The sequence below is a fragment of the Schistocerca nitens genome, chromosome 9 (assembly GCF_023898315.1).
Source record: "Schistocerca nitens isolate TAMUIC-IGC-003100 chromosome 9, iqSchNite1.1, whole genome shotgun sequence".
In the NCBI taxonomy this organism is placed as follows: domain Eukaryota; kingdom Metazoa; phylum Arthropoda; class Insecta; order Orthoptera; family Acrididae; genus Schistocerca; species Schistocerca nitens.
Window position 1 is genome coordinate 150,579,402 of NC_064622.1, and position 144,179 is coordinate 150,723,580.

At 43.0% G+C, this 144,179-nt stretch overlaps 1 protein-coding gene across 1 annotated transcript; it reads left to right on the forward strand.

Annotated features, from left to right (window-relative positions):
* Window positions 1-44,372: 44,372 nt before the first annotated feature.
* On the forward strand, window positions 44,373-116,760 carry LOC126204065 (uncharacterized). Its single transcript, XM_049938488.1, has 4 exons — window positions 44,373-44,390; window positions 64,098-64,643; window positions 113,521-113,676; window positions 116,704-116,760. Exons 1-4 carry the CDS (start codon window positions 44,373-44,375, stop codon window positions 116,758-116,760), a joined length of 777 nt encoding a protein of 258 aa, XP_049794445.1.
* The last annotated feature ends 27,419 nt before the right edge of the window (window positions 116,761-144,179 follow it).

The following is a 144,179-nucleotide window of genomic DNA, read 5'->3' on the forward strand; positions in this document are numbered from 1 at the left end:
CTGGGAGTACATCCTATCCCTCGAAACAACGTAAACCTGGGACTCCCCACCGCTACGGGGGGTTATGAAACATGCTGCCTAGAAAGTTCGCAAAATGCGTTTTATATTTAGAGTGGCGTCGGATGATTTCGTGATGTTCTAGTAGATAATGCCAATAGTCCATGCTGGATATCAAGGTCCGCGAGAGTACGTAGTGTGATGCGTGTCCTCCAATCCAGCGGATTGCCGATGTTTTTGTTGAGGGGAAAAAGACAGCGCCAGGGAAAAATGGAGCGTCCGTCGTGATCGTGGATTCGTCGGTGCGTCGGAGGAGGGCCATGATGCGTTGCGTCAGCCGCCAAACATCCTTTGCCCCACCGCACTGCAGAGAATGTTCGTCGGTGTCCTACATGCCACATATAAGACAGAGCGGGGAATCTACCATGTGAATGTCGTACAATCGTTGGCGGTTGATTGTCTTGCGGTTGATTAATGTATACCATGACGATCTCGATGCTGTGGTGAGGAGAGGCGTATGGACAGCTCGCCAAATCTGTCTCCAGTCTCGCGTTGGGTATTTAAGTTCGACAACATTGCTGCCATGATGACGCCGCAAGTATCGATATATCTCGCGGGTAGTGGGGATTCTTGTAGAAGGTATCTGTAACTGAACGTAACTAAAATCAACAAAGAATCGCGCGACGTGAGAAAAAGAGGGCGATATTGTACCTACCTCCACCGGCGGTTCAAAGGACGTGGGAAGAAGCACATCCAGGATCGCCGACGTGATGGCGTGTTTCCGTTGGTTCCAAGTTCGTGGCGTCGCTCGCAGGAATAGAGATAGAGCCTTGTTCCGCACATCCGTGAGGTTAAGTCCTCCAGAATGGTGTGGTAGAGTTAAAGTGTCGTATTTGATCTTAAACAACGTTCCTTGGCTGACATAGTCTCCAAAGCCCGCCGTTATCTGTCAGCAATACCATGTGGCATTGGCAGTACCTGTGCCAGGTGCGACAGTCGCGAGGCCAGGTGAACATTAGTGTAGTCCACCCTTTGGAGCAGGTCGTGCGTTCGGAGTGAATTGTTGCGTACGTGCAGTCGGACGTGCTGGAGGAGACGTCGATAGCTCGCCGCCGCTGATCGCCGTAGCGATTGGGTGAACAATATACCTAAGCATCGCAAGATGTCCACCGTCGTAAACGGACTGTGCAGTGCGTCCAGCCCTCGACCGATGTGCCTAATCTTGGTTTTATTCATGTTGACCCTGCTTCCCGCTGCTACTAAGTACGTAGTAAGACGGGTAACTACCTTACTTAATTCGTTCTCCGACCGGACGAGTATCATCAAGTCGTCGGCATATGCACGACACGTGAAGGAGCTCGCACGCAGTCGGACGCCTGTGAGAGTCCGTCTAAGAGTCTGCATCAATGGTTCGAGCGCTATTGCAAACAGCATAATCTACAAAGGACATCCTTGCCTAACTGAGTTGCAAACAGGAATCGTTCCTACCTCCCTGCCATTGACTCTCACCGTGGAAGAAGTGCCGCGAAGGAGGCGCATGAGGACGGTAATCAAGTCCTGTGGTATCGTCATGCGTCGGATGGTCGAGTCAGGGAAATCATGATTGATCCTGTCAAAGGCACGATCAAAATCCACCGATACTAACGCCGCTCGCATGCGACAAGCTTCCGCCAGGGAAATTACGTCACGGTATTCGCCTAGGATAGAATGGATGTTGCTCCGAACCCCTAGACAAGCCTGGTCTGGTGGTATTATCTTGGACCAACTCAGCCGCCGCCGCTTCATGTTAGTAACGACCGCCGCTTTGTGATAATAACGGCCACGAGCAGGTACATATTTGGCGACCGAAATTATCTTGCAATTTTCTCAATAATGCTTGAGAAGTCGCGCTACGGCTTACGCATTTTGTTGTCCTCATGGAGTACTACGAGTGTACGAACTTTGCAGTAAATCTGCGTTCCAAACGTCGTGGCTCCCCTTGTTAGTCAAGTTCTCTCACAGAAATTTTTCCTCCCCGAACCTCTTGATTGGTTGCACGTTTAACACTTCTGCCTGTAGTCTTCAGCATTCAACTCTAGTACAATAAGGAGCGTTATGGTGATGGAGAATATGTTTTTAAGCTGATCAGTGTTTTCTCCGACTGCCAGCTACCGCACAGTGCTGGGTCTGTTGTCATTACTTGCCAGCAACCGGAAACTTCCTCCCAGTGCTTCATTTCGCTCTCGTCCACTGTTACACATTTTTCTGATTCATTTTTCAGAACGAGACGGCAGCTTTGAATGAGTGGGAACTGTTAAGTAACCCAGACGGCAGCGATTCTTTCGTGCAAGATAATGAAAACAGATCCGTGAATAATCTGCACTTTTTCCAATATGGCCTCGATCATCTTCGAGCAGCTGGGTCACCAATTTTACCGCGATTCCCATTTCTTCGTTCTCATGAGAATATGTTTGACCACTTTGGATACATTAGTGCCACCTAACCACTGTGTCATATAATGATGCATCATTGCCGCACACCTCGGACAACTCAACATGGATTGTTACAGCATTACTCCCATTCAAATATTAAAAATTAATTTTCTACGATATTCCATTTTTAGGAATCTGTACCTAAATCGCTAAAAACGGAATCCTTATAAGATCAATTTGTAGTCCGTCTGTCTGTCTGGCTGACGGTTAAGAACTTTTTTCTCAGGAACGCGTAGGAGTACTAAGTTGAAATTTATGTCTCATACTAAGGTCTATGGGGGAAAGAAATACAGTAGAAGAAGAATGGATAGCTTAAATGAGATCGACAGGAAGTTCAAAATGGCTACGCGGGGATGGCTAGAGGACAAATGTAAAGACATTATCTCACTAGGGGTAAGATAGATACTGCCTACAGGAAAATTAAAGAGACCTTTGGAGAAAAGAGAACCACTTGCATGAATATCAAGAGCTCAGATGGAAACCCAGTACTAAGCAAAAAAGGGAAAGCAGAAAGGTGGAAGGAGTATATAGACGGTCTATACAAGGGCAATGCACTTGACAATATTATGGAAATGGAAGAGGATGTAGATGAAGATGAAATGGGAGATACGATACTGCGTGAAGAGTTTGACAGAGCACTGAAAGACCTGAGTCGAAACAAGGCCCCGGGAGTAGATAACATTCCATTAGAACTACTGACGGCCTTGGGAGAGCCAGTCCTGACAAAACACTACTATCTGGTGAGCAAGATGTATGAGACAGACGAAATACCCTCAGATGCTGACAGATGTGAAAATTACCGCACAATCAGTTTAATAAGTAAAGGATGCAAAATACTAACGTGCATTCTTTACAGACGAATGGAAAAACTGGTAGAAGCCGACCTCCGGGAAGATCAGTTTGGATTCCGTAGAAATTTTGGAACACTTAAGGCAATACTGATCCTACGACTTATCTTAGAAGCTAGGTTAAGGAAAGGCAAACCTACGTTTCTAGCATTTGTAGACTTAGAGAAAGCTTTCGACAATGTTGACTGGAATACTCTCTTTCAAATTCTGAAGGTGGCAGGGGTAAAATACAGGGAGCTAAAGGCTATTTACAATTTGTACAGAAACCAGACGGCAGTTATAAGAGTCGAGGGGTATGAAAGGGAAGCAGTGGTTGGGAAGAGAATGAGACAGGGTTGTAGCCTCTCCCAGATGTTATTCACTCTGTATATTGAGCAAGCAGTGAAGGAAACAAAAGAAAATTCGGAGTAGATATTAAAATCCATGGAGAAGAAATAAAAACTTTGAGGTTCACCGATGACATTGTAATTCTGTCAGAGACAACAAAGGACTTGGAAGAGCAGTTGAACGGAATGGATAGTGTCTTGAAAGGAGGATATAAGATGAACATCAACAAAATCAAAACGAGGATAATGGAATGTAGTCGAATTAAGTCGGGTGATGCTGAGGGAATTAGATTAGGAAATGAGACACTTAAAGTAGTAAAGGAGGTTTGCTATTTGGGGAACAAAATAACTGATGATGGTCGAAGTAGAGAGGATATAAAATGTAGACTGGCAATCGCAAGGAAAACGTTTCTGAAGAAGAGAAATTTGTTAACATCGAGTATAGATTTAAGTGTCAGGAAGTCGTTTCTGAAAGTATTTGTATGGAGTGTAGCCATGTAAGGAAGTGAAACATGGCCGATAACTAGTTTGGACATGAAGAGAATAGAAGCTTTCGAAATGTGGTGCTACAGAAGAATGCTGAAGATTAGATGGGTAGATCATATAACTAATGAGGAGGTATTGAATAGGATTGGAGAGAAGAGAAGTTTGTGGCACAACTTGACTAGAAGAAGGGATCGGTTAGTAGGACATGTTCTGAGGCCTCAAGGGATCATCAACTTAGTATTGGAGGGAAGCGTGGAGGGTAGAAATCGTAGAGGGAGACCAAGAGATGAATACAATAAACAGATTCAGAAGGATGTAGGGTGCAGTAGGTACTGGGAGATGAAGAAGCTTGCACAGGATAGAGTAGCATGGAGAGCTGCATCAAACCAGTGTCAGGGCTGAAGACCACAATAACAGCAACTCTGGTCTATAATCCCTTGCCATCATAAAAAGCTGCTACGTCAATACAATACAAAAATGGGGTCACTTCAGTCATAAATTTTGATACTCGAAAATCCATTTACCGTTGACCTAGGATCACGAAGTTTAGCAAGAAGCGTGGTTTTTACTGTATACGTAAAGGGAACAAACCAGAAAACTGTTAATTTGTTACTATATCACACGAAAAAAAGGATTTTTTATAGCAAATGCAAAATTACACAAAAAATTTAAACTTAAAACATAAAATTAACAAATTGTCAAACGTCTTGGAATTACCGAGACCGATTCTTGCAAGTATCGATATCGATAACACGCGAAAATTGTCGAAACTCTCCATCCCAGCGATGGATGTACTATCTGTAGGGTGAGTTAGCAGGAAAGGCACATACTTTGATGAGTGATTGTATTTCTGAACAAGACCTTTCAGATGGATTGTGTCCTGTTCCAAATGGTTTCCAAGATATGACATATTTATAGTGCATTATTATTTATTTTCTGTCTATTCAGATATTCTCACTGTTTACGAGGTAGTACACCAGTGTAGAGGAGGATAAGACGAACATCTGAATGCATGACACTTGTGGTCTACCAATCCAGGAAACTCCCTCACATTGGCCTAAAAAAACTATTTAAGTTACAGAGCATGTGCGCCGCGCGACATTTTCAGTATTGTTCCGCTCTTTTCGAGCTAAGTATTAGTCCTAGAGAAAAACAGGAATAAGAGTTTTTTTTATAGGAAATTTAATGAAGTTTAATTTTGTGCTGGGGAACTTTTTCGCTGGTTTTCAAGTTGTTCTGGAAAAATGTACGAGTGATATTAAATGTGTTTTATTTCGGTAACCATTCGGAAAAGAGTATTTGTTCATATAAAGCTATTGTTCAGAATCACTAACCGTATCACTTGTCAAAGCATGTACCTTTACTCCTGACCTACCCTGTATATACATAATTAAGTTTGCACTCAAACCTCAAAACGCGATTCCCACTTACACATGGCCAATTTTATAAGTGGAATCAAGTTTAGTCGCATGTCCAAGGTGCCAAGTATCTTTTTCTTGATATCTGAGCGTAAAATTTCTTCCATCGCGCCATCAAGAGAGGATGAAGACGGACTGAACTTGAATGTGGTTCAAACCAAAAATTTTAATGTGGGAAACTTGGATGATTGGTTTGCAGTTTTCTGCGCCTTTTTTATACAATTTTATCGTTTTGATAGAAAATTTTACGGTACCTTGAAGTTAATAATGTATTGTCGTATTGCTTTTTTTTCCTGCTCCCAGAACGATTTTCTGAGAAGATTAGGGCCCTTGCGGGCGAGTTGTGTATATTAGAAACATGGTTCTTTATTTCAGGTTGCATTACACGTTGCTAAGGTGTCAGGAACGCTTGGGGTATGTCTATAGAAGAGTAAAGAATATCAAACGATTTAGAAGTCTTTTTCACTGTCCCAAATAATGTTATTTTTTTATGAGGACTCTTTCTGTAATCAACACCTCTATTGCCCCCAGCATCTGTAATATTCCACTGTTTGAAATATCTGCACCCACCATCTTCAATACCCTACAGTTGGAAGTATCTGATATTGGTTTGAGGGGATGAAGATGAAATAACACCTCATTTTCGTCCTTAACAGTCACTAAAAAGTTTTTATAATCATCTCTAGCCATTTCGGTAGGTACAGCAGAAACAATTATGTAATCGTTGGCCTCCTGCAAATCTCCTCAAAGAAGTGGGAAACTTGCTTAGTGAGTAAAGGTATAAGGTGTACCAAAATTAAAAGGAAACTACAGATATAACGATAGTATAATTACACTTCATATGGAAGTTATACATACTTGCCACTGACAATGATGCATCAATCGCAGCATGTAGGAAGTAAGCGGATGGCTTCGTTGTAGAAATTCCTGGGATGTTCATGGACCCAGTTCGCATGGTATGCAGTAATTCCTTGCTGTATGTGAAACCGTGGCATTTCAATGATTATTTTAAGGAGCCGAAAATGTGAGAGTCAAATGGGGAGATAACGGGGCTGTAAAGAGGATGTTCCAGGATCCCCATTCGAATTTTTTTAAGGAGCTCGAGGGTTTTTAGCGTTGTCCTGAAGAAGCACTATCCAACCCAAGAGCTTGCCCCTGCTCTTGTACTTGATGGCCTGTTTGAGCATCAGCAACATGTATCAATACTTCTGACTGTTTACTGTTGCGCCCAGGGGTAGCCAGTCGACGAGTAGAGGTCGTTCTTTGTCGCAAGAGAAAGTGATCATCACTTTCCCGGCCTTCGGGGCAGAGTGGGCTTTTTTTGGACGAGATTAGGCGAATGCTCATCCATTTAGAGGCAGGGTCGAAGTGGGCAAGCAACGTTCCACGTATCATCACATGTCGCAACCAGAGCAATGATATCCATTCCTTGTTCCCAGTATCTCAATAGAAGGGTGAGGCGAACACCCATTCTCGCCGTCTTTGGATTCTCTGAAAGATGCTCGGGCACTACCTTACTCAAACATTACCATAACCAATCTACTCGTGGGTTGTGTGATGCTCAATTTGCTTTAAGAAATTGTTGGTGAAATATCGATAAGTCTACAGGTCAACAGCAATGTCACTATTGGCATCCGACTATTCGTTCGTACGAGCTCATTAACGGTCGAAATAGTGGCAGTGGTGGCGGCAACGAGCACCTGGCCAGGGCACGGCTTGCCATCGATGTCTACTTGTCCCGTCCCATAACGCTGACATTGCCGGAATATTGTGCACTGCGCGAGATACTGCTCTTCTTACACCTCTTTCATCCTGCGATAAATTTGTGAAGTATCTCATCTTCTGTGCGAAGAAATTGGATAACCGGTCTTTGTGCTGATCGGAGCAAACCGTCAGGCAATGAACTGCGAAAACAACTCTCCAGAAACGAGTAATTTGCTGCTAAGTCGTTAACTACCTTTCTATACTAGGGAATACCATTATACCATTACTGCCAATTTGCTGTTCTCATGGATTGGAAATGAATACAATAGTTGTGAAAGTCATGCTATGGAATTGTTAATTCAGTGTTTTGTACTGTTAATATAGCGAGAAATTATACTAATAACTAATATTCCCACTAGTAATCACGGTGTTTAAGTAAAAAAACTAATAAAATTTAATGTGATATGTTAAAAAGCGAAAACTGACGAATAACGATATAAAAAGTGAAAAAGAGCTGATTCCTCCACATTGAAGCGAATATAAAATCTGTCGCATGTAATTTTGGAGTAACTGAAAACATTATAAAATCTGTCTATCCCCAGAATTTACAGAACAGAATGATCGTTAACACACATCAACAGAAGCAGGCAAGTTCGCAAATTCCCACAATGGCTCTGAAATACTGCAATATGATAAGTTTTTAAATATGAATGAACTTTATTCAGCACAGTACAGTCAAACGTCAAGTGTTGTCGTTATGTAAACGTTCTACCATCGTTAATCCGCCTACTCTGCCCTGACCGGTTGTAGATAACTATTCTGATGGCGAACATTAGGACTCGCATATTTTACAAGCACTGCGAATGATAGGGCTGTAAAATATCCACAAACGTACAAAAGAAAGAGCAAAACTCGCATATGGTGATAGTACGAATTTATATGTAATAAGATAAGACAAAAATATAGATTATTTTGTTATTACTGTAGTGAGTCAAGAAAAAAATGCCTACAAATGCTAAAAGAATATTATGTAGGCACACATCAATGGTATAGGCACAGTGGATTCAGTTTTAGTGCAGTCTTTGCAATTATTGGATTTTGGTACTAAGTTACCAGAAGTGGATAACAACTACGAGGAACCGTGCATTCGAATTCAACAAAACCAAAGTCCGATAATCCAGTTCCTGTTTTGTTAAGAACGACACAATGTTCTTGGGACTGAGGCGATTACAGCCATTATGAAATACGTGAAATGAATTCGCGGTTGCGAATACGAACAACCATCAGCTGTATACGGAAATTTCGACAGTGGAAATTTGTGCCAAACCGGGATTCGAGATCGGATTTCCCGCTTTATACGAATTGTCATTTAAACCACTTTTTTCTTTTAAATCTCATTTTGTTCATTATTGGTCATCATATTTGTACAGCTGACGGTTGTTCGTATTCACAACCGTGAATACGTTTCATGTAAAAGAAAAGTAGGTTTTACTTACCAAATCATTTCTAAAAATATAATAGCGAAGGAGAGTTCACTATCATTACAATAAGCGTAAGAAACTCAGATGTGAGAAAATAACGAGTAGTTGTCGGAGGCTGGCGGCTCACAAACATATTCCAATAATTCTGCTCCTTGCTAAATAATGCCGCTATAGTTTTCTTCTTGAAAGTCATAATTAATACGAAGATGTGGCAAAAAATGCGTACAGTATTTTTGCTAGTTGATGCACTGGAGTTCGACAATGTCGAACAAATGTAATCCATAATGAACGACGTAATTATTACGAACATCATTGCATATAATAAGCACTTATAACCACTGTTCGAATGTGGTAGTTTTTGTATATGGTAAACAGTTCGGAGTATGTCCTCACTACTTAAATTAGATCACTTGGTAAGAAGAAGGCGCTATTTTTCACACAGTATTCTGAGCTTAGGTTTAGTATCAGCGTTTAGTTCATCACATAATAGGGAACAATGACTAGCTTATTATATTTTCATCTTAATGTTACTTTGGCAATTGAGTTTCGAATTTCTGTAAAACACTTGTACTGCTTACAGGGATAAAGTGTAAAATGGAGTCCCTGTTGTGGCCGACTTCATGTGTGGTGGAAGAAGCCGGACTGCGACCTCCAAGAACAGATGCCTGCTTCAGACTTTTCACAGTAGCATCAAATGTAACGCGCAGTGTCACAGTATTCCTGGAGTCTGTGCAATCGAAAAATAAAGAAATACTAGACAAGCCTACTACATTCACTTTCCCTTCCCCATTCGATTGTCTTCTGCAAGATTCTACACTACTGGCCATTAAAATTGCTACACCACGAAGATGACGTACTACAGACGCGACATTTAACCGACACGAAGAAGATTCTGTCATATGCAGATGATTAGCTTTTCAGAGCATTCACATAAGGTTGGCGCCGGTGGCGAAACCTACAACGTGCTGACACCAGGAAAGTTTCCAACCGATTTCTCATACACAAACAACAGTTGATCGGCGTTGCTTGGTGAAACGTTGTTGTGATGCCTCGTGTAAGGAGGAGAAATGCGTACCATCACGTTTCCGACTTTGATAAAGGTCGGCTTGTAGCCTATCGCGATTGCGGTTTATCGTATCGCGACACTTCTGCTCGCGTTGGTCGAGATCCAGTGACTGTTAGCAGAATATCGAATCGGTGGGCTCAGGAAGGTAATACGGAACGTCGTGCTGGATCCCAAAGGCCTCGTATCACTAGCAGTCGAGATGACAGGCATCTTATCCGCATGGCTGTAACGGATCGTGCAGCCACGTCTCGATCCCTGAGTCAACAGATGGGGACGTATGCAAGACAACGACCATCTGCACAAACAGTTCGACGACGTTTGCAGCAGCATGGACTATCAGCTCGGAGACCATGGCTGCGGTTACCCTTGACGCTGCATCACAGACAGGATGTGTACTCAACGACGAACAGGGTGCACGAATGGCAAAACTTAATTTTTTCCGATGAATCCAGGTTCTGTTTACAGCATCATGATGGTCGCATTCGTGTTTGGCGACATTGCGGTGAGCCGCGCGGATTAGCCGAGCGGTCTGGGGCGCTACAGTGATGGACTGGGTGGCTGGTCTCGGCGGAGGGTCGAGACCTCCCTCGGGCATGGGTGTGTGTGTTTGTCCTTAGGATAATTTAGGATAAGTAGTGTGTAAGTTTAGGGACTGATGACTTTAGCAGTTAAGTCCCATAATATTTCACACACATTTGAACACTTTTGACATCGCGGCGAACGCACATTGGAAGGGTTATTCGTCATCGCCATACTGGCGTATCACCCGGCGTGATGGTAAGGGGTGCCGTTGGTTACAAGTCTCGGTCACCTCTTGTTCGCATTGACGACGCTTTGAACAGTAGATGTTACATTTCAGGTGTGTTACGACCCGTGGTTTTACCCTTCATTCGATCCCTGCGAAACCCTACATTTCAGCAGGATAATGCACGACCGCATGTTGCAGGTCCTGTACTGGCGTTTCTGGATACAGAACATTTTCCAGATCTCCCACCAATTGATCATTGGTGGTCGAGCAACTGGCTCGTCACAATACGCCAGTCACTACTCTTGATGAAATGAGGTATCGTATTGAAGCTGCATGGGCAGCTGTACCTGTACACGCCATCCAAACTCTGACTCATGCCCAGGCGTATCAAGGAAGTGATTACGGCCAGAGGTGATAGTTCTGGGTACTGATTTCTCAGGATCTATGCACCCAAATTGCGTGAAAATGTAATCACATGTCAGTTCTAGTATAATATATTTGTCCAATGAATACCCGTTTATCATCTGCATTTCTTCTTGTTGTAGCAGTTTTAATGGCGAGTAGTGTATTCACTATGCTGTTTATTCTGCGGAACTGTAAAACACCTTTTCCACGATCTGAGTGACACAAGACAATGGAGAAGCAGTTTGTTCCTTAAATGAATATACAACAACTTTCAAACGATGTCTCAAACATTTTCTGTCAATACGATTAAAACGTGTAGGCCATTAACCAAGACGTACATCTTGCTCTTTCAAAACTGAACGTAAGGAATTGGTACTCATCACGTCGAAGTATTAGGTGTCAGAAACAGAAGTGAACGTCAAAATATTGCAAAATGCATTTAAAATGGCAGCAGCAACAAATATGGTCAGCAACAAAGATCGTCAACGGAATGGGACGAGATAGTCGGAACGGGTCGTCGCTGTCTAGGTTTCTGGGGAAGAAATTATTGACAATGAAGTTTTCTGCTAAAAATCGAAAATTAGCCTATTCTCGACCCTCTCAGGGATGTGGTAGTAGTGGAGCTTGTGATTCTTAACCTTCATTTTATCATTTGCTTTAGTTTCGTGACACATTTGGAAGACTGGATGAGGACAGTGCTCTGCCACGAAATAGGTCAAATATTTGAAAATGTAGTACGATACAGTTATCTTGATGAAATCCATTTTACTCTTAAAAAAAGTCAGCCTCGACCATGATGAGATACGGCACTGGCCATTAAAATTGCTACACCATGAAGAAATGCAGATGATAAACGGGTATTCATTGGATAAATATACTATAGTAGAACTGACATGTGATTACATTTTCACGCAACTCGGGTGCATAGATCCTGAGAAATCAGTACCCAGAACAACCACCTCTGGCTGTAATAACGGCCTTGATACGCCTGGGCATTGAGTCAAACAGAGCTTAGATGGCGTGCACAGGTACAGCTGCCCATGCAGCTTCAACACTATACCACAGTTCATCAAGGGTAGTGACTGGCGTATTGTAACGAGCCAGTTGCTCGGCCACCATTGACCAGACGTTTTCAATGGAGAATGTGCTGGCCACGGCAGCAGTCGAACATTTTCTGTATCCAGAAGCCCGTACAGGACATGCAACATGCGGTCTTGCATTATCCTGCTGAAATGTTGGATTTCGGAAGGATCGAATGAAGGGTAAAGCCACGGGTTGTAACACATTTGAAATGTAACGTCCACTATTCAAAGTGCCGTCAGTGCGAACAAGAGGTGACCGAGACGTGTAACCAATGGCACCCCCTACCATCAAGCCGGGTGATACGCCAGTATGGCGATGACGAATACACGCTTCCAGTGAGCGTTCAGCCCGATGTCGCCAAACACGGATGTGACCATCATGATGCTGCAAACAGAACCTGGATTCGTCCGAAAAAATGACGTTTTGCCATTCGTGCACCCAGGTTCGTCGTTGAGTACACCACGCAGGCGCTCCTGTCTGTGATGCAGCGTCAAGGGTAACCGCAGCCATGGTATCTGAGCTGATAGTCCATGCTGCTGCACACGTCATCGAACTGTTCGTGCAGATGTTTGTTGTCTTGCAAACGTCCCCATCTGTTGACTCGGGGATCGAGACGTGGCTGCACGATCCGTTACATCCATGCGGATAAGATGCCTTTCATCTCGACTGCTAGTGATACGAGGCCGTTGGGATACAGCACGGCGTTCCATATTACCCTCCTGAACCCACCGATTCGATATTCTGCTAACAGTCATTGGATATCGACCAAGGCGAGCAGCAATGTCGCGATACGATAAACCGCAATCGCGATAGGCTACAATCCGACCTTTATCAAAGTCGGAAACGTGATGGTATGCATTTCTCCTCGTTACACGAGGCATCACAACAACGTTTCACTAGGCAGCGCCTGCCAACTGCTGTTTGTGTATGAGAAATCGGTTGGAAACTTTCCTCATGTGAGCACGTTGTAGGTGTCGCCACCAGCGCCAACCTTGTGTGAATGCTTTGAAAAGCTAATCATTTGCATATCATAGCATCTTCTTCCTGTCGGTTAAATTTCGCGTCTGTAGCATGTGATCTTCGTGGTATAGCAATTTTAATGGCCATTAGTGTATATAGTTTTACGCAGCATTCAGCAAAGGTCTGTGGAACATTCCAATATCCGTAGACCAGTTTCTAGACGTACGCGTAGTACAGACGTGTGTCAAGGTGGACGCATTGTGTGAGCGGCGATGGTCGACATAGCATCATCCAGGGTAGAAACCTGGGCACGTGTTGTACCTGCTGCGTCACCCTGGGCCACTGGCAGCCGTCTGCTTGCAGCAGGACTAAAGGCCGGTTCCCACTAGGGCTGCCGCGCGTCAAAACCGCGCGTCAGCGGCGTGGTTGCCATGGAAACGGCGTCAGCGGCACGCCGCGGCGGGCTCTGCGTCGCGGTTTGACCATGTCGAACCGCTTCCGCTGCCGCGTGCCACGCTCCAGGTCCGCGCCGCCAATCACAGTACGCGCTGAGCGTGACGTCAGGAACGGAACCCCTGGCCACACGAACTTTCCCCGAACCGCTGGCGCGGACGCGGCGGCAGCTATGAAATACTTATTATCCGATTCCAAGGAAACTATTCGGCAGAAAAATTTGATTCTTGGGTATGTTACAGCCTGATATCTTCTCTCGATAAAGGACCAAATTTATTTTCGTTATTCGTCGTAGTTACTTGCTGTATCGCATTTATGTAAACCTTTACACGAAATTTTATTGAGTGTGCAGAGGTAAAAACGCATTGCGTGGACTTCGCGTACAGTTCATTTTAGGTAGTACATTATTGTGTATGAAATTTAGTCAACATATCGAAATTGTTTTTAAAGCTGAGAGCAGATCGATAGCTATCACCGTTCTCGAGATATTGTATGATATGTCGGCGGACGCACTGTGCCGTGACCGCGCGCGGGTTGCTCGCAACGCGACCGGTACTTCGTCCTGCTCGTCGTAAACCATGTGGTTGTATCAACCGCAAATTTCGTAAACGGTTCAAGAAATCGAAACGTGTTTTTTTGCAAATGATAACTTGTGAAAAGTCATGTATTTCGTCGCATGATAAATATCCTAAATCTGTTTATCTACCGAGATATGAAAGTAACTACAGTTTTTCAGAAGGGACAGATGAATTTTTTTAAACAGCATTTAATAGCATGTGGAATGAGAAGTTAAACCGAAACTAATTTGCTGGTATGTCATAAGATGTAATTTACTAAATATCTACAGCTATTGATTATTCCCTTTGGTAAGTAACGAACTTTTTTTTCTTCACTGATTGAAGACGCGTTTCGCCTTTTATTTTAAGGCATCTTCGGTGGAATCTAGAATGATTCAGTTTTGTTTTGATATGTGATACTTGCAGATTATAAAACAGTTCACATCTTTTTTTACGTGAATGACTGATTACTTACAGTGAATCGAGTTTTTGGCGGACATATACGTTTCCCCTCACCTTGTCACATGCTGGAGGTTGAAGTAAAACTTAGATTATGGAACATAAGCACATTTTCATGTTCGCTCTTTTTTCTTCTGTCACTAGCAGTAGACGTTTTACCGAAAACTCTGATTTGAAGTCGTAACTACAGTGTGTTCACCTCATGTCCCTTCCTGTCTGGTTTGTTTATGTACATGTTGCCAACCTGCAGAATTATATGCTGAAAACTAATGTTTGTTTACTTTTGTTCTCCTTATATCTGTATGTGTGTGTGGCTAGCCAGTGATAGTTATAGAAAGTTGAAAGTGAATCCAGTAGTTGTCAGACAGTGGTTGAAAGATTTGGTGTTCAGCTGATTTCAGTTTTGGTTTAAATGTTTTGTGGAGGAGTGCATGGAAGAGTAAATTCACTGCTTACATTAATAGATAGTATTTCAACAGATGATTATTAACAGAATACTATCACCCAACCCCTTTGTCCTCACTCTTTGACGCCCCATAATACATCCTGTCAACTAATCCCTATTGTTGTCAAAGTTGTGCCGTAATTTCCTCTTCCTCCTCTATTTAATTCCGTAACTCTTCTTTAGTCAGACGATCCTCGTATCTAATCTTCAGCATTGTTATTGATCACCACGTTTTGAAAGTGTCCATTGTCTTCTTGACAGAACTGTTCATCGTCCACGTTTCACTTACATACAAGGCTGCACTCCACACAAATACCTTTGTAAAATAGTATCCAACCATTAGAATTTATATTCGATATGAACAAATTTTCTTTTTCAGAACGCTTATCTTGCTACTGACAGTCTTCAGTCAGGTTTGCGTCTGCACCAGGAAATGCATTACAATTTAAAATCTGGTTTCGAAACTCTGTTCCAAATATATATTCTTTCATGATTCTTAAGCAAGGTGCTGGCGATGATTTCATTATGCTCTGTGGGAAATTCTATCAGGTGGCTTCCACTTTCATCCCTTCCACCTAGCCTTTGTGCTCTTACTGTTTTCGTGTACCTGCTACTGTATCACATTTAAAATTTTTGTCTCGCTTAGCTATCTGAATAATCTTTTTTATCGTTCATTGCTTCAATGTGTTAGGAGATAGTGAACAATTATGAACGGTAGTCATGAAATCTGTTTATGTTGAAATGAGAAAACACGAATAATGAAATATGTGAAAGAGTACATTGTACAGAAAATGAAAAATTGGTATGTCTTCACCCAACTTCGTCTTTCCTTCACGTAGGTGTAAGATATAGTTATTCAAACACACCGGTCGTTTCGGTGGGTCCCACCCCGTACCTCAGTGGCTGTCCGTCATTGGCTACATTGGCTACCGCTAGTGTCTGCCGCTTCCAGATGGGAACGCCAATTCCGCGAGCCGCCGCGTCAAAGCAGAAAACGCTTGCCGCTGCCGTTGCCGCACGCCGCGCTGCCGCGCTCTAGTGGGAACCAGCCTTAAGAACAAGCGAGCCTGTTGGCAGACCACCACAACACGAGGGCTACTCCGGTGTCGTGAAGGCGTCGGTTGGAGAATGGAATAACACTCTGTTGTCTTTCGCGATGAGAGTATAGTCTGTGAGATTTAAAACTTTCCTAGCGTACATATTGTTCCACTAAATTTCGGAAGTACTGCCAGAAGGTCTGTAACATCCTACCACAATATTTCGGCGCAGAGTCTTTTGGCCATCTTCAGGTGGTACTGGCGAAAACGCACTGAGCTCTGATATTTAAGGCCACGACGGCGCGTGCGTGGTGGAGTCACTTGGCGTCGCGCGTGCGCTACTAGAGCGCCTTGGATTCTGCTGCACCGCGCGTCCTCCGTAGTGAAAACTTGCCACATCGATATCAATTCGATTATCTCCCCGCGATTGCATCACAGAACTACACCGGCTACGGAGAACATGAAGTTTTTCAACGACTGGATTCCATACCGAATGCAACTGAAAACCGCCGTCTCAATTAAAAAGATTCTTCAGACAGTCGTCTTCCCATGGATTCATTAATAATAGAACTCCAAAAGTTGGACGTATGAGCAACAACTTTTGTCTCACTGTAAATCAATACATAAGCACTGGAAATACAACGTTCGGCGATGGCAGACTTATAAGGCTGAAGGAGTATGCCGCACATGTTTACAATACGCGTCGCTTGCCCTATATAAGATTTACGGCATTCGCACAGCTCTAGGTCGTATTTGACAGATCCCATGATCGACGAAATTTTTGAAGGAGGGCGAGAGATTGCTTTTACTTCATTAATATTATGCACATTTGCGCTGAATTATTACCAACATATGGTAAATAGGCAGTCATTTTAACGGCCTCTTCCTCTTCTTGGCTCTGTCGCTTATAGGTCTGCAGAGCTCTCTTGCTGGGACGAATACCCATTCTTCAGAAATACAGTCTGCTGAAGCTTAACATAGCTAGAAGACTCTGCGCCTAAATATTGTGGCAGGAAGTTACAGACCTTCCGCCAGTTCTTCCGAAATTTTTTGGAACAAGATGTACGCCAGGGGAAAAAAATGGTTGAAATGGCTCTGAGCACTATGGGACTAAACTGCTGAGGTCATCAGTCCCCTAGAACTTAGAACTACTTAAACCTAACTAACCTAAGGACAACACACACATCCATGCCCGTGGCAGGATTCGAACCTGCGAGTGTAGCGGTCGCGCAGCTCCAGACTGTAGCGCCTAGAACCGCTCGGCCACTCAGGCCGGCTGTTCGCCAGGAAAGTTTTAAATCTCACAGACTATACTCTCATCACTAAAGATAACAGAGTGTTATTCCATTCTCCAGTCGACGCCTTCACGACACTGGAGTAGCCGCAGAAATACTGCAGTTCTCCAGAAATTTTGTGGAACAGAGTATAGTCTGTCTGCATGTGAGCCGTGGACGTACACATGTTCGGCGCACACCTGGTGAGCGGGCTATTCCGTAGTGTATCTGCCCACAAGACACAGGTCCCACCACAGAATTATTGGTCTGGGGCGTCACTGGTTACAACTCGCCGTCGCATTTGGTGTTTCAGCAAGGTAAAGTAACCAACACCCCCTACATTGCACAACTTGTTAACTCCTTGCTACAACTATTTCTTCGACAGGAACTTTTTCAGAACGACACGTCCACATATGGCTGCTTCGATGCAACATGCTATTCGTGGTGTACTACTGCTCTGTCCAACAAAAAAAAAACATATTCCTGTCCAACTGATCACGGATGGTGAAGCGAGAACTTATTCGTTCTCCAGAGCCTGCACGAACCATTGCCGAATTGTAACAAAAGATGTAAGATGCTTGCGACAGCCGGCCGGAGTGGTCGAGCGGTTCTAGGTGCTACAGTCTGGAACCGCGCGACCGCTACGGTCGTAAGTTCGAATCCCGCCTCGGGCATGGGTGTGTGTGACGTCCTTGGGTTAGTTGGATTTAATTAGTTCTAAGTTTTAGGGGACTGATGACCACAGAAGTTAAGTCCCATAGTGCTCAGAGCCATTTGAACCAAGATTGCGACAGTCTATTCAGGATGCCATTCGGCACCTTTATGATTGTTTGCATGCGACATTACACACCTGCTTGTCATCAGATTTGGGGTACATTATGTATTGATGCTACTGTTAGGGCACTCTTTACTGTGACATGTATGCTTCATTTGGTCTGAATTTGTTATCGTATACTCTACCTGTCACATCGCTTGTCAATAAAGTGACCTTGACCTTCGGAGTGTCGCATTTCTATTTTTCGGGACTTTAGATGGAAACGAAATGAAAACTGAAGATGTGTTGGATGACAATCAGTTTGCATCTAGGAAAGTTGAAGGTACCAGAGAGGCAATTCTGCCGTTGCGGTTGGTAAAGAAAACAAGACTAAAGAAAAATCAACACACGTTCATAGGATTCGTCGATCTGGAAAAAGTGTTCAACAATGTAAAATGGTGCAAGATGTAAGAAACTTCTGAGAAAAATAGGGGTAAGCTATAGGGAGAGACGGGTAATATACAATATGTACAAGTGCCAAGAGGGAATAGTAAGAACGAAGCGCTAGGATTAAAAGGAGTGTAAGACAAGGACGTAATCTTTCGCCCCTACTGCTCAATCTGTATGTCGAAGAAGCAGTGCTGGAAATAATAGAAAGGTTCAGAAGTGGAATTAAGATTCGAGGTGAAAGGATATCAATTATACAATTCGTTGATGACATTGCTGAGTGAAAGTGAAGAAGAATTACATGATCTGCTGAATGGAATGAACAGTCTAACGACTACAGAATATGGACTGAGAGTAAATCGAAGGAAGACGAAAGTAATGAGAAGTAGCACAAATGAGAATGGCGAGATACTTAACATCAGGATTGATGTTCACAGTTAAGGAATTCTATTACTTAGGCAGCAAAATAACCAATGACAGAGAGAGCAGGGAAGACATCAAAAGTAGATTAACACTAGTAAAAAGCCGGCCGCGGTGGTCTAGCGGTTCTAGGCGCTCAGTCAGGAACCGCGCGACTGCTACGGTCGCAGGTTCGAATCCTGCCTCGGGCATGGATGTGTGTGATGTCCTTAGGTTAGTTAGGTTTAAGTAGTTCTAAGTTCTAGGGGACTTATGACCACAGATGTTGAGTCCCATAGTGCTCAGAGCCATTTTTTAACACTAGTAAAAAGTGAAAATATGCATTTGGTGCACAGGACTGTAGGAAAACGAGAACAGAAGAGAATCCGAGCATTTGAGATGTGGTGCTACAGACGAATGTTAGAAATTAGGTAGACTGATAAGGTGAGGAATGATGAGGTTCTGCGCAGAATCGGAGGGCAAAGGAATGCGTGGAAAACAGTGACAAGGAGAAGGGACAGGATGATAGGACATCTGTTAAGATATCAGGGAAGGACTTCCGTGGTGCCAGAAGGCGCTGTGGTGGGAAAAACTTTAGAGGAAGATAGAGATTCAAACGCATCCAGCAAATAATTGAGGACGTAGGTTGCAAGTGCTATACCGAGATGAAGAGGTTTGCGCAGGAGAGGAATTTGGCATCAAACCATTCAGAAGACTGATGACTCAAAAAAAACCATATGAACATCTGTCCTGTCATTGTACCCGTTCCTGCACTGTACTAGCCCACCAAAGCTCTGCAGTTGAGTACACCTGGCACTGCGTGCCGCTGTGTAGTCTACTTGCAAACTGTTCCTATCAGTTTCCATATTCTATTATTTCTGGTCTTTAGTGTATATTCTTTTAGGTCTAGCTGTTTTTGTAAGAATCATTCAACTTTGGTTGCAGAGGAGCTATGTGCAAGTTTATTTTTGCTAGGTTGTTCACAGTCGCCACTTCTTACAATAGTGATTCAGCTGATCCATGCCTGCTTCTCGACGTTTGTATGGCTATTATATTATTAGCATAGCAGAATTTCTGTGAATTCGTTAGTGGAATGTCACAATCGTAAACGTGAAATAGAAGAGTACCTAATACTGAGCGATAGGATAGCCAATTTTTGTATAGTACGGATTACTAGTTTTCTTTGCTCTGTAGCGATTTATTATCATATACACGAAGAGCCCGGTAAGTTTTGAGCAGGGTTATTTTTTTTTTCCAACTGCAGCATGAGTGCTTCTAACAATACAGTCTGGTAAACAACAGTCACATCCAAGAAGACAGCTGCTGTTTTCAGGCGGTTCTGGAATCTAGATTCAGTGTGTCATGTCGTAGCTAGGACTTGCTCGCACCAGCTGCTGTTAACTCTGAATCCAGTTTGTTTAGGACCAGCAACACCGGGTCAGCTGTTATATATATATATATATATATATATATATATATATATATATATATATATATATATATATATATGCCTCTCCACTGGTTTAAAAAAAGTACTGAAGAGTGCCACTGTGAGCTAACTTGCTGTGTTGTCAGTGGGTTCCCCTAGCCTGAGCATGAAAACTGTGTCAACTGTTTTGAATCCGTTCCGCTCTTCAAATACCAATGTAGAAACGAGTATCTCAAAACAGATGCTGGAATGGTAACAGAACGCTGAGAACAGTCAGCTGCCCTGCTGAAGGAAATATGGCTTCCTGACGTAGAATCAGACGAGACAGAAGATCAGCACAAATTACCAAGTATGCTATAGACGGACTGTAGAAGTAATAAGCTTGTGTGACCATTAGTGCAAGAAGAACTGAGGCAAGTAATTTTAAGATTCAAAAAGAAATCCCCACTGAAGTAATATAAATGTCATGTCCTCAGTTGGGTATCTACTTGCGTGAACTGTAAAACATGTGTCTCTTACAGTAGATCACCCTGGTACCGCGGGAGGTTGGTGAGGTTATTAGTAAAGGGCAAGACAATGATCCCATGACAATTAAATCCTACAGACTCATTTGTCTTCTGGACGTCACTATTGTGCAGAATATGCAATGAGTAAGGTGGTCTCGCTATCGATGGGCACTCGTTCTATGTACGCTCTGTCGATGATGATCGACATTACCAGCATTTTTGATAACCTATCATAGCCGTCTCTCTTTGGTCGCCTTACGGAGTTTATCCAGAGATGCTTTTCAATTGCTCGAGGCACTTCTGCCTCAGAATAATGCATCTTTAATACGTCCAGGAAAGAAACAGACGTAGACCATGACAGTAGGAATCAGTGTGTGGTGTGACGTTTTGATATATAGCACTGTAGGCTTAGTAACAGCGGTAACGCAGACGAACTGATATTATTTGCAAGTGGCGTGTTGTATGCGTTTAACGGTGACTCAAGAAGACAAACGTTATGCTGCTCTCCATGAGGTGAAGGATGGCGTCGAAACGTTAAGCTGTCATTACCTCCTTCTGAAATAGAATCTCGCAATAAACAGTTAAATAACATTAAACAATGTAGCTATTGGAGGAAACGCAGTAAAGAAAAATCTAGAGTAATTCCTAGATGAAAGCCGTAATTTCTCACCTCGTATCGACTAGAGAACGCGGGAAAAAAGTTTCCAAACACGATACACGACATTATAATCATAGGAAATAGGCAATTTCGACTTACCAAGAAAAGAATCAGCGCATACTAGGGATTGTGGTTATGGCTGAAACAACTTGTTTTCGGTTACAATGTTTCTTCAACGCCAGTTTATCCTGAGTGTTAAAACCACTCAAAATAATCCGTTTCTGAAGTAACTGATTTTCCATTTTTTTTATTCCTATTGTTTCCTGTAATACTCGTAGATATCGAACAGAGATTGAAAAATGTTGGCTCCCTGAGTTTCAAGACACTATATTAAACAGGCAAATAAAAGAAAAAGTGGTCAAACAAATTTATGGCTTTCATCTTCGATGGCTCACCTGAAGATGACTGGCAGGTGCCCAGTCGAAATATCGTGCAACGTATTCAACGACGACAGGCTGTAAACCATAAATTTGTTTGACATTCAATTGGTCGGGAAAATTTTAAAATTCACTAAAAACCATAAATTTGTTTGACATTCAATTGGTCGGGAAAATTTTAAAATTCACTAAAAAAACGTAGTCCACTCACCATTCGCTGCTTTTAAATACTACAAAAAATCAGCAGTATTCTCCTACTGATTCTAATTTTTTGAAACTCTGCTCAGAAATCATTTTGCAATCGAGGTTCATACCCCTGTTTGGGCTTTTGGAAAAGTGAATGCTAAAGAGTGAAAACTGAGAATGAAGAACGCTATTTTCCGTGTTAATTTATCCGTTTTCAAGGGCTACAAGCTAATAAAGGCATATTATGTAGACCCAGGCTACAGATTAGCTACTTCCAATTTTTGTTGTAAACTATAAATGAAGTGTTAAGTTATAAGTTTTTCCTAAGATTTTTGTCGTGGATTCTTCCATTCTTAATATTTTAAAGGAAACGGAGTATTGTTCTTCATTGGTACCGTACTTCGTAAAATATTTCCCGATGAAAGATGGTGTCATTCTGTAATACATATCGGACGACGCTAGGCACTAAGTACATGGACCCTCTGTGAGCACTAGGGAGTGAGTCAACATGACGCATTTTGAACGATACTGTAGCCGCGGTATCCAAAAGGAAAAGGTCTTCACAGGGCATTCAGCCACACGTCAGCATGCTGCTCCCGGCAAGGCAACATTCTGTACCTATGGAAAGAAGGTAACAGAGGTTGGCCACCTCTGAATGAAACGGTTTTGAAGATCCTCCAGCTTACTGCCACAAGTTATGGTGGAAATATGGATTCCGAGCAGTTACAGTGAACGATAAATTGATTGTCACAGTGGAAGTGCTGCTGATGTGATGCCCTATGCCCAAGGAATCCAACAGATAATGACTATCTACTAGGAGAGTTTGAGGCCGAGCCTAGTAGTGGAAACAACCTTCTACAGTTTATAGATATCGTACTGAATGACCGAAACCAGAAGTGTATCAATTTCACTCACAGAATCTGTAGAATCAGTAGTTGTGTAATTGATTATGGGATTAATAGTAGTTTCGTAGTGGTAGAAAGTTCGTTTTTGTTACTTTGTTGTATTAGTAGGTGTTTTTGTAGTATTAAGATTTTTTTCGTGTTATTTGTAGTTACCAGCCATAAACTGATATTATACAAACTTTACTACATACAAAATGTGAGTTATAAGGCCTATTTAAGCTTTGTAGATAATAGGCTGTAATTGTTACTAATGAGTAGTCTCCAGCAGCATTTATGAAGTTTATTATAAATTCAGGAAATACAATCCAATCCAGCTGCATTTCTCATTTTCAGTGAATTTGTAACTTCGCCCGGTTTTTCATTAACAATGGGTGCAGTTAAAATAATATTTTCGATGAATGCGAAATCTATCATCTGTAGACTTCCCTGATACTTTTCATAAATTCTTCATCAACTGCCGCTTGCCCTAAAATCAAAATCACTTTTTCGAAACCCCATAATTTTTGTCCTGTTGCGGTGCAAAAGTGTGGCATTTGTATCAAAGGTGCCTGCAACCTTCCTTTCCAATGGTGCAAAGGCGTGGTGCCCTGCGACCTCACACTCGGACTCGACGACGCTTAAAATAACAAGGTGTCGACACATGCAAAAAAAGGCGGCAGTTTGTACGTTCATGTGAGGTGCAAGGTGAATTAATAATGTCACAATGGCACCAAATTTCACCACAATTCTGCCCAACGTCATTGTGGATCTGTCGTAAGATGAGAAGGTCGTCGCACCCTCTCTCACCCACATTTCACCTCTTCTTTGACGCCTCTGCGATGGAGGTCAGAACAGCAACACGCAGAGTGGGAATCACGTGGTTTTTTATGGATGGCCAAGAACAACACTTCACACTGCCGCCTAGAATCGACACGAGTGGTCCTCATGGCTGCTCAAGAGCCTGAGAGTATGGAACCCCACCTAAGGGGTGTTGAAGGATGATATCTGTAGTGCTTCCAGACAGGTTAAAATATATTATCGTTAAACCTCTGCGTAAGAAAGGTGACAACAAATACTTAAACCATTATCGTCCAGTTTCCTTACAGATATCTCTTAATGTACTCAGGGTAAGTCTCACATTTAAGTGGAAACAATTCCCTTAGCATATCATAGTTTGGGTTCCAGTAGAGTTGCTCGAATTTAAATGATATTTACACAATCACTATCCAAATATTAGATCCCTTCAATAATAATATATCGCCTAAAGGCTCTTTTGTGATCTTCCCATGGCGTTTTATAGTGTATATTATGTTAATCTCTTAGAAAACACAAGTTTTTTGGAAGTGATGTCTCATATACATAGAAGACAATGTGTAATTATGTATTTTAGTATATATGTAAGTATAGGATCTTGTGTCAAGCCCATCGAATGATTTTAACCACATGTGGTACATAAACAGAAAACCTTAGGAGGATCATCACCAGTGTTTATAATCTAGTTACTCTTATAGGAGTAGATACAGGCATAAACGTGTTTCCTCAGTTTCCCGTGTATAGGCTGCCCCGCACGACAGGTATGTTGTGTGGCAATAGTATCCTGTCTTGTCGACTTGCTTTGCACGACAGCCTACACGTCAGAGACAAGAAATGGTTCTCAGGTCCCCGTAATGTAGGCTGCTCTCTACAACACGCATATAGTGTTACACATATATAGAATACGTGTATTTCCTTGAAGCTGAAGCCTATTTCTCTGGGAATGTGAAACATCTTACTACGTACTACATTTTCGATCACTTTTCCTAGATTGTTAAGTCTTATGAGAGTGTGTTGATTGTCTCATCTCGATTTTAAAGTGCAACATCATAATTGTCTCTCTTCTGCCACTACTTTTCCTACAGATAACGTTGTTGTTGTTGTGATCTTCAGTCCTGAGACTGGTTTGATGCAGCTCTCCATGCTACTCTATCCTGTGCAAGCTTCTTCATCTCCCAGTACCTACTGCAACCTACATCCTTCTCAATCTGCTTAGTGTATTCATCTCTTGGTCTCCCTCTACGATTTTTACCCTCCACGCTGCCCTCCAATGCTAAATTTGTGATCCCGTGATGCCTCAAAACATGTCCTACCAACCGATCCCTTCTTCTAGTCAAGTTGTGCCACAAACTTCTCTTCTCCCCAATCCTATTCAATACCTCCTCATTAGTTACGTGATCTACCCACCTTATCTTCAGCATTCTTCTGTAGCACCACATTTCGAAAGCTTCTATTCTCTTCTTGTCCACACTAGTTATCGTCCATGTTTCACTTCCATACATGGCTACACTCCATACAAATACTTTCAGAAACGACTTCCTGACACTTAAATCTATACTCGATGTTAACAAATTTCTGTTCTTCAGAAACGATTTCCTTGCCATTGCCAGTCTACATTTTATATCCTCTCTACTTCTACCATCATCAGTTATTTTACTCCCTAAATAGCAAAACTCCTTTACTACTTTAAGTGTCTCATTTCCTAATCTAATTCCCTCAGCATTACCCGATCTAATTTGACTACATTACATTATCTTCGTTTTGCTTTTGTTGATGTTCATCTTATATCCTCCTTTCAAGACACTTTCCATTCCGTTCAACTGCTCTTCCAAGTCTTTTGCTGTCTCTGACAGAATTACAGATAACGTATCAACATCTAATATATGTCTAATATTGTATCCATTCTTCTGTATATTATTCTTGCCATCCACTATGTGGCGTGAGAGAACGATTGATTGTACAGTTGTTTCTGCAGTCATATGTCTTTGACATCTTTGGGATTCTACAAGGATGTCTTTTCCCGTCCATTTGTTCATCTAGATCAGAACCTTCAGCAAGACAATGTCCTCCTTATCGCTCAAAAACTGTATCATAATCGTACACAAATTTGGGATTCGTGTATCTCATGTCATGAATCCTGTTAAGCGGTAGACACAGCTCTAACCAGCTCAGTTTCGTTGTGATTGGACATTCGCCAGTCAACGTTTTTGGTGCCATGAGGACCTCATCTCATGATGACTCCAGGTTATTTCGAAAGAAGTAGGGCGGTGCTTCTCATACAGCTGGCCGCAATCTTATTCCTTTATACATTAACCCACAGTTAGGCACACGTAGTAATGCATGGCTACAAATTAACGCACCAGAAAACGCAACTTTGATTCTGTAGATTAAAGAAAATACCGGACCTCTATACACAGAATATGAATGATCAAGCAAATAATAAACTGACTCTGCACATATATCGCAAGCGATGAACGTGTGTAATCAAATCTTTTTGGTGTATGCAATAAGTATACTCTTCGTCACTCTGCACAAACTAAATGCTGAAGCCATTATACTGAGCTTCAGCGTCTAGAGGAAACATGTCACATTTGCTTTTATAGAGCAGCCCATGTCGTCTCGCTTTAAAAAAAAAAATTAAAAAAACAACGGACTTGTTTTCTAGACTATAACTGTATCAGCAGATAAACAGGATCCGTACTACACTGCACACTAACATGATCAAAATAATATACACTTCGTACACTTGTCATTTTTCAAGTTCAGTAGGTTCGTCGTCACGTGGGAGAGGATACTTTGTAGTCAATACTAGCTGACAGGTATTCACAGGAAACTATTCAGGCTCGTAATACAACTGAAAACTGTATTATATACTTTAGGAGACATGTAAAAAATACTCGTGTAATGAGCATTACCATGTCATGTTCTGCTTTTATTCACAGTGTTAATTTTCCATAACCAAAACCGAATTTACAAAAATAATTCCTTTGCATAGCATTTTGTAACACTCGTAATTTTTTTTTAAATTCTGAACAATGTTAATTTATATATGGAAGCTGGCAACAACCAGACAGAACCAAAAATGAAACTGAATATTCTTTTCAAACAAGCACGTATTTTTACAACAGATGACAGTCGAATAAAATTTGTAAATTCAAGTTATCATAATTCGTAAGTTGCATGATCAAAATAAACAGAAAGAGAGAAAGTAACAAACTATTGACTCAAGAAGTCATAAATGCAATAAGAGCATACATTGAGGAGTCAAAAGTCATGGGATAGCGACATGCCTTTATACAGATGGCGGTAGTATCGAGTACACAAGGTATAAAAGGGCAGTGCTTTGATGGAGCTGTCAGCTTAACCCAGACGATTCACGTGAAATGGTTTCCGATGTGATTATCGTCGCACTACGGGAATTAACACACTTTGCACGCGGAATGGCAGTTGGAGCTAGATGCCTGGGACATTCCATTTCCGAAATCATTTGCGAATTCTATATTCCGAGATGCACAGTGTCAAAAGTGTGCCAAGACTGCCGGCCGTTGTGGCTGAGCGGTTCTAGGCGCTTCAGTCTGGAACCGCGCTGCTGGTACGGCCGCAGGTTCGAATCCTGCCTCGGGCATGGATGTGTGTGATGTCCTTAGGTTAGTTAGGTTTAAGTAGTTCTAAGTTCTAGGGGACTGATGATCTCAGATGTTAAGTCCCATAGTGCTCAGAACCATTTGAATCATTTGTGCCAAGACTATTTATGCAACGCACTGGCGGACGATCTTCATTTAACGACCTAGAGCAGATGCATCTGGGTAGAGTTGCCAGTGCCAACAGGCAAGCGACACCGGTTGAAATAACCGCAAATATCGATAGAAATCAATGTGAGACGTATCACGAACGTATCCGTTAGGATATCGGAACGGGGTTTTACTGTGCTCAGACAGCACACGAGCGACGTGAGTGCCTTTGCTAACTGTACGACATCACCTGCAGCGCCCCTTCTCGGCTCGTGACTATATCGGTTGGACCCTAGACGACTGGAAAGTCGAGGATGGTCATATGAATCCCGGTTCTAGTTGGTAAGAGCCGATGGCAGGGTTCGAGTGTGGCGCAGCTCTCACGAAGCCACGGACACAGGTTGTCAACACGGCACTGTGGAAGCTAGTGATGACTCCATATTGATGTGGGCTGTGCTTTCTTGAAATGGAATGGGTCCTCTGGTTCAACAGAATCGATTAGTGATTGGATATGGTTAGATGTGGTTATACGATATTGCACTGTCTGTGTTGCGATTACAATGCAAAGTTCCTTGGTACGGGATACATGATTGTCGACTTATGGAAGTTTGGGTCTGTCTGTGAGTCGTGCATGGATAGTAAGTGGTAAGGCGAGCGCTCGCGATAAACGAAAAATACGGTTCAAATGGCTCTGAGCACTATGGAACTTAACATCTGAGGTCATCAGTCCCCGCCGGCCGCAGTGGCCGTGCGGTTAAAGGCGCTGCAGTCTGGAACCGCAAGACCGCTACGGTCGCAGGTTCGAATCCTGCCTCGGGCATAGATGTTTGTGATGTCCTTAGGTTAGTTAGGTTTGACTAGTTCTAAGTTCTAGGGGACTAATAACCTCAGCAGTTGAGTCCCATAGTGCTCAGAGCCATTTGAACCATCATCAGTCCCCTAGACTTAAAATTACTTAAGCCTAACTAATCTAAGAACATCACACACATCCATGCGCGAGGCAGGATTCGAACCTGCGGCCGTACCAGCAGCGCGGTTCCGCACTGAAGCGCCTAGAACCGCTCGGCCACAAAGGCCGGACGAAAAATACAGGTTCGAGTTCCTGTACGGCACAAATTTGCACTGTCGTCATTCCATTCTACAGATATTTGTCCTTATTCACAACTGCGAATTTATGTAATGGATATTGTTATGGTCGGCTACATGGAGACGATTCGCAGCCATTCGTGGAATATATCTTCCCAGACGACGATGCGATTTTTGCGGATGACAATGCATCATGCCAACGAGCCACATCCGTTCACGATTGGTTTGAAGAACATAAGAGTCGAGGGGCCCGAAAGGGAAGCAGTGGTTGGGAAGGGAGTGAGACAGGGTTGTAGCCTCTCCCCGATGTTATTCAATCTGTATATTGAGCAAGCAGTAAAGGAAACAAAAGAAAAATTCGGAGTAGGTATTAAAATCCATGAAGAAGAAAGTAAAACTTTGAGGTTCGCCGATGACATTGTAATTCTGTCAGAGACAGCAAAGGACTTGGAAGAGCAGTTGAACGGAATGGATAGTGTCTTGAAAGGACGATATAAGATGAACATCAACAAAAGCAAAACGAGGATAATGGAATGTAGTCGAATTAAGTCGGGTGATGCTGAGGTAATTAGATTACGAAACGAGACACTTAAAGTAGTAAAGGAGGTTTGCTATTTGGGGAGCAAAATAACTGATGATGGTCGAAGTAGAGAGGATATAAAATGTAGAATGGCAATAGCAAGGAAAGCATTTCTGAAGAAGAGAAATTTGTTAACATTGAGTATAGATTTAAGTGTCAGGAATTCGTTTCTGAAAGTATTTGTATGGAGTGTAGCCGTGTATGGAAGTGAAACATGAGGGGGTATTGAATAGAATTGGGGAGAAGAGGAGTTTGTGGCACAACTTGACAAGAAGAAGTGACCGGTTGGTAGGACATGTTCTGAGGCATCAAGGGATCAAATTTAGCATTGGAGGGCAGCGTGGAGGGTAAAAATTGTAGAGGGAGACCAAGAGATGAATACACCAAGCAGATTCAGAGGGATGGAGTTTGCAGTAAGTACTGGGAGATGAAGAAGCTTGCACAGGATAGAGTAGCATGGAGAGCTGCGTCAAATCAGTCTCAGGACAGAAGACCACAACAACAATATGATAGTAGTTTTTGATACACTATTTTTGATAGTAGCTAAGCAACTTCATCTTAGCCTCTGGCTAAAAGCACGGTGTCATCAGAAAATCGAAGATTGTTAATAGCTCTTCCATCAATTTATATGCCTTTGCTACAACAATCAGCAGCATTGCTAACGAAATGTTCTGCATAGATGTTGCTCAGTGGGGGGGGGGATATAAGACAAAAATGTTTGACACCTTTTGATACACTGAAGAAATCAAAAGTGCCAGCACTTGTCTTCACAGCTACGAGGTGTTTATTGTACAGACTTCTGAATAGTGTTGTTAAGTGTGGTAGGACACCGAACTCTGCTAGCACCTGCCACAGCTTTCCCAGGCAACACAATGAAAGAGTTTCTTATAGTCTAGGAGGCAAATGAAGACGGGAACACAGAACAGTCGCGATTTCTTGATCATTTGTCCTATGTTGAGATTTTGTTTATGGTATGCTTCCTGCGATAAACTGATTGGTGAAGGGTTGGAATGGTTGGACCTAAATGAATATTAAGCACCATTCGTAAAGTACATAAGCCTATTTATTTAAAACTAAATATAAAGATTGAAATGTTATCTTCAGAGAATATTTAAAACAGTTTCAGTAGCGATAACAATATTTCGATTAATACTGAACGAGAGCTTTTAGGCCTCGTTAGAGCTTTGAAATAACAGTTGAACTTTGATTCTGGAGTGCTAATGGCAAAACCTACGCGAAAATGAGTGTAATTTACAAGAATCATTAAGCAGCTTTTAGACTTCACAGAAATGATAATTAACTTTACTAATCAGAAACCCAAAAAGGGAAAGATCAATTGTTCCAAGAGCTGTACCAAAGTTAAAATAAAATTTTAGCAGAAAGGTCAGTTACAGAAAACCAGCGGTGTCGTAAATACAGCAATATCAGAATTAGTGCAAACCGCCTTAGCCTCTCAGACGCCCGGCACCGACTGGCCAACCGACCCGCCGCATTGAGCGCTAGGTTCAGCACGGGAGCCGACCACGTCTACAACACGCATAATGCTGTCTTAGAAGTACACAAAACAATTAAATACCAATTTATTGTTCCGACCGCAAAATTGTGTGTGAGTCAATGAAAGAAAATCTTCATGTGAGCGAGCTAAGAACGCAATGAATAATTAGTTTCAAGATGTTATCTGCCTCTCTCTCCTCCAGGAATAGAAAAACGACTAGCTACGAGCTCCAAAAAGAGGTCAGGTTAGACTAATGACAAAGTTTAAAACGTGAGAAGAGAGCGCACAGAGGTGGCAGGAAGTACCAGAAAATTTAAGTACGCTGACTAAAACTGCTTTTAAAATTGATGAAGCACACCCTGGTGGAATATATTACTATTGTACCGGCTAATTTGCACTTTAATCTTCCCGCGAAAAGGAAGCAAGTTGCTCAACAGAGCGGCCCCAGGCAAGTAGACCCGCTCTGTTTTACAGTTTAAAATGCACAAATACAACAGTAAAATCAATATCCACGACAATAATGTCCTACGCAGAAAATAGCGACGTTAATACGACCGGGATCCGCAGGTCAACAGCCTGGTAAGCGCGGCCATTGTGATCTGTCATACGTAGCGTACCTCAGAGTGGACACAAGTACCCCTCACCCGCAGTCCGCCCGGTTGGCCGTGCGGTCTAAAGCATGGCTTTCCGGGCGGGAAGGAGCGCCGGTCCCCCCACACGATTCCGCCCGGCGGATTTGTGTCGAGGTCCGGTGAGCCGGCCAGTCTGTGGATGGTTTTTAGGCTGTTTTCCATCTGCCTCGGCGAATGCGGGCTGGTTCCCCTTATTCCGCCTTATCTGAACTATGTCGGCGATTGCTGCGCAAACAAGTTCTCCACATACGCGTACACCACCATTACTCTACCACACAAACATAGGGGCTACACTCCTCTGGTGTGAGACGTTCCCTGGGGGGTCCACCGGGGGCCGAACCGCACAGTAACCCTGGGTTCGGTGTGGGGCGGCGGAGGGGTGAAGTGGACTGCGGTAGTCGTCAGGTTGCGGACCACTGCGGCTGCGGCGGTGACTAGCCGTCGAATTAACCTGCATCGATCACCACTTAAACGTAACACAGAAACGGAACCGAAGTTCGAATTTTTCCACACCAAGTATGTTCTCAACGGATTCTTAGTCGGCTGTTGGAGACAGCTGATCTTGGTGGCGGCGCCAGGAAGGTCAATGGAAGTAATTCCAACAGGTCACACTTCCAACAGCCCATCCTATTGCAGACAGACCAGACCCTTCGGACGACTCTTCTCCATTCCAACCAGACATCCCAAGCAGCGTCACACTCTCCAGGCTACGTGTCTTGTGTGACCACGACGTCTTCTGTGGGACCCAGGAGCCCTGGCAGACAGAAGGGCACGGGCTAACACTTCACTGCTTCAGTTCGCAACTTCACTCAGCCCCCTGCGCCTCGCATCACGCCTTACTATGAAATCCCTCATTTTCAACACACGCGCGCCCTCTCGTTAACCCGTTCCATACACCAGAATATTTGCCTCAAAGACGTGCTACGATTTATCGGTAGGTCAGGGAACGGTTAAGTCCATGCGTTGCTTTTCCTTCAAGAAAACCTGCTTGTCCTGTGGATATGGGAGGCTGACACTTTGGCTTCAAATACTAGTTCAAGATGTAGAGAAAACTTTTGCTTGCGTGGAACATGAGAGCAATAGTTTGTTAGTAGGAGCAGGTCCTGATTACCCCTTTCTTGTGTACTGCCGGCCACCGTGGCCGAGCGGTTCTAGGCGCTTCAGTCCGGAACCGCGCTGCTGCTACGGTCGCAGGTTCGAATCCTGCCTGGGGCATGGCTGTATGTGATGTCCTTAGGTTAGTTACGTTTAAGTAGTTCTAAGTCTAGGGGACTAATGACCTCCCATAGTGCTGAGAGCCATTTGAATCTTGTGCAGTTGTAAGAAGAATTCGACCAGTCTTCGGACCACTCCCCAGTTTTCCATATTCTTGTACACATTGAATGCAGCCGACTAATACCTTATGATCTCACCAGACATATTGTCTAGACCAGAGGATTTATAGCTCTTCTGATGTTGAATTGCGTTCTCTGTTTCGCTCCGTAAGATTGTAGGTTCCGATGTAAGTTACACAAGTGGTTGACTTTATATACTTTTGTTAATCTCAGAACACAACCTTTCACCAGCATTGTTTCCACCTCGCAACGACGTGTTTCTCATCTCCGAACGGGTTGTCATTCTCATCGCGTGCCACCTATGTACGAGCATTGATGCTGTTGAGTTTCTTGAGAAAATCACGTGTTTGTTTGTGATTATGATGTTGTTCTGTCCCATCACAGGTACGTTAATGAAGTGTCATCGCTCCTTTCTGTAATTCCGTTGTACTTTTCTGCACAACGTGGAAATTAAATAAAGTAGCTGGAAATATCTTCGAGAGGAAGGGAGACAAGACAAACAAGAAAATAATAGTAAGATGGAAACAGAACAGAAACATATATTAGAGAGGTACCACAAACGTATAGTCAGTTGAGATAGCAAATTGCACACCGACTAAAGCCAAAGAGAAGATTATACAAGCATTCCAAGATCTCTTTAAACGTTTTCCTGGGTGAGAAGACTATTCATAAATACACAATTTATAATGAAAATAATAAAAAGAGAAAGAAAAAAGATCAAAGCTTAACAGACCGTCAACGTTGAGGTCACCACAGGCTGAGCACATGAATGGATCTGGGAAAGACTGGATAAGAAATTATCTGCGCCCTTTTCAAAGGAAGCATCCCACAATTTACCTAAAGCGACACACGGAAACCACATAAAATCTAACTGCAGTGCAACAAGGACTCCTGTCCTCCTGAATTCGAGTCCAGGTGCTTATTACTGCGCATCCTCGGTTGAAAACGCAAATAATGTCATTGTAAAAGTCATGCCGAATGACCTGTAGACGTTATAACACAACCGTCTGCTACTGTTATACCATAACATTAAAGTGTGGAGCAGGTCGTAAAATGGAACTATTTTGTTAGAGTAATTATGGTATAAAGCAACAGAGCATTGTTACCCTCTGAGAGGAATTTTGTTTGTGTTGACCGTGAAATACCTAACGGAGCTAGCGTATCGGAGGTGAAAGTCAGAATTACCTAAATATTTAAACAGTAACAAACAATATTTTACCTAGCTACACTGTTCAAAGAATAAAGAAAACGGTCGCCAACCTAATTAGGCAAGAGAATCATTGACATTCTTCTTCAAGAAGATAGGTATGAGTAACTTTAACGGACAACCACAACCTATACTTTGCCACACTTGAGTGCAATGAACTCGGGCACCTGAATACAGTATGTTGACGTTAAGGTTGGATCTACCATATCAGAACAAACTATTTACATAAATATAACAGAAAACAAAATACACTATTACCTTGAGGACGTAGTCAAAGTAAATGGTCTCCATACCGGTACTATTAATATTCACTGTAGAATCGTAAATTGGACATAGGTTTAATATTACTTTTCAAACAAATTCCTATCTGACATGAAATATGGATATGGTTCACAGCAAATTTAGTTACTGTGCATAGATTAAGTCATTCACCAGTAAACACCTTTCTACTTAGGATGAAAATTAAATGGAATTCACTAACAGATTACTTCTCACTGTCTTTTGAATAAAGAAGTTACTGTTTTCATAGTTTTCTGTTAATCGGTATGTAGCATGACCACAACAGACAAACTGTGAATCCTGTTACGACATTAATATGCACTTTTAATACACAAGAGGAACCCAATATTGTACAAAATTTGACTTGAATAGCAAGAGTAGTTGAAACTTTCTATAGTTAAGTATTTTTGTGCATTTGAACTACTTTCAATGGAGGGGGTGGGGTTAATCTTGACCACTGTAGCAGAGTAAACTGAACACACTTTCATTACATCAGTGAAACAAGCACTTAGCAAGCATGAACATATAACTCTCAACAGTTGCAGTTCTGGACTTTTACTGTATTGAAACACAAAATTGAGATATTTGTAAGATCCTTTCAACAAACAATATTAAATTTAGCACACTCTTTTGCCGTATCAATTTTAATATTCTTTCCATAAAGGACACTCGTTAATCACTTTAGTTCAAACGGAGAGGAACCTGAGAGGTGTTATGAGAAGGAAAAAATCAAGGCAGGTATATAAATTCATTTATAAATTACCTTATATTTGAGTACACTGTAACATCCTATGAGCTGATCCTTCACTGTACTTTACCGTAGTGTTGCATTACAGTGATTGCGCAATGTGGTGGCAACTGCATGTTGGTAGGTGGATTTGCAGGTAGAATCGCTGGACTGTGTCATTTCTTGGTGGCGATGATAGATACCAGTTCCACAATAGTTCCAGCTCTTTATCCATCCATCCGAGGCATTGGAAAGCGTCAGGAAAAGTCTCTCTCGCAACCAGCACAATACACAATTTTTACATGAGCAGTTGATAGTTTGGTAGCTCGTCCCCAACTGACACTTGGTTCCACCTTTCTATCCATGTCTACCATATTTTGCGGGTGCTACTAAGTTCCGTTCCGGAGGGGAGTCATACTACCTTTTACATACAAAATAACTAAGAATCCTACGTGAGGATAAGCAACTACATAACAGCCAACCATATTAATTAAAACAGAGAATTTTCGTATATTGGTATTTCTACAAAACATTATTTAAACAAAATTATTCAAATCCAAGATAACCAAAGACATTAAGTGAGAAAGAGAAACTTATCATTTGCTCATATCGTACACTTCCCACATTCTAAAAGACATCAAAGTTTATAACAGATAAGCATAAACACTCTCATGGTATCGATCCAACCCAACAACATTTACAGAAACTCAACGATATAACACTAAACAAAACAAAAGGCAAAATAAATCAGTATAGCATTAGAGCTATGGTGTTAAGCATACACTCGAGGTAAGAAAACAGCGAGGGCGCCGACGCGACGTAACTCAGTACGAATAGGTAAAATGTTGTAGGGAAAGTGATGCAAAAGGAACTTCCAACGATATTTGCACAATGTCTACATAAGAAGGTAATTGTCTATAACTGGAACAGCGCTGTAATTACACTCCTGGAAATGGAAAAAAGAACACATTGACACCGGTGTGTCAGACCCACCATACTTGCTCCGGACACTGCGAGAGGGCTGTACAAGCAATGATCACACGCACGGCACAGCGGACACACCAGGAACCGCGGTGTTGGCCGTCGAATGGCGCTAGCTGCGCAGCATTTGTGCACCGCCGCCGTCAGTGTCAGCCAGTTTGCCGTGGCATACGGAGCTCCATCGCAGTCTTTAACACTGGTAGCATGCCGCGACAGCGTGGACGTGAACCGTATGTGCAGTTGACGGACTTTGAGCGAGGGCGTATAGTGGGCATGCGGGAGGCCGGGTGGACGTACCGCCGAATTGCTCAACACGTGGGGCGTGAGGTCTCCACAGTACATCGATGTTGTCGCCAGTGGTCGGCGGAAGGTGCACGTGCCCGTCGACCTGGGACCGGACCGCAGCGACGCACGGATGCACGCCAAGACCGTAGGATCCTACGCAGTGCCGTAGGGGACCGCACCGCCACTTCCCAGCAAATTAGGGACACTGTTGCTCCTGGGGTATCGGCGAGGACCATTCGCAACCGTCTCCATGAAGCTGGGCTACGGTCCCGCACACCGTTAGGCCGTCTTCCGCTCACGCCCCAACATCGTGCAGCCCGCCTCCAGTGGTGTCGCGACAGGCGTGAATGGAGGGACGAATGGAGACGTGTCGTCTTCAGCGATGAGAGTCGCCTCTGCCTTGGTGCCAATGATGGTCGTATGCGTGTTTGGCGCCGTGCAGGTGAGCGCCACAATCAGGACTGCATACGACCGAGGCACACAGGGCCAACACCCGGCATCATGGTGTGGGGAGCGATCTCCTACACTGGCCGTACACCACTGGTGATCGTCGAGGGGACACTGAATAGTGCACGGTACATCCAAACCGTCATCGAACCCATCGTTCTACCATTCCTAGACCGGCAAGGGAACTTGCTGTTCCAACAGGACAATGCACGTCCGCATGTATCCCGTGCCACCCAACGTGCTCTAGAAGGTGTAAGTCAACTACCCTGGCCAGCAAGATCTCCGGATCTGTCCCCCATGGAGCATGTTTGGGACTGGATGAAGCGTCGTCTCACGCGGTCTGCACGTCCAGCACGAACGCTGGTCCAACTGAGGCGCCAGGTGGAAATGGCATGGCAAGCCGTTCCACAGGACTACATCCAGCATCTCTACGATCGTCTCCATGGGAGAATAGCTGCCTGCATTGCTGCGAAAGGTGGATATACACTGTACTAGTGCCGACATTGTGCATGCTCTGTTGCCTGTGTCTATGTGCCTGTGGTTCTGTCAGTGTGATCATGTGATGTATCTGACCCCAGGAATGTGTCAATAAAGTTTCCCCTTCCTGGGACAATGAATTCACGGTGTTCTTATTTCAATTTCCAGGAGTGTATTTTGTTTCGCAAGGTATATACAGAATATTCTCTAGAAATATCATCTATCAAAAACACAGGATTTTAATCAAACAATGGGACAAGCAGGTTTAGAAGTGATGATGGTAAAATGGGCCATTTGAAATTCATGAACAAAATTTAGGGACTCAGCAGTAAGAATGAAGGATCACTCCATCTGGGATTCATAGACTCTGAGAAAGATTTTATACGCTGTTTCGACAAAGCAGCACCTGTGATCTAGGGGTAGCGTGTTTGATTAATAGTCAATACGTCCTCGGGCCCAGGTTCGAACTCCGTCACCGCTCACAATCAGCAGTGGCGACCGAATGCTTCCGGCATAAGAAGTCACCTTCATTCAGCCAAAGGTCCTGTCATAGAGGGGGAGGAGCGGACAGAGGTTCAGGCCACTCTCTTGCCCCTGCGATGGGAAACTTCTCCTACAAGGCGGAACAGTCAGCAACGATCAACGGCATGAGGATGCAGATGGCAGTGCAAACCACGGCATTAAAGACACATAATGTGAATTCACAGCACATGCGGCATGTAACAGGAAAAGTGTCATGATGATCTCACCACTGGCAAAAGATTCCGGACTAGTCACCCATTCGGATCTCCGGGAGAGGACTACCAAGGTGAAGGTGACCATGAGAAAAAGACTGAATGACCAACGCAAGAATAATGTCCTGTGAATCGGGAAGTGGAATGTCACAAGTTGTAACGCGGTAGGAAAGCCAGAAAATCTGGAAGGCTCAATCTGTATATAGTGGCGGTCAGTGACGTGAAATGGAAAGAAGACAAGAATCTCTGGTCAAACGAGTATAGGATAATATCAACAGCAGCAGAAAATGTTACAACGTTATGAATATGAAGGTAGGGCAGAGAATGAGCCATTGTGAACATTTAAGTGATAGGGTTGTTGTCATCAGATTAGACAGCAAACCAACATCGACAACGGGAGTTTAGGTGTACATGCCGACTTCACAAGCAGAAGATGAAGAGATAGAGGAAGTATGCGAGGATATTGAACGGGTAATTCAGTACGTAAATGGAGATGAAAATCTAATAGTCATGGGGATTTGGAATGCGGTTATAGGGGAGGGAGTACCAGAAGGGGTTACGGAAGAAGACGGGTTTGTTAGTAGAAACAAGAGAGGAGAAGGACTAATTGAGTTCTGCAATAAATATCAATTAGTAACAGAGAATACTCTGTTCAAAAATCATAAGATTAGGTATACATTGAAACGGCAGGGACACATGGAAAGTCTTCAGATAGATTACGCCATGATCAGGCAGAGATTCCGAAATGAGATACTGGCTTGTAAAACGTACCCAGGAGCAGATACAAACCCAGATCACAATTTAGTAATGATGGACAGTAGCTTGAAGCTTAAGTGAATTTATCTAAGCAAGTCCGACGTTACCTGAATGGTACCGTTTCAGGACTTTCGATTGGAAGAGGAGGAGCAGAAGATGAACTTCATCGCCGGTGTTCCCCCAGGTCTCCAGACTTCACAACTTGTGAATTTTATCTGTGGAGTTACGTAAAAGACCGCGTTTTTATCGCTCCTATGTCTGTCACTTGAAAATCGGCGACATCGCATTGTTGATCGTGTGATTGTGATAACGAGAGGCCAGCTGATTCGTGTGTAGCAGGAAATGATCCACCGTTTCGATATTTGTCGTGTAACACATGGTGCTCACACTGAATGCATACAAATTTGAACTTTTATCTTTCCAGGCACACTGGAATTGTGTTTCTACCTTTTGTAGTTTAGAAGAAATAAAGGAAATCTGGTCCTTCTCTGTACATAGAACCACGGCTCTAGATCTAATTTTGGTCGTCACAAATATTGTTTGCTTATCTTTTTCAGAGGAGGAAATTGCTGCGAGTGAAGCAGTGGCATTCCTTTTCTTGTCTGCTAGAAATATTTGGCTGTTTTATTCTTAATATGTCGCGGTATCCATATCGCGATTTCCAAGGATATGGTACGGTTTGGACTTACAACACAACTTAAATTGTTGGGGGGGGACGCAATGACATTTATATTCTCCGTTTTTACGAATATTTGGCTGTTATTCTGAAAACAGGTCACGAATTCTAGGAGTCTGGTTAGGCCGTTTTCGGCTGTTTTTTTTTTTCGAATATCTTTCATTTTCCGAGGGTGTGGTTAGGATGGGACACAAAAGCACACCTTGAATGGCCACAAAAAAATCTTGTAATGGTGGCAGACCGATCTGTAGCGTAGCCCAAAGTGTAGGTTAGATTAGAAGATAGGAGTTTGGTTGTGAGTTGGCAAAGCCAACGAATGCGAAAGTTTAGGTTAGGCTGTAAGATAACAGCGTGGTGGTGAGTTGACGGAGTCAACGCATGTGAAAGCAAAAAATCTGGCTGTAGTGACAAACTGATATGTAGAGTAGCCTGAGGTATACGTTACGTCAGAAGACAACAATTCGATTATGAATTCGCGAAGCCAACGAATACGGGACAAAAATATCTGGTTGTGGTGACAGACCGATCTGTACCGTGGCCAGTGGTCTAGTTTAGTTTGAGAGGTAACAGTTTGATTGCGTGTTGGCGAAAGCAACGAATGTAAAAACAAAAATCTGATTTTTGTGTCAGGCTGGTCTGTAGCATAGCTCCCCGAGGTCTTGCTTACAGTGGAAGGTAAAACTTAGTTTGTGATTTAGAGAAACCTACGTGTGTGAAAGCAAAAAACCTGATTGTCCTGATACAGTTGTGTAGCTTGTGGCGCAGTAGTGAAATGTATGACGCTCCTTGTCACGAATAATAGGCTGTCTTCCAAAATATGTCGCAACTTCCGAGGCTTTGGATAGTGAGAAACTAAGAGCACAGCATCAGTTGGTGGAGTGAACTATTTATTATAACCTACATTGTAAATTTCCTGTTTCACGAATGTGTCGATTTTCAATCACAGTTATATCTTCCTGTCACTACTTCGCAGCAGATATCTAGCGGTCCCTCTGGACGAGTCAAATGTGACGTTATCGTACAAGCAATGTCGACACCGCATGCTATTACGTATTACGAGTATGAAGTCTGAGACCATTCGAAGGCGAATATCGTTTACCTTGTCATAGTTCAGTCTTCAAAACGAGGGACCACGAGTGCCTTCTAGGTGAAGTAGCTTCGTATATATTAACGAAAGTCGATTTATGGTCGTGGTTCGTGGAGCACAATGTGCTCCTGCGAGCAATGGAATGCCCCAGATGCCATAATCAGTGTAATTTTTTACACATCTAGGATTCCTGCCGTTTCTGGGGCCGAGGAAAACTGCGGAAGGGTAGTCGCATGGTCAGTGTTCGGTTCATATTCAATCACAGAGCCCGAAATTCTACTTGGTTCGGTGATTCGCGAATGACGGCCCGAAAAATCTCCATGTGTTTCCTGACGACGGTTAGACTTGTCACAGATTTCGGCACCATCTCCGCGTGCGGTGACTGACTGGGCTTCCTGCTGTCATGAAATGTATACCGAGAGGGTCATAAGCAATTCACAACAGTCAGGAAGACCAGGAGTAGTCGTTGAAAGAGACGACGCGAAATTTGGGAAAAAAAACACAACAAAAGCAGTGAAATCGTAGGAAATTTGGTGTTCGGTGGAATTCAGCGAAGATCGAAAAAATGCTTCGTTGATCACGTTGAATTTCGGAGCGACGAAGTGTTGATAACAATAATCAAGGAAATTATCCTTCTTGGGGCGACGATCGTTAGCGACTGCTTCAATTCATACAGCACTCTGAGCACTGAATGTTTGCATCATCTTAGAGTGAACCATAGCCCAGACTTATCCGTAAGATCATTCCATTCACACACAAAACGTGGAAGGAATGAGGCGGTACGTCAGAAGCTCCATCCTACGACATGGTAGAAAGACCGAACCTTTCGCGGGTTACCTTAGTGAGTAAATGTGCCAACGAGTAAATAGCCCGAAAGAAACTTTACGCCGCTTTTCGCTGAAACGACTGAACTGTGAAGCAACAATTCTTTCGAAGAATTCTTCAAGCACTACTATCGAATATATATTCGTGCCTTTCGAGGAAATGTTGCTCAACATTAAAGGCATGTTATATCATCGGTTTCATTGGTACTGTGCATTTTGTATTGTACTTCGGAATATCTACTTTATTCAGTTTCATGCTCAAAAAATTTTTTGGATGCTTGAGTATTCGCGCATTGAAAAAGTGAAGATGTGATTGACTGATTACATAACGTGTAATGTGCTCTCGTTCTGTGCTGTGATTGTCTGAGGAGATCACGTGTCCGGTACTCAGAATATCTAACAAAAGCACATCGCACAGCGCAGTCTCTGTTTCACAGCTTCCGAAGCTGTCGTGATGTATTCGTTAGTTTTCGTTTTTATACTTGCGTATTCCAAAAATATGCAGTTTCAATGAATCAACGCTTTAAAGATCTATCCAAGAAACATCATTTTCTTCGGTTTGTTATGCTCCAGTGGCAGAAAATTCGACACCGATATATTTATATATATAAACTCCACCTTAGACCAGTATGTGTCACTTTGACTTTTATAACGCAGCTCACACCAACGATCGACAAATACAAAAAAGTATGACGTGACAGAGTTGTACCCATCAGTAATAATCACTATCCACCTTTGCCACGCACTTCTTCAGACTGATGAGATTTTAAGCGGTTTGGTAACACAAAGGTACATGATTACAACTACTGACAATCATTTTGATAAGCCAGGCATCATACAAATAAACTCACTTCTCTCAGGTGGTAAAAAGGATTTAGTGCATTTCCATAAAAGGATTAAAAAACCAGTCATGAAATATACACATTAATTGATAGAATAATACTGCACAATACACGAGTTTTAGAATTTGATATTTACACGCCATTCCTGCATCGTGGCTTCTAATGGTTTTCACTTCAGTAGCCAAATACTTCACAGATGTATCTGCGTCTTCATTAGGAATAGACTGCAGCCTCTTAGCAGTTAACTGCAGTGTACTGGAATAGTTTCCTTCTTCACTTCTTTTTCTTTAAACGTTTCTTTGCATGGCCTTCTCCGCTGTAGCTGTTAAAATCAGTTATTATTGGTTTTTCCGTCTTGAGCTTACTGCAATTTAATTAAATAGAATTTTACACCAGGCACGTTTCGCTTTTGTCTACAAAGCATCGTCCTTGGTTATTCTGCAAACTGGATATATATGTTTCCACATTTTGGTTGTTTTACATTAAAAATGGCGATACCACACGCTGTACGTAATACATGGCTGTGTGGTGTGTGATGGATGTTCTGGCGGTGGGAAGTTGGTTTAAATAAGATGTTCAAATGTGTGTTCATGTTCCTTAATGCACAATGCAATGCGCCTTCTAAAGGATCTGCAACGAGATGTAACATAGTCGGTGTCACAGAGCAACGTGCGTCCTCGATGGGCCGTTTTAGATCATCTGGTGATGTGGGCTCAGTGACATAAACACGATCCTTTATCTATCCCCACAAAAAGAAATCTAATGGAGTTAAATCGGGCGACCTTGCGGGCCATGAATGTGGACCATGGAACCACAACTACCTTCCTGCAAACCTGTTGTTTAGTTCTTCCACAACAGCACGCGCAGAATGGACTGGGTGACCATCGTGCTGCATCCAAATATGGACTCTCGTGTAAAGACACACATGTTCAAGGAGACCACCCAAACTGTCGACTATAAACGAGTGATATTACTCACCTGTCAGTGTACCTGGAAAGTAGTGTGGACCGATGATTTCATCCCCAAGGATTCCACACCATACATTAATAGACCACCTACCTTGACGGTCGACAGGTCGTACCCACCGAGGACTGTCTGCGGCCCAATAGTGCACGTTATGGCGATTCACTGCACCATAATTTGTGAACGTGAACTCTTCAGAGAACATAACACCTTGTAAAGACTCCAGTGTGAAATTACGCATTGGCCATTCACAGAATGTAACTCCCATGCAGCTCCTGGGTCAGTGACAGGCGGTACAGGTGAAACCTGTGGCCGTGTACTATACGCCATACAGATGTGAGACTGACACCAGCGACTGCAGCAACGGCTCGTAAGCTGACATGAGGATCGTGGTGTACTGCAGCTAAAACAAACACTTCCGTATCCTCACTTCTTGCAGTTCTTCGTCTGTTACTGCGGCGCATTACCAAGCTGCCTGTTACCCTAAGTCGTTGTTCGGCACGTACGAACGTAATGGCTGCCGGAGCTCTTCGCCTAGGATAGCTCACGGCGTACGCCATGGCTGCTTCAGTGGCATCGTGTCGGCACTCTCCGAGCAACACCAACATGTCAACGTACTCGTTGTTCATGTATGCCATCTTCATCCGATGTCAGTAACTGTGGCATATTGAGCCCCGTCTGTTTGTGTGGCTCGAACTGTCGGGTATACGGCCGAGTGCGGCGACAGTCGGCAGTCTAACAGCGCATCCAGGAAGCTTCTCGCTCCGTGACACCGGCGACGTTACAACTCGGCCGCACCACATTTAGATGGCGCACTGCGCTATGCGCAGCGTATGTGTATCTGCCCCTGAAACTCTGAAAGGTTGTAGCTCCCAAACTAAAATTGATAGGAATGTTGGCAGTTCTCCCATTGATGTATACACAGCTGATGTTACTGATTCCAGTGCCTGATAGAAACAACTATTGTTCCATTTAAAAAACTGTATCTTTTTGCAGTAACTCTTTGGATAATAACACAATAAATTATGTTCATAGCTCCGCAGGCATTGTAACGTTTCTTATGGTGACCTACCGCAATAAATATTTCTGTCGCCTATTACTTCGTAGCTTACAGAGGCCAATACATTTAGTGAAACACCCTGTATACAGTTGGCAGTTCTCCCATTCTGCATTTTTACTTGCTTTGCAGTTGGGTTGTTTACAGTTTACCTCGCTTTTGTTAATCGAACTGAAGTTATGTGTGTTTCTCACTCTGCACAGTTTTACAGTGTTCATGTCTGCTCATTTGTTTTCATGTAGGTTGTGAGCGTTGTCAATCTGTGAAACTACATTTTTTTTTGTTAATTCGTGTGTATTTGTGTGTGTGTGTGTGTGAGTGAGTGTGCGTGTATGTGTGTACGTGTAAAAGGTAATGGGGAGGGAGGGAAAGAGAGAGAGAAGAGGGAGAGAGAGATTAGGAGGCAGGAGAGACAGAGAGCGAATGTGTGTGTTTTTACGTATGTGTGTGTGTGCGCGTGTGTGTATGAATTGGTGACAATGTCTTATATGTTAGGCAGAGATGAGACAGGAGTTCGGGGTAGGGTGATTGCGAGTTGTGGTTCGGTTTTTTTTTTTTTTTTCTTTTTGGCGGAGCGGGGGGGGGGGGGACGAGATGATAGTGCTAAATGGAGCCTGTGGCTATATGTGTGTAGTTAATGTTATATTAAGTAATCAATCCGGTTAAAGAGGATGTAATTTGTCAGATTAGTCTGATCATTTATATGAGTTGTCTTTTCTGTTTTTTTTTTTTATTAAATATGGCAGTTTTCTTGTATGGTGAGGAGGTGTTTCCTGTTGTTGTTTGTCCTTATGTTTTCCATATCTGTGTCTCTGGTGGTAATTTTATGTCGGTGTTGGTGTATGTGTCGTGCAAAAATTGAATGATTTGTCCTATATATCCTTGCTCTTCATGTTCTTTGTATCCAGTGTCATATATCCTCCTGGTTTGACCTATGTTTCTTCCATCACATGTATTGCAAGTCAGTTGGTATATTCTTGATTTATGATATAGATCATAAATCTATTGTTTTGAGAAGTATTTTAGAATTGAATTGTTGGTTTTTGGGGCTGTTTTTATGTCTTTTCTTCTGAATATATTGGATCTCTGTGTGTGTATTTGCCGTTGTATGTCAGTGAGTACCGTCTTTTGTTTTCTGTTTCCTTCTCACTTTGTGTTGTTCCTGTTCTTGTGTGTTTGTGTGGGATCCTGTCCTTGTGTTGGTGACAGCAAGGTGTTTGTTTTCTTAGTATTTATTGTTTGTAGCTATTTCTTTTATGATTTACACAAACCGAGACAGCAAAAGATAGTAATGAGGTTTTAACTATGACAAAAGCGCAGATTCACACTGAAAGTTGAGATTTCTCTAGAAAGTAATATTTTTATCGAAACAATTGCATCCCAACTTCAATTAAAATCGCAAAATGTTTCAATAAGATAATATTACATTCGGCAGCAATGTATAAAAAATCGCACTATTGAACCAAAATGCTGCTGACAGAATGCTTAGCAAAGTACACTATTTGCGAGACATTTATTTCCAAAGGTCACAAATAGTTAGGTTCACACATAACGACAAAAATAAACGGAAAATGCTTCGTCACCACTAACAGTCGTGTTCAGAATAGGAGACACTGGGATAAAATCGGCTTTTAGTAGGTTTCAGTGTACAAACCTGAAAACTGTAGCTATGTTCAACTGATGGTGAGGTCGTGGAGTGCTTATTGCTGTCAGAATTTGTTTACCTTGTAGAAAACTTGAAGTAGATAGTTCCTGTAAGCTACTCTTCGTAAAGTTTATAGGTAACAATCGGAATAAGTTATTAGCTGATTCATTTTATCGACTCCACTGTCTCAGATGATACAGTTACTGGGCAGTTCAAAGAAAATTTGAGTCTTATTTCAAACAAGTATCCCACTCATAGAATTACAGTTGGTGGTTACTCATATATCCTTGATATGTTAGCGAAAACACATGTTTAAAGCTGGCGGTAGGGGTAAAGTGTCGTCCGATATTGTACTGAATGCTTTCACAGAAAATTATTTTGAAAAATTAGTTTAGGAGCCCACTTGAAGGGTAAGTCGTTGCGAAAACATGTATGATCCCTTAGCAACAAATAATCATAAGTGAACAAGAATCTTCATGTCTAATGCAGGGATTAGTGACAACAAGGTTGTTGTAGCGAGACTGAATACCGAACATCCAAATCTACTAAAGAAAAAGAGACCACAAGTGCTCTGTATTCAAAGAATATTATCGACGGCAGTTGAGAGATATATACCAAATAAATTAATAAGATATCGAACTGGTCTCAGCGGTAAACAAAACTGGTCAGAACACTACTGCAGAAGCAACGAAAAAAACGTGCATAACTTAAAAGAACGATTCCCATAGCTTTACAGAAGCTACTAAATTAGCACGAACTCCAATGCAAGATGCTTTTATTGTTTCTACAACGAAATTCTGTCTCGAAATCTGGCAGAATATCCAAAGAGATTCTAGTCGTATATAAAGTAAACCACCGACAAGACACAATCAATACCTTCATTGTGCGGTAGCAATGGTGATGTTACTAATGATAGTGTCACTAAAGCACAGTTACTGAACACAGTTTTTTCAAAATTTATTCACCAAAATAATCGAAATAAATATTCCACAATTACCACAAAGCAGACGTGTATACCTGAAAAATTAATACAAACGAATTATACAAAGTCCTGCAATTTACTCGCATCTTCCGCTTACAGTATTACTATCAGATACCAATACTTAAGTTATCAGTAATCCAGTGGATTAATGGTGAACACTAGTATTAACTATTCCTGCTCGACTCCTCATGCTAGCTTTTCTCGTTCTACTTCCAATATTACACAGGTTTCTCATGTTACAGAACTTAGTTTGGCAACCCTTTAGGTTGCTCATTTGAGGCCTAACACGCTTCACCTTTCAAAAAAGTAAGAGACAGCGCTTCCCTACGACAGGCTTTGTTATAATAATTTTTACTTTTTATGCTATACAGACACTGATCTTTCATTGCTTCAAACAAAACACAAATTTGAATCGTTTATTATTAAAAGAGGATGACTTCTCAGAAACTTAAAATGCAGTTTCTTTGGGTTTCGGTTTATTTGCCATAGATCTATAACTGCATCTACATACATACTCTGCAAGCCATCGCATAGTGCGTGTCCGAGTGGTATCCCGTGCCACTGTTAGTGTTTTTTATTTCCTGTTCCACTCGCAAATAGAGCGAGGTGAAAACGTCTGTCTGTATCGACCCATACGAGCCTTAATCTCTCTGATATCTTCGTGGTCCTTACGTGAAATGTACGTTGGTGGCAGTGGAATCGTTCTGCAGTCAGTCTCAAATGCCGGGTGTCTAAATTTTCTCAATAGTGCCCCTCGAAAAGAACGCCACCTGATGGAAGGTATCAAGCCTTTTCTTATTGACTGAAGACGTTGTCAACAACGGAAGTGGATCAAGTTGACTAAAAATTAACTAGAATCAATCATTTTTGTCATATCTTTTGCTTTCGTTTTTGTATGACTTTAGTACAATTTTCTGAACGCTTAAGGGTTATTCGGTGGGTTAGATTTGAAATCATTGTGAAACAGTAATTTTCTTGATTATCATTTAAATGTATTTCATAAAATGATTATGACGGTAATACTGCATTTTCCTGTGTAATAGTACGCTCAGGATTGACATATTTATTTTATATCACATTTATTGTACTTGAAATACTATAGCTCATTAATTATATGGTGTCACTTTCATTTAATTTAAAGAAGTAGCTTATAAATAATTTGTTTCCTCACTTATTGCTATAAGGTCACAAAAATGGCCATAGCAACAACAACTATTTTTCAAAAAAAGTGATATTAATCTTATACACACCAGAAAATGAATATTTCCAGAAAATGAGTTTTTCATATGGCTGGAAAAACTTCACCATGCCATCACTAAGGAAAATGTTGTAGAATGTTTCTTCTTCCTCCTAAATAATTTATCAATCGTGCGTTGTCCCCTTTCCGAAATAGGCGAGTCATGAGTTCTTTCAACCACGCAGTAGCCATGTTGCTATGAAATAATGTCTGAACTAAAGCGGGAAGAGATCTGTATTTAACGTAGAGAGCGCCCTGGCTTCTTACTGTTTCTACTATACTCACATATATGTTTTCATTCCCTAGCAACAAATTTGAAATGAAGTGGCGTAAAGTTGAATGGGGATTCGAACTCTGCGCACAATCGTATTGTTAAATAATGTGACTAAAGCTTCAATGGTGACTGGGAATCGAATCCCACACATGTCGTCGTTGACTGTATACGAAGAAACGTTAATGTTTCACGTGACGAAATGGCTACTCTACGTGAAACAGAAGGAAGTGAAGTTACAAAACTCATGGGGCGCCACGTCAGTGTGACGACCGTCTTGGACACAGTACTTCCGTTATATCGTTTCAAGTTCATAAATGCCATTCCTAGCTGCTGGTGAAAAACATTTCGAAAGTTAACGTTTCTGCGTATACAGTCAACGACAACATGTGCGGGATTCGATTCCCAGTCGCCACCGAAGCTTTAGTCGCGTTATTTAATAATACGATTAAGCGCTGAGTTCGAATCCCCATTCAACTTTACGCCACTTCATTTCAAATTTGTTACTAGGAAATGAAACCATATATGTAACATCTTTCGTGGGCGGTTAATAGCGACAACAGTAGCTAGATAGGAATCCTGGTCCAGAGCAAAGATTTTCCTGATGTAGTTGTAAGTTCAGTGTTACTTACTGATACTAGTTAAAAGTGAGATACATCACGCCTTCTCGCTTCCCGCGCCCGGGTTCCCAGGTTCGATTCCCGGCGGGGTCAGGGATTTTCTCTGCCTCGTGATGACTGGGTGTTGTGTGATGTCCTTAGGTTAGTTAGGTTTAAGTAGTTCTAAGTTCTAGGGGACTGATGACCATAGATGTTAAGTCCCATAGTGCTCAGAGCCAGCCATCACGCCTCTTTATGCCAAGCAGGCAATGAATATTTGTTCTGTGTTCGAGAACCTTCATCAGGCTTGAAAGTTTTGGTTAGTTTGCATTGCCTACAGATACTGGGTATTAGTCCATATCCAAAACAAAACAGCTGGTCATGTCTATTAAAGTTCAGCCATATCCACAACTAGCTCCACACAATTTTTAATGTCTCTTTGTGTTAGATAACAAGGGCGTAAGTGACGTTCTAACTGAACACGCACTGAAGAGCCAAAGAAACTTTTACACCTGCGTAGGGCCCCCGTGAGCAAGTAGAAGTGTAGCAACACGACGTGGCGTGGACTCGACTATTGTTTGAACTAATGCTGGAAGAAACTGACACCATGAATCTTGCGGGGCAGCGATTTCGGATATTAGATGTTTTACCGGATACCTGACATTCACGGTACACTCTTGAAATGGTCGCACAGGAAAATCCCCACTTCATCGCTACCTCGGAGATGCTGCGTCCTGTCGCTCGTGCGCCGACTGTAACACCACGTTCATACTCACTTAAATAACCTACCATTGCAGCACCAGTAACCGATCTAACAACTGCGCCAGACACTTGTTGTCTTATATAGGCGTTGCCAACCTCAGCGCCGTATTCTGCCTGTTTATATATCTCTGCATCTGAATACGTTTCTTTGACGCTTCAGTGTAGATCCATGTGGCATCATGAATATAGGGAAATTACTAGTGATACGTTGTTGATCGTGATGTTTGATAGGACCCTTGATATTGTTAGTCGTGGTTTTGTAAATGGTTTATTCATTAAGGAGTTTCTGGAAACAACGGTTAATATATGGTTGGAAAACGCTTTAGAGAGCACGAATACTTTTAATTACCACTGAACTTTGAGAGTCCATATATTCGTGAAAAATACATTATTCGCAATAAAATTTAATTTTGTGAAAGTGTGACAGAATAATTTATGTGGTTGAGTTATCGGCATTACTAATGAGAGTGATAACATTTTAGAAATGCCACTTATTGTAACACTGTAGCCGGCCGAAGTGGCCGTGCGGTTAAAGGCGCTGCAGTCTGGAACCGCAAGACCGCTACGGTCGCAGGTTCGAATCCTGCCTCGGGCATGGATGTTTGTGATGTCCTTAGGTTAGTTAGGTTTAACTAGTTCTAAGTTCTAGGGGACTAATGACCTCAGCAGTTGAGTCCCATAGTGCTCAGAGCCATTTGAACCATTTTTTGTAACACTGTAACTGGTTAACCTCTTTTGATGCTAGTCAGTTGACAGGATTAGCATTACTGCAAAGGGCATTTGATTCTAAAAGCATTATGTCAGGGTGAAAAACACTAAATCAATTACTTTTTCTCTCTTAACAACATGTGGGCCGGGTGGGTCTTCCTTGGCTCGGGTTTGAGGTAGAATGAAACAGCGTTTTTACATAAGATAACTTTTATTGAAAGATTTGTACAATGGTTTCCTTACTAGATTGTTCTGGCTGGTAGAGCGGCAGCTGTGTCGTTTGCGAAGCCTTCTGCTGCGTGAGCGGCGGCGTCTGATTACGCCTGGTGGTGTGTATCTCGTGTTGCTGTTTCGCCCAGTTGACTGGAGACGCGCATTGTGAGGTGGCCCGTTTAATTACTGAGAACGAAGTCGTGAATCGGATGGTGATACCTTGGATGTGGCATCCCAGTGTTTGTTTCTCTTCTCTATGTGGCCGCGTGTGTCAGTGTTGTGCATAGGCCAGCGGAGCGGCGCAGCGTGGGAAGGCCAGTGTCCCGGTCTCGAACAACGGAATCCAGCTTGCCAGTCTTCGGCTGTCAAATCATCACCAGCTCACAGGTGACTGCTGATGTGAGGCCATCTCCTTCCCGTCCTCATGAGGCACCTGGGTACGTAAAAATCGGTCTTCAAATACCTTCTAACTTCTGTCTTCTGGCGGCGAGGCTGCTGCTTGCTATTCGATTACAGCGGCGGACTTGGTGCTTCTGTGTACATGTAGTCTCTTCCTGCATGACGGTCTTCAGCACCGACTGAACTGTACTGGAACTGAACTTGAAACGATACTGAACTGAAAACTACTGTCGGGCCCACTGCGTCTCGCGTAATTATTTACTTCAGTTCACTGGAGGTGAACGACTTCACGGCCATTGCTTCTTCTGTCACGTTTAAAAGCTTCTCGAAGAATCTTCTTAACGTCGGTCATTGTCTCTTGGAATGTAGGCAAGGGCCTGCGATCACATGTGACAACTGAGAAACACGTGTGCCGGTCGGGCGATGCCCTGATGGCTGAATCGACTGCTTCCGCTTATGCAGGGAGGGCGATGGATTCTCCTGAATGCGATGACTTGCAAGCGCCGGCCATTGCGACTGCTGCTCTGCCCGCTGTTTGCCAGTGTGTAACTCTTGTCAACTAAACTAAGTTTCTCATTTATTTTCTAATTTCCAAGTTCCCATGTTGAAGTCTTTCATGTATTGTCCCAACATAAGTGTGACTGCAGCATCAGTATTACATTTTCCTTTGTGGAGAGCGAGTGCTTAGAGATATTCGACGTATTGATTGTTTGAAGTCATGCCAATCAAGTGATATTTTGGAGGACAATTTTCAAACGTAAGTCCAGCCCTCAGCTTTATGACTTCAGGGCTAAATATTGCTGTTCTGGCGAATTTAATATTGGATATGTTAAGCTGGTGTGTTAATTTTACTCTAGTTATCTTATCATTCAATTCTGTAATTCGTTTTTCCCTTTGTCATTGATGATTTCTTGTTCTTTCTGCCTGTTGGTAATTCAGTGAGCTGTTCAGAAAAAAATGTTCAAATGTGTGTGAAGTATTATGGGACTTAACTGCTAAGGTCATCAGCCACTAAGCTTACACACTACCTAACCTAAATTATCCTAAGGACAAAGACACACACCCAGCCAGGACCAGCCGCACAGTCCATGACTGCAGCGCCTTTGAGCTGTTTAGCTACGACTTTTACTAAAGCAGCTATTAAACACAGTGGTATGGATTTTAAACAGGTGCAAATGTTGTCTAGGAATTACTCTCCCCGTGGCAAGTATTCTAATTAGAAAGAAGGAACAGTGAATGAAGGATGGCTATATCGAAGAAGTTGATGACCAACTAGACCTCCCAGATTGGTAAACTGATGGCGTGTCAGACGAAAATACGGATCTGGGATTTGGATGTACAGAGTATCCCTAAAAAGCACCAACAAGCCATAGGGACAGCTTACTTACACCGAAACAAGAAAAAACTGTCTAGTAAATATGGGTTCTAAACTGCATATCTTAAGAGTGGTCAGCAATTTTTTATCTTCGACAATATGAAACAGATCTCTTCTGTTGCAAGGACTTTCCTTTCCATAGTATTGGAGGAGGTATTATGAATCAAGCCAAGATAAAAGAGGTCAGAGTAAACATGATCTCCAAATCCCAAATTTAAAAGCTATGAACACATGTTTAGTGTGAAACGCATCTTTTCTTGTGAACAAGCGCTGTTCTCCCTTACGGCATGTATTTTAGAGCCCATATTTACCAGTCATTTTTTTCTTGCTTTGTTGTAAGAAATCTGTCCCTAAAGTCTTTTTTTTTTTTTGGCGGGTATGGGGTGGCGTGGGAGGGGGGGGGGGGGGGGGAGGAAACTCCGTATAGTGGAATCCGTCGTTTTCCACTTTCATTATGACGTGTTATGTGGGATTGTTCTGCAGAAATCAAGCACGTGGAGCTATCTGAAAGTGGAGTTGTACCTAACAGCGAAAAACCTTGCTGATGTATGTGTCCAGTTGCGGTATCTCTGGCAATGAAACGTTATCCATTATTTAAATTTCTAGACTTCATCGATTTTACCAAAATCTGTACTTAGTGATTTGGTTGCGTACAAAATGTTGGTAATTTATTTTGAAAATATGGAGACTTAGCCGTGCGGGGTAGCCGCGCGGCCGCAGGCGTCTTGTCACGGTCCGAGCGGCTCCAGCCGTCGGAGGTTCGAGTCCTCCCTCGGGCATGGGTTGTGTGTTGTCCTTAGCGTAAGTTAGTTTAAGTTAGATTAAGTAGTACGTAAGCTTAAGGACCGATGACCTCAGCAGTTTGGTTCTATAAGACCTTACGAGAAATTTCCAAATTTCCAAAATGGAGACTTGAAGGCCAGCTGTCTTTCCAGTTTTTACTAAAAGGTATTTGTTGTTTAGTCCAGTTTCCTGAAATACTTTTTGACGTCTTTGAGTGATTCTTACCAAAACACTGTTAATGAGCAGTTTCGATGCATCATCTCCTTTTCTAGTCCATCTTTGATTTCGAATGCTCGTGATATTTTCTCAAATACCATGCCTAGAATTTATGAAAATCTGCTTGACTAAATTTGTCGGTATATGATATATTGGACACGCAAGAAGTGCGGAAGAAAGGTTAATCTGTCGATAGGATCGAACGTTTCTTGGTAGTCTTTTCTCGACCTTTATACTACATGCTCTGAGGACCGTAAATTATAGCCCACTGCTCAGGTAACCAATTAAGGAAACGACGCAGTATTTTAGTAGCTGCAGTGATAATAAATGTCTTCTGCTGACTTCAACAAAGAGAAACTTATAATAATTTTTGAAAAGTGGTTCTTCAAAGCTAAGGACTGTCGACTAAAATGTTTCCTCTTTACACTTTACTGAAGGGGTAGATATAAGTGTACATCCGTATAGCTTACCTGGAAGCGCTGTTTTAAAAATGTCATTATCATGAGGCACTCAATTGCAAATTTCATGCCTTGTGCTCAAAGGAAGTAGCGTCGTTTTTTGACAGATATTCCCTTTATCGTCCAATGAATTATTTTGTGTACGAACGACATTTGGTGTATCCGTGTCCGTTGGTGTAGCCTCTTATTTACTTTCTCCTTAGAATAGTTCCTATTGAAGATTTTATACGTACACGGTACGGAGAACATCGCGCGTTTAGGTGAGACTCGCATGCTATTTAAATACCCAAATTTCTTTCATTGTAAAAGTAAACGACGTGGTTAATTGGAAGAGTCTTTGTGTATTCCGTGGTCATTCAAGATTCTCTTTATTATGGAGGAAGAAAAATCACTAAAAGAAACAGCAGCGTGTTAAGCAGGAACATTTTTGTTTTTACAATATTCATGCCCCCGTTTTCGTGCAAGGAAGTGGGCAGGTAACGCTAGACGAGCTGTTAGCAGCACTGTCAAACCCAGACGCCACTGGGCCGTCGTTGGAGCAGTAACGACCTACTCAGGAGGAAGTTGTCCTCATCTTACGCTTCTCTTCAGCATGTTAACAAAGGTAGCTTCTCAATATTTCGTTTTTTGTTGTATTACTTCATTGTAGAAAGCGAATTATAAAATGAATAGCTACTTAAGGAACAGTAGCCTATTTACAACAAATCATCATCCTCGAAATAAAATTTGATATAAAAGACAAATTTCGCACGAAGCCGGAAAATTTTAGTTATGTCGTCTTACTGGTGGGAATTTCAAAATAGCCAAAAGATTTAAGGGCGTGGTAATTTTTATTTGTTGATGCTGGCGCCGTTTGGGTCATTGGGTCATACCTTAAGTGCTAACCAGGCAATCTTCATATCTTACATTCCATGCCTTCAGACGCATATAAGTGGTCTTACATCTGATTTGTAATCAACCACTTCGAATTAGGTTTGACATAAATAGTGGATTGGAATACCTACAGCAGAAAAATAACAGTTTATATTCGTTTGTGAAAAGTATAATGACAGAAACACATTACAGGCAGGTATATTTAAAACTGTGGACACTGTCAGAAATGGGTGTGAAAATGAATGGAAGAGGGAGGGGAAAGAGGTAGGTGATAGGAAGAAAGTAAAGTATAAACGGGAAAAGAAAGTGATGTGACCGACTGAGAAACGTAAAGAAGTGCAAACGGGAGAAAATGAGAGTGATTACTTTACGGTTTGACAGATACATATGTCAATTTTTTGAGATAATGTTGTCAGGTTTACAAAATGAAATGCTTCAGCTGCTTCTTAAATGAAAGAGCCCATTGAATTGCGCGTAGAGTGCAGGATAGCGTGCATGAGACAGCAGCAATGTAGAGCAGTTACTTTAATTATGTAGTATTTGTATTGCGGTGTACGTTTATCGTTGAAGTTGAGTTTGCATACATATTGTTAGCTGATCGTGATTCTAAGACTTTGGATACTGGGGGTAATATGCTAATCGCCCGATAATAAGAAGATGGCTGTGGGTTTTTTTTGTAAGGGACAGGTCGGACTATCCTTCGCTTCTCTTCAGTTGAGTATGTCGTACCGTGCTCACTAGGGAAAACTTAAATATATCAGTCGAAAATGGCAGTAGGCTAACGGAGACGTTATTGTTCATGGCAATACCGATACCAACGTTCTCTATCAATTCGGAAGAGATCATCGTCGTTGCTTTAATTGTTTCATTTATTGTAACATGCTTTAGGTGATGATTATTTTTAGATATTTGTTCTAAAGCCACTTGTTAGCAACAATTCATTGCAGCATGTGGGGTAACTGAACTTGAAAGAAATTCATTCAGTTCCTCGGATGAGAGCTGAATAACTGTCACTATTTTTTTGTTTCCGACGCCCACGTTACGGAGATTGTTCGACAGAACCGCAGTGTTACACAGGACGAGTGTGGCTGGCATTAGCCTAGCTAATGTACTGCTGTACTCTGTTTAGAGACTTTCTGCATTCTTCGTAAAGTCTAGAATTCAGATCAAGCTACCAATGTCTGTGTGCACTATCCATGCTACTCATCATTATAGATACGTTAGCTGTCGGCCAAACAGTAGGTGTCTTTCTTAACGGCACTGTTAACAAAGGTTCATGTTTAACGTAGAAACCTGTGAGTTCATAACTAAGTTCATCTTTTATGCCATCTATTGTGGCCTCACATAGTATTGGATGCCATTGTTTTTCTGAAACATTCGCGATTAGAGCGTCGCGATCTGTGTGTTTAGCGTTCCTGCAGGTTGCGTGATGCGTTTCAGCTTTTTGATTGTCATGAGCTGAGGGCGCAGGACAGTTTATAATAGATCTCTTTTACTTTATCGTAGGGGCTAGAGCAATAAAAATGTGATTGTGCGCCGTATGGTGAAGTGTTTTAATAAAAGAACGGTTACGGTGTTATTAACAAACAATCTCCTCAAGTTCATTCTGGAGTTTGTAATGCTGCCGTAGGGATTCACTGTTTAATTACTCTCTTTAATTCGGAAAAAATAAACGTCAACAGCGGACTCCGAACGTCGTGCTCCACCAAAACAATTAAGTACAAGCATTAATAATATTTTACTTTTACATGCATAAAACGTGAAATTGAAATTGGAAAGAAGAAATGTTGATGTAAGTATTGCTAACGATGTAAAATCCTGTAGTACTGGCTTGCGTAGCGACAGTGTCGCGTAACAGTAATAATAAGAAATAAGCACTGCTCAGCTCATACTAACCTACATACAAATTACTAAACATAGATTAAACAACAACAATATTCGTAAAAATGGTACCGTGCGGCTAGTAAAACATACCTTATTACTGTAGTGTCTCGTGTATTATACGTATATATAAAGATTTTCGTGAACTGACTTTCGTGCCAAGTTAATAATTCTGTGAACTTAACATCCTCAAATAATAGCTGCCACTGTTTTTTGATTATAGGTTGCAGAATAAATTACTAAAGTAATTTCGTTAAATATATTGCAATGAATTTATATCTAATAAGTATGGAAATAGTCATTGATAACCTGCAACAGTTAAAACTACATTTATTACTCTAGGCTGGATGTTACTTGCATGATTTACGTGCATAAGTACGGTAACTTTGAATCTCTGGCTCATAGTAATGGACAATAATAACGAAAAAAGTTTCCAGGTTCCCCGAGAACATAATCTTAAGAACATACGGCAAAAATTTCGACGATTTTCCATGAAAATAAATTATAGGTTCAAATGGCTCTGAGCACTATGGGACTTAACATCGGAGGTCATCCGTCCCCTAGAACTTAGAACTATTTACACCTAACTAACCTAAGGACACCACACACATCCACGCCCGAGGCAGGATTCGAACCTGCGACCGTAGCGGTCGCGCGGTTCCAAACTGAAGCTCCTAGAACCGCTCGGCCACTACGGCCGGCTAATTTATAGGAGTGGCCATCCCTACAATAGGTACTTTTGGTACCCAAAGATCATGGTTTTCAGAGGTTTTCTGCCCAAGAACAAATGGTGTTTTTATAAGTTGTCTAAGAGTCACCCTAAACCACATCTAATGCAAAAGAACCAAGCGATCCGCAGAATTATCCTAACCTGGAGTGAGTGTGCAATGTTTAAACTTTGTCCTGTACTGCAGGACAATTTTTTGTTCCGATAGGTGTACAAATGTCTGCTAGACCAATGGCTGTCCAGAACACTGGACCTCTTATTTCTGTGAAGAATACATCCCGAGATATGGCACTATCAAAAATAACATTCTGGCGCCCGTCTTTTTGGAACATAATGGTACCGTGCACTGTCGTACATGCACCAAGTTGAAACTCGCGACGGCCAGTGTGTTGTCATCCATGAAGAGCTCCTGTGAAGGTCATTTTGACCAGTCTTGAAGTTAGCCTTGTTACTGCGAGCCCACAGCATGCCAGATGAGGTTCTGCATACTTTCACTCAAAAATTCTTCAGGCCTTTTACGTGTTAGCGAGCACATATCATGCGATGCCATTTATGATACCAATCAACAGTGCGGTACCGTGCTGAATTTGGGTTGTGCCGTTTTGTTTGCTTCCATGCCTTTTCGAGACTAATTACAGTGCTTCTACAACTGCACACCTCTGATGTTTGGTGAAGAGTACTTCTGGTATCACTACCAGTTTCCTTCTTCTCTGCGAGGGAAGAGCGACTGTTGATAGACCTCCATTTGAATTGCAATTTCTCGAATGTCCTCGTCATCGCCATTTCGAGAGGCATATGTGGGATGAACGTACGCTCTTTTGTTGTTTCAAGAGTAATCTGTTGTGAAGCCGTCGTACAACTGTCTCACGGGTCAGTACTCAGAATGTTACACCACCAGCTATTAAATGCGTGATATTCTTACCACTGTATATTCAGGGACTACGTTATCCAAGGAATGCAATGCGACAGCGTGATACATGAGAAGAATGTCCAAAGAACATTTCTATGCCCAATATAGCGATCTACACATTGGAAAGCAGCCACCAACGTATTAGAACAAGTTGCGTTAGGTTTAATGATTTCCGTTGGTCATGCATGCACACATTGCAACATACAGGGTGTTTCAAAAATGACCGGTGTATTTGAAACGGCAATAAAAACTAAACGAGCTGCGATAGAAATACACCGTTTGTTGCAATATGCTTGGGACAACAGTACATTTTCAGGCGGACAAACTTTCGAAATTACAGTAGTTACAATTTTCAACAACAGATGGCGCTGCAAGTGATGTGAAAGATATAGAAGACAACGCAGTCTCTGGGTGCGCCATGCTGTACGTCGTCTTTCTGCTGTAAGCGTGTGCTGTTCACAACGTGCAAGTGTGCTGTAGACAACATGGTTTATTCCTTAGAACAGAGGATTTTTCTGGTGTTGGAATTCCACCGCCTAGAACACAGTGTTGTTGCAACAAGACGAAGTTTTCAACGGAGGTTTAATGTAACCAAAGGACCGAAAAGCGATACAATAAAGGATCTGTTTGAAAAATTTCAACGGACTGGGAACGTGACGGATGAACGTGCCGGAAAGGTAGGGCGACCGCGTACGGCAACCACAGAGGGCAACGCGCAGCTAGTGCAGCAGGTGATCCAACAGCGACCTCGGGTTTCCGTTCGCCGTGTTGCAGCTGCGGTCCAAATGACGCCAACGTCCACGTATCGTCTCTTGCGCCAGAGTTTACACCTCTATCCATACAAAATTCAAACGCGGCAACCCCTCAGCGCCGCTACCATTGCTGCACGAGAGACATTCGCTAACGATATAGTGCACAGGATTGATGACGGCGATATGCATGTGGGCAGCATTTGGTTTACTGACGAAGCTTATTTTTACCTGGACGGCTTCGTCAATAAACAGAACTGGCGCATATGGGGAACCGAAAAGCCCCATGTTGCAGTCCCATCGTCCCTGCATCCTCAAAAAGTACTGGTCTGGGCCGCCATTTCTTCCAAAGGAATCATTGGCCCATTTTTCAGATCCGAAACGATTACTGCATCACTCTATCTGGACATTCTTCGTGAATTTGTGGCGGTACAAACTGCCTTAGACGACAATGCGAACACCTCGTGGTTTATGCAAGACGGTGCCCGGCCACATCGCACGGCCGACGTCTTTAATTTCCTGAATGAATATTTCGATGATCGTGTGATTGCTTTGGGCTATCCGAAACATACAGGAGGCGGCGTGGATTGGCCTCCCTATTCGCCAGACATGAACCCCTGTGACTTCTTTCTGTGGGGACACTTGAAAGACCAGGTGTACCGCCAGAATCCAGAAACAATTGAACAGCTGAAGCAGTACATCTCATCTTCACGTGAAGCCATTCCGCCAGACACGTTGTCAAAGGTTTCGGGTAATTTCATTCAGAGACTACGCCATATTATTGCTACGCATGGTGGATATGTGGAAAATATCGTACTATAGAGTTTCCCAGACCGCAGCGCCATCTGTTGTTGAAAATTGTAACTACTGTAATTTCGAAAGTTTGTCTGCCTGAAAATGTACTGTTGTCCCAAGCATATTGCAACAAACGGTGTATTTCTATCGCTGCTCGTTTAGTTTTTATTACCGTTTCAAATATACCGGTCATTTTTGAAACACCCTGTAGGTGCATTGGTTTTAGAATTTGCTAGGACTTGACATATAATTGACTTTTACTTTAATTTGGCATACAACGTTCATAGATTTTATAGTGGACTTGGTTGAAAGCGGCTGCTTTTGTCTGCACCTGTACATTGAGAATATAACATGTAAAGATGCGATGTCCTAGGAAGAGTTTTGTGTTTTACAGTGCATGTTTACTGCTCGGTTTTTACGTTTGATGGTACCTTATGGCACAGAACATTTAAAGTATGTTCTGCAGCAAAACGATGTAAATATCTTTATATGTTCGTCAATAAGTGTAGTACTGCGTTGTATTTATTGGTTTCCTTGTTTTATTGCACAAGTGATATGCAACACCTCTTCTGTAACGACTGCCAGTGCGTTCTCTCTCTCTCTCTCTCTCTCTCTCTCTCTCTCTCTCTGTCACTCTCTCTCTCTCTCTGTCTCTCTCAATCTCTCTCTTTATTTGGCCTTTGGTAGCTAACGGCCATTTAGCGAACTAAACCCTAAATAATTGACATGCAGTATAAAAGATAAATTGATGACATGATACGAGAGCATACAGATACAAGTTTAACAGAGGTCTTAAGAAACCTGCTGTTGACTGATACGTTCTGGTAATTTAAAGAAAAAGATAGAAAAACAATACAAAGGTACTAACGATTGACAATGGTGCTGTGGCCTACAAAAAAAAATAAAAATGAAAGTACACACTTAACAAATGTTTTTGCCTGGGTATGCATTTCTTCGATTCTTTTATTACTCCACCTCCTTCTTCACCTATCTGTCCATCTCCTCCTCCACCCTCTCTCTGTCAACCAGCCCCCCCCCCCTTTTGTCCATCTGCCATCTGATCCTTCCCCCTCTGTCCACAACCCTCTCCCCCATTTACTTCCATCTCCTCCTTCCACTTTCTTTGTCAATCTCCTACCAACTCTTTCTGTCGCTTTACTCATACATCTCTTTCTGTCTATCTTCTCCTCACGCTTTCCCTGTACATCATCTCCCCTTTCAGTGTCCATCTCCTCCTCTCCCCTCTCGCTGGCTATCTTCTCCTCTTTCTCTGTCCATTTCCACTCCCATCTCTCTGCCCATCTCCTCCTCTTCCCTTGTTCTGCCTATATTCTCCGCCCCTATCCCTGGCCGTAACATTGTCCTCCTATTTGTGCCCAACTCCTCCTTCCCCCTCTCTATCTGTCCATCTACTCTTTCTCCCTTTTCTCTACACATTAATTCACTCACACCTATTGGAGGCTGGTAGTTCTTACCCCTGCAATATTTCTTTCCAGATTGCAACGAATATGTGTATGAAATTTGACTCAATTCTTCCACGAGTTTAGGATCAGCTTTTCAGCTGTGGCTTTGCGCATATTCAAGTTTCATGTGTGTTTCAGAAATATTTCATTTATTTTACATATACTTCTGCACAAATTTCAGATTTATGTCTTGTGAATTTCACCCTTCAGTTTCATTTTCGCGCAGCTTAATGTTTATGACGTCGTATCTCTTGAACTACGTGCTGCATAATGATATAATTTTGCAGGAGCATCCAGTGGTATATGCGCCTACAGACTGCAGAATCTGTTGTGAAGAGAGACTGCAGTAAAAAAGTAATAAATGTCATGTGTAAAGTCCAGTTTTCATGCACCTCAGTCTTCATGAGGTCATATCTCCTGAACTTTGTGTGGTACAATGGTATATTTTTGTAGGTACATTCGGCGGCAGACGTGGATAATGTCTGTGAGAAGTGTTGCGAATAGAATTAGTAGCTAGGACGTAATAAATTTAATAATCTGACATGATGCGGTAGTTCCTCACGTATTAATGTTTATAATGTCATATCTCCTCACTTCAGTATCGTACAATGACGCAATTTTCCTGGTACTCTCAGTGGTATATGAAAATACATCCTGGAAAGTGTGCCACGAGTACAGTTAGTAGTATGGAGATAATAAAGTTTAATGCTGTTTCGTGGAAACTAGTAATCATTGCGTATTTTTATCCGATCTGGGCGAATAAACATCTGTAATAAGAGCAACCGTATACATACGTATGTACATCCTCTTTTATAATACACTGCTGGCCATTAAAATTGCTACACCAAGAAGAAATGATGATGATAATCTGGTATTCATTGAACAAATATATTATACTAGAACTGACATGTGACTACATTTTCATGCAATGTGGGTGCATAGATCCTGAGAAATCAGTACCCAGAACAACCACCTCTGGCCGTAATAACGGCCTTGATACGCCAGGGCATTGAGTTAAACAGAGCTTGGATGGCGTGTTCAGGCACAGCTGCCCATGCAGCTTCAACACGATATCACAGTTCAACAAGAGTAGTGACTGGCGTATTGTGACGAGCCAGTTGCTCCGCCACCATTGACCAGACGTTTTCAATTGGTGAGAGATCTGGAGAATGTGCTGGCCAGGGCAGCAGTCGAACATTTTCTGTATCAAAAGGCCCGTACAGGACCTGCAACATGCGGTCGTGCATTATCTTGCTGAAATGTAAGGTTTCGCAGGGATCGAATGAAGGGTTGAGTCACGGGTCGTAACACATCTGAAATGTAACGTCCACTGTTCAAAGTGCCGTCAGTGCGAACAAGAGGTGGCCGAGACGTGTAACCAATGGCACCGCATACCATCACGCCGGGTGATACGCCAGTAAGGCGATGACGAATACACGCTTCCAATGTGTGTTCACAGCAATGTCGCCAAACACGGATGCGACCATCATGATGCTGTAAACAGAACCTGGATTCATTCCATAAAATGACGTTTTACCATTCGTGCACCCAGGCTCGTCGTCGAGTACACCATCGCAGGCGCTCCTGTCTGTGATGCAGCGTCAAGGGTAACCACAGCCACTGTCTCCGAGCTGATAGTCCACGCTGCTGCAAACGTCGTCGAACTGTTCGTGCAGATGGTTGTTGTGTTACAAACGACCCCATCTGTTGACTCAGGGATCGAGACGTGGCTGCACGATCCGTTACAGCCATGCAGATAACATGACTGTCATCTCAACTGCTAGTGACACGAGGCCGTCGGGATCCAGCACGGCGTTCCGTATTACCCTCCTGAACCCACCGATTCCACATACTGCTAATAGGCATTGGATTTCGATCAACGGGAGCAGCAATGTCGCGATACGATAAACCGCAATCGCGATAGGCTACAATCTGACCTTTATCAAAGTCGGAAACATGATGGTACGCATTTGTCCTCCTTAGACGAGGCATCACAACAACGTTTCACCAGGCATCGCCGGTCAACTGCTGTTTGTGTATGAGAAATCGGTTGGAAACTTTCCTCATGTCAGCACGTTGTAGGTGTCGTCACCGGCGCCAACCTTGTGTGAATGCTCTGACAAGCTAATCATTTGCATATCACAGAATCTTGTTCCTGTTGGTTAAATTTTGCGTCTGCAGCACGTCATCTTCGTGGTGTAGCAATTTTAATGGCCAGTAGTGTATTTCTGCACAAATTTCTGATTTATGTCTTGTGAATTTCACCCTTCAGTTTGATTTTCACGCAATATTTATGACGTCGTATCTGCTGGACTATGTGCTGCATAACGATATAATTATGCAGGAGGATCCAATGGTATATGTGCCTACAGTCTGCAGAATCTGTTGTGAAGAGAGACAGCAGTAAAAAAGTAATTAATTAAAACGTCATGTGTGAAGCCCAGTTTTCATGCACCTCACTGTTTATGATGTCATATCTCCTGAATTTTGTGCGGTACAATGGTATATTTTTGTATACATTCGGCGGCAGACATGGATAATGTTTCTGAGAAGTGTTACGAATAGAATCAGTAGCCAGGACGTAATAAATTTAAAAGTCTGGCATTATGCGGAAGTTTCTCACGTATTAATGTTTATGATGTCATATCTCCTCATTTCAGTATCGTACAATGACACAATTTTCCTGGTACATACAGTGGTATAAGAAAATACAGCCTGCAAATGTGCCACGAATACAGTTAGTAGTATGGAAGTAATAAAGCGTAGTCCGCCCCCGGTAGCTGAGTGGTCAGCATGACGGAATGTCAATCCTAAGGTCCCGGGTTCGATTCCCGGCTGGATCGGAGATTCTCTCCGCTCAGGGCCTGGGTGTTGTGTTGTCCTAATCATCATCATTTCATCCCCATCGACGCGCAGGTCGCCGAAGTGCCGTCAACTCGAAAGACCTGCACCAGGCGAACGGTCTACCCGACGGGAGGCCCTAGCCACACGACATTTCATTTCAATAAAGCGTAATGCTGTACAAATGACCTGAAGATGGCGATTTAATTTCCCGAAAACTAGTAATCATTGTGTATTTCTATCCGATCTGGGCGAATAAACGTCTGTAATAAGAGCAACCGTATACATACGTATGTACATCCACTTTTATAATATGTACGGATTCCGTTTGCTTGTCAGGTGAAAAGCGGCGTGCAGCATGGGCAGAGTCGACTCCGCGACGAGTCGGCAACTTTCACCTGGAGCGAGACGGCGGGCTCTCTTCTGAAGGTGAACATCCGAATACTGTTCTTCTGCGGCGCGTGGCCGCTGTCCGAGTCCGCCCTGGCCTACGCCTACATCGGCGCCGTGCTGCTGGCGAGCCTCGCCAATATGGCCGAGGCCGCCCTGGGCATCGCCTTCGGACAGGCCAGCATGGACGAGATCACGCTGGTGCTGCCCAACACGCTGACCACGGCCTGCGGCGTCGCCAAGCTGGCCTTCTTCCTGAGCGACCGCCGCCGCTACTTCGCACTGGTGCGGCGCACGGACCGCCTGGTGGCCCCCCAGCAGGGGCTGGCGGCGGAGGCGGCGGAGGCCGTCGGCCGGCGAGTGCGCGCCTTCGCGCTCTTCCTGGTCGCACTCGTCTGCGTCCAGGCCGTCGTCTGGTTCCCCATGCCGCTCATCGCCAGCCCGGGAGAAAGGAAACTGCCGTTCGGGCAGCTACCCTGGAGCAACTACACACAGGTCAGCTTGATACAGGGTGTAAGTAGGCTGTTTAGGTTCTTATATTGGTAACGCCACCGCCATGTAGCGCTCTGTATGAAAATCACTGGCTGTGCCGTGTGCAGTCTGTGGCTGGGTGGCATTGTTGGAATTTGCTATTGTAGTGTTGGGTAGTTGGTTGTTAACAGCGCGTAGCGTTGCGCAGTTGGAGGTGAGCCGCCAGCAGTGGTGGATGTGGGGAGAGAAATGGCGGAGTTTTGAGAGCGGATGATCTGGGCGTGTGTCATCAGAGACGGTAAATTTGTAAGACTGGATGTCATGAACTGCTATATATATTATGAGTTTTGAACACTATTAACGTAAATACATTGGTTGAAAATCGAATAATGTAAGAGGTTTATCAGCACAGTAATTCATTAATTTTTCTAAGGGGACGTTTCATATGGCGATTCTGGCAGGTGATAAACCTCTTAAATTAGAAAAATTAATGAATTACTGTGCTGATAAACTTCTTACATTATTCGATTTTCAAACAGCTGAGCAGTACTGAACCTACTCAGACATTTTGCTCTTTACCTATTCTGATCAACACTAAACTGACACACAATATTTTTAGCGCAACGCAATCTGACTTTCAATAATCACTACAAAAGAATGGCCCTGACTAGCAATAACCTATACCTTTCACAAATCACTTACCTCACAAAAATCTTCGTTACTCGAAGTACTGCAATAGAGCGAGCGCCAATACTCCAAGCTAAATAAAAGATTCAAACTACTGAAGGCACTAACTACTGATAGGCATAATTATCAAATGAAATATTTTGATAGAGAACAAACAATGTATTTACCTTAATAGTGTTCAAAAGTCATTATATATATATATATATATATATATATATATATATATATATATATATATATATCAGTTCATGACATCCAGTCTTACAAATTTACTGTCTCTAATGGACACACGTCCAGATCATCCGCTCTCAAAACTCCGCCATTTCTCTCCCCACATCCACCACTGCTGGCGGCTCACCTCCAACTGCGCAACGCTACGCACTGTTAACAGCCAACTACCCAACACTACAATAGAAAATTCCAACAATGCCACCCAGCCACAGACTGCACACGGCACAGCCAGTGATTTTCATACAGAGCGCCACGTGGCGGTGGCGTTACCAATATAAGAACCTAAACAGCCTACTTACAAGGGCGTCTGTGCCACTAAACGGACGAAACTACAACCCAATACCAATTGTAGGTTAAAATTCAGTGATACAGTCTCCTCGATCGCAGCAGATGTTTATTTTAGTTGGGAGTCGGTTTCGGTCTATAATTTAGAGCATCTTCAGACTCTAAGCACCTTGATGGTGGCTGGTGGCTGGTGGCGGCGGAAGAGCAAGATCCGTAAGAAGACGGTGTACTGTTTCTCCTGGGTGGATTGGGGTTTTAAAAAAATGTAAACTAAATATTACGATAAATTTTATAAATAATCGAGAAGTACGCCAAAGAAGAAGAGATGGAACTATAATGGACATGTTACTGCATGGTCTCTTGCGCTTCTATGCAAGAACTATCTTTCCTTTGTCATTCGCTTATCTTATCTGCTTGGAAACGGACCTAAGAGGACGTTCTTGTGTAAAGCTCATCTTGCTGTACCAGCTTTTTACCCTTCGCAGAAGATGTCGAAGCACCAAGAGTGCCGTCCACATTGACAAGTGATTTGTAAATCAGCATTCGCCGGCGACGACGAAAGCAACGTTTACGCATTATTGTCAGTAGCAGTGCCTCAGTGGCTATTCACTCAAACCGAGTGAATGCGCTAGACATGACAGTGTGCTATTTATAGCATCAGTCCTGGCGCACGCAGCGGATGTGGACTCTTATCAGCTCCCGCTATCGCACCGGAAGTGAATTTTCCAGCAACACGGGTCTAGTAATACTAGTACCCGTGTTGCTCCAACGCAATTAAAACCCGAAAAATATAATGGTTATTTTGTCAAAAGAATTTGCGTATGTGGTCAATTGGTTGTGAGTTTGATACCTAGACTGCCTTAAGTAGATATGGGTCTTAACAAAGAATTTTCATTGTTAGACGCCATCTTAGAAAAATCTTTAAAATTTTTCATTTAGCTCAACTACGAGACGTGCCGTTGGTTAGGACAATTAAGTTTATTTCAGATCCTACGAGACAGAAGGCAGCTACTAATAACTTAACAATTTTATTTACAGATTTTCTTTATATAACGAGATAACATCCCAGGCAGAAAAGGTCTGGTCACGGGATTCCAGTTACATTATAGGATTTCATTTGTAGATGCTACTCTTGTAATCTTATATTGGGGAATCGAGACGACACCACGATAAGTAACGAATTACGGTAGTGTTCATCGAACAGACTTGGCAAATATTCTCTGGTGCAATAAGCACACGACTTCTCACGAAACTGGAATAATACCCATAGTGTTGGGAAATAAGAAAAGGACAATTAATTATCGACGATTACGTAACTACCCTGAGAACTGAGTTCTTATACACGTCGGGCTAAATTAAACAACATATTACACTGTTAATAATATTCTTACATTAGTTATTTCTCTTTTATGTTGGGCCATTGCATTAATGTGTGTTTCCTTTTGTATAAGTCACGGCTCATATTTTATTTTATTACATTACACTAATAGTCACAAAATAATAAAAAAATTTATTTTATTACATTACAAGGTACAAACGAGGGCTTACGGGTATGGCTGTCTACACCGTCCTCGGCCACCATCATGGTGCTTACGGCCTGAAGATGGTTTAAATTGTAGACCGAAATCTACTGCCAACGAAAACAAATATCCAGACTTTGTTGATCCATTGCGGACTTTGGACAGCGGCTGGTAAAATATTTAACAAAGAAATTCGCCAAACAGCCGTGCAAATAGAGAAGTTATTTTATTTCCGCTACCAGTTTCAGTAATTCAATATGTCATCTTCAGGCTTCATATGCACATCTCAAAAATTATCGGACTGAACATACTGGAGCCACTTGTTTTGGGTGTCGTGAACTCTCAAGTGCTTCTTTTGAAGACTCGATTGCAGCCGAATTGCCAAAACTGGTCGTGAAAACAAAAAAAGAATAACTTTTCAATTTGCACTGCTGTTTGGCGAATTTCTTTGTTAGAAACAAACATCTATTGCTATCGAGGCTATTTTTCTGAGTTCTAACGTTTTGTACTGTTCACCCTTCATGCTCCATTGATAAAATACCGTTTAAAATTTTAGATTCCAGTTACATATTGTCTATTAGGCAGTTTCCAAGGGGAAACAAAAATTTGATTTTCCGTATTTCATATAGTTATTTACCCAATTTTAAAATTTAAAATGCTCTTGTAATTCATTTATTGAGAGGTATAATCGTACACTGATATCATTCTTCAAAGAATGGACGGCCCAAATTTGGCACGAGTGCCGCAGCGTCAGCCTGGCTGCACACTTCCCCCGCACGCTGTCTGAGTGCAAGGAAGGCGAAATGGGAGAAACTGCGAATGCAATGGAGTCGCACTGCATATGACTTCGTATTGTGTCTTACATTTCTCAACAGCATAGATTACTAACAAAACAAAATATCAGTAATCTTTAATTGTTTTTCAAGGGCTTGAGATATAATATAGCTGTAATTACTGTCGGCATACGGACAGACGCAGACAATATTTCAGATTTTCGCACTCAGATTGCCTCATAATTGTGACGTATTTAGTTTCATAATCAAAAACATATTATGTTTATCGAAAATTACACGCGATCAAAAAGTTTCGGTTCGAAGACGGTACAGTCCAGAATCGGTATGCCAATCACGCAGAATAGCACTGAGCATTGAGGCAATTATCCCACCGATGCGTCAGGTTGATGATATACATTAGGTAAAACTCCGTGTCCTGCTGCGTGAAGATGTCTGCCAATTAACCGCTGCACATCCTAGTCCGACAGGAATCGTCGTCCCTTCGAGCCCTTTTTTAGGGACCGAAGACGTGATAATCGCATGGGCAGAAATTGAGACTACAGGGAACGTGCTCGAGTGTCTCCCATTTGGCATAATTAAGCCTTACGTGAATTGCGAATAGGGACGAAGGTACCATGAAGCAGCAGCATCCGATGGCGGACTAGTCCACAACGGTGCTTTCCGATAGACATGCTGTCCCATACACATTCTTCATTCTCCGATGGCTGACATAGTGTTTAGTGTATCTCGGATTGTAAAACCAGTTAAGATCCTTAGACGCCAGAAAGGCATCTGGCCCAGACGGTATCCCCGTAAGATTTTATGTTGACTATGCTACAAATATAGCACCATTCTTATCCGTCATCTATGAGAGATCATTGGAACAGCGGAAAGTTCCACGGGACTCGAACAAGACCCAGGTCATAGCAGTCTATAAAAAGGGTACAAAATCGGATGCACATAATTACCGGCCAATTTCACTGACATCGATTTGTTGTAGAATCATGGAACATATTTTGTGTTCAGACATAATGACCTTTCTAGACAATGAGAAGCTCATCTGCAAAAACTAGCACGGTTTTAGGAAACAGCGGTCATGCGAGACAAAGCTGGCCCTCTTTGTGCATGATCTTGCCAGGTAAAATAAATGCATAAATAAATAAATATACAACAGGCTCTAGATACCGGCTCCCAGGTTGATGCCATATTTCTCGACTTTCGAAAGGCGTCGACTCAGTTCCGGACTGTCGCTTGCTACAAAAAGGGCGCGCTTACAAAAAGTGCGCGCGCAATGACATATGCCATTGGATAGAAAGTTTTCTAACAGACAGGGAGCAGTATTTCGTCATGAACGGGGTAACTTCAACAGAAACAAGAGTAACTTCAGGTGTGCCCCAGGGCAGCGTAATAGTTCCTCTGCTTTTTACGATTTACATAAACGATCTGGTTGATGGTATTGACAGCGGCCTTAGACTGTTTGCCAATGATGCTGTAGTCTACAGGAAAGTAGTCTCACACGAAAGTTGTGAACAGATCAATGAGGATTTGCAGAAAATAAATGACAGTTATCTCTCAATATTAGTAAGTGTAACATACTGCGTATAACAAGGCGAAACACCCCATTAATGTATGAGTACAAAATAAATGATCAGTCTTTGGAAGCGGTAACATCAGTGAAGTATCTTGGTGTGACTATTCGAAATGATCTCAAATGGAATGATCAGATTACACAAGTAACGGGTAAGGCGACCTCTAGATTGCGGTTTATTGGTAGAATCCTGAAGCGATGCAGTCCTTCAACACAGGAAATAGCTTAAAATACGTTAGTTCGTCCAATCTTAGAGTATTGTTCGTCTGTATGGGACCCTTACCTGTTGGGTCTGATTCAAGAGATTGAGAAGGTGCACAGAAGAGCGGCAAGATTCGTGACTGCTACATTTAGCCATCGCGAGAGCGTTACAAATCTCATAGAAAGTTTGAAGTGGGACACACTTGCAGATAGACGACGCGCTAAATAGAAGCGGCTGCTTACTAAATTCCGAAATCCAATCTTCACCGAGGATGTAGAGCATATATTATTACCACCAACTTTCAAATCGCGTAATGATCATCATTCAAAGATAAGGGAAATAAGAACTCGTACTGAGGCGTTCAGACAGTCGTTTTTCTCTCGCGCGATCCGCGAGTGGAACAGAGGGGGGGAAATATGACTTTGGCGCGAATTGTGCCCTCCGCCACGCACCGCTTGGTGGCTAGCGGAGTGTATATGTAGATATGTAGATGTCTAACGGTGTTTGTCATTTAGCAGCCAACAAAAGAATTACAGCTCGTGTTTGGACACATTTCTTGATAATGTAGCCATAGATTACATTTGCGCATTTATCGCGCGTGTGTTTGAGAGACACGAGTGCCACATTGATCCCTTGCCTACACGTCGGTGCTTACATAAACGCATCGGAGTTGTGCTGTATTGCATGTAAGCTGCAGAAACCTCTAGACTGGACATTTTTTGACCGACCCTCATATTTTATTTCGTTTTCAAACTCATTATGGAGACGTGGAAACTCTTCCTGTGGTAAACAACGTACACTACCTGGACAGATTTAAAGTATAAGAAATTGTCTTTTAAACAGGAATTACACTGCAGTTCACTTAGTTCCTTCCGCATATGAACAGGGGCGCTTTCAATTGAAACAGCGAATGATCTCGGAAACAGATATAAGACTGGCAGTGTGCTCAATATCCCCGTCATTCTCTCACGACCACAATGAATTCTTCGAACCACGCGTTTTCTTTAACACCAGTGAGTTAGGGAAATGGACGGTGTTCTTGTCGGAGTTCGTCCCTTCCATAATGTGGTTTTCTTTTTAAATACATCCCCACCAAACAGAAATAAGTTGTTTTACGCTCTGCAGTGTCTTACTGTCTCCGGTTTTCAATTAAGTCCAGTTAAAATTCGGTGTCTGCAATCCAGTCTAGATTTTCTAATTTTCATGCCTGTTCTCCATTTCCCTTCACAAATTCGATAATAGTGGGGTTTAAATCGAAAATTTGTTCCATGCATACCCCTTGATGTAACCAACATAATATGCAGTTGTATACATGGTGGTCATACACAGTTTAAAATGCTTGTAAGGGTGTTACATTAGAGATTGTACCGAGAAATAATTGTTCAGAAACAAATTCGATTCGTTTCCGAGTTATTTAGCACTGAAGTTAGCCTCTCAAGCACTATCACGCGCTACAGTAACGCAACGGACTTCGGTGGTCTTTGAGTTGCCACCTGTTCAAATGCTTTTTCGGAAGTGACAGATTTAAGCCAGGAGAGCAAAACCTACGTTTGTTCGGTTCGCAAAAACCAAACGAAGAACGCATTTGGTGACGCTGTCTCAGGCAGGCTGCGTCAGTCTGCGAGCACGACGACCTGATTGGCTAATGTCAATCCTAAGTAGCTCAGAAACAGCGCAACATATTGAATTTCTTCTTAACAGTTATTTCTCAGCACGATCTCCCATGCAGATTTTTTGACCACCCTGTGTATAGTCTCAATGTCGTCGTTCAGTACCATACAAAATTGTTGCAACTGAAATTGAAATGCAGCTGTGCCACAAAGGTGCCCAGGAGGGATTTTCTGAGTTGATTTGATTTCATCAGGTAAGCAAAAACACCATTGGTCAAGCCTGCTGCTGCCTGCACCGGAACAGAGTTTATTGTGCGGTATCATTCCCTATGTCTCTAGTAAAGCCAACCAGTGCCCCTGAACAGCCAAGGAGATCCTTTACCACTGCTTTGCTAGAAACAATTTCTTCAGGTCTGGTTGATCTGAATATTCTGCGTCTTGTAATTTCCAGTGCCAAGCATTCGAAGATGAAATGTGATGCGAATTCCTCGCCATACATCCTACATTTGGCGTCTTCTTCTATTATCCCCATTGTATGTAGGTGTTTTTTGAAGTTTCCATGGCCTGTTAATAGTCCAACGATGAGTTTCATTTCTCTCCTGTTGGAACATATCCCAGTAATCTACATGCTGTCTCCTTGTCCAGTCTCTTAGATTTATTTTAATAATTGCCTTGGCAATTGTCAGGACAGGTTCCAGTCCAATGAATGGTGTCATCGGCCCTATCCTGGCTAATCTATCTGCTTGCTCGTTACCACTAATCCCTGAGTGACCAGGAACCAGGTTTACGCTATTGCTTTCCCCTAGCTCCACAAGGACTTTGTGGCATTCTGCCAAGATCTTTGATCTTGTTGCAGAGGCTGCCAGTGCTTTCAGGGCTGCTTGCCTGTCTGAATAAATGAAAATGCTACCTCTGTAGCACCTCCGCAAATTCTCCTCCACGCACACCCTAACAGCACATAATTCTGCTTGAAACACAATGGCCATCTTCCCTAGAGAGATTACACTCTCCAGCCTTGGCTGCATTCCGTATACCCCGGCCCCAACACCTTGGTCTGTTTTCGAATCGTCATTGAACCAGACTATGCCCCTCTTGTGGTGTTGAAATTTGTTCTCCCAGAGCTCTCTACTTCCAATTACTACATTGAAAGAGTTGTTGAAGCAGCTCGGAGCTATTATATAGTCGTCCGGCATTTCCCAACCATACCTACCTCAGAATTTTGGGGTGAGATCCTGGATACCGCAGTGAGTTCCAGTTTTTGTCAGTCTTTAACCTGTGTGCTCCAGCTGCTGCCTTCATCTTTACCCACAGGTCTAATGGAGGCATGGTTTCCATCCGAGCAGTGGGTGAGCTGCTTACTCCGCCTGTAACGGTTAAGCAGACCAATCTCTGCACCTTAACAAGCTCCGTAGCAGCTACCTGCTGCTCTACCTTTTTCCACCACACCGTAGCCCCACAAGTGATCATAGGATTTAGTACCGTGTTGTATATCCAGTACATACTCTTGGTGCTTAAGCCACAGTTTGTACTACAAGCTCTCCTGGCACTCATTAGAGTTTGTGTAATCTAAATATTGTAGCCATCTATGAATACTTTAACTGAACTTTGAAATTAAAGCAGTGAAATGGAATGACATTACTTTAATACTGGCCTTTGAATATCAGCGACACATGGGTTCATTTCGGAAAAGGAAGGGCCCCTGCTTGGTAATACAATTGGGACAATGAGCAACAAAGGTTCATGCTAAGCTGCTGTATTTTAGTGATGCAAATGGAACAGTTTGAAAAGCTGAGGTCTGCCATACAGTTCTAAAACTTTACGTGCTTCCAGTATTCCTTGTTGGTTGATTGAAGGTTCGAAGTCGTCGATCGAGGAGGTGGCGACAATCACTTATTGTCGGCCGTCGCTGTTGCAGAAGCTGGATGTTGGCGCGCCTTCTTCTCGACACGGTCACCAGGCGAAACGGGCTCTTGATGTGTGCCAGCTAACGTTTCCCGTCCGCCACACCGTATCAGAAACTATCATAGCAAGTCGAGTGCAATTACATGCTGCCAAACCCCGAAAGCGTGGCAACTCACGGGAGCGTCACTCAACACACCTGCTGCACCGCCCTACTCCAGCCAGACACTCCTCTGCCCGCTGTCCACACGGCAGAGCCAACACTACCAAAGATCCTAAACACTTTGGTTCTCCACAGGACCTATCGATGTAATCGTTCGATAGCATAGTTTTCCCTAGGCAAGACCCAGCGTAAAAATACAAATAATATTTACGAAACAAACCAATTATACATCGATATATATATATAATACTCCTGGAAATTGAAATAAGAACACCGTGAATTCATATATATATATATATATATATATATATATATATATATATATATATATATATATATATATATATACTCCTGGAAATTGAAATAAGAACACCGTGAATTCATTGTCCCAGGAAGGGGAAACTTTATTGACACATTCCTGGGGTCAGATACATCACATGATCACACTGACAGAACCACAGGCACATAGACACAGGCAACAGAGCATGCACAATGTCGGCACTAGTACAGTGTATATCCACCTTTCGCAGCAATGCAGGCTGCTATTCTCCCATGGAGACGATCGTAGAGATGCTGGATGTAGTCCTGTGGAACGGCTTGCCATGCCATTTCCACCTGGCGCCTCAGTTGGATCAGCGTTCGTGCTGGACGTGCAGACCGCGTGAGACGACGCTTCATCCAGTCCCGAACATGCTCAACGGGGGACAGATCCGGAGATCTTGCTGGCCAGGGTAGTTGACTTACACCTTCTAGAGCACGTTGGGTGGCACGGGATACATGCGGACGTGCATTGTCCTGTTGGAACAGCAAGTTCCCTTGCCGGTCTAGGAATGGTAGAACGATGGGTTCGATGACGGTTTGGATGTACCGTGCACTATTCAGTGTCCCCTCGACGATCACCAGTGGTGTACGGCCAGTGTAGGAGATCGCTCCCCACACCATGATGCCGGGTGTTGGCCCTGTGTGCCTCGGTCGTATGCAGTCCTGATTGTGGCGCTCACCTGCACGGCGCCCAACACGCATACGACCATCATTGGCACCAAGGCAGAAGCGACTCTCATCGCTGAAGACGACACGTCTCCATTCGTCCCTCCATTCACGCCTGTCGCGACACCACTGGAGGCGGGCTGCACGATGTTGGGGCGTGAGCGGAAGACGGCCTAACGGTGTGCGGGACCGTAGCCCAGCTTCATGGAGACGGTTGCGAATGGTCCTCGCCGATACCCCAGAAGCAACAGTGTCCCTAATTTGCTGGGAAGTGGCGGTGCGGTCCCCTGCGGCACTGCGTAGGATCCTACGGTCTTGGCGTGCATCCGTGCGTCGCTGCGGTCCGGTCCCAGGTCGACGGGCACGTGCACCTTCCGCCGACCACTGGCGACAACATCGATGTACTGTGGAGACCTCACGCCCCACGTGTTGAGCAATTCGGCGGTACGTCCACCCGGCCTCCCGCATGCCCACTATACGCCCTCGCTCAAAGTCCGTCAACTGCACATACGGTTCACGTCCACGCTGTCGCGGCATGCTACCAGTGTTAAAGACTGCGATGGAGCTCCGTATGCCACGGCAAACTGGCTGACACTGACGGCGGCGGTGCACAAATGCTGCGCAGCTAGCGCCATTCGACGGCCAACACCGCGGTTCCTGGTGTGTCCGCTGTGCCGTGCGTGTGATCATTGCTTGTACAGCCCTCTCGCAGTGTCCGGAGCAAGTATGGTGGGTCTGACACACCGGTGTCAATGTGTTCTTTTTTCCATTTCCAGGAAACAATTACAACATATAAAGACACAGAACTGTCATATCTTCAGGTAACAAAATAAGGAAAGAATTTATAGTACAATAGATGGAAATAGGAGGATATGCATTTCCGGCGTTACAACTTTAACAGACTGATCATGTTCGTTGCAAGCCAACCGTGTAACTTATTATTACACCTCCATATTTCCAACACAAGTTCTGGTAACCAAAGAGTGACATATCACTCATGTGTTCAGGCATCGGAAAACGCTCATAGTGGCAAATATTCCAAAAAAGCTGCTATTTCTTATGGCGAAAACGTTTCAAGGTCAGTCGCACAACAAAAGGAAAAATAGTTCTGCGGCTGCAGGCCGCCAAAATGCGAACTGTGGGTTTAAACTACACCTATACCATTCAGTTACTTCGAGGTTAAATTTTAAACATAAAGCATAAATGGAGCACACATCTTCAAAATGATTACAAACGAACAAAAGTTCATTAAATGGAAAATCAGGAAAATTGGGAAACATATATGCGAAATGTGTTTTTTACAAGCAACAGCAGCGGCTCTTTTCATCATTCGATAACCTCACTAAAATCTTTCATGGTAGATTCCGGAAAGGCTGGATTTCGGTGATTTAGACAATCTTTTCAGGTCACTGATGACATGTATTATTATGTATACAGTGACCTGAAACATAACTATATCGGTGTCAGCTGTTCTACACCAGACATCTTAAATTTTAAATTATAAATTTAAGGACAAAGAATGAGCGTTGGTAACCAATGTAGTTAAAAATAACGGTATGATTTCTTGGGTGATAATTATAGCATAAAATCAAGACTGAGAGTACGAAAGAAAGAAGAAAAAAGAAAAGAGGTTCAAAATGGCTCTGAGCACTATGCGACTTAACTTCTGAGGTCATCAGTCGCGTAGAACGTAGAACTAATTAAACCTAACTAACCTAAGGACATCACAAACATCCAAGCCCGAGGCAGGATTCGAACCTGCGACCATAGCGGTCGCTAGGTTCCAGACTGTAGCACCTAGAACCGCACGGCTACTTCGGCCGGCAAGAAAAGAGGAAAAGTAGATAAAAAGAGATGGGAAGTTGAAACGTGATTCTGGATGACACAACTGAGAGTTGTAAGACGACATCCGTGAGGGCTATGCGCCACGACTGAAGAACGCTCTTAATTTCGACGCCAAAATTACATCCCAGTCCCAGACTCACGCACCACACGAATGCTAGTGATCTGCCTTTTTCCATGATGCAGTAATATCATAGAGTTCCTAAAAAAATAACAGTATTTTCTTAGCAATTATTTTAGTACGACAAGATATATGAATTCGTGACTTTCCACTGTTTCTCTCTTAGGTGCCATTGTACGAGTTATCATACGCACTGCAGTGTGTCTCGAGTTTCACCATAGCTAACATCACCCTCGGCTTCGACTGCCTCTTCATGGGGATCATGGAGTTGACGGCGGTGCAGCTGGACTTGCTGAGCTTACGGCTGAGCAGCTTGCGTCTCGATGAAGCGGCCTGCAGCAGCGAGAAGAGTCGCGGACGTGGCTGTGTGGCTCAGACGGCGAAAGCGCGCGATACCGCCTACAGGGACTTGTGCCTCTGCATCGAGAGGCACCAGGAGATCATCGGGTATGGGCGACAGTGACAGACAGAGGAAGGGCAGAAGGCGAACGGTATAACTGGTGCAGTGCCACTTTTGGCATTACAACCTGCCTACATTTTCTTACGGATTGATGCAAATAGGAATGAAATGTTACGCAGTTCCCTGTAAGGTATTTATTTTACTTGAGAGTTAATGAAGAGTGTAACGAGAAAATAATATTTCTAATGGTTCAGTACCACGGTCGATAAAAAACGGAACTTTTATAGGAACACGCTGTTGTCCAATTGTATGTCTGTTAGTCTGTCTGTCCGACTATTCAAATTCATTTTTATCAGCAACGTGGTAACGTATCGATCTGAAATTTACGTCACATATTGAGATCTACAGTCCCTTGGCGACGAAAAAAGTGAAGTTTCTAAGTCAGTGCAATTAAAAGATACGGCCATTTATGCCGCACATTTTGATACTCGTAGACTCAGTCATCAAAACTTACGGGGTACTTCCCGTTGGACTAGAAACACGAAATTTGGCAAGAAGCCAGGGTTAGTATTACAACCACAGGAAGAAAAACGGAAATTGTTAATTTGTAATTATTTTACATGAAAAAACGTTTTGTCATTTGTTATAAGTCTGTATGTCCGCCTGTCTGTTAAGAGCCCTTTTCCTCAGCAGCGGGTAGAAGAGTTAAGTTGAAATTTGTGTCCCTTGGCGCTATAATTAACGTTAGATTTTAAGTCAGTGGAGTCAAAAGATGCGGTCATTTCTATCACAAATTTTGATTCCCGCATACTGACTCATCAAAATCTATAGCGTACTTCCCGTTTGTCTAGAATCATGAAACTTAGCAAGAAGAAAGGTTTCAAGGCATAAGTAAAGGAAAAAGTCAGAAACTTGTTAATTTGTAACTATATGACACCAAAAAGTTTTTGATTTGTCATTTGGATCTGATTTTGAACTTGAAATTAAAATATTCTCGAAAGCCTTGGCAGCCCTGTGACCGATATGTTACCGGTATAAATTTCGACAACAAGCGAAAATCGTGGAAATTCTCGACTCTTGGAATGGATGAACCTTCTACATACATAATTAAATTGTACGGAACCATCAGTCAGAGAGTCGTAGTCGCGCCTGGTCAGTTTTTTCAACATAACGACAATGACTCGCTGCTACTGAAATCTGGCGTGTAAGGAATTCGAAGTATGTGTGTTATTTCATTATCGTGTTTCGATTCTCAATCTGTCACTGACATTATTTGCGTTACAACCCAGAGTTCAGTATTGCGGAACCAGCAGACATAAGTTTATATACGGACAATCCGTTAATTAAAGGTGTTGCTATGACGAGACGAACACAGCAATAATGATAGCTTTATGCAGGGTGTAAACGATACCTGTTCACGGCATACCACGGTCGTATAGGGGAAGTAATGATGATGATGAAGTCCCATACTCCTTGACAGAGCGTAGGGGACGATGCGGGAGGGAGACCCGCACCGTTGTACTAGGCAATGTCCTAGAGGAGGTGGTTTGCCATTACCTTCCTCCGACCGTAATGGGGATGAATGATGATGATGAAGACGATACAACAACACCCAGTCATCTCGGGGCAGGTGAAAATCACTGACCCCGTCGGGAATCGAACCCGGGACCCCGTGCTCGGGAAGCGAGGACGCTACCACGAGACCACGAGCTGCGGACATAGGGGAAGTCGAAACGAATTATTTGCCATAGGACACTTGCGGTCTATCAAGCCGGGAGACAACCAAAGTTGTCCTAAAAGCCTCCTTAGGTACAGTGCGTATCGAGCGAGATTTTGAATATCCTTTGCCCCTCTTAACGGTGTGGCTTTAAGTCAGTTAGATTTTTTATTTCTTCAACATTATTAATTTAAACTTTTCCGTGTGGATGATGAAAGATAAATGAATTTCCTAGATGCTATGCAGAAACTAATTATTTTTACAATTCGATCTAACCTTAACCGTTATTCATATTTTTCGCTTTTAAATTTCACAAAATTGCGAGGTAACATAGCTACACAAAAATGTCAGTTTCACAATTTGTTAGCGCAAGAACAAGGTGCATTTTGTAGTCAAGCACAGTTTTAGTGAGAAAAAGAAAAGAACTTCAAAGAGTTAATAGTGGCTATGGCGGTGACATAAAAGGGCAAAAGGATATTAAAATCATGCCCATCGTGCGCTGTAGCTTAGATGGGTTTTGAGGATCACTTTGAGATTGTTTCCTGTCCTGATAGAACACAAGTGTCTATATAAAATTATTCGTCTCGATTTCCCCTGCACCACTGCAGTACCTTGTAAACAGTTACCGTTTACAGGAAGCACATCAGTGGGCCTAATTTCAACTTCCCGTAAAGTGCGTACAAAGTTACGAGCAGCATGCTCCCGAATGAGCAATACGCCAGTCGGTAAGCATTGGTGAACCACAGTCCTTGCGACCGTATAGATAGTTAGAGCACACTACAGTGGCGTCTCCACTAAGACTGGCCGCCTCTTTGGGCTCGCTAGAAAAACAAACACTGACAACAGCTCGCTCCCGCCTACCAGTTCGCGATCCGCTAGGCTCGTTTGTGAAGGTGCACATTTACATACGATCCGAGCGGGTACCTCGAGCCGCAAGTGAAATAACGTTGCTGACAATCGATTTTGTCTGTTACGGTAGGCTCATCAGAGCGCCTAAGACGCACTTCGACATACTAGTGCAGCGTCACTTGAAAGTAATTCCTTGAAACGGTCCACGGCCAAACGCTTCCAATTTCAACTCAAGCTGCTAGGTTATGACGCAGAATCCGCAGCGGGCCAGATGATTTGTCCGGTGCAGCCACCAACTTATTGTACTTAGCGGCGGCAGGTTTTTATGTTTTCTGTTAGTTATTTTACAGGCATGCACACATTGCAACACAGGTACACTATTGGTTTTTAGGATTTGTTAGGACTTGACGTATTGACATGGACAATAGTAGCGTTGGGAGCTGTGATACATGCATTAGAGGATAGTACTATCTCTGCTAGGTGAAGGCAGCTAATTCTAATTTCCAACATGTAATGTCCGTTACATGCGATCTGAGTCGAGAAGGAAATACGAAAATTCTTTCAGATTAAATTATACAGAATCGGATAACTATACAAAATCGGATAATTCATTAGCGAATGGTGGTTTCGCATCACACAGAATCTCCGACACTTCGGTGAGAACAAAAACCATATTTAAATTTTACATAACAAATATTTGAACATAATATATCTTTCTCTCACTCTGTAACTAAGTAATAAGGACACGAAGTACTGCCTTTGGAGTTAACTTACTTGGTTAAAAACTCCAAGACCGTGAAATTTACAATTATAAGTGAACCAGTTTGTGTGCGCACTGGCAAGTCGCAGTTCATTAGTTTAAAACAAACGGGTTCTAGTAATAAATATAAAATTTTAACATTAAAATGAAGAAGCACAATACAATTAATTTCGTTCATCATTACTTATTACTCAATAAACTTACGTGAACGAAATGTCCGTACATATACTATCAAGAAGGAGACCATAACATCCCAAGCAAGAGAAGAATGAAGCAAGCGACAAAAAATTACAGAAATTCTCCCTTTTACTCATGAATATAAAAACGACATTCTCCCTTTTACTCACAAGGGAACCTCCCCATCGCACCCCCCTCAGATTTAGTTATAACTTGGCACAATGGATAGGCCTTGATAAACTGAACACAGATCAATTGAGAAAACAGGAAGAAGTTGTGTGGAACTGTGAAAAAATAAGCAAAATATACAAACTGAGTAGTCCATGGGACACATAGGCAACATCAAGGAAGACATGAGCTCAGCAGTGCCGTGGTCCCGTGGTAGCGTGAGCACCTGCAGATAGAGAGGTCCTTGGTTCAAGTCCTCCCACGAGTGAAAATTTTACTTTCTTTATTTTTGCATAGTTATTATCTGTCCGTTCGTTCATTGACGTCTCTGTTCACTGTAATAAGTTTAGTGTCTGTGTTTTGCGACCGCATGGCAAAACCGTGCGATTAGTAGACGAAAGGACGTGCCTCTCCAATCGGAACCGAAAACATTTGATCGCAAGGTCATAGGTCAACCGATTCCTCCACAGGAAAACACATCTGATATATTCTATACGACACTGGTGACGGCATGTGCGTCACATGACAGGAATATGTTGTCGACCCACCTAACTTGTACACTTGGCGAATGGGTAAAAAGATTCTTCTACCTTGCCCGATTTAGGTTTTCTTGTGGATGTGATAATCACTCCCAAAAAAGTGATGAAAACATAAGAGTTTGTCACATAAACTGAAAATAAAAAATTAAAGTTCTCACTCGATGTAAGATTTGAACCAAGGACCTTTCGCTCCGCAACTGCTCACGTCACCACGAGACCACGCCGCTCCTGAGGTCTCTGTGTCCTTGATATTGCCTATCTTCCCATGAACTACTCAGTTTGTATATTTTGCTTATTTTTTCACAGTTCCACACAACTTCTTCCTGTTTTCTCAATTGACCTGTGTTCGGTTTTTCAAGCCCTATCCACTGTGCCAACTTATAACTAAATCTTAGGGGGTGGGGGGCGATGGGGAGGTTCCCTTGTCAGGAAGATAAAAATTAAATTAATATTATTACAACTCCAAACACTATGCGAGACCTTTTCTAGTCATCAGAGAATTGTTTTGTCACTAAAACAACAATATCAATTCGAGATAATTTTTAATTTAATTTGTGATAAGGTCTTATGGGACCAAACTGCTGAGGTCATCGGCCCCTAAGCCTACACACTACTTAATCTGACTTAAACTAACTTACGCTATGGACAACACACACACAGCCGTACCCGAGGGAGGACTCGAACCTCCGACGAGGGGAGCCGCACGGACCGTGACAAGGCGCCTGAGAGCGCGAGGCTACACCGCACGGCAATTCGAGACAAGTTATACGGGCTACACTATGACGCTTCTACCTGAACCCTGTGAGAGTACCAGTCGTCACGTGACCATTCTCACGCCCGTAGACGCAGTTCTGGATGTCCGCGCAGAACAGACACCCGTCAGGGTCGTCGTCTTGTGAGGGCAGTAATGGCAGATCGTACAGCTACCATGGCACGGATAAGAGGGCTTGTGAGCACAGACGTGTCAACAAGAACTGTTTCGAACTGTTTGTTAGCAGTGACACTTCGGGCACGCGCATCTCTGGCCCGTCTTCCATTCACACCACAGCATGCATGTGGAAGGCTCGACTGGTGCCGTCAGAGGATCACTTGGAAGATACCTTCCGAAATGCCTTCACAAAAGACGAAGTAAATATTGCAGAGTTCGAGTCGAGAACAGCTTCCAACATGAGCAACGTAGAAGTAAAAATGCTCGGAATAGAAAAGCAACTTAAATCAATTAATAAAAGCAAGTCTTCTGGTCCAACTGTATACCAATTAGGTTCCTTTCGGAGTATGCTGATGCATTAGCTCCATACTTAATAATCATATACAACCGTTCGCTCGGCAAAAGATCCATACCCAAAGGCTGAAAAGGTCGCACCAATATTCAAGAAATGTAGTAGGATAATCCACTAAATTACAGGCCCATATCGTTCCGTAGAAATGTTGGAACACGTGAGGCAATACTAACCTTACGGCTTATCTTAGAAGAAAGATTAAGAAAAGGCAAACCTACGTTTCTAGCATTTGTAGACTTAGAGAAAGCTTTTGACAATGTTGACTGGAATACTCTCTTTCACATTCTAAAGGTGGCAGGGGTCAAATACAGGGAGCGAAAGGCTATTTACAATTTGTACAGAAACCAGGTGGCAGTTATAAGAGTCGAGGGGCATGAAAGGGAAGCAGTGGTTGGGAAAGGAGTGAGACAGGGTTGTAGCCTCTCCCCGATGTTATTCAATCTGTATATTGAGCAAGCAGTAAAGGAAACAAAAGAAAAATTCGGAGTAGGTATTAAAATTCATGGAGAAGAAGTAAAAACTTTGAGGTTCGCCGATGACATTGTAATTCTGTCAGAGACAGCAAAGGACTTGGAAGAGCAGTTGAACGGAATGGACAGTGTCTTGAAAGGAGGATATAAGATGAACATCAACAAAAACAAAACGAGGATAATGGAATGTGGTCAAATTAAGTCGGGTGATGCTGAGGGAATTAGATTAGGAAATGAGACACTTAAAGTAGTAAAGGAGTTTTGCTACTTAGGGAGTAAAATAACTGATGATGGTCGAAGTAGAGAGGATATAAAATGTAGACTGGCAATGGCAAGGAAATCATTTCTGAAGAAGAGAAATTTGTTAACTTCGAGTATAGATTTAAGTGTCAGGAAGTCGTTTCTGAAAGTATTTGTATGGAGTGTAGCCATGTATGGAAGTGAAACATGGACGATAACTAGTATGGACAGGAAGAGAATAGAAGCTTTCGAAATGTGGTGCTACAGAAGAATGCTGAAGATAAGGTGGGTAGATCACGTAACTAATGAGGAGGTATTGAATAGGATTGAGGAGAAGAGAAGTTTGTGGCACAACTTGACTAGAAGAAGGGATCGGTTGGTAGGACATGTTTTGAGGCATCAAGGGATCACAAATTTAGCATTGGAGGGCAGCGTGGAGGGTAAAAATCGTAGAGGGAGACCAAGAGATGAATACACTAAGCAGATTCAGAAGGATGTAGGTTGCAGTAGGTACTGGGAGATGAAGAAGCTTGCACAGGATAGAGTAGCATGGAGAGCTGCATCAAACCAGTCTCAGGACTGAAGACCACAACAACAACAACATCGTTAACGTGGATATGCAGCAGTATTTTGGAACATATATTGTGTTCAAAGATTATGAATTACCTCGTAGAAAACTGTCTATTGACACACAGTCAACAGGGGTTTAGCAAACATCGTTCCTGTGAAAGACAACTAGCTCTTTATTCACAGCCGGCCGCGGTGGTCTCGCGGTTCTAGGCGCGCAGTCCGGAACCGTGCGACTGCTACGGTCGCAGGTTCGAATCCTGCCTCGGGCATGGATGTGTGTGATGTCCTTAGGTTAGTTAGGTTTAAGTAGTTCTAAGTTCTAGGGGACTTATGACCACAGCAGTTGAGTCCCATAGTGCTCAGAGCCATTTGAACCAGCCATCTTTATTCACATCAAGCGTTGAGTGCTACTGACAAGGGATTTCGCATCGATTCCGTATCTGTGGATTTCCGGAAGGCTTTTGACACTGTACCACACAAGCGGCTTGTAATGAAATTGCGTGCTTATGGAATATCGTCTCAGTTATGTGACTGGATTTGTGATTTCCTGTCAGAGAGGTCACAGTTCGTAGTAATTGACGGAAAGTCATCGAGTAAAACGGAAGTGATTTCTGGCGTTCCCCAAGGTAGTTTATTTGTTCCCTTTGTTTGTTGATGAGACCCAGAAAATATTGGATACAGACTCCCAGGTAGATGCCATTTTCCTTGACTTCCGGAAGGCGTTCGATACAGTTCCGCACCGTCGCCTGATAAACAAAGTAAGAGCCTACAGAATATCAGACCAGCTGTGTGGCTGGATTGAAGAGTTTTTAGCAAACAGAACACAGCATGTTGTTCTGAATGGAGAGACGTCCACAGACGTTAAAGTAACCTCTGGCGTGCCACAGGGGAGTGTTATGGGACCATTGCTTTTCACAGTATATATATAAATGACCTAGTAGATAGTGTCGGAAGTTCCATGCGGCTTTTCGCGGATGATACCGTAGTATACAGAGAAGTTGCAGCATTAGAAAATTGCACCGAAATGCAGGAAGATCTGCAGCGGATAGGCACTTGGTGCAGGGAGTGGCAACTGACACTTAACATAGACAAATGTAATGTATTGCGAATACATTGAAAGAAGGATCCTTTATTGTATTATTATATGATAGCGGAACAAACACTGGTAGCCGTTACTTGTGTAAAATATCTGGGAGTATGCGTACGGAACGATTTGAAGTGGAATGATCGTATAAAATTAATTGTTGGTAAGGAGGGTGCCAGGTTGAGATTCATTGGGAGAGTCCTTAGAAAATGTAGTCCATCAACAAATGAGGTGGCTTACAAAACACTAGTTCGACCTATACTTGAGTATTGCTCATCAGTGTGGGATCCGTACCAGGTCGGGTTGACAGAGGAGATAGAGAAGATCCAAAGAAGAGCGGCGCGTTTCGTCACAGGGTCATTTGGTCAGCGTGATAGCGTTACGGACATGTTTAGCAAAGTCAAGTGGCAGACTCTGCAAGAGAGGGTCTCTGCATCACCGTGTAGCTTGCTGTCGAGGTTTCGAGAGGGTGCGTTTCTGGATGAGATATCGAATATATTGCTTCCCCCTACTAATACATCCCGAGGAGATCACGAGTGTAAAATCAGAGAGATTCGAGCGCTCACGGAGGCTTTCCAGCAGTCGTTCTTCCCGTGAACCATACGCGACTGGAACAGGAAAGGGAGCTAATGACAGTTGCACGTAAAGTGCCCTCCGCCACACACCGTTGGGTGGCTTCGGAGTATAAATGTAGATGTAGGTAGATGTATATGTAGTGTTATAGGCACTTTGCTGTTTATATAAACGATTTTGGGGACAATCTGAGCAGCCGATGACGCTGTCGTTTATCGACTAATAAAGTCACCAGAAAATCAAAACAAATTGCAAAAGGATTTAGAAAAGATATCTGCATAGTGCGAAAATTGGCAGTTGACCCTAAACAATGAATAGTGTGAGGTCATCCACATGAGTGCTAAAAGGAAGTCGTTAAACTTCGGTTACACCATAAACCAGTGTAATCTAAAAGCCGTAAATTCAGCTAAATACCTAGTTAGTACAATTACGAACAACTTAAATTGGAAGGAACACATAGAAAATGTTGTAGGGAAGGCTAACCAAAGACTACGTTTTATTGGCAAGACACTTGGAAAATGTAACAGATCTACTAAAGAGACTGCATACACTACGCTTGTCCGTCCTCTTTTGCAATACTGCTGTGCGGTGTGGGATCCTCACCAGATAGGACTGACGGAGTACATCGATAAACTTCAAAGAAGAGCAGCACGTTTTGTATTATCGCGAAATATGGGAGAGAGTGTCACAGAAATGATACAGGATTTGGGCTGGAAATCATTAAAAGAAAGGCGTTTCTCGTTGCGACGGAATCTTCTCACGAAATTCCAATCACCAACTTTCTACTCCGAATGCGAAAATATTTTGTTGACACCGACCTACATAGGGAGAAACGATCACCACGATAAAATAAGGGAAATAAGAGTGCCTACGGAAAGATATAGGCGTTCGCTCTTTCCGCGCGCTATACGAAATTGGAACAATAGAGAATTGTGAAAGTGGTTCGATGAACCCTCTGCCAGACACTTAAATGTGATTTGCAGAGTATCCATGTAGATGTAAATGGGATCGCGTGCCCTGGTCTTCATCGACGAAAGCAGATTCTGCCTGCACGCAAGTGATGGTCGTTTGCGCGTAGGACGTGGACATGGTGAGCGCTGTCTCGTAGAGTGCATTCGTCCAACACACACTGGTCCTATCACAGGCCTTATAGTCTGGGATGCGGTAAGCGACGACTCTCTTTCAGCTTTGGCGTTTCTGTATGGACGCTAACCAGCCCTCGATACATGTGGAGTGTTGATACACCCGTTCTTCTGCCGTTCTTGCAACAGGAAGGTAATGTCTTGTACGAACAATATAACGCTTGCTCAGACAGTGCCCGTGAAACTGAATGCGCTCTGAAAGACGTGCAGCAACTTCCCTGGCCAACACGATCTGCAGACCCGTCTCCAGTCGAGCACGTATGGTGTATGATGGGCGAACCGTCCGAATCGACAACCGATGACTCTTACAGAACTACGTGAACAGGTCGAGCAGGTGTGGCATAACGTATCCCAGGCCAGTTTCGCCACCTCTGCCGTCAACTGGACGCCAGAGTCAGTCCATGCATTGTGACCACGTACTAATATGGGTGTTTCAGCATTGGTCGGTACCTCAAAAGCGCTTGTGCTATTGACCTGTAAGTGTTATCATTTCATGTACTTCATATGCACTGTTGGAGCAATAAATCTTGAGTGAAGTGGAAACCAAAACAGTGTACCATTTTTTATCCGGCACTTTGATGTGGTACGTTTTTCCAGTACTTTCACTCGAACTTTAGTCTATCATTCGCTTTCCGCGTACCTGATCTTACGGGCTCATTCCTTTTCATTTTGTCGGCAATGATATTCTTAGACATTTAATTTACATGACTGCCTCGAACACTATAGGAACGTTTCTTCAACTGACCCGCATTGACTTACATTTAGTCATGTTTAAACAAAATGATCATTCATTACACAACATATAAATTATGTACAAGTCATTCTGAACTCTTCTACAGTTCGCTTAGTGACAACACTTTCCCGTGCACAACAGCTTCTTCGGCCCTTACTATCCTACAGACCATTTATATCTTCAAGGAGAATAAGGTCGGTCGTATCATTCCTTCCTAAGGCGATCTTAAAATTACCTTTGCCTCTGATTATCACTCGCCATATATGAAAAGAAAAATCCTGGAAGCTGTTCCGAAACCTTTGCTAACGGGCTACGGCATGGTACAGCGTCAAACGGTTTTCGGGAATATTCCTGTTAGCCTGCACCCAAACTCGTAGTATATAGTAGAAAAAAAGAGCAAGCTGAGATCCGCACTAATTTTGCTTTTTATATCCACGATGGTTTATGGACAGAATCATTTCGCTCTTCAGTTAGCTTACTAAATTCGATCTTAGAGTATGCTCCAGTGTGCTGTAGCTGCAGACGCTAAGGTTGTTGGTATACAATTTCGAAGATATGGTTTTCTTCTCTTCTTGTGTGCAGCAGTAACCCCATTTCTTTCCTAGTCGCTTGGGACCTTTCTCTGTGTGAGAGATTCACTTTAAATCCAAGCTAATAAAGAGTCCAACTCCGCCGAATTCTTTCTGAAAACCAGGTTGGGGTTCGATAGCGCCTGGCACGTTATTCGTTTTCGACTGGCTCAGTTTCTTTTCAAAACCAAGGTTGTTTATTTTTATGTACTAGTAATTTTAATAGTCTTGATCGCTTTACAATCCCGTAGTAACTACACAAGGGTGCAAAACTTAAGGACGGGAGTAACTTTCGCATTATGTGTGGCTGCCAAGCAACGTAACTCGATGATACATGGACAAGGCGTAAAAAGAACTGGTAACATGTAAAAATTCCTGGCAGATTAAAAATGTATGCTGGACCGAGACTCGAACTCGGGACATTTGCCTTTCGCCGGCAAGTGGTCTACCAACTGAGCTACCCGAGCACGACTCACGACCCGTCCTCACAGCTTCTGTGAAGCTTGGAAGGTAGGAGACGAGGTACTGGCAGAATTGAAGCTGTGAGGACGGGTCGTGAGTCGTGCTCGGGTAGCTCAGTTGGTAGAGCACTTTTCCCGCGAAAGGCAAATGTTCCGAGTTCGAGTCTCGGTCCGGCACACAGTTTTAATCTGCCAGGAAGTTTCATATGAGCGCACACTCCGCTGCAGAGTGAAAATCTCATTCTGGTAACATGTGAGTTTTCTAGCTTGATGCCCTCTACCGTCATCTGCCAGCAGTCAGCGCATTGGTTAGCACAAGGGACTCGCATTCGGGAGGACGACGGTTCAGATCCGCGTCCGGCCATCCAGATTTAGGTTTCCATGATTTCCCTAAATCGCTCCAGGCAAGTGCCGCAATGGTTCCTTTGAAAAGGCATGGCCTATTTCCTTCCCCTTCCTTCCCTAATCCGAGCTTGTGCTCCGTCTCTAATGACTTCGGTATCGATGGGACGTTCCTTCCTTCCTTTCCTACCCGTGTCAGTTTCCACTATAACTTCTAGTGCTACCTTAGCACACGATTTTATCATTTCCGTTTCGCGGCCGAGATACCTGTTTTTTCTTTTAAATACTATCAAGAATCCGACACAGGTCCAAACTACACTCCTGGAAATTGAAATAAGAACACCGTGAATTCATTGTCCCAGGAAGGGGAAACTTTATTGACACATTCCTGGGGTCAGATACATCACATGATCACACTGACAGAACCACAGGCACATAGACACAGGCAACAGAGCATGCACAATGTCGGCACTAGTACAGTGTATATCCACCTTTCGCAGCAATGCAGGCTGCTATTCTCCCATGGAGACGATCGTAGAGATGCTGGATGTAGTCCTGTGGAACGGCTTGCCATGCCATTTCCACCTGGCGCCTCAGTTGGACCAGCGTTCGTGCTGGACGTGCAGACCGCGTGAGACGACGCTTCATCCAGTCCCAAACATGCTCAATGGGGGACAGATCCGGAGATCTTGCTGGCCAGGGTAGTTGACTTACACCTTCTAGAGCACGTTGGGTGGCACGGGATACATGCGGACGTGCATTGTCCTGTTGGAACAGCAAGTTCCCTTGCCGGTCTAGGAATGGTAGAACGATGGGTTCGATGACGGTTTGGATGTACCGTGCACTATTCAGTGTCCCCTCGACGATCACCAGTGGTGTACGGCCAGTGTAGGAGATCGCTCCCCACACCATGATGCCGGGTGTTGGCCCTGTGTGCCTCGGTCGTATGCAGTCCTGATTGTGGCGCTCACCTGCATGGCGCCAAACACGCATACGACCATCATTGGCACCAAGGCAGAAGTGACTCTCATCGCTGAAGACGACACGTCTCCATTCGTCCCTCCATTCACGCCTGTCGCGACACCACTGGAGGCGGGCTGCACGATGTTGGGGCGTGAGCGGAAGACGGCCTAACGGTGTGCGGGACCGTAGCCCAGCTTCATGGAGAGGGTTGCGAATGGTCCTCGCCGATACCCCAGGAGCAACAGTGTCCCTAATTTGCTGGGAAGTGGCGGTGCGGTCCCCTACGGCACTGCGTAGGATCCTACGGTCTTGGCGTGCATCCGTGCGTCGCTGCGGTCCGGTCCCAGGTCGACGGGCACGTGCACCTTCCGCCGACCACTGGCGACAACATCGATGTACTGTGGAGACCTCACGCCCCACGTGTTGAGCAATTCGGCGGTACGTCCACCCGGCCTCCCGCATGCCAACTATACGCCCTCGCTCAAAGTCCGTCAACTGCACATACGGTTCACGTCCACGCTGTCACGGCATGCTACCAGTGTTAAAGACTGCGATGGAGCTCCGTATGCCACGGCAAACTGGCTGACACTGACGGCGGCGGTGCACAAATGCTGCGCAGCTAGCGCCATTCGACGGCCAACACCGCGGTTCCTGGTGTGTCCGCTGTGCCGTGCGTGTGATCATTGCTTGTACAGCCCTCTCGCAGTGTCCGGAGCAAGTATGGTGGGTCTGACACACCGGTGTCAATGTGTTCTTTTTTCCATTTCCAGGAGTGTAGAATGTCCCTCAGTGATGACTGGTAGTTACGTAAGATTTGATGATTTCAGGGTCTGTGCATTATAAAACGTTGGGAGATCATATTGGCTTGATGGCTTAATGCAACCCAGCCAAATTGAACCTGAATATGGGATTCACTATCGCGAAACTGTTTATACCTTGATTCCACAATAAACGAGGATTAACAGCTACAAACAGCCTCTACAATGTATTAGATTTTACAACAAAATTTTTTTGATATTTTACTTTTACTAAGAATCGTTAAAGTTGACAACGGAAGGTAAATTAAAGAAATACGACGAACAGAAATGACACTTTTGTTCAAAGACGATGATTACACTGTCAACGCGATTTATGATGGTTGTCTGGACAGTACAAAAGGCGGTACATGATTCTTAATAGGGTGCGTGATCAGCACGGACGGAAGTGTATGCTCTGCAACGTCCTACTATGCTGATCACAAGTTTGATCAGTAGTTCTTGTGACAGGACATTACATTCCTCCTCCAGCACGGCTGCCAGGGGCTGAATGGTCGCTGATGCCTGTGGGCATACCGCAATACGTCTCCCCAACGCATCCCACACGTGCCTGGTGGGAACAGGCAGGCTAGTCCATTCCCTGATTATCTTCTCGTTGCAAGAGCTCTTCCACCTGCGCTGGTCGATGCTCTCGCACGTTGTCACCATAAAAATAAAGTTGGAGCCGAATCCGCCATTGAAAAGAAGCACATGGCAAAGGTATAGTCACAATAAAGCAGACTTGTAATAGTACTGATTTGGAGGTCAGTACGTCCATGAAATATTATGTCTCCTAATATACGAGGCCTGTTCAGAAAGTAAGCTCCGATTGATTGCCAAACTGAAACCACAGTGAACATCAGAAATGTTTTACTTGTAACAATTAGCTACACCTTTCAGCTACTTCTCTACGTAGTCGCCGTTCTGACTTAGACTTTTGTCATAGCGTTGTACCAACTTTTCAATAGCCTCATCATAGAAGGCAGCCGCCAGTGCTTTCCGCCAATTCTCCACGCTGGCCTACACCTCGTTGTCTGTGTCAAAATGTTGTCTTCAAAGACAGCGGTTCATGTGACCAGAGATGAAACTCAGGGGGAGACAATTGCGGACTGTATTGTGGGTAATCTCACATTTCCATTTGAAAACGATGCAGGAGCATCTTCATTGCCCCTGCAGAATGCGGCTGAGAATTGTCTTGAAGAAGAAACAGCACGACAGTTATGTAATGTTAGCTGCATAGCTTCAGGCGAAATTTCTCACCAGGCCCTCGTACTTGGCGGCAGACACTATTTTCTAGACATCTTTACGCACTCACTGCGAGCTCAGAAATGAGAAGAGCGACGTGATGCTAACTGGGGTTATACTAGAGACACTACCCAACACATCTGTGCAAAGCTTTATCGGATTTTCATAGTCGTTTCCATTTCGCGACCGATCGGAGCTTACTTTCTGAACGCCCCTCGTAATACGAGGGTTGTCCAGAAAGTAAATTCCGATGGGTCGCGAAATGGACACCACAGTGAAAACCCAATGGAGCTTTGCACAGATGTGTTGGGTAATGTCTCTAGTATGACCGTCGATAGCATCAAGACGCTCTTTTCAGTTGTGAGCGCACTGCGAGCGAGTGAAGGTGCCTAGAACAACGGTATCTCCCGCCAAATAGGAAGGCCCGCTGAGAGGCTTCGCCTTAATGAATGCAGCCCACCTAACACAAGTGTCACGCACTTCCTTCTTCATGGCAATTGTCAGCCGCACTCTGCAGGGGCAGTAAAGACGCTCCTGCAGCCTTTTCGATGGCAAGTGTTCCATCATCCACAACACAGCCCTAATTGTCTCGTCCTGAGTATCACCTCTGTTCACATGAAATGCTGGATAGGAAGACAACACTTAGGCGCAGGTTATGTGCTATAGACCAGCGCAGAGAATTATCGGAATGCACAGGCGGCTGCCTTCTGTGACGATGGTGTTGGAAATTTGGCATAACGCTCCGACAAATGTGTAACAAGGGGAGGCCGCCAATTGTGAAATTCAGATTCGATTCATACTGCGCATAATAAAAGCTCATGACCAGAGGTGTAATGTGGCAAAACACCAAGATGCACTTCTCAGCCGTTGTCGAGAAAATCGACAGTTAAAATAAACCGTTGTGGTGAAATACTCTCTACGATTAATATTTTTCTACAGCGTCGTAGCGCAGCAGTAAGCTCTCGGGTTCGAAATCCGAAGGTCACCGGATTGAATCTCGCACCATGCTACTTTTTTTTGTATTTGTTTTTTGTAATTCAAAATATATATATAATTATATATATATATAATTCCCGGCAATCAGTTGCAACAATTATGCATATAATTTGTTGTTGAAAGTCGTTTGTCGTGGAAAAACTGGCAACTTCGAACATCATTATGTTTTCCGCAAACAAAGTTGTATTTCACAAATGTTATTAATTGTCTTCATAATGTTAACCACGTATAGTTAACGGAAGACGTAGAAACGATATTCCGAAACGAATACGTATAGCGTTAGTCAAACGTTCGAATTAGAATAGAAACCCCACGAACACAAATGTGCTGTGGCAGGTATGAAATATAAACTCCGTTACTCGCTCGTTACACTTGAAGGACAGATGTTGATTGGGCCGAAACGAGTCGCCGCATAACAGCGTAGTTATCTGCTAACTTCGAAAGAAGGTAGATGCGGTCCCTAGCGCAAGTTATAACAACGTCGAAAATCAGTGCAAACGTGTGAGCTTTGGTACACCCAGTTAAACAAACGGAAAAATGGAGGCGGTACAATTGGAGAGCGATCCGCCTTCACCAACATGCATAAGCAGTTCATTAGTAGTATATATATATATATATATATATATATATATATATATATATATATATATATATATGAATTACAAAAAACTAATAATAAACAAATGTTGCATGGCGCGAGATTCGATCCGGCGACCTTCGGATTACGAACCCGAGCGCTTACCTCTGCGCCACGACGCTGTAGAAAATTGTTAATCGTAGAGAGTATTTCACCGAACGGTTTATTTTAACTGTCGATTTTCTCGACAATGGCTGAGAAGTGCATCTTGGTGCTTTCCATGAGCTTTTATTATGCACAGTATGAATCGAATCTGAATTTAACAATTGGCGGCCTCCCCTTGTAAGTGGGAGCTGCGACTATGTGGAAAAGTATCTGGAAAGTGTAGCTAACTCTTGCAAATAAAGTGTTTCTGATTTTCACCGTGGTTTCCATTTAGCGACCGATCGGAACTTACTTTCTGGACAACCCTCGTAATTACTGCACCACCTGAACGAAAATGTTCGACAATGTTCCTGCGTTCATTTCATGTTCCCACTTCTCGCTACACGAAGGTACGTCCAGAATCACTACTCAGACTGAATTAGCTCTCCTCCGTGAAGAGCACACTACCAGTCTCCTCGCTGGTCTAGTCACTGTGCTCATGGCACCATCACGAACGGTACCGCTGACGTGCGGGTGTCAACCGAAAACGACGTACTGTTCGTCGGGCAAAGAGTCCGCCCCCGTACAGCCCCCGCGCCACTGTGGAGAGCGAGGCCGTGTGCCTTGCACTCGTCTTAAATGCGGGTGTAATTGTACCCGCTATTTGACTTGGATGGTATTTTGTCTCTTGCACTGTGTAGGGGTCCTGCGCTGCTGTAGTTGACCGTGATGGACCACCACTTCTCTCCTCCCGCCACCAGTGTCTGTGCTTCGGAACGCTCCTCATGCACTGGAAACTATGCTGCTAGCAAAACCTAGGCTACACTCGTCACATTCCGTTTTTCTCCAAGTTTCCTGGTGATTCGTAACAGTGTGAAGTCGTCTAAATATTGCCTCCAGGCCATGTTGTAATGAAGAACTCCACCACAATGCGTCGTAACTGCCCACTGATGTCTCGTTTTGCGGGTCCAGCACCGTTCGGTACTGTAGTTACGCTGACCAAACGCCGTGTGACGTCCAACTTTCTGTGCATCATACCCCATCACGTTCATTTATTTCCACCAAATAGTATATTGTGTTAATGTAGCTCATCTTTTAGTTTTGCAGAGCAGTGTGCATGATAACTGTTTTCGGTTGACTAACAAGTATCTTCAGTTCATGTTTTCACTATAACTGATACCTAAGACATCAAACACTTTTAATCGTCACGAAATTGTTACTATGGGTTACTTACAAGGGGAGGCCGCCAATTGTGAAATTCAGATTCGACACATACAGCGCATAATAAAAGCTCATGGCCAGAGGTATAGTGTGGCAAAGCACCAAGATGCACTTCTCAGCCGTTGTCGAGAAAATCGACAGTTAAAAGAAACCGTTGCGGTGAAATACTCTCTACGATGATGAATTTTCCACAGCGTCGTGGCGCAGCGGTAAGCGCTCGGGTTTGTATTCCGAAGGTCGCCGGATAGAATCTCGCACCATGCAACTTTTTTTTTTAGTATTTGTTTTTTGTAATTCAAAAGGTCGGTGGGGATTTTCGTTCCATCGGACCTTGACTCCAGATCTTATCGTATGTAACAGGACCACACAGCTGGCACTGAAGCAGTGTACACAGCCTCCTTGACCAGATTATTTCTTTATTTGACTTTACTCCGCTATGTGCCTTCACCTAAAACATGACGGTAGTGTATTTAGGTGGGAAAGCATTTGACCTACTTCATCAATGAGGTGTGCCAAATATCTTCTGGTGCTGAAAGGAACACTTAACAGTTGATTTAGCCAAACAGCTCTTCTATTTTGTGTGCACTCAGAACATTTAAAATCTCTTTTTTTCTTTTGGCCGATTGCATTTTTATTAGCTGATTTTTTGCATTTATAATGCTTACTAATTTTTTACACTGATTGCGCCCTTCTCACTACGTAGTAAAATGCGTCACTGCCACTGAGTCGGTAAATTTTGATAAAAATTGTAGCACCAGTAGAACATAGTTAAAAGTCGGGAAACATTCGCGCTCTAATACACCACGTTAAATAGTTTCTCAGTCTCCATTCTTTTGTATCGCTGTAGCTATTTGCACTAAATTTACAACTCGTTAATATGTTATTTATCTTATTTCTAGTAACGATTCATAATGAACTATCTATTTATGTTCTTTTTGGCTATTACAGACGATGACTAAAAGTTCTTCTAACGTTTTGACAAAGGATTGGTTGGCGTTGTTTAAGATTTAATCTCAATTACTGGTAGTGTACTGAAATGATTTCTTGTGTGGATGCACAGTCATGGCAACAGCTTGAAACTTTCTTAGTAACCTAAAACCATGGATTGCTACCCTTCAGTGAACTTCGTTGCAAATAGCATGCCGTAAATCACGGCAGCAGCAGTCAGAGAAAGGCCTGTGGACAAAGGCACTGTGGGTGCTTTCAGTATAAGAAGTCCAATGGGTATTAGGGAGTTCGAATATTTGCTACGTCGTGCTAGTACAATATCTTGGAAAACATCAACCATAGGCCAAGAAACAGTAGGAGATACTTAAATTAATGTAAAAATTTGTCTAGTACCATTTGCTTATTCGCTCGTTTTGCTTTTGTTTTAGGTTTACCAGATACTTGGAAGAAATGATGAGTCCCATTGCAATGACGCAATTCATGTTTAGCGTCTTGTCCGTCTGCGTTCTGCTGTTTCAGGCAACATATGTAAGTCACTTTATAGTACTAAGTACCCGAAATTTCTGTGGTACTGCTGTATTACGCAGTATTACTTTCTGTTCACGGTCCTGTTTTAATATACAGGGAGACAATTATTGAACTACATGAAAAAAATCTTACAAACTACGGCGTGCACACATTTTAATAGACATGTAAACGTCACTACAGACATTCGGATTTAGATTATGAAATGTTCGATATTCTTGCCATCATTGGCGATGGGGTGGCGCATACGAATAGCGAAATTGTGCATGACCCGCTGAAGCGTTGCAACATTGGTGCTGTCAATGACCTATTCAGTGGCTGTTTTCTGCTCAGTAATCGTTTTGGAGTTATAGCTGTACACCGTGTCTTTAATATAGCCCCGTAAAAAGGAGTCACATGTGTTCAGATCCGCAGAATATGACAGACAATCATGGCCCATCCCAGCGGTCTCTGGGTACCCCTGAGCCAGAATGCGGTCCCCAAAGTGCTCCTCCAGGACATCAAACACTCTCCTACTTCGATGGGGTCGAGCTCCGTCTTGCATGAACCACATATTGTCGAAATCAGGGTCAGTTTGGATAAAGGGGGTGAAATCATCTTCCAGAATCTTTACGTACCGTTCGGTAGTCACCGTGCCATCAAGGAATACCGCACCGGTTATTCCTTGACTGGACAATTCACACCATACAGTCACCCGTTGAGGATGAAGAGACTTGTCAATTGCGAAATGCGGAGTCTCAATCCCGAAATGCGCCAATTTTGCTTATTGACGAACTCATCCAAATGAAAATGGGCTTCGGCGTTAAACCAAACCATACTAATTCCCATCATGTCCCACGGCCAACGACGCAGTTTGAACATCCTAACGCAAACCGTTCAGAACTTATGACAATTTTATTTCACATATTTCAATAACTGTCAACCTGTACAAGTGACGTGTGTTTAGTTACAGTTTTCGACATTGTTGAATTAGATGTAAACTATTAATTTAATTGCTTCGACATTTAAATCAACTTTCTGTGCTGTCGCTACAGCTTTATGTTACCAAATGCGATAAGACTCACGGGTATTGTCCACGATCCTTACATTATCATATACAGGGTGTACCGAAAAACACCGAGAGAGCTTAGTGTGTTCTCCGGAAAAACAAATTGCTCGGTTTCAAGAAGAAATTCAAATTCGGAAACGCACAGCTCGGTTTTGGAGAGTGTCGAAGTCTGAGAACAAACGGGTGTGGAGTTTTGTTCCGATTCGTCTCGGTGTCTGAATGCGGAAGGTGTGCAACCCCTTAGGCATCTGGGTCCTACAGATGGACGACCTGAGCCTAATAAGATCCCTGCGCATGCGTTACATTCCTACACACAGCCCTTGCGCCGACCTCGTGTGGTCTCCCAGTGCTGTAACGTTGTCGACAGCGGCGCGACATGTGCCACTTCTCAGATGGGGAAATCAGCGACACGTTGTGTGCATATGTCGAAGCGGACTGCTGTTGGTGAGCTGCTGCAAGACTGCATCCCGAACGTTTTCCAGTCGGACGTACCCCACATCATTCCACGTTCGCCGCTATCCATATACACCTCAGAGAAGCCGGGAAGGTGCATGTCGACATTTTCTGCCTTATATGTGTCCATTGTACAATAAAGTAGTAGCATTCTGTGCTTGGTACTTGCGAATACTATCCTCCGTCTACTGTTTGTCCTCTGGTAGGTGCCGAAACGTCATGTGCGTCGTCCAGGCTCCGATCGAACAATACAATTGCAAGACGTGCTGACAATGTTCGAATAGGACCAAGCTACCAGCTCTCGGTAGATGGCACAGGCGCTGCGCATTGGCAAAGTGCTGTGTGGCATGTCCTCCGTGAACATCGGTTCCATCCATACCAAGTGGAAAACGTCCAGGCTTTACGGGAGGAAGACTACCCACAGGTTGCTTACTCTAGCCAGAAATCCCGAGCTTGGTGCTATTCACCGATGAATACGCGTTTACTAGAGACGGAACATTAATCTTGCAAAACAGGTAGTTTTGGGTGGACGAAAATCCACGTGCGCAGATGATTCAAAAGCACCAACAACGGGGTCGGTATTAACATCTGGACCGGGATAACTGATGACCATATAGTTGGGCCATATCTGCTGTCAAACAGACTGACAGGACCTATGTACCTCATAGAGATGTTTTGCCGGCCCTATAGGATATAGAGTCTCTAAATGTTCGTATGGACGTGTCGCTACAACACGACAGAGCTCCAGCGCAGTTTGAAGTAGACGCGCGGAATCACCTCAGCGTTGCGTATTCCAATCGATGGATTGGTAAGAATGGACCAACTCCATATCCAGCACGGTCCCCAGATATGACACCTCTCGACTGTTTTTCGTGGGGTAATATGAAGAGTACTGTGTAAGGCATACCTGTATTGTGGTGCGCCCCCGGTATCTGAGTGATCAGCGCGACAGAATGTCAATCCTAAGGGCCCGGGTTCGATTCCCGGCTGGGTTGGAGATTTTCCCCACACAGGAACTGAGTGTTATGTTGTCCTGCTCATCATCATTTCATCCCCATCGACGCCCAAGTCGCCCAAGTGGCCCCAAATCGAAAGACATGCACCCGGCGAACGCTCTACCCGACGGGAGGCACTAGTCACACGACATTTACATTTTGCCCGTCTTGTCAAATTGCTAGAGTCTGCGGTGCGATTGAAATACTTCAAAAACAACCCTCTGTATTGGCTCATGTGAGTGAAGCTGAGTACCGCAATGCAAGCTCTGCATTGACGTCAGAGGTACTCAGTTGGAAGCCCGTACATTACAATGAATGTACTCGTAGACAGCGCGATGTACTAATGATGTTGGGTTTATATACGTAACGCCGGAATTTCAACGCTCTCTAGCGCCCAAGCCATGCTTTTCTGAATATCGGTTCCTTCTTGAAGACCGATTAGTGTGTCTTTCCGGAGAACGTTCAAAGCATTGGCGCTGGTATTTATTTATTTATTTATTTATTTTTGGACATTCTTCACAGTCCTGCTACTACGCAAGATCAATAAACATGACGGGTCACAAAATAAAACTTTCAGTACCTTACCCGCCCGGCTAGCCGTGCAGTCTAACACACCGAGCCGGCCGGAGTGGCCGAGCGGTTCTAGGCACTACAGTCTGAAACCGTGGGACCGCTACGGTCGCAGGTTCGAATCGTGCCTCGGGCATGGATGTGTGTGATGTCCTTAGGTTAGTTAGATTTAAGTAGTTCTAAGTTCTAGGGGACTGATGACAGATGTTAAGTCCCATAGTGCTCAGAGCCATTTGAACCATTTAACACACCGTTTCCCGAGCGGGAAGGCTTGCCGGTCCAGCACTGCATGTTTGTGAAACTGATAACTTGTTAGATATATTTAGGTTTACAGAGGATGTATCAGGAGTTAGTAACCGCGTTTTTTTTATAAACTGAATATTTTATGGCACCAGATTTTAACGTCAATCGTATTTCCTGCCCCAAGACAAGTAAGCAAGAAGTTAATTTCCTTAAGTCTTCCCTGATCTGGAAAATACCAATTTCACTAAAATAATTGACCATCAATATGTCCGCGCATTTGTAAAGCTACCTTTCCGTTCCAGCACAGGAGTTTATCACCTTGGGGACACAATGCCTACGAGAAGTCACAGTATTTGACTTACATTGTTTTACAATTTTTTCGACAGACTGAGGTTTTTGGTACACAACACCACGTTAGCCAGAAGAAGCAGTTTATCTATAGCCTGTTCCTAGCTTTTCGTTAGCACCAAGATTATTTTAGGAAAAATCGTATAAAAGCCATCCAATGTTTATGACGCAATAAAAACATCTAAACATTGATCATTTCTGTAAGAACTGACACCACACATCCATATAATTGATTCATCTCGATGGGTAATGAATCTACGACCTTCAGTACGGAAGAAAAATTACACTGGATCTCATGTGACAATCTCAAAGTAGCGAACATGGAGGACATGGGATAGGTGGCGCCAGGTAGGAATGTGGGTCGGCAGGGAGGCTTGTCGAAACAGTCCGCTCAGTGGTGATAAACCCTGTGTCTAGATGGCGCAGTGGTTAATGCAAGGGCCTAGTAAGCAGGAGCCGGCCGGAGTGGCCGAGCGGTTCTGGGCACTTCAGTCTGGAGCCGTGCGACCGCTGCGGTCTCAGGTTCGAGTCCTGACGCGGGCATGGATGTGTGTGATGTCCTTAGGTTAGTTAGGTTTAAGTAGTTCTAAGTTCTATGGGACTTATGACCTCAGATGTTAAGTCCCATAGTGCTCAGAGCCATTTGAGCCATTTTAAGCAGGAGATCCCGTGTTCTAATCCCGCTCCAGCGTATATTCTCGTTCGTCGTCTGTTATTCCGCTAACATCAACAGTTCCTTGCCATTCCTTTCTTTTCTTCCCATTCCACCCTCAATTTATATAAGTTAGTGACTTGCAAAAAACTTTGTACGTAATATCAAAACTCAGTAAAACATTTTCTCGCTGATAACCCCTACGAGATGATGAAAGGAAAAACTTCATCGCTTACTACATTTTCCCGTTCGTCCAGTTACTCTTCAATATGAATCATGAGATATGACGTTATAAACACTGAGATGTGTGAAAAACTGTCGAATCATTAATGATGTTTAAACTGGTTACTTCTTTACTACTAACTGTATTCGCAACACGTTTCGCAGAATGTACCTACAAAACTATACACATTGCACTGACGTTAATGTGAACACCCCTGATGTTGGACGTCAACGCGCAACAACCACTCACAGACGGCAGGTGGCAGCACTAGCAGTGGAAGGTATATAAAGCCTGTCAGAAAACTACGGGAAGCAATGCAGTCGTTGTCGTAATGCGGAAATGGATAGATAGATTTATCTGATGTCCAACAGGTCATGATCATTGGTTTCCGGCTCAAGGGTGGCAGCATTTCAGAAACGGCTAAGTTTTTAAACCATCGGAGTGCCGCCGAGGTTAAAGTATACCGTGTATAACAAAATCGCGCTATCCAAAACTGGCGCCAAGGGAGCTGTGGTGATGTCGGAGATTAGCGACGGCTGCAGAGACGTGTACAGGCAAACAGATGTGCAACTGTGGTGCAACTGGCAACCCAGATGAACCAAGGGGCTTCCAACAGTGTCTCAACGACCGTTCAGCGAACGTTGCAGCATATGGGACGTACGCAGCAGTCGCCTGGTTCACGTAGGCATGCTGACTACTGTTCGTCGGTAACTAAGGCTGGCTAGTGCAGCAAATGGACGTCGATCGAATAGCGACAGGTCGCCTTTTCAGATGAATTACATTTTATCCTCCATCAGACAGATGATAAACAATGTGCAGCCGGAGGAGAGAGCGTTATGGTCTGGAGAATGTTTCCATCGCACTCCCTGTGATATCCTGTCATCCTGGAAGACACAACGGATCAACAGAAGTATGCATCTGTGCTTGGGGACCACGTCTACCGCTACAAGCGTTGTGCTTCTCCTCGGCATGATGACTTCTACCAGAAGGTCAATGCAAGGTGTTATGCAGCTCGCGGTGTACTCGGGTGGTTCGAAGAGGACCGCGGTGAGTTTACCACACTCTGCTGACCACCAAACTTCATGGACTGAAACCCAATCGAGAATTTGAGCAACCACCTCAAAAATGGTTCAAATGGCTCTAAGCATTATGGGAATTAACATCTGAGGTCATCAGTGCCCTAGACTTAGAACTACTTAAACCTAAATAACCTAAGGACATCACACACATCCATGCCCGAGACAGGATTCGAACCTGCGAGCGTAGCAGCAGCGCGGTTCCGGACGGAAGCGCCTGGAACCGCTCAGTCACAGTGGCCGGTGGGACCACCTCGATCGAACTCTTCGTGTCACGGATCCTTAACAGAGAAGGAGCAGCTCGCCACGGCACTCGTGTCGGCATGGCTTCAAATCCCTGTCGATACCTTCCAGAACTTCACTGACTCTCTTCCTGTTCGCCTCGCAGCACATGGTTCTTCAGGCTTTTTTCAGGTGGTCACATTAATGTGACTGGACAGTGTATCTCGTACGACATATAGTTCGAGAGATATGTCAAATAGTGAGATGCGTGGAGAACTGTCGCACCTCGCATGAGGTTTTATTTTATTACCTTTTTACTACTAACTCTATTCATAACTCATTACGTAGACAGTGGCCACAAATACAACTGCATGTGCTTGCAAAATTGTAAAATTCTACGACTCATAGTTCAGGAGATACGACGTCATATACATTGAGCTGTGTGAAAATGAAACTGTAAGTTGAAACTTTCTTGAGATACAAGGGAAATATGTTAAAAATACATGTGAAATATGTTAAATACTTGTGAACATTTGCGTACGCCGACTAAGCCACCAGTGAAAAGGCTCATCCTAAACCGCTGGAACGATTTCAGCCAAATCTGGTATGTATATTAGTTACTACCTGGAAAGAAATTCTCTGGGATAATAAACACCAGCCTCTATTGGGGACGGGTTGATGACGTGGAGAGAGATTAGAGATGGAGGAGGTCGACCAAGAGAGGGGCTGGACGAGATCAGAGACATGGGAAGAAGGAGATGGACTAATACAAGATCAGAATAAGTACCAGGTGTTCAAAAAGTCAGTATAAATTTGAAAACTTAATAAACCACGGAATAATGTAGACAGGTAAAAACTGACACAGATGCTTGCAATGACATGTTTTTTTTTAGAACAAAAAAAAAGTTCACTAAATGTCCGACAGATGGCGCTGGACAGCAAAACGTCAGTGACAGCGCATGATAATCGTGTATAAAAGGAGCTGTAATGAGAGAGAGAATCAGATGCGCCAGCAGTCGCAGCATGTTGACGTCACCTGAAAAGGCGCTTTTAGTGAAGCTGTATTATCAGAATGGGGAATGTGCTAGTTCAGCGTTACGATCCTATCGCCATAGGAAGGGGATTCGAACGGGTAAAGGTCCGTTGACAAATGCAGCTGTGGCGAGAATGATTTCGAAGTTCGAAGCCACGGGTTTTTTAGACGATAGACCCCGTAGTGGCCGACCGAGCACAAGGCGTAATGCTGCTGAGGCAGTTCAGAAAGAAATGGAGACTGTAGCGGGTTCGTCTATGCACGGGGAAGTCAGCGCTCGTGCAGTCGCACGTCGCACCGGCATTCCATACATTACTGTTTGGTTGGCACTGAGGCGTACCCTCCGATGCTATCCGTACAAATCCATCGGCATCATGAACTGTTACCTGGCGATTTAGTGAAGCGGAGGGCATTTGCGGTGTGAGCGTTTCAAAAGATGGCGGAAGATGACGATTGGTTGAGTAACGTGTTGTGGAACGACGAAGCTCATTTCACGCTCCGAGGGTCTGTCAACGCCCACAACTGCAGAATTTGGGTTACCGAAAATCCTAGAACTGTCGTGGAAACTCCATTGCACGACGAGAAAGACACGGTATGGGTTGGATTTACCATATCTACCGTTATCGTGCCTTTTTTCTTCGAGGAAATGCGTGATTCTGGTTTTGTAATGCTACCGTGACCTGTGAGAGATACGACGATATGTTACAGAATCGCATCATCCCCAGCCTGGCTGATAAACACCTGCTGGAACGTACGCTGTTCATGCAGGATGGCGCGCCACCCCATTTTGCTACACGCGTGAAAGATCTCTTGCGCGCGTCGTTTGGTGGTGATCGTGTGCTCAGCCGCCACTTTCGTCATGCTTGGCCTCCCAGGTCCCCAGACCTCAGTCCGTGCGATTATTGGCTTTGGGGTTACCTGAAGTGGCAAGTGTATGGTGATTGACCGACATCTCTAGGGATGCTGAAAGACAACTTCCGACGTCAATGCCTCACCATAACTCCGGACATTATTTACAGTACTGTTCACAACATTATTCCTCGACTACAGCTATTGTTGAGGAATGATGGTGGACATATTGAGCATTTCCTGTAAGGAACATCATCTTTGGTTTGTCTTACTTTGTGATGCTAATTATTGCTATTCTGATCAGAGGAAGCGCCATCTATCGGACATTTTTTGATCTTTTGTATTTTTTTGGTTCTAGTAAAACCCCATGTCATTCCAAGCATGTGTGTCAATTTGTACCTTTCTATCTACATTATTCCGTGACTTATTCAGTTTTCAATTTTATACTGACTTTTTGATCACCCGGTACATAGTACTCATTATGACAGTATTGTAGTCTAGAAATAACTTCAAGTATATTTCTTCATTCCTTAGTATTTCTGTTTACCACTTCTTTACGCATTGATTCTTCCAGACTAATCTCTTAAACTTCAGCTTACTCTGCATCATTACTAAATTGTGACTGGAGTCTGTATCTGCACCTGGCTACGCTTTACAATCCAGTATCTGATTACGGAATCTCTGTCTGATCATGATGTAACTAACTGAAATCTTTTCTCATCTCCGAATCTTTTCCAAGTATACCTCCTCTTCTTCTGATTCTTGAACGGAGTATTAGTTATTACTGGCTGAAATGAATTCAATTCCTCTTTCTCCTCTCTTGTTTCTGCTACCAGGCTCATATTCTCCCGTAACCCTTTCTCCTGCTCTTTCCCCTGCAACCGTATTCCAGTGTCCCTTTACTATTAGATTTTCATCTTATTTTACGTACCGAATTTCCATTTTAAAATCCTCATATACTTCCTCTGTCTCTTCATCTTCTACTTGCGACGTCGTGAGATATACTTGAACTATTGTTGTCCGTGTTGGTTGGCTGTCGACTCCGATGAGAATAACCCTGTCACTGAACTGTTCAATCAAACTCACTCTCTGCTCTACCTCCCTAATCATAATATATCCTACTCCTCTTATATCACTCCTGCTGTAGGTAATACCCTATATTCAGGTGTCCAGAAATCATTGTGTTCTTTCCATTTCACTTCAGTGCCCCCCACTACGTGTATCTAGACTGAACCTTAGCATTTCGCTTTTCAGATTTTCTAGCTTCCCTACGACGTTCAAACATCTGACATTCCACACCCCAGCAGGTATAACGTTAACCTTTCATTGCTAATTTGACCTCTTTCTCATGGTCATCTCCCACTTGGCAAAACCCTCCCGGAGACCCAAATGGTGGACTAGCCTGGAATATTTTGCCATCGGAGATACACTCAGGCACATCGACTGGAGAAATTAGATCCCGCCGCCCCCGCATGAGCAGCGTCTGCACCGCTGCGATGGCGGCACAAAACTGAGGACCGTAATTCGTGACCAATTCGCACACTTTCCCCTTCACATCGCCAGCGGAGCCGCCCCTGAATACTGCGGTCCTATAACCAATAACGGGATCGAAGAATATATGGACAAGGTCCAGCGGGAGACACTCTGGGGTGGTGGGAAGCCAGCTTGTTGGAACAGTGCACCATGCAACGACGTCGTCTCATTGAATACCCAAGAACGGTTTGAAATCATTGTACTTGGGGAAAACCTAAAATCACATTGTTTATTGCTATCTTGCTTAAGTCCATGGTTGCTAATTCGTACTATAATGTATAAGTAAAGTTTGGATTTTCTCCAGACACTCTCCACTGGCAATGTTTTCTTGAAAAGTAAATATGTTTAAATAAAAATCTTACAGTTAATGTGATGAAACGGCACAACGTGGAGCACTCTGAAGTAGTGTGCATAACATTTTATGTTAGAGTTGCCAACACTGAGTTTAACATAATTAATTTTGAAGTGAAACATTCCCTCTTTGAAGACAGTTGCTGTTAATTTTAGCGTGAACGTTTTTAATAAACTTGTGACCACAAGGAAACGTGGTTGTGTATACAACATATACTGTTTAAATTACAGTGTGCTTCAGAAAGATTCATCCAATTTCTCAGGACTAATAGTCTACATGAATGAACATTAAAACTTTGTAATCATTACTTATGCGTTGGACTGTAAAACTTTTACTTTCAAAGAACGATCCGAATTTTACTTAAATGGCCATGAAATGTGAGATCTATATGCCCGTTACAGGTGATGCATCGTTGAGGCAGGTGTGAGGTGTTGGTCGCGGTTGGACCATTTCCCTATGATGCTTAATAAAAAAACTCTGGTAACCAAAATAGTGAGGAACAACCCCAAATGATCATGAAAATTAATTCAAAACACAGTGTCACACAACGGAAAACGTCCTATTTAACTTAATATTACAAGGGATATTCAGAAAGTAAGTTCCGATCGATCAACAAAAGGAAAACACTGGGAAAATCTAATAAAGCTTTGCACATATGTGTTCGACGGTGTCTCTAGTATCCCTGTCGGTTGCATCACTTCGCTCTTTTCAGTTCTGAGCGCATGGTGATCACATAAAGATACGTAGAAAATAAGTTCAAATGGTTAAAATGGCTCTGAGGTATATGGGACTTAACATCTGAGGTCATCAGTCCCTTAGAACGTAAAACTACTTAAGCCTAACTAACCTAAGGACACCACAAACATCCATGCCCGAGGCAGGGTTCGAACCTGCGACCGTAGCGGTACCGCGGTTCCAGACTGAAGCGCCTAGGACCGCTCGGCCGAAACGGCCGGCTACAACATAAGTGTCTCCCGCCAAGTATGAGATCCTGGTTAGAGATTTCGCCTGCTGTTATGCAGCCCACATTACAGAACTGTCATACGGTTCCTACTTTGTGATAATTCTCGGTCGCAATCTGCAGGGGCAATGAAAATGCTCCTACAGCGTTTTCGATGGGAAGTGATTGATCACCCGCACTACAGCCCGTAATTGGCTCCCTCTTTGTTTCATCTCTGCTCACATTAACAACTGCCTATGAAGACAACATTTTCACACAGACAACGAGCTATAGATGGGCGTAGAGAATTGGCGGGAAGCACAGGCGGCTACCTTCTATGACGAGGGTATTGGAAAATTGGTATAAATGTGCGACAGATGTCCTAGCTGGAACGGCGACTATGTAGAGAAGTAGCTGGAAGGTGGCGCCAACTGTCGCAAATAGAACATTTATGATTTTAAATGTAGTTTCCACTTCGCGACTGATCGAAACTTACTTTCTGAACAAGCCTTGTAATAAGAATGGCCCAATTAAGCATGAAACATGTGGGTACCACACCAATTGCATATATTAATGGGAGAGGGGATCTCCTTGCTATGAATGAAAATAAATGGCCAATATAATAAATAGATTTATTGTATTTTAACATGAAAGTTACCACTAATATACGAAAGAAAGCACTGACAGCCGGACTAGGGATTATAGGATGAAACACAGTTACGTGAATAATTCGTGGATACGGTCAGTGTCTGTGTAAGTTGTTAGTTATGTGTAGAAAGAACAGTAGCGAACACCATAAGGTTGCCAAAAGGCGTATTGAGAACAACAAACTATGGGTGACTTTAAAAGTGCACATTCGTCTTCTGAAGGGAGACAGTTAACCCGACGTCTGAACAACATCAGCAGGTGCGAGTATGAATAAGGATGGGAGCAGCAGTTGCAGCTGGAGCATACGATTTTAGCCCTCTCTTTGTACTAGATGCTCAAATACAGACATGTTTCTCGTGGCAGTAAGGCTCGCCTCGTCACTCATCTTTTAAGAAGTCTCTCTTCCCTCCTAACGTGAAGTCATCATTCTACCGAATCTTAATGTGGTTTACCCTCTTCCATGTCTTCATCTACATTTACATCTACGTGACTGCTATTCACAATAAAGTACCTGGCAGAGGGTTCAATGAACCACCTTCAAACTGTCTCTCTACCGTTCTACTCTCGAACGGCACGCGGGAAAAACGAGCACTTAATTTTTTCTATACGAGCCCTGATTTCTCTTATTTTATCGTGATGATCATTCCTCCCTATGTAGGTGGGTGCCAACAGAATGTTTTCGCAATCGGAGGAGAAAACTGGTGATTTAAATTTCATGAGAAGATCCCGTCGCAACGAAAAACGCCTTTGTTTTAATGATTGCCACTCCAATTCACGAATCATGTCAGTGACACTATCTCCCCTATTTCGCGATAATATAAAACGAGCTACCCTTCTTTGTACTTTTTCGATGTCATCCGTCAGTCCCACCTGATGCGGATCCCACACCGCACAACAATACTCCAGAATAGGGCGGACAAGCGTGGTGTAAGCAGTCTCTTTAGTAGACCTGTTGCACCTTCTAAGTGTTCTGCCAATCAATCGCAGTCTTTGATTTGCTCTACCCACAATATTATCTATGTGATCGTTCCAATTTAGGTTATTGTAATTGTAATCCCTAAGTATTTAGTTGAATTTACAGTCTTCAGATGTGTGTGGCTTATCGCGTAATCGAAATTTAGTTGATTTCTTTTAGTACTCATGTGAATAACTTCACACTTTTCTTTATTCAGGGTCAATTGCCACTTTTCGCACCATAGAGGTATCTTACCTAAATCATTTTGCAAGTCGTTTTGATCATCTGATGACTTTACAAGACGGTAAATGACAGCATCATCTGCAAATAATCTAAGACGGCTACCCAGATTGTCTCCTATGTCGTTAATATAGATCAGGAAAAATAGAGGGCTTATATCACTTACTTGGGGAACGCCGGATATTACTCCTGTTTTACTTAATATGAAGTGCGCCTTTGTGGATTCAAAATGTGTGTGAATTCCTATGGGACCAAACTGCTGAGATCATCGGTCCCTAGCCTTACACACTACTTAAACTAACTTACGCAAAAGACAACACACACACACACACACACACACACACGTGCCCGAGGGAGGAGTCGAACCTCCGGAGAGAGTGGCCGCCCGATTCGTGACATGGCGCCTCTAACCGCGCGGCCAATCCACGTGGCTCTTTGTGAATTCTCTGTAACTTGGCTGTCTTTTCACCAGAGTGGGAACTGGCCGCCTAATGAGCACAGAGATTGCGAGCTCTGGCGAATGAAATTTACGTAACCTAGTCCAACCATCTCTTACTCTTTTCTGTCTCATTACTCCTAAAACAATCGTTAAGAACTAGGAAAAACGGAACCAGGAGACTTCTTCTACCCATGGCATGATTCTTAAACTGATGAATGTCAATCTCAGCATGTAGGCCCCAAGTCAATGCGCACGAAATCTTGAGAAAGAGACGGTAAGCCAATACAAATTCTGAATCCCAAAAATTTGAACACGACATTAGCTGACGTGGTCGGAGACCCAATGGCAGATCCCACACTACCAAACGAAGGGCCACCTCTGTAGAAGTTCTTTATCTGGCCGTAAGGTGCCTCCTTCCAAAATGCTGTGTCGTTTGGAGGAAACGGCTCGGTTACCGCCCGTCGTGCGGGGTTTGGAAATGCCCGATGAACACTATTCTGGCCGACTCCTAAAACCCACTCTAGTCAGAATAAATTTACAGCTCTGTCATGTTCTCTTAAGAAAGGCCTTATCTTTCGCTACCCGGCCTCGAATTAAACCCCTAAAACCCTCCGCTGTACCACAGAGATAGAAGAAGAAAAACAGTGAAATGAAATCGGCCACTGATCCACGTCTGCAGTTACTGAGCAGTGTAACTGAACGTCTACTTGATCAAGGGAATTTGCATATCCTCCTCTGAAATGTCAATGGACAGCTTTAGAGAAAAATGGCCGCGTAGCGGAGCTCATTGTTAAGATACGCTTTTACATGAGGATTCAGTTGTCCTCTATCAAACTGGTAAATTATTTTCTTAGCATGTTATTGCAATTTTGAAAAAGCCAGATTTCCAACATAACTAACTACTTAACTCCTGTAGCCGTCTTCTACAGGCCGGGTACCTTTTCCGAACAAACGACACAAAACTTTTGAAACTTTGGGTAGTCTCGCTCACCTTCGGCTATGGTATGTGGCTGCTATGTTCCATGTAATCTGAAGTAGCGACGGTTCACTTTTCCATTTAAATAGAACGTAACCCCGTCACTGAAGACTAAATGTGGAAGGAAATTGTTGTCTTCCCTGTCCAAACATTGGAATAAATTCACAGCTATATGTTGTTTTTCATCGCTGTAATGAAGAGTTTCTAGCTACTGAAACCTGTATGATTTGGAACACAAACGACGCCGTAAAACACGCCAGAAAGATACGAGGGCGTGGTGGACAGTAATACCACCCAATTTTATGTAAAACTCTGAAAGATTTTTAAATCAAATGTTATGAACATTCTACAGCTTTACTCTTCATGTGTAGACACTTATTTCTCAACATAGTCACCCTGGCGACGAACACATTTCTCCCAACGAGAGTCCAGTTTGTTGATACCGCCTTTGTGAACCGTGACTTTGTTGAAGGGGCCACAACCTCAACCTCCGCTTGCATCATTTCACCACTATCAAAGCAAATTAATTGTATGTGTCCTTTAAGTTTCGGAAACAGTTGAAAATCGAACGGGGCCTCGTTGGGACTGTATGGAGGATGATCGATGACAGTAAACCCAAGGCACTGGATTGCTGCAGATGTCGCAGCGGCTGTGTGTGGCCCACGCTGAAAGAGTGTGTGCTCCAAGTGTGGACAAACGCTTCGAACTCTCAAGTCGATTACAGCACGCTATTTCTCACGCGCCGTCATGTAGAGCATTAATAACCTTTGTTTAATTTGAAAACCTTTAAGAATTTTCACATAAAAATTCAGCGGCAGTACTTTTCAGCAGGTCCCTGTACATTAAAAATGGATAATTCTCGGCTGACCCGTCGAGCAGTCTTCTATGATCTACTAGCAAAGGTGTCGAAGGTACCTTACGTCCTGAGCGTGCCCACGGGGTGGACTTATAGATGTCCACTTCCATTGACAACAGGTGTCTTGAAAGTGGTCGTGCCATAGTGGAATACTTTGAGCTTTAAAAGGCGAACAATCATGCTCTCGACGAGAATCACGCAGCACATTTTTAACCAAACTGTACCTGGTGAATCTGAAAAAGCAACAAGTGTTTAGTTGCTGTCTTATAACCATCTTGACGCACACTGGATAATGAATGAGCGAGGTTGCAAGTAAGCTAGCTTAAACTCCTGAATAATGATTCAGGGCTTTAAGTTAGCTGCGCCACGTAGACTCCTAGTGGCTACCTCAACAACCGGCAACTTACAGCAGTGTTAAAATACAACCCAGGCATCTGTCATCATTCATATAGAAGATACAGCTTCGTGAAATAGAGAGAATCCCTTAGAAACTCCCTGTACCGCTGATTATGCTACTCAGGCACTCTATTTGTCAATCTGACACCCTGCTCTCCTTTCGGTTCCAGAGCGATGACTTCAGCGCTGTGTTTCGGTGTGTGGCTTTCCTGCCCCTGCCTGGCGGCCAGATGTACATCTACTGCTGGGCTGCTCATCGCATCACTGAGAAGGTACTCCACCACCGGCGCTGCTCACATCAGTTAAATACTCTGCTGTGTAGGCAGTTGTTATTTACATCTAATGCACAGGTCACCAAGCAGTGCAGCTATGAGTAAAAGCTACTGTATCGGTAACGTATGTCACAAGCCTTTCGAAAGCTTTACGGCAAAGATCAATGTAGCAAAACACCATGCAATGGATTTCTTTGTTAGAAAAACGTCATAACAAGTGTAATTTCGTAGCACATAAATTACAGTGTATAAAACAAGGAATAGTTATTTAAATATCAAGCTTCCTAATACAACAAATGTCATACCTACTAAAAATTCACAAGCACAAATTTTAGCACAACCTGTATGGGTTCGTGGCTCTGTCTGGGGCTATGAGAAACTATTTTATGCGTTTTAGTCCATTTTAAAACGTGTTATATTTATTTCAGTAATTAATTCATTAGACAAAAAATTGCAGGCAACTGGTATATTTTGTGATCTGTCAAAGGCATTTGACTGTGTAAATCACAATATCCTCTTAAGTAAATTAGAATATTACAGTGTAACAGGAAATGCTGGAAAATGGTTCAAATCTTACATCTCTGGCAGGAAACAAAGGGTGTTCTTAGGAAAGAGGCATGTATCAAGCTATCACGCATCATCCAACTGGGAACTAATTACATGTGGGGTCCCACAAAATTCCATCTCAGGGCCCTGACTTTTTCTTGTGTATATCAATGACCTTTCATCAGTAACATTACCAGATGCCAAGTTTGTTTTGTTTGCCGGTGATACAAACATTGCAATAAATAGCAAATCAAGTGTAGTCTTAGAAAGATCAGCCAATAAAATATTTGTGGACATTAATCACTGGTTCCTAGCCAATTCTTTGTCACTAAACTTTGATAAAACACACTACATGGAGTTCAGAACTTGTAAGGCGTGTCCCACGAGTATACGTCTAACATACGATGATAAGAAGATAGAAGAAGTGGACAGTGTTAAATTCTTGGGATTACAGCTTGATAATAAATTCAACTGGGAGGAGCACACCACAGAACTGCTGAAGCGTCTTAACAAATCTCTGTTTGCAATGCGAATTTTGTCAGGCATAGGGGATATAAAAATGAAAAAGCTGGCATACTATGCTTACTTTCATTCCATAATGTCATATGGAATTATTGTTTGGGGTAATTCATCAAGCCAAGCTAAAGTTTTCTGGACACATAAACGTGCAGTAAGAGTTATATGTGGTGTGAACTCAAGAACATCCTGCAGAAGCCTGTTTAGGGAACTAAGGATACTAACTACTACTTCCCAATATATTTATTTCTTAATGAATTTGTCATTAAAAATATATCACTTTCAAACCAACAGCTCAATTCATGGAATCAATACTAGAAATAAGAATAATTTTCACAAGGATTTAAAGTTACTTAGTCTTGTACAAAAAAGGTGTGTATTATTCAGGAACACACATTTTCAATAACTTGCCAGCAGCCATAAAAAGCTTAACAACCAATGAAATTCACTTTAAGAGAAGCCTAAAGGCTTTATTGGTGGCCATCTCCTTCTACTCCATTGATGCACTATTTCAGTGCAGTAATGTATTCATTGTAAATATGTGTGTGTGTGTGTGTGTGTAAGTACAATCTAACTTCTGCACCATTTCACTGCAGTAATGTGTTCATTGTAAATAAGAATTATAGTAGTTGTATTACATGTTGATTACCTTATAAATAAATAAAGTTTTTATTTTAAATTCAGTGCATTAGTATTTGTAAAATGCCTCTTTCATATAGTGTTCATTAAAAAATGACGATCATTCCACTTGGGACCTGTTGAATGGTACATTGTTCAAAATGGTTCAAATGGCTCTGAGCGCTATGGGACTCAACTGCTGAGGTCATAAGTCCCCTAGAACTTAGAACTACTTAAACCTAACTAACCTAAGGACAACACACACATCCATGCCCGAGGCAGGATTCGAACCTGCGACCGTAGCGGTCGCGCGGTTCCAGACTGTAGCGCCAGAACCGCTCGGCCACCAGCGGCCGGCCAGGTACATTGTTTTAGTCGTAAATATTTATCAATATTTATCATGTATTGTTGTTTTTCTGACATGTTCCACATCCTGGAGGACCTCCTCACTACAGATCAATTGGAATGAAAGTAAATCTAATCTAATCTAATCTTCGCTGTTGGCAGGCGGAGGCGCTGTCGGTGGTGGCGTACAGCTGCCGGTGGGTGGAAGCCAGCAGGCGCTTCAAGCGCTCCCTGGCTATCGTCATATTCCGGGCGCAGCAGCAGCTCGTCATCACCGCCGGCCATCTCTACCCAGTCAACAGGACAACCTTTGTCTCGGCAAGTGCCCACCATACAGCCTTCTACGCTGACACTGTACGAGGCTCGTTTATTCATCTTTTACAAACGCTCGTTAGCTGACGGTATTCACATGTGAGGTTACTATAGATTTAAAAATTTTGCCGTTCTTCATTGATAAAACAATGGCCCTCAGAAATTGGTAGAGTAGTTTGAATACAGTGAACTTTTCAAGAAACAGTGTTGGGAAAACTGGAAAGCCGGCCAGGGCGGACGAGCAGTTCTAGGCGCTACAGTCTGGAACCGCGCGACCGCTACGTTCGCAGGTTCGAATCCTGCCTCGGGCATGGATGTGTGTGCTGTCCTTAGGTTAGTTAGGTTTAAATAGTTCTAAGTTCTAGGGGACTAATGACCTCTGAAGTTAAGTCCCATAGTGCTCAGAGCCAAAACTGGAGATTTCACGTGAAGGTTTTAGTCATATGAGTTACACCACCTGACTAAAATAGTGAGACAACAGAAGGGAACGAGTGAACGAAATTAAACTTCTCTAGTTGAGAGAGTATGTCATGTTATTTCAGTGATTACTAAGTTGAATAAATTTATCGAGAACTTGAAAGTACGAGCCCACTTATCAGTGTTGCATTGCAACCCTCTGGCTGCTATGCATGCACTGATTCGGTTTGAAAGCGTGTCACCAAGCCGTTGTATCCTGTCCTGTGGCAGCTTGGCATACAATTGTTGTAAGTGGTACTCGGTGTCCTGAATGCTGGCACAAGGGTAGAATTGCTGTCTGTGCTGGTCCCACGTGTGTTCTCTCGTCTGAGCTGGTCTGAGATCTTGCTGGCCACTGGAGTACCTCGACATCATGCATACAATTCGTAGAGGTACATGCCATGTGCAAACAAGCATTGTCCTACTGAAACTTATCAAATGGTTCAAATGGCTCTGAGCACTATGGGACTCAACTGCTGTGGTCATAAGTCCCCTAGAACTTAGAACTACTTAAACCTAACTAACCTAAGGACATCACACACATCCATGCCCGAGGCAGGATTCGAACCTGCGACCGTAGCGGTCTCGCGGTTCCAGACTGCAGCGCCAGAACCGCGCGGCCACTTCGGCCGGCTGAAACTTATCATCACGATATTGCCCCAATGCAGGTGCATGAGGTCGTAGGATGTCCATGATGTACTGTTGTACTATCAGAGTTACCTTCGTCATTACTAACAGTGACCTGAAGTTATACCCGATTAGTCCCCAACCGGTGACACTATCAATAACATCGCTGTGCCTCTCCAGAACTTCAGAAGGCTGGGACATCTTCCCAGGTCGCCACCACGATGGTCGTCAGAGGCAGTGCAGACCGAAATTCATTCCTGAACACGCTGCGACGTCGTTCACCAGCAGTCCATATTTCCCAGACACAGCACCACTCCAACTATGCGACTGGTACGGTCACAGGTTCGAATTCTGCCTCGGGCATGGATGTGTGTGATGTCCTTAGGTTAGTCCGGTTTAAGTAGTTCTAAGTCTAGGGGACTGATGACTTCAGATGTTAAGTCCCATAGTGCTTAGAGCCATTTGAACCATTTGAACAGCACTACTCCAGAGACAGCCGTTTGAGTTGTGTGTTAACAGCAGCCTGCACATGCGGCGCTAATTCCCCACCCGGCCACTGCGAATTTCCATCCCTTGGGGTACAGGATGACAGAATGTTGCAGGGAGTACTTTGCTTGTTCTCGGATGGCAGATACAGATGTCACCTGTGTTACGAGGTTCTTGCTGCACAGTACGGCGCTACTGCAGTGTGATAGTCAGACATGGTCAACTGGAACCTTGACGACGACTATACCCGACGTTTAGCGTTATCTAATTCGTCTCGTGTGCCATTGGTTTTAGCAAAATATCGATACGAACGTATCACTAAGCATGTTGAGTAACTGCGCAGTGTTCATCCTTTTTACCGAAGTTGTCTCGTGTCGAAAATCAAACACCATAAACGACCAATTTTATGCTTGCAGATGTGAGATGCACCACTCTGCATTCACCTGGCCGGTAGGCGGCCAGTGTCCAGCAGCCAGTGCCGCGTTGCCAGTGGCCGCTTTAGTGCGTAGAAACTCTGTGGCATAACATTTGTGGTCTTGACATAGCCACGAACTCTTGCCCAGAAGGTTTTGTAATTATTAGTGGGTTAAAAAGTGAAGCAAATTATCTTTGAGATTCCATCAGACTGATATCTTCAGCAGACAGATGAAATGCGGTTAAAAAACAACAAAAGATTGAGTGGACTCTAACTCGTGACTTTTTCGTCAAAATTGCGCGGCGCTTACCACTAGTCCATCAGGAGATACATCACTGTACCTACTCGAATGAGAGATGGGAGATAAAACGTTCTTCAGACACCTCTGTATCCTACGGTGTTGCCAGATCGTGCAGATGTCAGGACTTGGAATCCTATGGGACGATCTGTTTTGCTGCTGTCAAGTGTACAAATGTCGCGGTGGCCTCTCCTTATATACACGTGGCACTGACTGTGACAAAATGTAGTTTTATACCCGTACAAGCTTGAGTGTGAAAAGAGGATGCAGCTGAGCAATGCTGCAATTAAACTCCCCACTGACTGATCCTTTTTGTCACTGTATTAATACAAATCCATACAACGCACAGATTTCACGTACGAGGTTTTCTTTCTTTTACAACGAAGATTACTAACAGTCTCGTATGTTATAAAAGTAAAATATTGTAGAGAGCAGTTTTATCAGTAGTGAAATGAACAAAATTTCAACATGATGAAGACGCAAAGATTTTTGTAATTTTTGACAACGAAATAAATTTCTGTATCTTATACATTGTTAATGACAAAATTCCAAAAATGTGGCCTACATTAAATGATTTATAATACATAGCAAATGGTATATTCTGCCATTAGAGGTGCCCAGCTGTAGCCTATGAAAGATTAACAGTTATTCTTGGTATTATGTGTTGCCAAAGCCACCTAAAAGTTAGTTGAAAACTATTTTGTATTTGGAAAGGATTAAAAGCGATCTAATGTCTGTGGTTTTTTTTCAGCTTGTGAATGCATCTTACTCGTATTATGCGCTGCTGGGACAGATCAACAAGCGTTGATGGGTGGCTTCTTCTGCGAGAATGTTCCACAATGAAGATGAATATGGGCTTCACGATCTCTGCAAGCAGTATGTGTTAGGAATGTACTCATTTCGCTGATCATTGTGCAAAGAATGAAACTAACTGAGAACAGTATTACTTACCCTTGTAAATCATCGTTAGAACATATTATTAGTAAGTCTAATAGGACTAGAGAGAGTACTGTATCATTTCCAGTTTGTTTAATATGATTGTATATGCACTGGGTAGCATATTTGCACTAATATTTTCTATTTGTAAACGTATTAAAAAATAAATACAAATTAATACTGCAGGTGCGTCTATTTTTAGAATCAGCGTTTACTACCCTTCTGTCAAATAAATGAAACTTACAAAGAAAATTTATTTGCAAAATGTTTTAGAAATTCCATAGCTAAATGAAGCACAGCACTGAATTCCACATTGCTTAAAATATTTCATATCTCCTCCATTCATAATTATAAAATAAGAATGTAATACATAACAGTTTGTTGGTACCACTCAGAACTGACTCTTGGAAACAACACTTGCAGTATGAAGGGACACTAAACACTGAAGTCCTTAGTCTTTTGCCTAATTTTTTCTATTTTACCATACCTACTTTAGTAAAAGTGTTTGATCATCTGATGCGATCTCTCATGTTTCCTGTGAGTGTTTAATTAATGCTGTATGTCTGGATGTTAAACCAAGTTATTGTTTTCATTTTATACACAACATTTCGAAGATTGACACAATCAGCTTCTATGATTTACCTGAACATCACTTCACTTCTGTTCAATAATAGGCTACTGTTAAGCTTTCACTTTAAATCAGCAGAAGAGAATGGTTTCATCACCTGCTTCAATTAACTATACTGCATCTAGTATCTTGTTAAATCTTGCTCAGTAGGTAGCAGCAAACTTTAACGTTTTCTACTATGTCAGATTTCGAATTCACCTACAGTAATATAGCTACCAACTACTTGGTCCGTTCATGGTGTTTAGGGGACCTCCACTTGGCGATGCTGTAGTCTCACATAGTTCAAGTGTCTGTCACTAGTCGGCTAGCAAGATGGCAAACTAATCCAGTTGTTTTACTGAAAAATTGATCTGAAATTTGTGCTATGTTCAGAAGAATCCAAACGACCTAACTTTTTGAACTATGTTCAAAAGTATCGGAATAATATGAATTTCATGCTGTGTCCAAAAGTACTTGAACAATCTGAATTTTCTTGCAATGTTCAAAAGTATTTACACTTGGTCTACATCAGTAATATGTTTCCATAAAAAACATGTCAACAGACACTCTAATTAAAGTGGCTAAATGTTATTTATACACCTAAATTATTCTATAACTGAAAAAAAACATGAGGCAAACAAGAGAGTAATAATTACTATGATATCATCATTTCATCACATGCTTGTAATTGACAGCATGACATCATAGTCCTGGATGTCATCATGGTATTAGCTTTAATAGCTGGTAAAATGTTGTGATATCGTAAGCTGTTTCGTTTTCATGATTGCTTTAAAGTGTTTTGTAAACATAGCCCCATATATGGAGCATTTTGTCACATTTTTTCTGTAACAAGGTAATGTATGGATGGACGAAATATCATGTATTATTCACTGTGCGATGCCACAAGTCAGTATTATCAGCAGAAAATAACAAACTATTCTGCAAAATAAAGTTAATGCCCTAACATGGGGGCACTATAATATTTAGGTGACTTTCATATCAGTTTTTTGTCTAAATTAACATTGTTTACTTTGGCAACAAAGTTGAAACTATTCTCATCGATAAACAAACTTTAACTTGTAAATTAGATCAGCAGAAGTGCCTATGTGTGTCTTGATGTTATGAGACCCATTTTTATGTAATTCAGTTTATTTAATGTTTATTACAAAGATCGAATTAAACGCATCAACTAAAGTGTTAGTTATATCAGTAGTGTCAATAAGCAAGCTGCATTAATTCAAATAAGCAACAGAGACAATTTAGATGTGGAGGTATTTAACTGATGATCCCTTGTACCTTACAAAGTGTGGTACAAATATTAAACTTTACTCTTCAAAAGTGCTGCTTAAGCTATATATGTTATCAGTAGTATTCACTATGTGGCCATGTACATTTTTTTAATGTTGCAGAACAAATTACGACAGTAATGCCACACTTCCTTTGCACTAAAAATCTTATATGTTTTGAGAAATGACGCAATTTTATTTTTTTGCAGAGTTCGAATTTTTGTTCACCATCAGATATCTGTAATTGTACTTGCAGATTACGATAAGCAAACTGCAGATGTTTCGTATTCAAAATCGTTGCGTAAACCAGTAAATGATTTTACTTTGATGCAAAGATCATGTTTTCAGGATATCAAACTCTCTTTCTCTGTGTGGAACTTCGTACACCACTGTCTCTGGTTATGTTTACATTTCGTATTTGGAGAATCATGAAGTTTATATTTCCATATTACTGAAAGTATGTGGTGTAAGTGATATAAATATGTAATTTAAGTGTTATAAAGGTAGTGCCAAAACAATTTCTTCCACCTAAAACGTTGCCTGGTCACTTCATTTGCCTTTGGCTAAGTTGCGTGTTTACATCTCGTATTTTTGAGCATTATCATTAAAATCGTGGTATTATTTATTAACTGACCATGTGAAGAAAAAGAAATACAATCTGTAAATGTTTAATAGAATCTTACGCCATAGTTCCAATCAGTAACTGTTGCATCCTCCCTTAAAAGTTCGTTTTGTATGTAACCTATAGTAGGCATCGAGAAAGGTGGCACAGGTTTTAGCAGGAGGATGACCATTTAAATACCATTCCGAGCATCTAAATTAAGTTTTCTGTGTTTTCTCTAATTTTCTCCTGGCAGATGCACATCCTCTATAAACCGAGCTTCTGCTTCATCTCTAATGAGCGCACTGTTGATGGAACTTTAAATTCTAATCTTCTTTTCTTCCTTCCTTTAGTGGGCCTTAATAAAATGCAGTAAGAAGCATTACTGGCCAATGATTATGTTTTCCTAGTGAGAATGAGATCCATTATCTTCTCCGCATCCCCCTAAAATGGAGTTTAGTGAGGTGAAAAATTTACTGGAAATTTACTAAAAATCAGGTGATCATATTTCTACCTTTTTACCACAAGCAACATAGTCTCAAGTGAGCCTATGATCAAAATGCCAACACCCTTTATGTACTTTGACAAATTTTACAGACAATTCGGACACAGAATTCTTCTTTGTGAAGAACCTTGATTTTTTTCTTTTTTGTTTTGTAATCATTTCGTATGCTTACATTTCTATTTGGAAGTTAATGATTAGATTTCGGTATTATTTAGTGGTCGGTCATAGAAGTAACTAGAAACACAGCTGTAAATTCTTGAGAGAATATTGACACAGTAATCTGTAAATGTTAAAGCCTTCTTTGAAAGTACGTTTTGAACATTTGGGCCTCAAATTGGAACGTCAAAATCTTGCTTAGCATTTTATTTTCAGCCGCATACGTTTTGTACAGTTACGAAACAATTCCGACATGGAATTATGGTTGTGGAAATCGTGTCTTTGGTGTCAAGTGTAAGTTAGGCATTATTTGCACTCTTCCTGTAACTAGCAGAGAACAGATATTTAGACTGTCTAAATGTCTGTGCAGATGCCTGCTTACAAAAGTATTTTAGCTAACATTTGTTTTGTGTCGTCATAGACTTGGTCAGTTTCGTTTTAGTACGTAGCCCCATTTAAACCTAAGTTCCTTAGCATATTATTTTTACCCACATCTGGTTTGTAACAATTTAGACATGAAAATAGCATTGTGGTAATTAATTTGAAAATTTATAATAAAGTTTAGGAATCAGTTTAATGGAAACGTATTTTTGATGTGGAGATATTTATTTGTGCCTCACTACAAGCGTAGTACAGATATCGTATTATGGCCCTTGTACAGGTACAGATAACGACACCTATCCCGGACAAATCAAATCTACCCTTACACATATTTGCTCCAGCGTATTAGCATCGCTAAAGGAGAGGCCCCATTGTACTAGAAGGTTGCGGTTTGGCACTCACCGTTCGGTTTGGCACATAAACGAGGGAGTTTAGCCGGAGCCTTCATAATGAGTCGTGAGTGTATACTTTAAGTGCAGTTTGGTACAAAAGTTATTAATTTGTAGAAATGAAGTCATTCAGGTTAGCATAGGACCCGTAAATTAAAGCTGGTAAAGAAACTGCCAGCAATGACAAACTCGACTCAAGCGATACTAACTCTATGAATTCTGATGCAGAGGCAGTATGATTTGGCTTGTGGGAGTAACCTTGCTTGTGTTAAAAGTATAATAAATCGAGTGCTGTCAAGCCAGTGTGAACCTCATTCAACCTCATCACATCATTAATGGTATTTTGATGACATTTATGATCAGGATTATTGGGGTGGAAATAGGGCACGTTTCTAGAATCTTAATTGTTATTACGTCTGACATAGAGTACTGGCCACAAATTGACGCAAATATGACAGCAACTAGGAAACTTTCATAAAACTGGGGGACAATTAATAACTAACCATTTAAGCCAGAATATACTAATAGCAGATGGAACAATGAAGAATAGCCCAGGAGATCTGACCATACCCCAAACTATAAACGTGGGAAACGTGATCACACTCAAAATATCAAGTTGGAAAATCGTAATGGCAAGAGCAGATAGCGGATGTATTACGTTTGTACAATTGAGAAAGGAAGCACAGAATTTAATAAAGCAAAGGATATTAGAATTTATGTAAAAGAATAAAAAGAATGCCTAAAAAATTAAATTATTAGTAGTAAGTAGCTTTGGGAGAATTTAAGAAGAAACTGACCGCAATGGAAAAATAACGGAAGATGTGTTAGGCGAACAAGAAGATCACTCCAACAAAATTGACGAAGAATTCAGTAGCAGTGCTGAGTGAATGGAAAAAAAAATTGGTGAGGCAGAAACGATTTGTTATCGGATCTGAGAGAAATAAGACATCGTATTGAAGAACAAATCAGAAGAATAGACAAAACCTTTAAAGGAGAAAAAATAGAAAATTTGAAAAGAAACAACGTGAAATGGGACTGCAGGTTGTAGCTCGGGTAGAACAAGAAGCAGAGAAATGAGCACAGGACACGCAGCTACCAGTGTTAGAACACACGGAACCAGCACCATACAATGAATTGTTCAAATGGTTCAAATGGCTCTGAGCACTATGGGACTTAACATCTGAGGTCACCAGTCCCCTAGAACTTAGAACTACTTAAACCTAACCTACGGACATCACACACATCCATGCCCGAGGCAGGATTCGAACCTGCGACCGTCGCGGTCGCGCGGTTCCAGACTGTAGCGCCTAGAACCGCTTGGCCATTACAATGAATTGTGCGCGGCAACAGTTTCCGTGGAAGGGAAAAAAGAAGTTATGAAAAATCATATGCAACATCCCAAAAAAGGACAGCAGGATGTATCACAGAAAGAACCAAAAGTAGAAAGTATGAGCCAAGTGGTACAGGGCACGCAACAGCCAGGGCAAGAACGTATACAGCAAGTAGCAAGTGACGAATTGCAACTCACAAGGGTTTGCACTGAAAAGAAGACAACAATAAAGGCTAGAAACGAAACACCTTTAGAATTAGTGCAAAGACTCAACATCAAAAAGTTCCGAGCAAAACAAAGTATTTTGTTGGGAAAATAAATCGAGAGAAATAAGTTTCTTGTCTTGCAGAATGACGAACAAAACGCTGGACTTTTGCAACAATATGCGGACAAAGCGATCTAAATGAAGTAACGCCTGATAGGTATGCAAAACACGTAACATACGGGTAACGTTGTTACGATCTTAACTGACTAAAGCTTATAGAAAAATGATCGTAGTGTACAGTTACTTTTGGTAGTCTACGGAGCCTGCTTTGGTTTTGCAATTCTACTGCCAAGGGTTGTGTATAAGTGGATGCACATTTCGTGCCACAGGGATTTAAAGACATATGCTTTACATATTCACTTGCCCAGCTTGCAAACTGTTAGAGAAAAATATACTGTATTGACATGTGCTCTGCTTATGTGAAGAAATGGTGAGAGCATTGACGCAATGTTATGAAGAATTGCGAAGAAACGTTATGGAGAAAGGAGAGTAAATGAGATTATGAAGCGTTAAGAAGAAAATGAGGTGAATTTGTGTGGCGTAGGAATATAAATAGAAAACATGTTTCATGGAAGACAACACTGGAGAGAAAGTACTGGAAGTATCGGCTGTGACTCCTAGTTAACCGGTAGGTGTGTATGATATCATGATCACTAATAGAGGCAATGGAATTTCGATGTAAGAAGAATAATCAAAACATGCTGAACTTTGAGAGATGATTTGTTCCATGAGATAACTTACATCACGAGCCTATAACAGGAAGAAGCAAGAAGACTAACAGTAATATAAGTAGTTTAGGCTAAGGAGCTGAAGTTACGAAACTACCGTCACGTAGAAAGTAAAAGGAAACAATATAAGCTTATTTTGTGCTTAGGTTAAACACCACTCGCTCATAACCCAACTAGAACTGGTCTTTAATTTACCTCTTTTGAACTAAGCGACCTAAAATCAAGGCAAAATTCGTTTTAACTAATGTTATTAAATTACTGTCGTAATACATTTCTTTCCATGTGACTCATTACCTACAAGCGGCTCACTTAAATAACATTTAGGTGGATTATATGTACGATAAATCAGATAGTTTAAGTGTGTAATACAGCCTGTTTAGATTAGATACAGTTCTCGTTCCATAGATCCAAAAATGAGATGATTCTCTGGTGTTTCTTTTTATTTTTTGTTATGGTTTTAGGGCGCAACACATGTCAGAAGGTGAGAGTAACGAACATGTTTGGAGTGCAAATCCTTTTTTGTCTTACTGATGATTTTCACGGGTTTGCAGCCTCCTGACGACAACACGATATTTCGGCGGACCATCTGGCCGCCATCTTCAGGTGAGATTGAGTGCACAATCACGCCAAAACTGAAGAGACCTCAGATTCGGCGGCTCCTTTATACCGCGGGTACTGGCCGTTGCCGCCGAATCTGAGGTCTCTTCAGTTCCGGCGTGATTGTGCACTCAATCTCACCTGAAGATGGCGGCCAGATGGTCCGCCGAAATATCGTGTTGTCGTCAGGAGGCTGCAAACCCGTGAAAATCATCAGTATTTGATACGCCGGGAAAATCTACGTCATCACACATTTTTGTCTTATTATTAATGATGAGAGATAAGGGAGAGAGCGAAGTTAACTGTCCACACGCAGTGTTGCATAATTCCCCTTTACAAGACTTTTTGCGAAACGATTACGAATTCATTGTCCTCCGTGAGGTACTACTTACAAGTGAACCGTACGAAATTCCTCTCGCCGATTTCATTCACATTGACAGTGTGAGGACGGCACGACTAGGACTTCAACATACGTAAACAGGAACACACAACACTCAACCGTTTTCGAGAATATCAAGATTGAAACTTTTAGTGGTTCTTATAAACTATGTATAGTTGCTGTTATTCAAGGAGTCCGCAGCTGAAGGAGTATGTGTGCAGTTCCACAAGCCGAGCGTCTTTGGGGCGAATATCGCTGCTGGCACTTTTTCTCATTCCCAAGAAATTCTAACAGATTTATTATGACTGTGCAGGTTAACAATATTTAATTAATAAATTATTTGAAATTTTCATAGTCTTTATACTGAAAAATCTAATTTTTCTCTAAAATTTTGGAAGTAGGTTCCCATTGTAACCATATTCGGCGTTCACTAAACGTGCTGCATGTCTCTGTTTTGTTGTTTTCTGTATTTCTACGATCCTAATTCGTGCAGTCCTCCATAGCTTACACATTACATTTGTCACATAGGTATATACAATTATATAAATAAAATCACTATAATGATGTGATTGAAAGTTTTCATGTATTGTTTTTATTTCCACATACAAATTTTTCTCCTTTTCGCAGGATAAAGATTATTAAAATAGTAAATGAATCGATATTTCGCACGTTCATTATAAATATTTTGGCAGAATTACGCGTGAAAGGGAAAAGGATACCGGTAAAGAGCTTCGATCAGGTGACTTCCCGCTTATGAAATTAAGTACTCATTTGTTTTGCTGAGGCTTTCTTGAACGGTTACAACAATACAAAGCATATAAGGACACCTAAAAGTTTCAAATTCGATTTTCTCGAAAACGGTTGAGCCCTGCGTGTTCCATTTTATATATGTTGAAGTCCTAGTCGAACCCTATTCAACTTTTCTGTACGAATGTAATTGGTGAGGAAAAGTTCGTACGGTTCATTTGTTAGTGCAGCTAAGATAATTGTTTCCATTCGGGGCTGGATGAGAGTTTTAACAGTGCCGTTTTTGTCTTTTGTGCTGATCAGAATGTTGTTCTCAGAAAGAATTAAATATAAGTTCTGCGTATTCTCTACGTATACTGTAAACTTACATGATTAAGGGATACCAGTGCCAGGGGGACAGTGCCTAGTCGTCATACCGATTTCGTCCATATTGATGGTACATACAGGACTTGGCAAGAAATGAAAGTGAGAGAAGTAACAGGTCTAGATGACCTACAGTTTAGAAGAAATACTATTTTCGGTGCAGGTCGGGCGAGGCATGAGCTAAAAGTTACTTTAGCAAAGTTCCCAAAAAGCGCTATGCGCAGCGGAAAAAGCGAATGCAGAACGGTAACTTGAGGGTCGTGGGATCGAGGCCACGTATGAAAAGTTTCTTTCCATTTACTACTTTTGTGTTACTTACACTTTACGTACCTTACTTAAACTGAAATAATGCTTAACATATATTTATTAATATTTTTATAAAATGCATGAAAAATAAAGGCAAATCCAGGATTAGAAATAAATTTCCAGGAAGCGATTGTAAGGCGTACATGAGAGCTTTGTACATAGAAATTATTATTTTGCAGTTGGTACTTTACATCGAAAAAACAGGAAAAACAATAATTTTCTCGGCATCTTGCACTCTTCATAATTTATACAGAAAAACAGACGTGGTATACATTCATAAAAATTTGTCTGGTCGAGAGCTAGTGAGTTAATGTTCCCCGGAACCATAGCTACAGTTGTCCTACAATGTCGACGGACCAGTTTAGCTGCACCGTGAATCTATAGTTTGCACACAGCAGCCGAGGGCCGCTCGAAGGTCAAAATTAACCAACGGAATACGAAGTCCTGTACACTAAAATGACAGTCCTTTCTTGTAAAGTTACTTCCAGAGTCCACGTGGGCGCTGTAAGTACAGTCCTTTATTAGAAACTAGCTGACAAACCCAGCATTGCCCGAATATTCATTTTGCCTATTTTCTGTTAGAAGCGAATACCAAAATTAATTACTTTTTATTGTACAGTTTCCGTACTTGCGTGCAGCAGCTTAGCGTGTCTGCAACGCGATTGTGTAACCGTCTCTATGGCAACGCCTCTTCATAGTTCTATAGACGGCTATTGTTATCGTCTAAAGCCGCTTCTGCTTCGCAGTTGAAAGCTATCATAAGCGTTGCCATGTGTCAAGGACTTCCTTGAGCTGACTCGATCCTACGAGTCCTTAGTAGTAATGAATTAAATGTATTAAAACTTCATGCATGATGCGGCATTTTTCACACATCTTCGTAATTAAGATGTCATGTCTATTGAGCTATATACACTCCTGGAAATTGAAATAAGAACACCATGAATTCATTGTCCCAGGAAGGGGAAACTTTATTGACACATTCCTGGGGTCAGATACATCACATGATCACACTGACAGAACCACAGGCACATAGACACAGGCAACAGAGCATGCACAATGTCGGCACTAGTACAGTGTATATTCACCTATCGCAGCAATGCAGGCTGCTATTCTCCCATGGAGACGATCGTAGAGATGCTGGATGTAGTCCTGTGGAACGGCTTGCCATGCCATTTCCACCTGGCGCCTCAGTTGGACCAGCGTTCGTGCTGGACGTGCAGACCGCGTGAGACGACGCTTCATCCAGTCGCAAACATGCTCAATGGGGGACAGATCCGGAGACCTTGCTGGCCGGGGTAGTTGACTTACACCTTCTAGAGCACGTGCATTGTCCTGTTGGAACAGCAAGTTCCCTTGCCGGTCTAGGAATGGTAGAACGATGGGTTCGATGACGGTTTGGATGTACCGTGCACTGTTCAGTGTCCCCTCGACGATCACCAGTGGTGTACGGCCAGTGTAGGAGATCGCTCCCCACACCATGATGCCGGGTGTTGGCCCTGTGTGCCTCGGTCGTATGCAGTCCTGATTGTGGCGCTCACCTGCACGGCGCCAAACACGCATACGACCATCATTGGCACCAAGGCAGAAGCGACTCTCATCGCTGAAGACGACACGTCTCCATTCGTCCCTCCATTCACGCCTGTCGCGACGCCACTGGAGGCGGGCTGCACGATGTTGGGGCGTGAGCGGAAGACGGCCTAACGGTGTGCGGGACCGTAGCCCAGCTTCATGGAGACGGTTGCGAATGGTCCTCGCCGATACTCAAGGAGCAACAGTGTCCCTAATTTGCTGGGAAGTGGCGGTGCGGTCCCCTACGGCACTGCGTAGGATGCTACGGTCTTGGCGTGCATCCGTGCGTCGCTGCGGTCCGGTCCCAGGTCGACGGGCACGTGCACCTTCCGCCGACCACTGGCGACAACATCGATGTACTGTGGAGACCTCACGCCCCACGTGTTGAGCAATTCGGCGGTACGTCCATCCGGCCTCCCGCATGCCCACTATACGCCCTCGCTCAAAGTCCGTCAACTGCACATACGGTTCACGTCCACGCTGTCGCGGCATGCTACCAGTGTTAAAGACTGCGATGGAGCTCCGTATGCCACGGCAAACTGGCTGACACTGACGGCGGCGGTGCACAAATGCTGCGCAGCTAGCGCCATTCGACGGCCAACACCGCGGTTCCTGGTGTGTCCGCTGTGCCGTGCGTGTGATCATTGCTTGTACAGCCCTCTCGCAGTGTCCGGAGCAAGTATGGTGGGTCTGACACACCGGTGTCAATGTGTTCTTTTTTCCATTTCCAGGAGTGTATTTGTATAGGTTCATTCAGCGGCATATCTTGATAAATGTGTTGCGAACAGAGATAGTAGCAAAGAAGTAATCAATTTAAACGTCATGCATGATGCCGCAGTATTTCATGCATCTCATTGTTTATGACGTAATACCCCACAGAAATTGTTGCTTGACTGTAAGGGATATATATACTAAGTTTGGTTGAAATCGGTTTAGGAGCGGATGTGGAACATATTAACATACACGTATACATACATCGATTTTTATAATAAATTTTGATTTATTTGCAATCCAAAATCTTCCTTTGTTTTCCTTTCCAAACATTTTATGACAATAAATACAATACATGGAGCCTTATGTCGTTTTATTTTTAGTGTATAATATAAACCCGCATCTCGTGCTCGTGCGGTAGCGTTCTCGCTTCCCACGCCCGGGTTCCCGGGTTCGAATCCCGGCGGGGTCAGGTATTTTCTCTGCCTCGTGATGGCTGGGTGTTGTGTGATGTCCTTAGGTTAGTTAGGTTTAAGTAGTTCTAAGTTCTAGGGGACTGATGACCATAGATGTTAAGTCCCATAGTGCTCAGAGCCATTTTTTTGTATAGTATAAAACAAAAATAAAAAGAGGTTTGCGCATATGGACTTGACCCCAGGGTCCTTCGAAGGACCGATTTATCCTCTTTCCGCTGCGAGAGGCACAGCCTGGAAACTACGCTACATACCGTGTGTTTCCGTAACAGCGTGCAGAAATTTAACAGGAGGATGCTCCACATGACAATTTCAGGTAGGGAACCTGGTGTCGAAGAAGCCAGCTTAAGGAGGTAATACAAATAAAATCACATTACTATGTAACTTTTATTTACATTAGTGACGGACAGTTAACTGCAAATACCATCACTGACACCATGAACGTGCCATCTATGCTGTATCTTACAAAATGTTAACGCAATGAACTTACCATTTGTAATATGTCTTACAACATGTGCTGAAACTGACTGCCATCAACCTCAATGCAAGCATGACATCGGCGAACAAGATCGTGACGCACCCTGACGAATATCCTTGGTGTGTTTCGAATCACATCACAGGCAGGCAACTAATTCCAACTTCGTATCCACTGGGGTCTCATACATAAGTGACTTTAGATATCCCTATATCCCTCGCAGGCATGGAATATGGCCTCTCTTTTCCAATCCATCGGCCAGGAAATACAGCACCGAGATGGTTGCGGACATCCACACTGAGGTGTGGCGGCGCACTGTCGTGTTGTATCCATACCCTCTCCCGAACAGCTAAGGGCACGTCCTCCAACAGCTCAGGTAGAACGCTTTGCACGAACGTCAAGTACAGGTGGCCATTCAGACGGCCATACAGAAGATATGACCGAAAGGGCTTGTCACCTACAATACCGGCTAAGATATGCACAGCAAAACGTCATCGATGGTGTGACTCTTCTACAGCGTGAGGGTCTTCCTTATCCCACACACGGCCATTACTGCTGTTCGAAATACCATCACGATCAAATGAGGCATCGTCAGTAAACAGCCGAATTTCAGTGGGAACGTTGGTGGAAAGTTAGTTACAAGCATTGCATGGACTCGTTGTGAGTGATATAGGTGTAACATTTTGTGGAGTACTGGCCACACGCTAGTATGTGCAGCGCCCACTTCACGTACAGTAAGACGAATACTTGCAGCGGGATCCGCTGCAACTCGTTCCATCATCTCCTCTTCAAAATCAGGTGTGCGGGTGATCCTCATGTTGCCAGGTCCATCGTTCCTTCGTTCGAATGAACCAGTCTCTCATTCGTCGATCGAGAGAGATAAACACCCTTCGTGACGGATGATGCCTGTTAGTAAATCGTTCCCTGTACCCACTTTCAGAAGCGAGAGCATAACAACCTACTTCCCCACACACAAGATGCATGTCAGTGAGTTCACCAAAACTGTACAGGTACTGCTCCACTGTGTTGTACTGTAAGTCTCTGAATAGCACTGAGTAATGATGGTTGGTTTTGGGGAAGGAGACCAGACAGCGCGGTCATCGGTCTCATCGGATTAGGGAAGGATGGGGAAGGAAGTCGGCCGTGCCCTTTCAGAGGAACCATCCCGGCATTTGCCTGGAGTGATTTAGGGAAATCACGGAAAACCAAAATCAGGATGGCCGGACGCGGGATTGAACCGTCGTCCTCCCCAATGCGAGTCCAGTGTCTTACCACTGCGCCACCTCGCTCGGTGCACTGAGTAATGAATGGGTCCATCGTTGATTCATAGCATGTTGTGGCATGGGACAATGTAAATACGATACAACAGAGCCATCTTATTGACAAGTAAACAAAACCTGCATTATGACTTCCTAATAATCAACCTCGTCTTACTTGTTTCCTTGCACGAAATAAAAAATGTACGTGTAAATAAACAGCACAATACGTGTAAACTTGTACTCATGTTAGTACCAAATAAACTGGAAAACAGTAATTCTAGACAAAGCGGTAGATAGGTTTACTTCCACATCTCCTTAAGCTGGCTTCTCAGCGTCCAGGTTCCCTACCTCAAGCTGTTCAATGAAGCATTCTCTATGTACTTCTACATTTTTGCACGCTCTCGCGGAAACACCCGATATAAATGATTCATGCCTGTGAGGTGACAGGCTTTGGGGTGGCAGAGGTGAAGACGGCAGTTTCTGTAGTAAAAATCGCGGCAAAGTGGCAGTCGAGAAACTGGCGTGTTTACATCTAAGATGGGTGTGTGTCAGCCATCCTGACAGCAGCAGAATCGTCCTAGTTTCGGCACTGACCGGCAGATGGTGGTACTTTAAAATGAGCATGGTCAGTTTGGCGTCCAGCCACGTGACGGGGAAACTCAACGGCCGGCACGCTGGCTCTTGGCGGGCTTTCTCCAGGCCGTTTTTAGCGTAGAGCTACAGCGAATGTATGATGTAGAAATAAATAAAAACTGATCCCAATCTGGCACAAAGGAGCTTGTAGGCTCATTTTAAAGCAGAAAATTAGCCGGTTGTGCTCTTATAAACGCGGCTCCAGTCGCCCTGTAGTTTTGAATAATAATAAATTGAATATTTTAATAACTAGGTAAGATTGTAAATTGGACATCTTGGAGACGCTTTGACAAAATTTTACGAACGGGGTGTCGAACGAAAGGTCTGAATGAGTAGTATTAAAATATCTATGTAACATTTTTTACATGTTTTAAAAAATTCAAATGAAGAGCCAGAATGCTGTTTTCGTGATAAAAATGCAGACTTTTAATAAATAAAAAATAGGAACCATAAAGACAGCCGCAGTACGGAAAAGTAGACATAAGGAAATACGTAATACAATAATAATATCTGTTATTTATGCATTGAAAGTATTTTAAATAATGAATTTAAATAAAAAGTTCTCTATGACGAACACATAAATTTTAATAACATGAGAATAAGATCCCGTAGAGAAATTCTGAAGATGAATCTGAATTCAGCGGAAAATTCCCGTCTGAATAGAAGTGTTACATGCATTTTATTGTACCTATATTAAGCGTAAAAGTAAATTTTATGTGCAAACAAACTTGATTTGACTTCAGAGTGTAGGGGGCAGTCATTCAGTGGAGTTGGAAGGGGCAGCACGTGTGACTGGCAAAAGTCCGTGTACGAACTGGACTTAAAATATTTTCGTACTGCGAAGTCGTGTCGAACTTTATCTCTGAACAACCGCTGTGGGATACAGTGATTTCATCTTACGGTTGGACATCGGACTCTGTTTGGTTTATTATTATTTTTCGAGAAATATTCTTCGCTTGAAACTTTGTTCATCTTTCAGCTATTTTAAAAGAAACATTAAGTGAATAATTGCTGAATGATTGCGATTAATATTTGAGTGGCGCTGTTGAACTAACTCGGTAAATATCTGAGGTCAAATCAAGAACACTTAACAGTATTTCAGTCAAATCTGTCCTGAACAAGTTAAAGTAAACTTCAGTTAGTTAAAACTATGTTGTGTTCACTAAAAATTATTCCTGTCTGCTAACATTTCTTTTATAAACTTGACATTAATTTAAAATTACTGGGGATAGTGCAGTGGATGTGGTTGGCACCCCTCAGTCCTAACGTAGCGAATTTAGTTCATAAGTCCAACCACATTTTACAGAACCCCAAGGGGATGCATGCTATGTAGGTGCTTGGCTGATAATTTTGTTGTTGTTGTTTATTCGTGCAGAAGCACGTACGGGCTCGGGCCATCTAGTTTTACTAGATAACTGACTTTGAACTAAAATTATTGTGATCACCCAGTGCAACCAGTGTGTTTTTCCCGATCTCGATCATAGAGAGAAACCCACGTCACAAATGGTTTTCTCGAACCAGCGAAGTTCGCAAACGGGTATTTCTCATCCGTAGAAACTCTCAAATGGGTATTTCTCGTCCGTAGTAGCTCGCATGCCTCACTATACTTGCGCCAAAAATACTATTTTTCGCAAACGCTTACCCACCTGTAGCTCCTACTTCTGTCACTTTCATTTCTAGTTAAGCCCAGCATTAGGACGAAATCGGTGATGACGAGTAGGCGCGGTCACCTTGTAAGAATGCAACTGAGCTGGCTGTATGCTTAATGCAGCCAGTAGTTTGGAATTTAAATAGTAAATTTTACGGCACCAACTCTGCTCCCGTTGCCGGCTAGACTGTAAAAATTATAACGTGGCTGTCACACTGGTGCAAACCTTTCTGACGCCACTTGCAACTTCGGTGACTTACGTGTCAGTTTCACTGTTTATTTTATAAAGCGGCTTCTCATTTGGAGTCTCGAGTGGAGTTCATTCCAGTCTATGCTACTAAAAAAAGATATGACGTGGTCACCGGGAACCGAACCCTGGACGTCCGCTTTAGTAGTCGGCACCGCTCACCACTTATAAACAAAGGTGACACGGTCCAATACTGGTAACGAAGCTTTTTCCTGCCACGTCATTCCAAAGGCCTTTATCTGAATAGAACGAAATGGCACAAGCGTATGTCAGTCAGCTATGTTATAGAGACGTTTGCTTGACGTAGGTAATGGCGGTGATCATGTTTATGATGATGACTGCATTATTATTTGTGGACACGATAGCGGGGTCTTCAGCGCCCATACTAATGTCTGGAGAGACTGTGGTTAATATAGGTACAAGTATTAAAACTATTGATTAAAATGTTAAAATAATTTCTAAAACTCTTCTTGCGAAACACACATAAACAGCTAAGGAAACATACTGTGAAAGCTTGTCACACGTCAATTTTTAAAAGATGGATAAAAGGAATAGGATAACTTTCGAAACTGTCCCAAAAGACTATTACAGGTAAATGTGAATTGCTGGTCAGAAAACGAAAAGTGATGCACCAACCACTCTGAAACGTACTTAAAGCGCCAACCTAACAGTGCATGTCTGAACAATTCACAAAATTTTGAACCCGCACCACACTTCTCGTCATTGGCTACAGGAGAGGGCAGATCTCCAATTAAATTTACTTCTGCTCTCTCGTCAGAACATAAACTGGAAGGTGACTAGAAATTAAGTAACAGTTTTGTTGATATAATTATTGTATTCTTATTATTTATAGTGGCACATATTTATCACATGTATATTCAACATGATCACCATTCACATCCCGACGCAGTTCCCATCTACCGGCTGTGTCACGAAGGAGATTCCGGAGCACTTATGGTGTTGTAGCTGCAGCATTTTGTCTTCGAAACCGGTCTCTGAGCTCCGTCAGTGAGTTGATATGTTGGCGGTGAAACACACGTCCCTTGAAAAATCTCCAGACGAAGAATTGCATGGCGGTGAGGATGGCAGAACACGCGGCCCAGATCATGGGTCATGCGCGCCCAATCTATCTTCCAGGGAACGCACTCACGAACGAACGCCTATGGCATAATGGCATGGTGCCCTGTCATGTTGGAATTAATCGTTATGCACACGTTCTTGGTACACAAGCTGTGGTAAATCGTAAATTGTCCCACTGATGGAGTTTTTGGCGAAGAAGAATGGGAAGTAGCTTTGGTCAATGAATATTACCATCAACACATTAACCTTCTGGGAGCCTCGATGGAACTCCAGGTACTCTAGTGATGGTGCGTCATCCCAAATGACGCAGTTATGTCGGTTAGCCCTTCCAACAGTGTGGAAGGTTGCCTCGTCGCTGAATAGGATCTGGTTGAGGATGTTGCGATTTTCATCTGATTCAAGGATATCATGTCACATGTTCAAACGCTCTGCGAAATCCTCTTCATATAATTGGTGGTGAACCTACGGCGTGTTTTTCATCACCTGTCGCAACCCTTGTCGCAACACCTTTCGAGCGTGGAACGTCCAGTTCCAGCAACAATCGCAGCACCGATTTTGGATTGTTTTCAGTGCATGTTCTAATGCCTTCAGTTCGGTCTGCAGAGGTTGATGGGCGGCCTTGTCTGCGCTCGTTCTTAACAGCACTAGTGGGCTTAAACTTGTTCACTAATTGTTGAATTGTCTTATCAGTAGGTCCAGGTTCATAGAATCAGAGATCAAATCTAGCCAGAATTTCACCATACGCTATCCTCTGCAATCTACATCACAATGGCTATCCTCTCCTGCACAGTTAATATCAACACTGTCTCAGGTTTCTTTAACAACAAAACACACATTTAGCGGTGCCATGAAGCCAGACCATGGCTTTCAGCGACAGCTACAACTTTTACATCTACAGTGCTTCTGTACTACACTAGCATACACATCTTACTCGCTCACTATATGTTTTTTATAAAATCATTACTTGGTTTCTGAACTCCTGTAGACTCTATTAAAATATGATACATCGAAATACATTCTCCACAATCTCCAGAAAGTTGTGCAGCAAGAAGGCTTCGGTCAGAGGACCACCGACCTAAATGGAGACGGGTCAGGTCCATTTCACTCCATCTCTGTGACTGGAAGTTGATTTCATAAAATAAAGAACAAATCCATCGCTCACAATCATGTTTTTAATTTCAACACATGATTCATTTCCAGCCCAGCGGGCTCACCTTCAAGTTCTTTGACACTCTTCATCAATTTTTTTCCACATTTAGGTTCATTCTGGTTCTGATAAGATTACAATGGTATATTACTAAGTGCCATATTGTGAATATAAATTTTGAAAACTAGCACAAATATAAAAATCACTTACTGTTCCCATCATCGGGTAAAAGGTTTTGAAGCACAGTGTGAGTAAACATGTTTATGTACATACACATGCTTTTGATTCTACAGCACAGTTGTAAACACAAGTTAAAAGTGAGTCAAATAATTTGGATAATTTGGAATGTAGAGAACGTAAAGAAAAAAAACTATGACTGCTAAATTCCGTTTGTTTTTTAGTAGTTTTAGAAGTTCATTTTTTTCTAAAGAAACAAATATTTAACAGTGGAACCATATGATAAAATACAGCCACATTAGACATAACCACAAATATTTCTTTTATAAATGATATCTCTGGATAATTAATAATGTAATAGCTTTGTATCTGCTGTGAAATAATGATGCTTTTTTATCTTTATTGAAATGTTAACACCTGTGTATTTGTAGAAATGCAGCATCTCTACATTCGAAATTCTTTGACTTGTCGTAACTTATGTTTTGCGTCGTAACGTTAGCGACAGCCCTAGACGGTGCACAAGTCCCGCCCAATCACCCCCCTCCACACCAATCCATATCCTAAGCTCCGCCCATGGTCTGCCTCATGTTCCAACATCAAAGTTGTTTGTATCACAGATATGCCAGTCATAACAAGCGAGAAAATCAGTAGTTAGTACGAAATACAGTTATTCCGTACTATTGTGAAAAGAATTAGAAATACACTCCTGGAAATGGAAAAAAGAACACATTGACACCGGTGTGTCAGACCCACCATACTTGCTCCGGACACTCCGAGAGGGCTGTACAAGCAATGATCACAGGCACGGCACAGCGGACACACCAGGACCCGCGGTGTTGGCCGTCGAATGGCGCTAGCTGCGCAGCATTTGTGCACCGCTGCCGTCAGTGACAGCCAGTTTGCCGTGGCATACGGAGCTCCATCGCAGTCTTTAACACTGGTAGCATGCCGCGACAGCGTGGACGTGAACCGTATGTGCAGTTGACGGACTTTGAGCGAGTGCGTATAGTGGACATGCGGGAGGCCGGGTGGACGTACCGCCGAATTGCTCAACACGTGGGGCGTGAGGTCTCCACAGTACATTGATGTTGTCGCCAGTGGTCGGCGGAAGGTGCACGTGCCCGTCGACCTGGGACCGGACCACAGCGACGCACGAATGCACGCCAAGACCGTAGGATCCTACGCAGTGCCGTAGGGGACTGCACCGCCACTTCCCAGCAAATTAGGGACACTGTTGCTCCTGGGGTATCGGCGAGGACCATTCGCAACCGTCTCCATGAAGCTGGGCTACGGTCCCGCACACCGTTAGGCCGTCTTCCGCTCACGCCCCAACATCGTGCAGCCCGCCTCCAGTGGTGTCGCGACAGGCGTGAATGGAGGGACGAATGGAGACGTGTCGTCTTCAGCGATGAGAGTCGCTTCTGCCTTGGTGCCAATGATGGTCGTATGCGTGTTTGGCGCCGTGCAGGTGAGCGCCACAATCAGGACTGCATACGACCGAGGCACACAGGGCCAACACCCGGCATCATGGTGTGGGGAGCGATCTCCTACACTGGCCGTACACCACTGGTGATCGTCGAGGGGACACTGAATAGTGCACGGTACATCCAAACCGTCATCGAACCCATCGTTCTACCATTCCTAGATCGGCAAGGGAACTTGCTGTTCCAACAGAACAATGCACGTCCGCATGTATCCCGTGCCACCCAACGTGCTCTAGAAGGTGTAAGTCAACTACCCTGGCCAGCAAGATCTCCGGATCTGTCCCCCATTGAGCATGTTTGGGACTGGATGAAGCGTCGTCTCACACGGTCTGCACGTCCAGCACGAACGCTGGTCCAACTGAGGCGCCAGGTGGAAATGGCATGGCAAGCCGTTCCACAGGACTACATCCAGCATCTCTACGATCGTCTCCATGGGAGAATAGCAGCCTGCATTGCTGCGAAAGGTGGATATACACTGTACTAGTGCCGACATTGTGCATGCTCTGTTGCCTGTGTCTATGTGCCTGTGGTTCTGTCAGTGTGATCATGTGATGTATCTGACCCCAGGAATGTGTCAATAAAGTTTCCCCTTCCTGGGACAATGAATTCACGGTGTTCTTATTTCAATTTCCAGGAGTGTATGTTCACTGAATATGCGAGTTGAAAAATCATCAATAAGAAAGAAAAATAAAAACGATATCCACACTGTCTTTTTTATTTCATGAGCTTTCATCTGCACTGTATCCAAAAATCTGATATTTGTTAACTGTACTGAGCGCAAATTTCCGTCACCTCACGTAGTGTAAGAAATTCTGTTGGGAAATATTAATTGGTAGTATCGCCAAGGATGCTGTCCATTATCTCGATTGTCTAAAGTCAATGTTGTGCATAAACAAGGCAAAGTCGATGTCTTGGTTTGTTTCTGATTACCTCATTAAGACTAAAGAATAAGATCAGGTACCTTGTGTATGATAACTTTATTGAGAGTGCATATCTATGTTTCATTTTGACAGTATTACACAAACTGCTAAGAAGTACTAACAGCACGACACTGCTAGTATGAACAACCTCGGTAAAACAAAAACACGACGGCGACGAGGACTACCAAAGATCATATTGATGCTCTCTTGGTTGGTGTGGAGGGGGTTAAATGGGCGGGGCTTGTGCAAATGTCCGGGGCTGTCGCTAACGTTTCCTAGTTTTGCGTGTGTGCTGTAGAACGAAAAGTGGTTGTATGTACATTAAGAGAGTGCCTACACTACGCTATTCCGGCCTATTTTAGAATACTGCTGATCGGTGTGGGATCCTTACCAGATAGGATTGACAGAGTACATTGAAAACGTTCAAAGAAGGGCAGCACGTTTTGTATTGTCGCGAAATAGGGGAGAGAGTCATATGATACAGGATTTGGGATGGACATCATTAAAACAGAGGCGCCTTTCGTTGCGGAGCAATCTTCTCACGAAATTCCATTCACCAACTTTCTCCTCCGAATGTGAAAATATTTTGTTGACGTCCACCTACATAGGGAGAAACGATCACCATAATAAAATAAAGGAAATCAGAGATCGTACGGAAAGGTATAGTTGTTCGTTCTTTCCGCGCGCTATACGAGATTGGAGTAAAAGAGAATTGTGATTTTGGTTGGATCAGCCCTCTGCCAGACACCTTAATATGATTTGCAGAGTGTCCATATAGACGTAGATGTAACTGTAGGTGTAGATCATTACTCCTATTGTGCTTCAAAAGAGATTTTTGTATATTATAAAGTGTCATATTGTGAATATAAATTTTAAAAAACTAGCACAAATCTAAAAGAAACTTACTGTTTCCATCCGTGGATAAGAGATTTTGAATCACAGTATGAGTAAACAACCTTATGTACATACACACACTTTCCGTTCTACAGCACATATGTAAACATTAGTTAAGATAAGTCAAAGAATTTATAATGCAGTGATGTTGCATTTCTACAAGTACACATGCGTTATTATTTCAAACAAGATAGAAAGGTGTCATTATTTCAAAGGAGGTAATACACTATTACATAAATAATTACACAGAGATATCGTTTATAAAAGAAATATTTCTGATTATGTCAAAATCTGGCTGTATTATCCATCATTGGAAACAATAAGACTTTTTTATTTCTCTTAGTTTTGTAAATTTATATTTACAATATGCCACTTCGTAATATATCATTGTAATCTTATGGGGACTAGAAAGAACCTAAATATGGAAAAAAGTGATGTAGACTGTCAAAGCACCTGAAAATGAACCCCAAGGGCTCAAAATGCATCGTGGATTGAACCAAAATCACGACTGTGACTGGAGGCCGTTGTTGTTTGTTTTATGGAAGTGATACAGTCATGGAAGAAACACTGACAACAATGGGTAAAATTAAGATGATTTCACACACTGCAGCTTATTTTCAGACACGTGCAGTCACTTTGTCTGGAAACTGTTTACGGTTTTCTGGTTCAACAGCGAGGTTATTTGTCACCATGGAAGAGCAATTTTTCTACAGTGTGACTGACAAGTTTCCTTGGCTACAATATCATACACCTCATTACCGATTCCGGCGTGCCCTTTCACTGGTCCCGAATCTGCATCAGAGAATCCTGAATTAACATGATCATTTTTTTCCGCTGACAGATCACCTAGGAATCAGGATCACTATAGGAATCGAACCAGATGACAAAATGATTTCCTCCCCCCACGCCCCATCATCTTAAGTATTTGGTGCATAGGTAAGTTATTCAAGAATATGCGATTGTTAACAGATGGTGTTGTTGATAACGACTGCAAAGAGGAATAGAACTACACTCCTGGAAATTGAAATAAGAACACCGTGAATTCATTGTCCCAGGAAGGGGAAACTTTATTGACACATTCCTGGGGTCAGATACATCACATGATCACACTGACAGAACCACAGGCACATAGACACAGGCAACAGAGCATGCACAATGTCGGCACTAGTACAGTGTATATCCACCTTTCGCAGCAATGCAGGCTGCTATTCTCCCATGGAGACGATCGTAGAGATGCTGGATGTAGTCCTGTGGAACGGATTGCCATGCCATTTCCACCTGGCGCCTCAGTTGGACCAGCGTTCGTGCTGGACGTGCAGACCGTGTGAGACGACGCTTCATCCAGTCCCAAACATGCTCAATGGGGGACAGATCCGGAGATCTTGCTGGCCAGGGTAGTTGACTTACACCTTCTAGAGCACGTTGGGTGGCACGGGATACATGCGGACGTGCATTGTCCTGTTGGAACAGCAAGTTTCCTTGCCGGTCTAGGAATGGTAGAACGATGGGTTCGATGACGGTTTGGATGTACCGTGCACTATTCAGTGTCCCCTCGACGATCACCAGTGGTGTACGGCCAGTGTAGGAGATCGCTCCCCACACCATGATGCCGGGTGTTGGCCCTGTGTGCCTCGGTCGTATGCAGTCCTGATTGTGGCGCTCACCTGCACGGCGCCAAACACGCATACGACCATCATTGGCACCAAGGCAGAAGCGACTCTCATCGCTGAAGACGACACGTCTCCATTCGTCCCTCCATTCACGCCTGTCGCGACACCACTGGAGGCGGGCTGCACGATGTTGGGGCGTGAGCGGAAGACGGCCTAACGGTGTGCGGGACCGTAGCCCAGCTTCATGGAGACGGTTGCGAATGGTCCTCGCCGATACCCCAGGAGCAACAGTGTCCCTAATTTGCTGGGAAGTGGCGGTGCGGTCCCCTACGGCACTGCGTAGGATCCTACGGTCTTGGCGTGCATCCGTGCGTCGCTGCGGTCCGGTCCCAGGTCGACGGGCACGTGCACCTTCCGCCGACCACTGGCGATAACATCGATGTACTGTGGAGACCTCACGCCCCACGTGTTGAGCAATTCGGCGGTACGTCCACCCGGCCTCCCGCATGCCCACTATACGCCCTCGCTCAAAGTCCGTCAACTGCACATACGGTTCACGTCCACGCTGTCGCGGCATGCTACCAGTGTTGAAGACTGCGATGGAGCTCCGTATGCCACGGCAAACTGGCTGACACTGACGGCGGCGGTGCACAAATGCTGCGCAGCTAGCGCCATTCGACGGCCAACACCACGGTTCCTGGTGTGTCCGCTGTGCCGTGCGTGTGATCATTGCTTGTACAGCCCTCTCGCAGTGTCCGGAGCAAGTATGGTGGGTCTGACACACCGGTGTCAATGTGTTCTTTTTTCCATTTCCAGGAGTGTATGTGCCGTCAGGAAGTCAAACCTGGTACATTTGCCAATTTTGGAAGACAGGAGATGACTTGCTGGCGAAAGTGAAGCTGTGACTCGGCAGAGCACTTGACCACATTAGCAAAGGTTCCTAGTTCGATCCTGGTCCGGCACACAGTTAATCTTTCAGTAAGCTTCTAATTACCGCAGACTCAGCTGCAGAGAGAAAATTCATTCTACACCAGAAAGTAATCTGTGAATATTGGCGTCAGATAAAACAGACATCGTCACTGCTCTCAAGGCAGTCTGGTCGTGAAGCACTCTACTGGTGATCCGTTTGAAGAACTGAACTCTCGTGCGATTTCTGAATTATATTTTATTCATTGCTGCCTGGCTCCAAGTATTCTACCATAAAAAGGCGCTCGATAGGCGCAGTGCAGCAAACGCCGTCGTTAATAACAACGGGAAGCCATTACGAATGCGAGCGATAAATGATAAATTTGCTAATCGACCACTGTTGTCAGAGGCTAGGCCGCGTCTCGTGGCTCTGTAATTAATGGGTTACGAATTCATATCTGCTTTCGTTGCTCTGAAAGCCTCAATTTCTCGGCGCTTAAGGATGAAGCGGACGCGTGCAAGAATGCAGAAGCAGATCACGTCGCTGACGCGCGAGCAGGGACTGATCGCGCAACTGGTCTGCTCCAGGTGTTGAGTTTACACCCGGTCCAAGATTCTGAATTATCTCTTTCATTACAAGCAAAATCATACCGGATAACAAATTTACCATCGTCTCTGTGGCACGTAATCTCTGGGGCAGTTCAATTACTGCCTGCCAACCTGCGACTCGTTTCAGAAGACGTAATCAGAAACGCGCTATTGCTGTCACCAATTGCGATGTGAGGATCCGTCACATACTTGAAACATGTAGATCTTTCTGTTGCCAAAGGGGTAACGGTTGTGAGCAAATAAATATAGACTGCTCAAAATAAAACTGATTTTGACATTGTTTTCTGCACAATGATCGCTGGAGAAAAGTCCGAAAAAATCGCAACTCCGTGAAGCTTCGTTTTGAGCGCTTACTATATTCACAGGCAAGTGAGAGGAGTAAAAATAACTCTTTATAATACCCCAAATTTTCTTTCAAAAAGTATTTGTATCTTTGCAAGTGTGATTAAATTGTGTATCAATGAAATGACTGAACGGAACGATAGTATTTCAATTATATTTGTGACTCGGAACACAAGCTACGATAATTTACTTTTTATGTCTTCTTTGGCTGCTGAGTGATCGTTGGTCAAACAGTAGTCTGATCTAAGACATTGAAAAGAGCCTATTTCATACAAAATAGCCAAAAGATGATGAAATGTAACCCAACATACAAGTTAGATGAGTCGTAGCATAACGAAGAACGTTAGAGGATAATAAATGAGACAGTTCATTAAGAGCTAGGTAGTTTCGGCTTTTTTTATCAGTTTTAAATATTACTTCTTGGACGAACATTCATATTTCCATAATTTTCTCTGTTTCGCCGTTTGCAACTTTTCTGTAAAGTTATAGAGGAAACTTTCTCGTGATCTTCATAGAGCGTCACTAACTAAAACTTAGCACACCCACCTCTTCCAATATAGAGTCGACTACCTTTCCATATTTATTACACGTCTATCAATTACATGGAACTTTACATGTCCAGGTGGTAGTTCGGAAACATACAGTTACCTTTAAATAAATCAGGATTCAAAGCACTCTTAAACAAACATTCCCGCATTCAACTGGCTCTTCTGCTAGTAACAGGCCATAATTACGTTTAATACATCAGACTGCGTTTATTTACTGACTAAAGTGTCATACACTGAAGAGCCAAGGAAACTGGTATAGGCTTGCATATTCAAATACAGAGAAATGTGTACATGCAGAATATAGCGCTGTGCTCTGCAACGCCTATATAAGACAGCAAGTGTCTGGCGCAGTTGTTAGATCAGTTAATGCTGCTACAATTTAAGAGAGTTTGAACGTGGTGTTATAGTCGGCGCACGAGCGATGGGACACAGCATTTCCGATGCAGCAATGAAGTGGGGATTTTCCCGTGCGACCATTTCACGACTGTACCGTGAATCCCTTCCGCCAACTGCTGCTGATTTCAATCCTGTGCAATTAACAAGCGTCAGTGTGCGAAACATTCAACCAAATGTCATCGATATGTGCTTTAGGGACACGACACAAGGCTTCGCTTGTGCTCGCCAACTGTTGACTACGGGAAACATGTTGCCTGGACAGGAGAATCTCGTTTCAAATCGTATCGAGTGGAAGGGTATGTACGGGTATGGAGAAAACCTTATGAATCCATGGACGCTGTATGTCAGCTGAGGACTGTTCAAGCTGGTGGAGGCTCTGTAATGGCGTGGGACGTGTACAGCTGGAGTGATATGGGACCCCTGATACGTCTAGATGCGACTCTTACAGGTGCACGTACGTAAGCATCCTGTCTGATCACCTGCATCCATTCATGTCCATTGTGCACTCCGACGGACTTTCAGCAGGACAATGCGACACCCAACACACCCAGAATTGCTACAGAGTGGCACCAGGAACTCTATTCTGAGTTTAAACACTTCCTCTGCCTACCAAACTCCACAGACATGAACACTGCTGCGCATATCTGGGATGTCTTGGAATGTGCCGCTCAGAAGAGATCTCCATACTCTTACGGATTTGTGAACAGCCCTGCAGGATTCATGGTGTCAGTTCCCTCCAGAGCTACTTCAGACATTAGTCGAGTCCATGCCATGTCGTATTGCGGCACTTCTGCGTGCTAGCGAAGATCGTATACGATATTGGGCTGGTGTACCAGTTTCTTTGACTCTTCAGTGTATTTTCTTCGTGACTTATAGATATGAACCTAAAACGAGTGCACCAATGATCTTATTACATGTTTTAGAGGACATTACAGGCTCATACACACATATAGATATTTGGGGGTGATTACGCTGCGTTCTTTCCTTGGAATATTTTCCTTAAGCCATTCTAAGAAACCACATAATACTTAAATGCGGTTCTAAGCCCTTCTCGAATGTGAATTTAGCGTTTGAGTCAACGCGTCGCTTCACTCAGCAGACCGTTAAAAAGCCGAACATTCAGACATCACGGAATTCTAGGACATATAGCAAAAGAGAACTAGGGGAAGCAGATTTACGATTACACAACAAATCATTTTATTAGCCGTGTCAAGCGGAACCATCTATTCAGAGTCGCAGATATTTTCACTTATTTTGATACAGATTGTCTCCTCATGTGCAACATTATTATTACTTACACCTGACTAGTCATTTTCCTAACAGAAACGAGAGACGTAGTGTCTTCACTGTCTTGAGTTATTGATGAAAACATAGAATCACTTGCATTTGACTGTATCACAGACATATGATGTTCTAAGGATTTTTACTGATGTTGCATTCGAAAAACGAACCTGTAGGGCAACCATCATCTCCCATTGCAGAAAAACTCCAATCATGTAAGAGCCTCTGGTATGTGTAGATGA

Bases quoted from the DNA above. Each gene is read 5' to 3' on its own strand.
- LOC126204065 (XM_049938488.1), top strand. The intron at 64,644-113,520 runs GTCAGCTTGATA...CGCTGTTGGCAG, and splicing joins CCTGGAGCAACTACACACAG to GCGGAGGCGCTGTCGGTGGT. The intron at 113,677-116,703 runs GCAAGTGCCCAC...GTTTTTTTTCAG, and splicing joins ACAGGACAACCTTTGTCTCG to CTTGTGAATGCATCTTACTC.